The following is a 144,179-nucleotide window of genomic DNA, read 5'->3' on the forward strand; positions in this document are numbered from 1 at the left end:
TATAAGATATTTCTAATGCATAGCATGTATATAGCAAAAATTACACCCCAAAATACATTCTGCTACTCTTCCCGAGTATGGCGATACCACATGTGTGAGACTTTTACACAGCCTGGCCACATACAGAGGCCCAACATTAAAGTAGTACCTTCAGGCGTTCTAGGAGCATAAATTACACATCTCATTTCATTCCTACCTATCACACCTTTGAAGGTCCTTGAGCACCAGCACAATGGAATTACCCACAAAATTACCCCATTTTTGAAAGCAAGCTCCCCAACGTATATTCTATGAGGCGTAGGCGTCAGATAGGTACTTGGTTACTCTGATGGGCTAGTGACAAGTACTCGGTTACTCTGATGGGCTGGTGACAGGTACTCGGTTACTCTGATGGGCTGGTGACATGTACTCGGGTACTCTGATGGGCTGGTGACAGGTACTCGGGTACTCTGATGAGCTACAGATAGGTACTTGGGTACTCTGATGGGCTGGTGACTGGTATTCGGGTACTCTTTAGGGCGGTGACAGGTACTCAGTACTCATATGGACTGTGACAGGTACTCTGGTACTCATATGGACTGTGACAGGTACTCAGGTACTTATATGGGCTGTGACAGGTACTCGGGTACTCAGATAGACTGTGACAGGTACTCAGGTACTTTGGTACTCATATGGACTGTGACAGGTACTCGGGTACTCAGATGAACTGTGACAGGTACTTTGATGGGTGGTGACAGGTCCTCTTTATTGGGGGGGGGAGGGGGCAATCAGTGTGATTGGTGTACACTGTAAGCGGTAACGAGATGTTACAGCAATCTCCTTCTCACACACAATCTGTGTGTGAGGAGGAGAACCGGTAACATCTCGTTACCGCTCTGTATTTACATTTAATGATCGGCTGTGAAAGTATCACAGCCGATCAGGTGGTAAACAGGTGCTGGCCAATGGCTGTTTACCAGCATCGGTGACGAGCAGTGCTCTCGGGAACACGCGAGCATGCGCAGTGCAAAGTGGATCTGTGATCGGCTGTGACTTCATCACGGCCGAACACGTGGTAAACAGAGATGCCCAATAGCTGTTCACTCCTCTCGGTGGCGAGCAGTGTCTCCGTGACACGCCACCACCGAAGGTACAGGGATGCATGCATATGATCGCGCACATTTCCTGTTTAAAAGGGCAGACGAGAGCCGCACTGCCTGGCCGTCATGGCCGTCAAAATCCCCATAAAACAACAAAGGCTCACATGGCGTAAAACCCTTTACATTTATTAAAATAATAAGACAAATGTACACTTACAGAGTAGTGGAAATAACTAGGCATAAAAATTGAGCTGGCCGGCCGGCCTCGCAATCAGCCCATGGCTTCCAGGACTAGACGTATAGCGGTGACGTCAGTATGTCGTTCCTCCTCCCTGCACGTTTCGTCATCAATAGGACGTTGTCACGGGGCAGTAAAGCATGCTTGTTATGCTCACAGTGGAACCTAAGGGGTTAATCCTGTGCATTGTGTAATAACAGCTGTTTGCTCATGTCTTCTCTGATCCGCCCCTTCTTCCACAGTCCCCAATCCATCTCCTGATAGTACAGAGCCCAGGGGGCACTCTGCTCATGCTCTGTTTGTTTTTTTTTGTTCTTGGGAGGGTGCATGTGAAGCATTAACCAAACACTGATAGAATTCACAAGACTGATGTATACTTCTGATGAAAAAGCTATTTAACGGTTTACATTTACTATAATTGCATTTCCATGTTCTGTTGTAATGTGGGCGATCAGATATAATAAATGCAGGGTCCTGGGTTTAGTAACTATTTAAGAGTGGGGACTGAAGTATGTAAAGCGCTTCATTGAATACATTCATGTTAATTAATTTAAAATAGCATCCCATTGTACACGTACAGCGGCTTCTTTTGCACTTTTGCTACAGCACACTGCAATGGACATACTGTGAATTGTGGTGTGCTGGCTGCTAGAAATACATCAGATGCATTTTCTTACACTGAGGTTTGGAAATATTGGGCTGCCCTAATGCAAGGCACCTAAATTAATAAAAATATGAAGGGACCTTTTAATTAGAAGTCCATCCATGTTTTTTTTTTTTTTTTTTTACATTTTGTGTAGAGACAGAAAATGTTAGGTCCTCTGTTAAGTTTTTACCACTGTGTGTGTCCAGGCATGGAAATGACTAGTGCTGGTTGGGGCAAAAAGCAATTAAGGCTTAGCTATCTGTATCCCCATGGGGATATATCACTTCAATTGCTTTTCCATTACCTAAGAACACTTTAGAAAATGAAGGAGGGGAGCCACTCTCTAAGGCCCCTTTCACACATGCGGACATTATGTCCATATTTCATCCATCCGTTTGCGGATGAAATACGGACATACATGCATTCCTATGGGATATTGTCCGCCTCCGCTATTGTTCGATTCTGCAGACGAAGGAAAATCCTATTTTTCTATCCGTCCGCAGAGCGGATCGGATGAACACAGAGAGCGGAGAGCAGAGACAGTCCGTGCTCATCCGATCCCCCATAGAGGAGAGCGGAGAGCTGACAGGGCGGTCCCTGCACAGTGTGCAGGGACCGCCCTGTTATCCGCCGGCTCAGCAGGGACAACGGAGAGATCCCTGCTGAGCAAGCGGATCATCACAGGGCGGATCATTACTGATCCATCCCGTGTGAAAGGAGCCTAACAGGAACATATACAACAAATACAATCTTATGCATGTTCTAACTCTTTCCCATCCTATCCAAAATAAAGAAAAAACCCATCTTGGGTAGATTTCTGTTTAACCACTTGGGATCCGCGCTATTGCAAAATGACGGCAATAGCGCGGACCCACATTTTCGGGACTACGTCTATTGACGTAGTCCCGGTTACGAGCGGCCTGCGCGCCCCCTGAGGGGCGCGCGCGGCGCGCTCTGTGATCGGCGAGTCCGTGAGACTCGCCTGATCACCGATCCGTGTAAGGGGTCGATCCCGACCCCTTATCACGTGATCAGCTGTCAGCCAATGACAGCTGATCATGTGATAAAACGGAGCCGGTAATCGGCTAGTATTCCTCCTCGCGCTGACAGCGCGAGGAGAAAAAAAAAAAGCCGATCGCCGGCGGCCGTGTTCGGGACATCAGTCCCGATCACGGCCAGCAATTTAAAAGGACACCTGCCCCCTGCCAGTGCCCACCTGCCACCCGCAGTGCCATCCTGAAATAAAGTAAGTGCCCCCCTGTCAGTGCCACCCAGCAGTGCCCATAGTGCCCACAGTGCCACCCAGCAGTGCCCACAGTGCCACCCAGCAGTGCCCACAGTGCCACCCACAGTGCCACCCAGCAGTGCCACCCACAGTGCCACCCAAAATCTGCCTCAGGTGCTGCACCCCAGTGCCGCCCATCAGTGCCCAGCAGTGCCGCCCATCAGTGCCCAGCAGTGCCGCCCATCAGTGCCCAGCAGTGCCACCTATCAGAGCCACCTATCAGTGCCACCTATCAGTGCCCATCAGTCCCATCTATCTGTGGTACCTATCAGTGCCCATCCGTGCCACCCATCCGTGCCACTTATCCGTGCCACCCATCCGTGCCATCTTATCTGTGCCCATCTTTGCCCATCAGTGCCGCCTTATCTGTGCCCATCGGTGCCGCCTTATCTGTGCCTATTAGTGCCGCCTTAACTATGCCTATCAGTGCCCACCAGTGCAGCCTATCAGTGCCCACCAATGCAGCCCATCAGTGCCCACCAATGCAGCCCATCAGTGCCCACCAATGCAGCCTATCAGTGCCGCCTAATCAGCGCACTTCAATGAAGGAGAAAAATGACCCGTTTGCAAAATTTTATAACAAACTATTAAAACATGATTTTTTTTTTTTTTTTTTTTGCATCTTTTTTTGTTTGTTTAGCAAAAAATAAAACTCCGAGCTGTAACTAAATACCACCAAAAGAAAGCTCTATTTGTGGGAAAAAAATGATAAAAAATTCATTTGGGTACAGTGTTGTATGACCGCGTAATTGTCACTCAAAGTGCATCAGCGCTGAAAGCTGAAAATTGGTCTGGGACTGAGGGGGGTTTAAGTGCCCAGTAAGCAAGTGGTTAAAGATGTGAAAATAGTTTCTTCCTATTTTTGTATATTGATATCGGTACTTCCTATTTTTACTGCTGAATGTGCGTCTTTGTATTAGCATTCACAAAGTGAGTTTATTTCAGTTCCAAAGACAATGTACTGTGACATGGAGACATTGGGGGTTATTTACAAAAGGCAGATCCACTTTGGACTACAAGTGCAAACTGAAAGTTCAAAGTGCACTTGAAATTGCACTGAAAGTGCACTTGGAAGTGCAGTCGCTGTAAATCTGGGGGGTAGATCTGAAATGAGGGGAAGCTCTGCTGATTTTATTATCCAATCATGTGCAAGCTAAAATGCTGTTTTTTTTTTTCCTTGCATGTCCCCCTCGGATCTACAGCGACTGCACTTCCAAGTGCACTTTCAGAGCCATTTCAAGTACACTTTGCACTTGTAGTTTGCATTTATAGTGCAAAGTGGATTTGCCTTTCGTAAATAACCCCCAGTGTGTTATATAGCATGTACTAAGCAGGTTTTCATATGTACCTAGGTGTTATGCTTTGTTGCTAAGCAAGTGAGGATTTATCTGTTCCATCTAGATTAACATCTACAAACCATAATTAGTATCATGCTCTAATGATCTGGCAAAAACAATGTCTGCTTGATATAGTTCATTATTTTGACATTTATTAGGACTCAATTAAAACTTCTGTATGAGTCACAGTTGCATCTACTGGCATAGCGTAGTCAAGGAGGTAGCAGAGGTAATACTGGATTCACACTCGCTGCCCATCAGTACTCTTCTTAGTCATTCTGGGGCCTTCATCCCAACTTTTCTCCTATAGATATTAAAATATTAATAAAGCGCATACTGCTTTGTTTTAAAAGAAAAAAACATCTACTCCCTGATCAGAAACACACGCACGTGGCAACTGATATCATAAAAATAAGCCTCCAATTGAGCCAATGAGCTTCCAGGTTTTATTACCAAAGTGTAATTGAACAAGCTGGGGTTAGAAGCTCATTGGTTTCTATGCAGAAGTGAGCCTGATTTTGCACTTTTCAGCTTTAGTACATAAACCCCATTGTGGACTTAAAAGTGGTGTATGACTGTAGATTGTGGCCATGGGTTGTGTGCCTAGGCTCCACTCTTCTATAGAAATCCAGGAAGCACACACTGGAGAATAAACTGCTATTCCCCTTTTACTATAGAACTCTGCAAAAATGGTCAAACACCATCACTGACAAATTCTGACCTGTATGTCACTGTCTGTTGTTGAACAGAATGCTTTGCTAATTGTGAAATATAATTCTTTTCATATACAGATGCACTACATCCAGGGCCGGTGCTACCACTAGGCAAACAGGGTGTCCTGCTGCCTAGGGCGCCTGGCTACTGGTGTTCCTACTCTCTTCTCTCCACAGCAAGCAACCAAGTCTCAGCAGACTCCCCTGGAGTGGGTAAGCGAGTTCACCTATCTGGGAGTGCGGGTGGGGGCCGACTTGTCAGGATATCTAGCTAAAAATGTCTATCCGCTGCTCACTCAGCTCCAGCAGAAATGCGCCACCTGGAAAGATCTCCCCCTATCGCCGGTGGGTAGGGGTAACCTATTGAAAATGATCTACTTACCAAAGTTCCTGTATTACTTTAGACAGACCCCGACCCCCATCTTTAGATCCTTCTTTCGCAAACTCTACAGCGTGGTGATCTCCTTTATCTGGGCGGGGAAGCCCCCTCGGGTGGCGAAGGCTATACTTTATCTCCCATTGTCGAGGGGTGGTCTGGCATTCCCCAACTTTATGGTATACTACTGGGCGGCGGTCTTGGTCACGGTGAGGTGGTGGTTCTCGCAACCACGTCAAAACCCAGCGATTACCCTGGAGGCCGCTCTTCTCGGTTCCTATGCGGCACTGTCCAATCTCCCATATAGGGGGGAAAAGGCCATCCCTAAGGTGACGAAGCCTATGATAACCACGATCCGGGTATGGAGAGCCTCCAGGGCAGCTGTCCTGAAACAGGGGTGTATTTCACCCCATACTCCTCTCTGGGCTAACCCCTTGCTGCCCCATCTGCTCACGGTCCCGGACCCGGCGGCTCGGGCCAGGAAGACAGGTAATGCCACGAGGCGAGATAGCGACGTTTAGGGAACTGCAACAGGCACACCACCTACCCGGGAAATTCTTATTTAGATATTGGCAGCTCCAACATGCCCTCCGAGCCCAATTCCCCTCCCGACCCACGCTAGAATCTGATCCAATCGAAAACCTGTTAATATCGGAGGGACTGGAGAAACCTCTCTCCTCCCTGTATCTTCACCTGACTGTAACCCATGATGTCAAGACTTGTAGGTCCAGGCTTAAATGGCAGGGGGACATTCCCTCCTTGGGGGAGGAAGAATGGGAGGAGTGCCTGGCCACCTATATCCCCTCTATGATTGCGGCTAGGGAAAGATTTATACAGCTAAAATTTATACACAGGGCCTATTATACGCCACAAAGACTTGCGAATATTTACCCTGGCCTTAGCCCTAACTGTACTAGGTGTAACTCGGAGGTGGGACCGTTTTTCCATATGGTCTGGTTGTGCCCGCGGCTGCACCAGTTCTGGAGTGCGGTTGCGGATACCCTGGGAGAGGTGTGTGGGATGCCGATACCACTAGACCCCTTGACATTCTTACTCAGTCACTTGGATGATATAGAGGGAGACCGTTATTTCAAACTGTGCCTGGCCTACGCTTTATTCTATGCAAGAAGGGAGATATTGCTCAGGTGGAAACAAGCAGAATCGCCATCTAGAGAGTCATGGCGAAAGACGATAAACAGTGTACTGCCGCTATACCGCATTACATACGAAAGCAGAAATTGTCCGCAAAAATACGACAAGATCTGGTCAAACTGGATTGACGCATGCGGCTGACCCTCCTTAGAAGGGGTGGGCCTCATGCGGAACTAATTTTTTACATGGTGCCTGGTCTTATATCCTGGTCAGCCTGTGCTGGAGGTGGATTTCCTCCCCCCCCCCAGCAGTCATTTGGCTGCGGGTTTGAGACAAACCCCCAAGTGCTGTGCCTTTTGAGTCAGTAAGCTCTTCCCAGTTATGATTTTTGAGCGCCCCCCCAGGCTGAGATCGCTCATGCCTTATAAGACGAGGACAGGAGATCCCGCTGCTCCTCACTGTGGGTGAGGGGTTGTTATGGCTGGGTATTACTGTATGTTATTGTTTAGATGCGTAGTGTCCCTTCGTATATTCATGTTCTGATATACATGCATTAGGATCCTTTTGTACATGACTGTTATGCAAGTACTGTCTTGATTTGTTATCACCATGTAAACATAGTAAAAAAAAATAAAAAAATCTTTCTGGTAAAAAAAAACCAAGTCTCAGCAGGCAGCCGTCGCTCCATTCGCACATAGTATAAGAGGCACATCGCCGGTGGGGGACTGTGTCTGTGTCCCGGCTCCCAAATGAATGCAAGCAAGCAAACATTCATTGTTGGGCACTGGTGTGGCTACATTTGATGAGCGCTGATGAGGCTGCATTTAATGGGTGCTGGATAAGGCTGTATTTGATGGGTGTTGGGTAAGGCTGCATTTGATGGGCGCTGGGTAAGGCTGCATTTGATGGGCGCTGGGTAAGGCTGCATTTGATGGGTGCTGGGTAATGCTGAATTTGATGGGCACTGGGTAAGGCTGCATTTGATGGGCGCTGGGTAAGGCTGCATTTGATGGGCGCTGGGTAATTCTGCATTTGATGGGTGCTGGATAAGGCTGCATTGGATGACTGCTGGTGAGGCTGCATTTGATGGGCACTTCATTAAAAAGGTGGGGTATACATGGGCAGGGTAAGGGGGCGGCAAAATGAGGTTTCACCTAGGGTGCCAAAAATCCTTGCACCAGCCCTGACTATATCTGTGGCAGACAATGTACCAGAATGCAAAAGTCCATTTTTCTGAATTAGGTCCTTAGGGACAATGATGCTCCTTAAGAGGGTGAGTCACCCAAGCATTTATTTCTTGCCAATAGCAAACAAAAAATGCTGCATTCTAGTAAAGCTTATTTCACACTACTTAAAATACTGGTTAATATATATTTTATGGGCTAAGGAGGCACCTGTGTGTCCACGCTACCGAGCTGGGCTGTGTGCATCCAAAGACACACACAGCGTCGGTAAGTCATGCCCCCCACCCCCTCACAGGAGTTTGGCTGACAGCAGCAGGAGCCTATGTCTCCTGTGAGACCAGGAAGAGAGGAGAGTGGTGTTGCAGCCGAGACAGTGCTGAGGCCTTGAGAGTAGCCAGGTAAGTGTTTAGGGATGTAGGTGGGTAGGACAGGCAATGGGGCATTTTTTACCTTAATGTAGAGAATGAATTAAGTTAAAAAACCTTAAAACCACTTTAATTCCCCCCTGCACATAACCACCCCCTTAGCAACTTTTTACTTTTCAAGACCCAATTGCGCTACTCACTTTTACTCAATTATCATTGACCTGCTCAACTTCTCAGCATAGAGCTGCATTTTATGTCCTCTCCTGTCATGAAGTGTGTTGTCTGGGGCCACTCTCTTTTTGGTTGAATTTCATACAGGGGGCAGGACACATCCCAAATCCTAAGGAATGAGTATTGTTCTTATGGACCAGTGACTGGTGCTCAGTAGGTCTGAGCATGCTGTGCCCTGCCAGCAAAGTTAGGCCGCGTACACACGCGCGGACTGTTCGCCCAACTTTGTCCGTCAAAGGCCGCGTACACACGCGGGGACTGTTCGCCCAACTTTGTCCGTCAAACAGTTTCGGCAAACAGTCCGCTCAAAATTAGCATGGACGGACATGGCCACACACGACGGACGAACAGTTTGCTGAAACCGTGCGCGATGACGTGAACGGCACGTACGACGGGACGAAAAATACGACGTCCTATACACTGCATTATAACTTTCGGCATGTAAATCCTTTCTGAGCATGCGCGCAACTTAATTTGACGAACAAGCCTACACACGAGGGGACTGTTCGCTGAAACTTTGTTTCAGCGGACAGTTTTTCAGAATTTCCGAAAAACCTTGTTCAGCGGACTGTTCGCTGAAACTGTCCGCTGAAAGCCCACACACGAGCGGACTGTTTGCCGAAACACTGTTCAGCGGACAAAGTTGGGCGAACAGTCCCTGCGTGTGTACGCGGCCTCACAGTGCAACCTTTGGATATCTTGACTTGATAACACCTTTGACCCAAAAAAACTGCACTTGAAGAGGTAGACAGTGGGGGTTATTTACGAAAGGCAAATCAACTTTGCACTGAAAGTGTACTTGGAAGCGCATTCGCTCTAAATCTAAGGGGTAGATCTGAAATGAGGGGAAGCTCTGCTGATTTTATCATCCAATCATGTGCAAGTTAAAATGCTGTTTTTTTTTTCTTGCATGTCCCCATCAGATCTACAGCGACTTCACTTTCAAGTGCACTTGCAGTGCAAAGTGGATTTTCCTTTAGTAAATAACCCCCATAGTGTATTATAATTATTTTGATTTTCTCTTTTGATTTTTCTCTTTCTCTCCCTGCTGAGCTGAAAATGAAATTAATGGTGTTAGGCAGATACTGTTAGCTTGAACATGGAACTCTAAGAGCCCATTCACACTTTGCAGTACTTGTGTTTTGCATTAAAGGGATAAAAAAAAAAAAAAAAAAATAACAAACATGTTATAATTACCTGCTCTGTGCAGTGGTTTTGCACAGAGCAGCACAGATCCTCCTCTTCTCGGGTTCCCTGCTGGCGCTCCTGGCCCCTTGCTCTTGTCTAGTGATGGACGAACTTCCGACGGGACGTTTCGCGAACGCGAAACGCGAACGGGCACAAACGTTCGCGAAAACGACCGTTCGCCGCGGGCTCCATTGACTTCAATGGGAGGCGAATTTCGCAAACCTTTAGGTCGAATTTGCGGCCACGGGGTAATTATTAGGGGGTAGCACGTAGTCCCACCACCTGGACAATAGCATAATACATGTATGAGGTGAATTTGGGATCGATAACTACAAGCATTTTTTTTTTATTTGGGAAATTGTTCTGACAATTCAGGACTATGGAGCTAATGAAGGCAATGGAGGAGAGGGAAGGTCAGGGACCAGGGTAGGCAAACAAGAGGGTGCAGGAGATACAGAGCACTGACAGCAGCACCGTAATACAGAGCACTGACATCAGCACCGTGACATACAGCGCTGACAGCAGCTCCGTGACATACAGCGCTGACAGCAGCTCCGTGACATACAGCGCTGACAGCAGCTCCGTGACATACAGCGCTGACAGCAGCTCCGTGACATACAGCGCTGACAGCAGCTCCGTGACATACAGCGCTGACAGCAGCTCCGTGACATACAGCGCTGACAGCAGCACCGTGACATACAGCGCTGACAGCAGCTCCGTGACATACAGCGCTGACAGCAGCTCCGTGACATACAGCGCTGACAGCAGCTCCGTGACATACAGCACTGACAGCAGCTCCGTGACATACAGCGCTGACAGCAGCTCCGTGACATACAGCGCTGACAGCAGCACCGTGACATACAGCGCTGACAGCAGCTCCGTGACATACAGCGCTGACAGCAGCTCCGTGACATACAGCGCTGACAGCAGCTCCGTGACATACAGCGCTGACAGCAGCTCCGTGACATACAGCGCTGACAGCAGCTCCGTGACATACAGCGCTGACAGCAGCTCCGTGACATACAGCGCTGACAGCAGCTCCGTGACATACAGCGCTGACAGCAGCTCCGTGACATACAGCGCTGACAGCAGCACCGTAAGCAGCCCCAGGAGGAAGTCAGCACAGCACAGGGATGGTGTGATCCCCTCATAATAAGAACCCCCAGGAGGAAGTCAGCACAGCACAGGGATGGTGGGAGCCCCTCATAATAAGAACACCCAGGAGGAAGTCAGCACAGCACAGGGATGGTGGGAACCCCTCATAATAAGCAGCCCCAGTAGAAATATGACACCGCTCAACCTCTTCAAAGAGGAGGGTAGGGGCATATAGTACGGTGTGCTTTTTTGGGTCAGGGAAGTGAGCCAAATGAATTAAGAAGGTCTGTGTGCTTGATTCCAAAAATTGTTTATAGACATATACATGGTCTACTGATCACATGTGTTGAATTCCTCCGAGATCCATGCCTCATTCATTTTTAGAAATGTGAGGTAGTTAACACTGTCGTGAGCTAGGCGAGTACGCTTATCGGTCACAATCCCCCCTGCTGCGCTGAACGTCCTTTCGGACAGGACACTGGATGAGGGGCAAGCCAACAGTTCGATTGCAAATTGGGCAAGCTCTGGCCAGAGGTCAAGCCTGCCCACCCAGTAGTCTAGGGGTTCATCACTCCTCAGAGCGTCCACATCGGCCGTTAACCCAATGTAGTCGGACACCTGACGGTCTAGGCGTTCCCTGATGCTGGATCCGGATGACACCTGTCGATGGGTCGGCTGAAAGAATGACCTCATATCCGAAGTCACCAACACATCTTCAAACCGGCCTCTTCTTGCAGGCGCTGTTGGATTGGTACCCGCAAATCCTTCTCTGGGAGTGGGAATTGCTCCTCTGCCAGCGCACGCAAAAGCAGAATGCAGCATTTCTCGAAGCAAGGCCTGGAAGTGCTGCATTCTGACAGCCCTCTGCGACGGCGGTAACATTTCCGCCATTTTGTGTTTGTACCGGGGATCTAAGTACGTTGCCACCCAGTACTGGTCCTTGACCCTCATGCTTTTTATACGGGGGTCCCTATTAAAACACTGGAGCATGAAGGCCCCCATTTGCACTCAAGCGGAAGGTATGTGGTGGTGGTGGTGTTGTTGGTGGTAGTGTCTTTGGGGGTGCACATAGCAGAGAGTGAAGAAGAGGGTGCAGATCGAGAGGATGAGGAGGGTGCAGAAGAATAAGGCTGAGTGAGCCACTCAACCAAGTCTGGTGCGTCCTTTAAAGTAATTGAACGCACCTTCTGCAACTTCCCACTTTGGCTCAAGGCTGTTGCTCCTGCCCTACCCCTACCACCCCTGCGGAAGGGCCTGCCTCTTCCTCTGCCTGTCATTTTTTAAATCACCCTGTGACAAAACTCTTAGTCCCTATACCGCTGAAGGACTGCTGCAGTATAGGGCAGCGGTCAGCAGTAGTGCACGGCAACCCTATGTATTGTGGACCGATAGCGGTCCTTACAGAACAGCAGACTGTACTGCACTCAGGCCTATGTACCGTAGCACCCTATACCAAGTTACCAGTCCTTATAAAAACTTTTGTGGACCAAGCAGGTTGTGTGTTAGTGATTAGCAGACTGTACGTCAGTCCCTATACCAATGAAGGACTGCTGCAGTATAGGGCAGCGGTCAGCAGTAGTGCACGGCAACCCTATGTATTGTGGACCGATAGCGGTCCTTACAGAACAGCAGACTGTACTGCACTCAGGCCTATGTACCGTAGCACCCTATACCAAGTTACCAGTCCTTATAAGAACTTTTGTGGACCAAGCAGGTTGTGTGTTAGTGATTAGCAGACTGTACGTCAGTCCCTATACCAATGAAGGACTGCTGCAGTATAGGGCAGCGGTCAGCAGTAGTGCACGTCAACCCTATGTATTGTGGACCGATAGCGGTCCTTACAGAACAGCAGACTGTACTGCACTCAGGCCTATGTACCGTAGCACCCTATACCAAGTTACCAGTCCTTATAAAAACTTTTGTGGACCAAGCAGGTTGTGTGTTAGTGATTAGCAGACTGTACGTCAGTCCCTATACCAATGAAGGACTGCTGCAGTATAGGGCAGCGGTCAGCAGTAGTGCACGGCAACCCTATGTATTGTGGACCGATAGCGGTCCTTACAGAACAGCAGACTGTACTGCACTCAGGCCTATGTACCGTAGCACCCTATACCAAGTTACCAGTCCTTATAAGAACTTTTGTGGACCAAGCAGGTTGTGTGTTAGTGATTAGCAGACTGTACGTCAGTCCCTATACCAATGAAGGACTGCTGCAGTATAGGGCAGCGGTCAGCAGTAGTGCACGTCAACCCTATGTATTGTGGACCGATAGCGGTCCTTACAGAACAGCAGACTGTACTGCACTCAGGCCTATGTACCGTAGCACCCTATACCAAGTTACCAGTCCTTATAAGAACTTTTGTGGACCAAGCAGGTTGTGTGTTAGTGATTAGCAGACTGTACGTCAGTCCCTATACCAATGAAGGACTGCTGCAGTATAGGGCAGCGGTCAGCAGTAGTGCACGTCAACCCTATGTATTGTGGACCGATAGCGGTCCTTACAGAACAGCAGACTGTACTGCACTCAGGCCTATGTACCGTAGCACCCTATACCAAGTTACCAGTCCTTATAAAAACTTTTGTGGACCAAGCAGGTTGTGTGTTAGTGATTAGCAGACTGTACGTCAGTCCCTATACCAATGAAGGACTGCTGCAGTATAGGGCAGCGGTCAGCAGTAGTGCACGGCAACCCTATGTATTGTGGACCGATAGCGGTCCTTACAGAACAGCAGACTGTAACGCACTCAGGCCTATGTACCGTAGCACCCTATACCAAGTTACCAGTCCTTATAAGAACTTTTGTGGACCAAGCAGGTTGTGTGTTAGTGTTTAGCAGACTGTGCGTCAGTCCCTATACCGCTGAAGGACTGCTGCAGTATAGGGCAGCGGTCAGCAGTAGTGCACGGCAACCCTATGTATTGTGGACCGATAGCGGTCCTTACAGAACAGCAGACTGTACTGCACTCAGGCCTATGTACCGTAGCACCCTATACCAAGTTACCAGTCCTTATAAGAACTTTTGTGGACCAAGCAGGTTGTGTGTTAGTGTTTAGCAGACTGTGCGTCAGTCCCTATACCGCTGAAGGACTGCTGCAGTATAGGGCAGCGGTCAGCAGTAGTGCACGGCAACCCTATGTATTGTGGACCGATAGCGGTCCTTACAGAACAGCAGACTGTAACGCACTCAGGCCTATGTACCGTAGCACCCTATACCAAGTTACCAGTCCTTATAAGAACTTTTGTGGACCAAGCAGGTTGTGTGTTAGTGTTTAGCAGACTGTGCGTCAGTCCCTATACCGCTGAAGGACTGCTGCAGTATAGGGCAGCGGTCAGCAGTAGTGCACGGCAACCCTATGTATTGTGGACCGATAGCGGTCCTTACAGAACAGCAGACTGTAACGCACTCAGGCCTATGTACCGTAGCACCCTATACCAAGTTACCAGTCCTTATAAGAACTTTTGTGGACCAAGCAGGTTGTGTGTTAGTGATTAGCAGACTGTACGTCAGTCCCTATACCAATGAAGGACTGCTGCAGTATAGGGCAGCGGTCAGCAGTAGTGCACGGCAACCCTATGTATTGTGGACCGATAGCGGTCCTTACAGAACAGCAGACTGTAACGCACTCAGGCCTATGTACCGTAGCACCCTATACCAAGTTACCAGTCCTTATAAGAACTTTTGTGGACCAAGCAGGTTGTGTGTTAGTGATTAGCAGACTGTACGTCAGTCCCTATACCAATGAAGGACTGCTGCAGTATAGGGCAGCGGTCAGCAGTAGTGCACGGCAACCCTATGTATTGTGGACCGATAGCGGTCCTTACAGAACAGCAGACTGTACTGAACTCAGGCCTATGTACCGTAGCACCCTATACCAAGTTACCAGTCCTTATAAGAACTTTTGTGGACCAAGCAGGTTGTGTGTTAGTGTTTAGCAGACTGTGCGTCAGTCCCTATACCGCTGAAGGACTGCTGCAGTATAGGGCAGCGGTCAGCAGTAGTGCACGGCAACCCTATGTATTGTGGACCGATAGCGGTCCTTACAGAACAGCAGACTGTAACGCACTCAGGCCTATGTACCGTAGCACCCTATACCAAGTTACCAGTCCTTATAAGAACTTTTGTGGACCAAGCAGGTTGTGTATTAGTGTTTAGCAGACTGTGCGTCAGTCCCTATGCCGCTGAAGGACTGCTGCAGTATAGGGCAGCGGTCAGCAGTAGTGCACGGCAACCCTATCTATTGTGGACCGATAGCGGTCCTTACAGAACAGCAGACTGTACTGCACTCAGGCCTATGTACCGTAGCACCCTATACCAAGTTACCAGTCCTTATAAAAACTTTTGTGGACCAAGCAGGTTGTGTGTTAGTGATTAGCAGACTGTACGTCAGTCCCTATACCAATGAAGGACTGCTGCAGTATAGGGCAGCGGTCAGCAGTAGTGCACGGCAACCCTATGTATTGTGGACCGATAGCGGTCCTTACAGAACAGCAGACTGTAACGCACTCAGGCCTATGTACCGTAGCACCCTATACCAAGTTACCAGTCCTTATAAGAACTTTTGTGGACCAAGCAGGTTGTGTGTTAGTGTTTAGCAGACTGTGCGTCAGTCCCTATACCGCTGAAGGACTGCTGCAGTATAGGGCAGCGGTCAGCAGTAGTGCACGGCAACCCTATGTATTGTGGACCGATAGCGGTCCTTACAGAACAGCAGACTGTACTGCACTCAGGCCTATGTACCGTAGCACCCTATACCAAGTTACCAGTCCTTATAAGAACTTTTGTGGACCAAGCAGGTTGTGTGTTAGTGTTTAGCAGACTGTGCGTCAGTCCCTATACCGCTGAAGGACTGCTGCAGTATAGGGCAGCGGTCAGCAGTAGTGCACGGCAACCCTATGTATTGTGGACCGATAGCGGTCCTTACAGAACAGCAGACTGTAACGCACTCAGGCCTATGTACCGTAGCACCCTATACCAAGTTACCAGTCCTTATAAGAACTTTTGTGGACCAAGCAGGTTGTGTGTTAGTGTTTAGCAGACTGTGCGTCAGTCCCTATACCGCTGAAGGACTGCTGCAGTATAGGGCAGCGGTCAGCAGTAGTGCACGGCAACCCTATGTATTGTGGACCGATAGCGGTCCTTACAGAACAGCAGACTGTACTGCACTCAGGCCTATGTACCGTAGCACCCTATACCAAGTTACCAGTCCTTATAAGAACTTTTGTGGACCAAGCAGGTTGTGTGTTAGTGTTTAGCAGACTGTGCGTCAGTCCCTATACCGCTGAAGGACTGCTGCAGTATAGGGCAGCGGTCAGCAGTAGTGCACGGCAACCCTATGTATTGTGGACCGATAGCGGTCCTTACAGAACAGCAGACTGTAACGCACTCAGGCCTATGTACCGTAGCACCCTATACCAAGTTACCAGTCCTTATAAGAACTTTTGTGGACCAAGCAGGTTGTGTGTTAGTGATTAGCAGACTGTACGTCAGTCCCTATACCAATGAAGGACTGCTGCAGTATAGGGCAGCGGTCAGCAGTAGTGCACGGCAACCCTATGTATTGTGGACCGATAGCGGTCCTTACAGAACAGCAGACTGTAACGCACTCAGGCCTATGTACCGTAGCACCCTATACCAAGTTACCAGTCCTTATAAGAACTTTTGTGGACCAAGCAGGTTGTGTGTTAGTGTTTAGCAGACTGTGCGTCAGTCCCTATACCGCTGAAGGACTGCTGCAGTATAGGGCAGCGGTCAGCAGTAGTGCACGGCAACCCTATGTATTGTGGACCGATAGCGGTCCTTACAGAACAGCAGACTGTAACGCACTCAGGCCTATGTACCGTAGCACCCTATACCAAGTTACCAGTCCTTATAAGAACTTTTGTGGACCAAGCAGGTTGTGTGTTAGTGATTAGCAGACTGTACGTCAGTCCCTATACCAATGAAGGACTGCTGCAGTATAGGGCAGCGGTCAGCAGTAGTGCACGGCAACCCTATCTATTGTGGACCGATAGCGGTCCTTACAGAACAGCAGACTGTACCGCACCCAAGCCTATGTACCGTAGCACCCTAGACAGACCAAGTTACCAGTCCTTATAAGAACTTTTGTGGAACAAGTGAGTTGTGAATGATTAGCAGACTGCAGCAGAAGGGCAGCAGTCAAGTATAATATTCTTTCTATATTTGGAAGAAAGAATATTATACGTGTACAAGCCTATTACCGTACCACTGATACCAGTCCTGAAAAGAACCTTTGTGGAACTAATAGTAACAGCAAGTCTTTAAAATTATCCTCACTGCCTGACAACACTGCTTCCTGCCTGTCCCTATACAAATTGGCAAAAAAGAGTAGGCTGGAACGATTAGCTGGAACAGCTCTTTTGTGGACCTGATAGTAACAGCTAATGATGATGATGATGATGATGATGAAGAAAGACTAATCTGGCTGAGCTGTCCCTAAAATAGCAGCATACAGCGCTCTGTCCCTTTATCTAAACTGACAAAAGAAACTCAGGCTGCTGACCTAACACCTATACCAGTCCTGAAAAGAACTTTTGTGTACCAAATAGCTAGCGTTTTCTCTGTCCCTACTCCACACAGGATCCTTTCCCTACAGTGACAGAAGAAAGAATGTAAAATGGCCACCGGATCGGGTGTATTTATAGGTTAGGGGGAATGTCCAAGTGTCCATGAGCTGTCATGTCTCAATTGGTTGTCCTGTAACACATGATAAACGTGTCACGAAAGGTTAAAGTTCTTGTATACATTAAACACGTAAGTCCGCCGGGGCGAACGACGGAAAAAGGCGTTCGAACCCGCGGACGGCGAAAGTCGGAAATTCGCCGCGAAACGACCGCCGGGCGAACCGTTCGGCCATCACTACTCTTGTCGAGTACCCCTAGAGCGAGCAGCTTTCTATGGGGGTACCCGAGCCAAGACGCTGCTCTGTGTATCCATTCAGACATGGAGCCGCGGCTTGGCCCTGCCCCCCTCTCCTCATTGGCTTACTAACTTTGTTTGACAGCAGCGGGAGCCAATGGTGTGTCTCAGCCAATGAGTAGGACAGTCCCGGACAGCCGAGGCTCTTGTGCAACATTGCTGGAACAAGATGGGGTTTAGGTAGGTATTAGGGGGGCTGAGGGGGGAGCTGTATACAGACGTTTTTTTTATTTTTATCTTAAAGTGGTTGTATACCCTATTTTTACTCTTTTACCTACAGTTAAGTCTATAGTAATTTTACCTACAAGTAAGTCTTATTATCTGCTAAACCTGTACGGTTTAGGAGATATTCCCCTTGCATGCAGCCGCTGACTTCAGTGGCGCATGCGCTCTGAAGGTCTGGCTAAAGGTCCGGTGGATGCTGCCGAACCTTGCCGGAAAGAAGACTCCCACGCATATGTGGGAGTGACGTCATCGCGGCATCCGGTCACTCACAGTGCCAGAGCAGTGAAACCGGAAGACACGCCGAGGGTAAAATGTCAGCTTCCTTGGCTGTGACCGGGATCTGATGCCGACCCCTCAATCGAAGGTAATTATTTCATAATGAGCTAGTATACGTTGCATATGCCTTTGCCTTACAGGTTTTTTTATTTAATTTTTTTCCGCTGGTATACATAATGCATTAAATGCATTAAAACCACTTTAATGCATATTGTGTTACATGTGAACATGCATTGCATTAAGGCAGCCATAAAAAGTACATTCAGCATTTTCTCTGATGCATTGTATTCCAAGGCATAGTAGTGTGACCATATTAGGTATAAGCACCCCGGTCCCTTTGTGTACATGCAGCTGTGTGGTGAGGTATGCCTTGCTGCACCTCATCGGCCTGGTACTGACACCTTTCTTCTGGGTTCGGACTGAACTCAAGCTCATCCATAGCGAGGAGAAAAGTGGGTAGAGGGATCTGGTTCTGAAAAGACTATCCCTACAAGATCGGGACACTTTGGAGCTTGAGACCCCTTTCACAGTTGTGTGACACGAAAGTTGTGCGACTTTCCAGCGATTTTTGCCGTGGTTTGACAAATAGTCAATGCTGATTGAAAGAGTGAAGTTCCACTTTAATATTATTCCGAGCAGTCTCTAAAACATGAAGTTGAATCTCATTGTCATAGTTATGGGGAATAACACACAATGGGGTTTACATAGTCATCCTCTCATGCTGCTACCTTCATTGCACCAGCTCAAGTCTTTGTTATCCAATAAGTCTATATTAGTCTTTCTCAACCTTATTAACATGGCACAACCCTCTAAATATTCTTGTCACAGGGAACTCCTGCTACTATATTTATAGCTCATCGTTTATTAGGGCTGGTTCATGCCAGATGCCGTCCAGTATGTTTTTAATCTGCATAAAAAATGCATGCTGCTATCAGGAACAAGACTGAAGAACATAGTACATGCTGGCTATATTGGGATTTGTTTCACTTTTTGGATGAATATTTAACTTATTCTTAATTTGAGGCTGTCTACCTTCAGAGCTCATCTCCTGGCGCCATCACTTTTTAAACCATGTTGTAAAATAAAAAGTACAACCAATCTTTACTAGTTAATTATAATTATTATTATTATTATTTATAATATTATTGTAACTAAGAGACTTATTATTATAAGCAATAAAGATTGTTTGTCCTTTTATTTTACAGGTGATATTTTTTTCTCCCCATGGTTGCCATTTAAAGTAAACCCGATGGGTTTTACTTCCTCTTTTGCTCCGTGCAAATCCTGCAAATGAAAAGCATAATGCATACTAGCCCATTATGTGACACGTACCTGAAAACGAAGCCCGCTATGTCCCCTGCGCAGGCTGCGTCCTTCTTTGTCCCTCTTCCTTCCGAGGCTGCGGACTCCGACACGACTCCGGCTCTTTGACTGCACATGCATGCACCCGAGAGCCATCAGTCACGGCACACGCCGAGGGAAGAAACGGCACGGAGGTCCATTTCTTTACAGCGTATGCGCCAATGATAACTTTGGCGCACTACAAGGGAAATATCTCGAAAAACGGCGCACGTTTAGGAGGTATTTCCATTACCTGTAGGTACTGTAAGCCTTATTCTAGGCTTACCTATAGATAAAAGTTAGACAAAAAGGTTTACAACCACTTTACAGTCCCATCAACGAGGGTTCTCTTTCCATATATATGCAGTCCAGGAATGTTGGAAACGTTAAGCTACAACTACAAAATGTACTGCATTTTTGGGAGGTGTCTGTAAGATTGTGGGAAAAACCAGCAAAAAACGCAAGCACTGTGTTTTTTATGTGTTTTTGTTGCGTTTCCATTGAGGTTTATGGAACCAAAAACGCAACTTGCTGCAGCAAAAAAAAAGTCCCTGACCTTTTCCGAAAAATGCACTAGTGGAAACCACACAGATCTGAAGGTAACCCATAGGAAACCATGTTGCGTGTTTCTGCACAACTGAAAACGCACTGAAAAGCGCATAGGTGTGAATAGTGTGATAAAGATGGCCCTCCTCCTGTATTAAATTGTATTGTAACTACTGTCTGCCCTCATGTTGTAAAGTGATGTGCAAACTGTTGGCGCTATATAAATCCTGTATAATAACAATAATAAAGGGAAGAATGCTCCTTACATTGGTGGTCATTGGGAAGATAGTACAGATAGATAAATAGATCATTGGTGGTGTCAGTGGTTACTCATGTGAGAGGCAGAAGGTGCTTATTGCTAGGGGAACCCCATTAAACCTCTGAAGGGACCCTGCCTGGGAAAGGCTGGTCTATAGAACAGAGTTGTTAACAGTCTCCTGGAATGTAGACGGTTAATTCTCTTGGCTGCTTACAGCCCAAGCCCTGGAAATGCTGGGAAATATATCTGTACAAACATGCAGAGGGATGTCGAAATCTCCAGCCTCTCCTCCCTCACAGGAAGAGAAGTATTTCCAGCACTGAAGCCGGACATGAACACGGAGTACAGGAACAGTGTTGAGCACTGACACTCTACAGAGATGCCCGCTCTGCCCAGGGCCAGCCGATGACACCAAGGTCCCAGCAGATTCAACAGGTATTACTACATCTGTGTACCATGGCATAGGAGAGGAGGGGGTGATGTGCTGGCTTATATCTACACACTGCTCACCTATTCTATATCTACGGGGACGAGTACATCTCCTTTCTACTCTTCTTCTACATACGTCTCTAATAACAATCGTTCATTATTTTCTTCCTTTCCTCTCCTATTCTTTTCTTTTTGTTTTCTTCCCTTCTTCTCCTTTTACTTTTGTTTCCCCTCCTTTTCTTTTTTTTTTCACCTTTTTTCTCCTTTACTTTTCCCCCCTTTCTTCTATTTCTCAAATTTTCTTCCCTTTTCTTTGCTTTCTCTCCCTTTCTTTTCTTTAGTTTCTTTCCTTTTTTGTTTTCTTTTTTTTCTCTCCTTTTTCTTTTCTTCCTTTTTCTCTCCTTTACTCCCCCCCCCTTTCCTCTTTTTCTCTCTCTTTGTTTTCTTCTATTTCTCAAATTTTCTTCCTTTTCTTTTTTTTTATTTTCTTCCTCTCCTTTTCTTCAGTTTCTCTCCTTTTTTGTTTTCTTAATTTTATCTACTTTTTTTTTTCTTCCTTTACTTTCTTTTCTTTTCTTCCTTTTCTCTCCTCTACCGCTTTCCACTTTCCTCTTTTTTTCTTTTCTTATTTTTCTCTCCCTTTGTTTTCTTCTATTTCTCTCATTTTCTTTCTTTTCTTTTCTTTTGCTTTTTTCCCTTTCTCTTATTTTCTTCAATTTCTCTCCTTTTTTTCTCTTCTTTTCTTTTCTTCCTTTGCTTCCTTTTCTTTTCTTTCCCTTTCTTTTCTTTTCTTCGTTTGCTCTCCTTTTCTTTTCTTCCTCTACATCCTTTTCTTTTCTTCCTCTGCTTCCTTTTCTTTTCTTTGTTTGCTCTCCTTTTCTTTTCTTCCTCTACAACCTTTTCTTTTCTTCCTCTGCTTCCTTTTCTTTTCTTCATTTTCTCTCCCTTTCTTTCCTTTTTTCTTTTCTTCAGTTTCTCTCCTTTTTTTTCCTCTTCTTTTCTTTTCTTCTTTTTCTCTCCCTTTGTTTTCTTCTATTTCTCAAATTTTCTTTCTTTTCTTTTCTTTTTCTTTCTTCCCTTTCTCTAATTTTCTTCAGTTTCTCTCCTTTTTTTCCCTCTTCTTTTCTTTTCTTCCTTTACTTCCTTTTCTTTTCTCTCCCTTGATTTTCTTTTCTTCGTTTGCTCTCCTTTTCTTTTCTTCCTCTACATCCTTTTCTTTTCTTCCTCTACTTCCTTTTCTTTTCTTAATTTTCTCTCCCTTTCTTTCCTTTCTTCATATAGGGAAAGTGAAAATGTTGTGCTTGAGACCACGTTAGGCTACAAAGGCAGCTGGAAAGGAATGTACACATGCCGCAAGTTCTGTACTGTCACTGTAATGTTTGGGGGGCCATACACACCAAGGCACACTGTGAGGCCTTTCATGGGTTAAAATGGTTGGTGAAGAGGTGAAATGGCACCTCCTTACTGTCTGCCAAATGACCTCTGAGAAGGGATCCACTACAGATTGCGCCTCAGAGTGCTATGACACGTGTATGAGCCCTTATTCATATTTTTTCACACCCCTAAACACAGACTGAACTGTCAAACTTGATATAGGGGTTAGGACAAGCTATCAGAAGTGCTGTATTTGTTGCAGCAACAGTTTTTTAAAAACAAGACATAACCCATCTGAAGTTTCATTCATAGGGGGCATATCAGTTCATGTGGAAAAAATGATCCGCCCTCTGGTTGTTGCTCTTAAAATGTATTCATTTTATTAAATAGCCACAGTGAACAAATGAAGATTAAAGGGGTTGTAAAGGTTTGTTTTTTATTTTCTAAATAGGTTCCTTTAAGCTAGTGCATTGTTGATTCACTTACCTTTTCCTTCGATTTCCCTTCTAAATGTTTTTTTTCATACCCCATGTGAGGGTCATGTTTATATGCACAAGGATGCTCAGGTGTTCCATGCATCCCTGTGTAGGCAGTGCTATTGATGTCAGTTGGGATGCAGCAGCTACACAGACATAGCTGCTTGTTCAATGTGAGTGAAGGTGCAGCAGAATGCAGACAGTGTGAGTTTGGGGACATGTACCTACAGCCACAGGAATGCCATGTTGGGAGCAGGAGCTGTGTCCATGCAGCTGCTGTATCCTCACTGACATTAGTGAGACTGCCTAAACCGGGATGCATGGAACTCCTGTTTGTAAACATGACCCTCACATGGGGTGCACATTGATACACCCCATATGAATGAGGCCTTAATAAAAGTTTTGTAGGGCCTCAGAAAAAGTCCTGCCAGCAGCTTCTTTGGAGCGGTGAACTCACCGCTCCTCCATTGCTCCTCCCCATTGAAATCAATGAGGCAGCGTTGATTTACCACTGGAAAAACACCACCGCGGCAGTGTTTTGCAGGCAGATTTAACCCAATTTGGCCGCTAGCAGGGGGTTAAAACCACCCTGCTAGAGTCCGAATAGCGCTGCTAAAACTACAGTAAAGTGGTGCTAAAAATAGCACCACTTTACCACTGACAGTGGCGGCACAGTGTGAAAGGGGTCTTACTCTCTTATACTGGTCACTGGAAGTTCAACATGACACCTCATGGCAAAGAACTCTCTGAGGATCTGAAAAAAAGAATTAGAGGTGGATTCTGGTACATGTCATCAGACTCAGAGATCAAATTTTTAAAATTTATAAAGAAAAAACAGTCAAAAAACATTGTTTTGCAGACGTTCAGACAGGATTGCAATATAATATTATGCACGACAGACACTCATGTCATAGGCAGGTAGCTTGATACAAGGTACCTGCACCTGCTGTCACTAAGACATTCTGTAGCAGTAGCATGCTTTTTGTATCACCTGTCATGATGGGGTTAAAAACAAAAACTAGTCCTTAAGCGACTTGTCATGCGATTTGACAGTTCCAAATCGCATGACAAGTCGCACCCCAATGGAACCGTGACTCATGTCGCCGTGATTATGAAAAAGGTACCTGTACTACTTTTGACCAATTTCATTGCGACTTGCATAGACTTCTGTTAAATGAAGTCGCAAGCCTCAATGAAATCGTCATTGCAAATCGCACTGATGTGCGGCTTTGAAATTGCGCTGAAGTATCGTGATTTTCCGGTGTGAACCAGGGCTTGTAGTACAAAACAGCAGATAATCACTACTATAAGGAGTTAATTTATACTGTGAAAGTAGTAATAATAATAATATTATATATATATATATATATATATATATATATATATATATATATATGGTATTTGATCATCTCTGCATTTTTTATGCTATAAACAAAAAAAGCGACAATTTTGAAAAAAAAACAAAATTTTTTTGTTATAATAAATATCCCAAATAGAAAAAACAGAAAAAAATTATTTCTTCCTCAGTTCAGGCCGATATGTATTCTTCTACATATTTTTGGTAAAAAAAAAACGCAAGATATTGATTTGTTTGCGCAAAAGTTATAGCGCCTACAAAATAGGTTATTCATTTTATGGCATTTTTTTTTTTTTTTTTGTTTTTTAATAGTAATGGTGCCGATCTGTGATTTTTTTCAGGACTGTGACATTGCGGCAGAAAGATCGGACAATTTTGACGATGGACAATCATACAGCGATCAGTGCTATAAATATGCACTGATTACTGTATAAATGTCACTGGCAGGGAAGGGGTTAACACTAGGGGTTAATTGTGTTATCTAGGGAGTGATTCTAGCTGTGGGGGGATGGGACTGACTGGGAGAGGTGACTGATCGATGTTCCTATATACTAAGAACACACAATCTGTCTCCTCTCCCCTGACAGGATGTGGATCGGTGTGTTAATACACACACACACACACACACAGATCCTTGTTCCTGCTCTGTGACCAGCAATTGCGGGTGCCCAGTTGGCATTGTGACCGCCAGGCATGAGAATCAGCCCCTGAGTGACGCAGCAGGTGCACGCATGCCCCTTAGACTACTGGGAAGCAGAGGTTGTAATATGACACACGCCCGGGATGGCAGAGCCACCTTGTAGCCATCATATTACAATAGGTAAGGGAAGTTGTTAAAGTGATACTAGTCTTGTTTTTTCTCCTTTAACCACTTGCTTACTGGGCACTTAAACCCCCCTCAGTCCCAGACCAATTTTCAGCTTTCAGCGCTGATGCACTTTGAATGACAATTGCGCGGGCATACAACACTGTACCGAAATGAAATTTTTATCATTTTTTTCCCCACAAATAGAGCTTTCTTTTGGTGGTATTTAATTACAGCTCGGAGTTTTATTTTTTGCTAAACAAACAAAAAAAGATGCAAAAAAAAATAAAAAAATCATGTTTAATAGTTTGTTATAAAATTTTGCAAACGGGTCAATTTTCTCCTTCATTGAAGTGCGCTGATGAGGCAGCACTGATAGGCTGCACTGGTGGGCACTGATGGGCTGCATTGGTGGGCACTGATAGGCTGCATTGGTGGGCACTGATAGGCTGCACTGGTGGGCACTGATAAGGCGGCACCGATGGGCACAGATAAGGCGGCACTGATGGGCAAAGATGGGCACAGATAAGATGGCACGGATGGGGGGCACAGATGGGTGGCACGGATGGGTGGCACGGATGGGCACTGATAGGTACCACTGATAGATGGGACTGATGGGCACTGATAGGTGGCACTGATAGGTGGCTCTGATAGGTGGCACTGCTGGGCACTGATGGGCAGCACTGCTGGGCACTGGTAGATGACACTGATGGGCACGGATATGTGGCACTGGGGTGCAGCACCTTTGTTGAGGCAGATTGTGGGCACTGCTGGGTGGCACTGTGGGCACTGCTGGGTGGCACTGTGGGCACTGCTGGGTGGCACTGACGGGGGGCACTTACTTTTTATTAATGTGGCACTGGCAGGGGGCAGGTGGGCACTAGCAGGGCTGGCCGTGATCGGGACTGATGTCTCGATCACGGCCGCCGGTGATCGTTTTTTTTTTTTTCCTCGCGCTGACAGCGCGAGGAGGAATAATAGCTGATTACCGCTTCCGTTATATCACATGATCAGCTGTCATTGGCTGATCACGGGATAAGGGGTCGGGATCGACCCCTTGCACGGATCGGTGATCAGGCGAGTCTCATAGACTCGCCGATCACAGAGCGCGCCGCGCTCGCCCCTCGGGGGGCGCGCAGACCGCTCGTGCACGGGACTACGTCAATAGACGTAGTCCCGGAAAAGGAGATCCGTGCTGTAGCCGTCATTCGGCTATAGCGCGGGTCTCAAGTGGTTAAAAAAAATGTCTATACTTAACTGGTTTTGCACACAGCAGCCCAGATTCTCCTCTTCTCGAGTCTCTCTTTGGCATCCCTGGCCCCCCTCCTGTTGAGTGCCTCCACTGCAAGCAGCTTGCTATGTGGGGCACCCGAGCCTCAGCTCTGTGTGTCCATTCAGAGTTGACTTCTCATGGACTCACTGACTTTGACAGCAGTGGGAGCCAATGGCTCTTCTCTGCTGTCTCAGCCAATGAGGAGGGAGAGTCCGGACAACCGAGACTCTTGTGCAACATTGCTGGATCGAGATGGGGCCCAGGTAAGTATTAGGGGAGCTGAGGAGGGCTGCTGGACACAGAAGGTTTTTTATCTTGATGCATAGAATGCATAAAATCCTTCTGCCTTAAGGCCCCTTTCACACGGGACGGATCAGTAATGATCCGCCCCGTGATGATCCGCTCGCTCAGCGGGGATCGCTCCGTTGTCCCCGCTGAGCCGGCTGCGGACAGGGCGGTCTCCGCACACTGTGCGGGGACTGCCCTGTCAGCTCTCCGCTCTCCTCTATGGGGATCGGACGAGCACGGACCGTGTGTCCGTGTTCATCCGATCCGCTCTGCAGACGGACAGAAAAATAGGATTTTCCTCCGTCTGCAGAATCGGACATTTGCGGAGGCGGACAATAGCGGGTGTCTGCGGATGCTCATCCGCAGACACCCGCTATCCCATAGGGATGAATGGATGTCCGTATTTCATCCGCAAACGGATGGATGAAATACGGACATATCATCCGCATGTGTGAAAGGGGCCTTACAAACACTTTAAAGTGATTGTAAACATTGGAATTTTTGTTCCTAAATAACAAACATGTCATACTAACTTGCTCTGTGCAATGGTTCTGCACAAAACAGTCCCATCCTCCTCTTCTGGGGTCCTCCTGCCTTCAGAGTGTGCCTAATAACAAGCTGCAAAGTATAGTATGGAGTGCCCCTATAGCAAGGTAAAATTACTTCTGTCCTTAGATTCACTTTGAATCATGTCCTTCTTCTGCCCGGGACTACATGACTCATGAGGCAATACTCCTCACACATTCACAAGTTCTCAGGCACTAACCTACATGTATGGACAGTGTACTGAGCTGAATGTATGTATGTTGCACTGTATATACTGACATGTATGCACAGTATACTGAGCTGTATGTGTGTTGCACTGTGCATACTGACATGTATGGACGGTATACTGAGCTGTATGTGTGTTGCACTGTGTATACTGACATGCATGGCTGGTATACTGAGCTGTATGTGTGTGGCACTGTGTATACTGACATGTATGGAACGATATACTGAGCTGTATGTGTGTTGCACTGTGTATACTGACATGCATGGCTGGTATACTGAGCTGTATGTGTGTGGCACTGTGTATACTGACATGTATGGAACGGTATAAGGGGCTGTATGTGTGTTGCACTGTGTATACTGACATGTATGGATGGTGTACTGAGCTGTATGTGTGTTGCACTGTGTATACTGACATGTATGGGCGGTATAAGGGGCTTTATGTGTGTTGCACTGTGTATACTGACATGCATGGATGGTGTACTGAGCTAGCTGTATGTGTGTTGCGTGTGTATACTGACATGTACGGGTGGTGCCCTGAGCTATATGTGTGTTGCGCTGTGTTTACTGACATGTACGGATGGTATACTGAGCTGTATGCGTGTTGCACTGTGTATACTCACATGTATGGACGGTATACTGAGCTGTATGTGCGCTGGATTGTATTTTCTGAAATGTCAACAAATAATGCATGGGCTAGCAGTCGGCATAATTTTAGCACAATAAAACGCACCAACACCTTTGATTGGAAAATATTTGGCCATGGCCTTTATTATTGGCTTTAACCACTTCAATACCAGGCACTGAAACACCTTCCTGCCCAGACCAATTTTGAGCTTTCAGCGCTGTCGCACTTTGAATGACAATTGCGCGGTCCTGCTACACTGTACCCAAATGACATTTTTATCATTTTTTCCCACAAATAGAGCTTTCTTTTGGTGGTATTTGATCACCTCTGTGGTTTTTATTTTTTGCTAAACAAATAAAAAAATACCGAAAATTTTGAAAAAAAAAATGTTTTTTTTTTGTTTCAGTTTTAAAACTTTGCAAATAAGTAAGTTTTCTCCTTCACTGATGGGCACTGATGGGGTTACACTGATGGGCAATGATAAGGCGGCACTGATGGGCACCGATGAGGTGGCACCAATGAAGTGGCACTGATGAGGTGGCATTGATGGACACCGATATGTGGCACTGATAGGCGGCACTGATGGGCAGCACTGATGGGCGACACGGATTGGCACTGATAGCTGGCACGGATTGGCATGGATGGGCATGGATAGGTGGCACAGGTGGGCATGGGTTAGTCGGCACAGGTGGGCATGGGTAGGCGGCACAGGTGGGCATGAGTAGGCAGCACAGGTGGGCATGGGTAGGCGGCACAGGTTGGCATGGGTAGGCACTGATAGGTGGCATGGATGGGCACTGATAGGCGGCACACATGGGAACTGATAGGCGGCATTGTATTATAATATATTGTACTAATGGATGCCAATCAGTGTCAAACAATAATGCATGCCAATCAGTGATGCCCATTGTGGGAACTGATTGGCATCCATTATGGGCACTGATTGGCATCCATTGTGGCACTGACTGGAATCCCTGGTGGTCTAGGGTGGCATACCTTGTCCTGGGCATCCCTGGTGGTCTGGTGGCGTCCCTGGTGGTCCAGTGTGGGCATCCTCGGGGGGGCTGTGCTGATAATCGATCAGCACAGACCCCCCCTGTCAGAGGAGCAGCCGATCGGCTCTCCTCTACTCGCGTCTGACAGACGCGAGTGAGGAAAAGAAGATCACCGGCTTTTCCTATTTACACTGTGATCAGCCGTGATTGGACACGGCTGATCACGTGGTAAAGAGTCTCCGACGGAGACTCTTTACAGAGATCGTAGTTGTCGGGTGTCAGATTGACACCCCGCAACAACGATCGCCGCGATGCGCGCCCCCGGGGGCGCGCAGCGGCTCATAATCCTGATCACGTCATATGACGTCCGATCAGGATTATGCAACCACTTTGCCACCGTCAATTTGTTATAGGGCGGGTGGCAAGTGGTTAATAACTATTAAAAGTTCAACTTTAAAATGCATAAAACAGCTCAGGCACTACAGCTCAAGCTGTATAGTCAACTAAAGGGGAATCTCCCCACTTTCAACATATAGCTTTATCACATTTAAATAATTTGTTTAACTTTGTTTAAAATAAACTGTCCCCCTTGAAAGGTGACACTAGCCACATAATAAAGTTCTTAGCCACGAGGGTGGGAGGGAACACCACAGCTGTTGCTACTGAGGCGACTGAACTACTGGGGCCCGGAACCCCCTTTTTATTTCAAATTTCACACAGAAATCCCCTTAAACTGCCCAGATACAGTGGTCATCTGACCTTTCCTGAGGCCAAGGGCCAATGGCAAGTCTTCCTGCTAATTTTAAACGTGAGGGGAGTCTAGAAACTCATGCACACACAAGGGAAGGGGGGCTCAAAACTGTTTTCCCCCCTTTTCCTTTGATTCTGTATGCAGGCCAACTAATCAGCTGACCAACTAATCCATTATGAAAATAGTTGGAAACTATTTTTATATTTGATTGTATCGATTAGTTGTTTCAGCCGTACATTAATCCGAGCGGACATTACTTTATTTTCCAGTGGACACTTGTGAGGGACCTTGCAGAAGAATGAGCTATGAGGAAGTGTCTGGAAGAAAGGTCCGATGTCCTCGATCTTGTAGAACAAATGGCGCCTTTTTAAAAACACTTCCACGCCCCATTTACTTTAGTAAATCCACTTTAATGCTGTTTTATGCAGTATTTACCACACCTTTTTGAGTAAAATACCGTATTTGGTCTGCCTGTATAAAAGCATAAATTTTGTTTCCGTAAAATATACTAACGATCAATGTTCAAAGTTATAACACAAAGGAGTTGATTTACGAAAGGCAAAGATTTGTAAAGAAAATTTACCTTAGCTTAGTGAATGAAATAAAGCATTGCTGACTTTCATCATCCAATTATGTGCAAACAAGAATACTGTTTTTGTTATTTTCCTTGCACATGATTGGGTAGTACATTTAATATATTCGCTTAGCCCTGGGGAAAATGGCCTTGCAAAATGAACAGTCTATTTGCCTTTAGTAAATCAACTCTAATAACCTCTGTCTCTAGGACTATGAATAACAGGCATGTTTTCACAATATGTTCTACAGACAGCTGTGATAAGTGTACTGTCATTGTGGTCAAGGTGATTCATACTTTTACAAGAGCAGATAACCCCTTACAGGAAAAGTTTTGTTATCTTTCTAGGCATTATATAAAGAACATATTTCTACCAATACATTCTTTTCTTGCTTAGGAAATCCAAATTTGAATGATCAAACCCCAGTGCTAGTCTTAGGCCTCATGCACACGAGACGCAGGTGAAAACTCTGCTCAAAAAAAGCTGAAACGCGCGTTTTGCCACATTTGCATGCCGCGTTTAGATGCGTTTAGCCGCGTTTGCGTTTATAAACGTTTATAAAGATAACATCATGTAGACCCTCCCCAAGCTCTCAAAGCATCTTTTTTTAACTATTTCTGCTATTTTGATCAGAGTGAGCAGCAGCAGCATAGAGAGCAGTTGTACACTTGCATTTGCCTCTCTTTCTGTGGTATATATTTTGAAATGGATCCCATAACACTTACCCTACCACTAACAGCTAACCCTATCCCTTACACTAACCCTAAACAACCCTAACCCTAATCCAACCCTTAATCCTAAACAATAACCCTAACCCTAACGGCTAACCACTTACCATAACACCCAACCCTAATGACCAAATTACATTGCCGCAGATGGTCACAGTTGACTTTGAGGCCATGTATCTCTGATGCAGAAAAGTGCATGACATGACATTGGGGTTCCAGGCAATAATTGGCCCCAAGATATGGGCCCCCAAAGTCGGGTCACAAAATGTCATTCTCTGATGCAGAAAAGTGCATGACATTTTGTGACCCGACTTTGGGGCCCCCTATCTCGGGGTCACTTGGTGATAGGAACCCCAAATTTGGATATGTTGTAGTGCTAGATCCACAGTGTGGGCATACCAAATACCTATCTCGGGGTCACTTGGTGACTGGACAAATGTCCCTGTATTTACTGTAATAGATTAATTCTTATGATTCTCAACTCCATCTAGTGGCCAAAATGCAGTATATTTTTCTGAAATACCTCAATAACAAAACAAATTGTATTATGGCCACTAAATGGAGCTGATGAACATAGGAATTAGTCTATTATTGAAGATACCGGGGAAAATTCATCCAGCCTGCACAGGTGTGTGTTAAGGGCCTGTTAACCCTTTTTCGCTGCCAGAGCTGTTTTCGCATTTTTTTGCACACATTATTATTATTATATTATAAATTATTTTAGGCCTGCAGATTAATTAAAATCCCCAAACATTATACAGTATATTTTCTGAAAGCAGATAACCTGTAGAATAAAATGGTCTTTATCCCTATTATGTAAGCACACAATATTCACGCAATGGCTTACCAAGTGCAAACTTTCTGTAAAAAAAATACACTAAAGTTATTTTAGGGCAAAGAACATAATATATTACCCATGTTTGGATAAAATATAAAAGATGAGGTTGCACCGAGTAAATAGATACCTAACAAGTCAAGCTTTAAATGTGTGTGCGTTGTAGCTTATTTTTTCTATCGGCGATGCTTTAAAAGCCCCTGCAGGTCATCGATTTAGTGTTAGCCTTAGATAAAAGACTCAAATGTTCGTTGGTCTCCCTCCTCACCACCTAGTAAACTTGGCATGAGGATGAGGATGGGACTGCTGTACAGTCACGTGATTGCATTACCTAGAAAGTCGAAAGTTGGCTTGTGGATTGTACACATACTTCCAGTTGCTGCAGATGCCGGGAATGTGTGTAAAATCCCCTGCTGTCACCGGTGTAGGACTTGGCGGTGGGAGTAAAAAGGACCCAACATAAGATTTATATTTCCACGTTAAGTGCATGCATTCAAACTGCTGTGTATGTGTAACAATTACAGGAATTCATTACCTCTCAGAGATCATAATAATCCTACTAATGTGTTTAGCTGCTTTTTTCCTTCAATTGTATGAAGTCATCTTTGTTTAGGAAACATCCTGGACCAGACTTTCTCAGCCGTTTTATTTCCCTTTCAATACATATTTATTGAAAAAATGATGAAGTACAAAACATAGCATAAGAAAACCTTTCAAAATAGTCAAGAAGATGTTAGGCAGAAGTAACATGGCTTCAACCTTTTCATTTCAAAGGAACCCTTGAATTGATTTTCAGGTTTTAGAGGACCCTCACTAAACATTTTTATATCTACAGCTCACAGTACAATGAGCATGATAGTAAGTTGTAGATACAATCGTTAAAAGCTATAGGGCAAGGAACCCCTCACATTGGTGGACAGTTAAAGAATGGCATTTATACTATTAATTAGTAAAGAAAGCCCTCCCTTACATTGGCTGTCAGTAGAAAAGTGTCCCCTATATTGAAGGTCAGCAGAGAATGGCCTCCTTTACATTTATTGGCTAACAGAGAAGGGTCTCTTACATTTATGGCCTGTGGGACAAGGGACCCCACACATTGTTGGACTGTTGAAGATCATAAATTATTGATTAGTGAAAAAGACCATCCTTTACATTGGTTGTCAATAGAAAATGTTCCCATAGTTGAAGGTCATTGGAGAGAGGCCTCGCTTACATTGGTGGTTAGCAGGGAAGGACCTCTTACTTTTATGGCCAGTAGGACAAGAGACCTCTCACACTGGTGGACAACTGAAGATCATTCTTTATATTATTGATTAGTGATGAAAGGCCTGTACACACGATATGAAAATCGCATTGAAAAATTCATATGATGAGCCGTCTGCCGATTTTGGGATCCTTAGTACGGTGCTTTCGACAACTTTCGACAGCTGATTTTGCTTTTTTGGCAGACAAGAGCTGGATGTGCAGACTATAAAATTTTTGTTGGATGTGAACTCAACGTCTGATGTTCGTTTCATTACTATTTCATTACTATTATTATAGTCATTTTTTTATTATTCGTTTTTTAATATTATTAGTACGGTTTTCGGCTGAAAAAAAAAGTACAAGCAAGACTACACATGCTCAGAAACAAAAGAATACATACAAAACTATTCAACACATTACGTCACTTCTGACGTTATATTCTGTCGTATGAAAATCTTCTATTGTGTGTATCCTCTTCACTTTTGACATGAGACTAGCATGTCATAAAAAAACATATGTTTGGTCGTCTAAAAAGTACGAGTGTATGAGGTTTTAGACCTTCCTTTAAATTTATTGTCATTAGACAACTGTCCCCTATTTGAAGGTCAGTAGTGAAGAGCCTCCCTTATATTTGTAGCCAGCAGAGAAGAACTCCTTACATTTATGTTTGAAGGATAAAGACTCTCATATTAGTAGAACATTGGATGCAATATGTCCTTTATACTAGTGGTTTAGAGGTTACTCAAATAACCATTAGCAAACTCTAAAGGAATAAATACAATAAGTGCTGCGCTTGAAGGCACCTATTTAAATAGGTGAAAGAAGTAAATAATGTGCATAACTGACAATACAAGCAAGTAAATGCAAAAGTTCATGAAATATTTGAGAACAGTCCCAAAAAATGATTCACTCTGGTGCGTCTCAAGCTAAATTGCAAGTCCGCAGATGGCATTCAGGGTGAATTATCCTGCTACGTTCTCCGCCCTTGGCGACTCTTGGAACTGAATTGTAAGCAAGAGTCGCCAAGGGCGGAGAACGTAGCAGGATAATTCACCCTGAATGCCATCTGAGGACTTGCAATTTAGCTTGAGATGCACCAGAGTGAATAATTTTTTGGGACTGTTCTCAAATGTTTTATGAACTTTTGCATTTACTTGCTTGTATTGTCAGTTATGCACATTATTTACTTCTTTCACCTATTTAAATAGGTGCCTTCAAGCGCAGCACTTATTGTATTTATGTTATGTGAACTTGGTTTGTTTGTGTGCTAGCAGCTGGGCTGTGTTTTTCACAGAAATTTTTGTAGTTTTATCACTTTTCCTTTCACTTGTTTTTGTTTGAATCAGCGCGGTGCTTTCTTTTTGTTTTGCAAACTCTAAAGGAACCCTAGTTCAGATAGGCTGTCCTAGACAGAGATGCTAGCTCAGGGTTGACAGCTATCTAGCTGTGTTTACAAATCTCTGTCACAGATCAAACACCTCCTGCAGACTTTCACCTTGTGATTTGCTACTAAGTTTTAATGTACATTTTTAGTGATCACTGGGAGAGAGGAGACCAAATAAATGTTTTGCCCTGCTAGCAGCAGACTGGTGACATCATCGCATAGGCAGAATCACTGGACTAGAGCTCTAAGCCCTTGTACACACGGTCGGAGATTCCGACGGAATGTGTCCTATCGGACCATTTTGTCGGATAATCCAACAGTGTGTGGTCACCATTGGACTGTTTCCGTCGGAGTATCCGGCGGACCAACTTTGCCAACTGGTCGGTAACATTTTTCCGACAACTTGATCCAATCGGACATACTCCGATCATGATTAGCCTACTCCGACGGACAAAGTGCCATGCATGCTCAGATCAAATTCCTAGACCAAAGCTATTGGCTACTAGCCTGAACGTAGTCCAGTCGTAACTAAATAACGCCATCACGTTATGTACAATCGGATTTTCCGACAACTTTGTCCGACCGTGTGTATGCAACAGTTTCGGACAAAATCCGTCAGACAAAATCCAACGGATTTGGTTGTCAGAATGTCCGACCGTGTGTACAAGGGCTAAGACTAGTTTTAAATGATAAGAAAGGTAGAACTTTTTTGAAAATTTATACTGTTGCACTATATAGTGATGCGGCAGGAATTCATGCAGATTTGTAAAGGTAATAAATGGTATACTTGAAGCCATACCACTGTTGATGAAACTAGAAATTGCAGCTGCCATTTTTCTATGAAGTTTTTAACAGTAGAATGTTTTGGTCCTACAGAACAAATGTTTTGCTCACCCTACCTTTCTATTTTAGAGGGGACTAAAAAAGGAAGGGATATTTTATTGTTCCAGAGAAGAGCAAAACAGCAGATCTATAAAAATATTGAAAACCTTTCCTATAGCCACTATCAGTCACCTAACACAGATGGATCTAAACAAGTTTCATTACATAACATGAAGTGTGTGTTTTAGACTACGAATTCCAAGTGATCAGTAAGCTAGTGTAGATATTTGTATGCACAAATTACTGGCATTGCTCCATGTGCTTCAGATTTTCCATCTCTGAAGGCAACTGGGTGTGTAGAGCCACCAACACAGTATCCTGCTTGCAGAACAGGTCAGGTTTAAGTATAGAGTGTAGTAATTTAAGTGCATCACTATCATAAACCTGAACTGCAACTTATATACGTTATAGTGAGGTAAACAGGATGATGTCAACAGGGTGACAATGATGCAGTTGACAGATGACAGACGGCTGGTATCTTTATGTTGCAAGATCTAAAGAACAGCTGAATAACCTGCTTTTACAGTCAGTATGTATAAAGCAAAGCGGCAGATAATAAATAGCAAGATAAAAATGAATGGCCTATTTAACCACTTTCAGACCGGACCAATTTGCTGGTCAAAGACCAGACCACTTTTTGCGATTCGGCACTGCGTCACTTTAACTGACAATTGCGCGGTCGTGCGACGTGGCTCCCAAACAAAATTGACGTCCTTTTTTTCCCACAAATAGAGCTTTCTTTTGGTGGTATTTGATCACCCGTGCGGTTTTTATTTTTTGCGCTATAAACAAAAATAGAGCGACAATTTTGAAAAAAACGCATTATTTTTTACTTTTTGTTATAATAAATATCCCCGAAAAATATATAAAAAAACATTTTTTTCCCTCAATTTAGGCCGATACGTATTCTTCTACATATTTTTGGTAAAAAAAATCGCAATAAGCGATTATTGATTGGTTTCCGCAAAAGTTATAGCGTTTACAAAATAGGGATAGTTTTATAGCATTTTTATTAATAATTTTTTATTATTTTTTTTTTTTACTAGTAATGGCGGCGATCTGCGATTTTTATTGTGACTGTGACATTGTCGGGGACCCATCGGACATTTTTGACACATTTTTGGGACCATTGTCATTTATACAGTAATCACTGCTATATAAATGCAGTGATTCCTGTGTAAATGACACTGGCAGTGAAAGGGTTAACCAGTGGGTGGCAGTGTAGGGGTTAAGTGTTCCTAGGGGTGTGTTACTAACTGTGGGGGGGTTGGGCTTTCATTTAGTGTACACTGATCTCTGCTCCAATCACATGGAGCAGAGATCAGCGTCACTAGTTGCTAGGCAGAATGGAAAAATGTTGTTTACACAGCATTTCCTCCATTCGGCCGCTCCGTGAGACGATCGCGGGGATTACCGCGGCGATCGAGTCCGCGGGTCCCGCGACCGGACTCATGGGGGTCCCGACCAGCGTGGGAGCGCGCCGCCGGCGACACGCTCCCGATGGCAGGGCGGCATCGAATATTGGACGTACCTGTACGCCAATATGCCTGCCCGTGCCATTCTGTCGACGTATATCGTCGTGCGCTGGTCGGGAATTGGTTAAAGATAAAATGCAAAAAGAAAAGTTTTTGCTGCAATATTCATATTGAACCCCTCTTTTTTTGAGGACATCTTTTTCCTGTTGCATCACGGCAGCACATACACTGGGTTGTGATTCCTCCTCCACAACCTGATAGGACTGGTTAGCTATAAAGTTTTGAATAGGAGTCCATGACATTCTCCTTTTTTTTCTTCACCTGTTAGGACTGAATAGATAAAGCTTGGATCCCTTACCACATCGCCGTAGCTAGGTTCAGCTGGTTGGATGTCCCTGGCTGTACAGTCTCTAAATGAGCTTTATGCAGGGAATCCCACTCCGATGGTCTAGGGTGTCTATATATTCTGGTGCCATACAAGCCTTAAACAGGCTTATACTAATTGCAGCAACCTCCACTTCACCTACCTTCTCACAATCTTTGCCGTATGTCTTTCCATGATGTCTTCTAAATGTATGCCTTTCGGATACTTTCTTTCCTTTTTTAATTTTATCTCTCTCTCCCCCCCGCCTGCTTCCTGGGCTTTCTGGTTCCTTGATCCTCTTGCCACTCACAAGATGGCAGCCATGGCCGGCTCTGTGCATGTGTGACCGGAAGTGACACGGCCATTATCCCAGTCTCGCCAGTTCTAAAGATGGCGCAGGGCGCTGCAAGTCACTAGGGCGCACGCGCACCACTGGCGTCACTACGGCAGAGTTTTTTTTAAATCGGCATTTTCTCTGCAATTTCTGACAGAATGTTCCCCTCTCTGTTCCAGCTTGCATATCCTCTCTATTTTCTGCTGCCAATCGGTGCCCGCTAGATCACCTTGGTAAGGCATGTTTCTTCCTCCTTCCAGTATGATCTCTGTCCTAGCAAAACCTTTGCCTTCACCTTACTGGTGCTAGTCTTGCTTTCCCTAGGTGCATACTAGCCTCTGCTGATGGAGGCTGCTGCACCACCAGACCATCCACAGCCTGTAAGGTAACGGGTGTCATGTTTGGTAAGTAGAGAAGAGGAGAAAAAGAGAGCCATGCCACTAACATCATCTTATCCTGATAGCCCTGGCAGGTCATCAAGATATTCTCGCTCTAAATGCAGGGAGCATTCCCCTTAAAGGCACTCACGTTCAAGAAGTCAGTCAAGAGCATCCTCCCATCACCACCATTCCCACAGGAAATCATCATCAACTCACCGAGCTCATGATAGCCATCGTACCCGCCCTGCAGCTAACACTTGCTGGGTATGCGGAGCTCAGACCCTCCCTGACAAATTGGCATGCCAAACTTGCTTTGAGGAGGCAACCAGAGAAAATGAGACAGAGGCAAGGGAGGTATCCAACATAATCAGAGAAACCGTAAAGGACTCAGTACAAGTATCAGCCACAGAATCGAATAGACCAGCTCAAAGCACTTCAGCGGCTGTTTCTTTTATCCCTCAAAAATCTGACAATTTGTCAGACGAAGAAGAATTACAGGTATCCTCTGGGTTTGACTTTACCATAAGAGACCCTTCCGCAAAGTGGATAAAGAAGGCAATCGGTTGGGTAGAGTCAGAGGAAGCTCCTCGCAAGCTCAGAAAGTACTTTCTGAATTTAAAGAAGAATCCAGAGACCTTCCCATTTATTGATGAGCTAGAAGATTTAATAAAGGACGAATGGAAAAAACCTGACAAAAAATCTAGCCTTAACAATAGGCTAGCAAAATTATACCCATAAAGGGAACCAAATGTAAACCCTCTCATCTTGGCACCAGTGGTGAAGGCATCTCTAATGCACTTGGCCAGGCTAGTAACCTTGCCAATTGAGGATGCAGTAACCTTTAGAGACGTATTGGACCGGAAAATTTACCTTAACCTTAAAAAAGCCTATTCAGCAGCAGGAGGTGCCTGCAGACCAGCGATCACACTAGCGACAGTTGGTGAAGCGATTAGTAGCTGGACCTCCAATGCCAAGAAATTGCTTCTGGAAGCAGCCGACCAAGAGAAAATTGTGGAACTCAGCTTAGCGGGAGCTTTGTGGCAGAAGCATCAGTTGATATAATAAGATCATCAGCAAGAGCCATGTTGACATCTGTTATGTCCAGAAGAGCGCTGCCATTAAAACTCTGTGGTGTAAAATACCCTATGACAGGACCAACTATAAGGTGGATTTTATCGCTGCTTTGGCCTTCTGTCGGAAGGAATGAGGCCCGATTTACCACCTGTTCTTGCTGGCAGAGCTAGCAGAAGATCCTGCATAAAATAGGTTCTCGTGTTTAGATGTGTTTAGATGTGCACAGTGTTTAGACGCTGAAGATCTGTCGACAAATCTATCTAAAGCTAGTTTTCTATTTAAGATACATTAATAATTTGGTTTATTCTGCATGAAATGGAGCTTAGTTATATAGCATATAGCATATTCTGCAATATTTCCATTTTTGGTAAACTTGTTAAATGAATCCAAACTCAGCAAGCTGAGCTAACATGCACTGCATTGATGCATTCGCACAATTTCACAGTAACCATGAGATAAAACAAAGTTCAGGAATATTCCTTTATCCCATTGTCTTACGAATCTACTGTATGTACACTACAAACGTGCTTTACAAACCTGACAGCTTATTATTCTAAATAGGAAATCTTAATTTTGTTTGCAAATATTAAAGATTCTAACTACCAGCAACAATAAGTCCTTACATTTAAAGAGCATCTGTCATTTCAGATCCATAACGGCAGCGCCTGTTAGCAGACCTCCACTTACCTGCTGCCGCCACGTCTCTCACCTTGTTGTGTCACTGCCACATTATTAACTTATTAACTGTCCCATTAAAGTGAATGGGACTGTCGGTGAGTCAACAGCAGGTCAGAGGAGAAGCTGCTGCAAGACAGAGATGACAGTTGCTCTTTAAAAATTTGTATTTAAATCGACTTGATGTAAATCAAATCCACCCGGATTCTAATGTGAATTTTTAGACACCCAAGTGAATGAGCCCTGTTTCTCACTCCAGGTATCCAAAGAGCTCTGCTTTTGAGCACTTGAGTACATCTTCATGAAAAAGCTTGTATGGGGATGTATGGGAACGTAAAACATTCGACCAACACAGAAAAAAAAAAAAAATTGTCCCATTCACACAGAATGAATGTACATGCACTTTCACTGAACAAATGGCTATGTGAATTTTTTTTTAGAAATACACCTGCTGGTCATGGATATATCACTGCTTTGATAGCCACAGGTTTGCAATTTTTTTATTATTCCAAGACTACTTTCAAACTACCCAGTGACTAACATTTTAAATTTGATTAAATAATTCATATTTTACTATTCCCAGCAAGTTGACAGGCTCCTGTTTACAAGTTCACCCCTATAATCCTAATGACTTTTATGTTCATAGAGATTACGCACAAAGTTTAATGAGTCAAGAGTGGCTCATACTACATATCACTTTGCTTTCTATTGTGGCATACAGGCTTTTAAATTAGAGACAGAAAGTCTGAAAGGAATCAGCTTCTGCTGTGCTATGTTTCAAAAACTCATAGTACATACAATAATATGTAGCTGGTTTTGTGCCTTTAAACTTGCTTAGCATATTTTTTCTGTGCATTTTTTACATATATGAAGGTTAAAAAAAAAGAGGTTCACTGTACTAGTATTTATTTAGCCAAAAGCGCTTCCTTTGCTAAGGTGACATGCTAATTGTCTTGCTTGCAATATATTATGGCATCATAATGTGAGCGCTGCCACATACCTACAACAGGCTTACATTGTAAGACTATATGTCTGTATATGACCTATATGTAATCTTATGCAGCCAGTACATGCTTTTTTTCTGGTTGATAGTGACTCTAGCAGGGAGCAGTGTCAGCCAACAAGGACAAGCAATGTTCTGCTGCAGTCCCATTCCGCCTATAGCCTTTGCCTGCATAGTAGAGATAGCAGTCATGTGACCACTCTCAAAACTTATTTAATAAAAAGTATTTTGCATAAAGTTCAAAATGTAAGTGGTCATCTGTTTATACCCTACCAACGTGTTTTACATCTGTTTAAATATCACAAAATTCTACTTTTCATTTAAGGAAGCTGCACACCAACAACGTCACAAAACTTTATTGAACAGGGCCAAAAAAACTGTCTCTGTCCATAAAACACCCATTTTGAGACTTTTCACTAGCAAAGATTTAGTCATAGATCTCTTCCATGGGTGCTTCATGGACAGGGACTGACTTTCTGGCACTGTGGAATAAAGTTTTGCTGTTATCTGTGATGTCATCGGTGTGTGGCTGAGTATCTCTTCTCTGGTGTGCTTAGAGCACAGATGGCTCCCTTTCAGTCCGGCACCCATCTCAAGGGGGATTGTGGCTTTGGAATGGAGGATCTCTTTTTCTTATAATTTAAGATTTTGTGCTCCTAAATGTAATACAGGTTGGAATGTTTTTTATTGAATTATAATTCCTACAAAGCTGCACCACCCCATTCAAATGATCTTCTCACACTGGGTAATGCTATTTCTGGGCTTGTTAACTTAGGGGAATTCCTTTTTCATTACATTAATCATTCTAAGTATTTTTGTGCCAAGCTTTAATTATTGATCTCTGGAATGTTATATAGCGCAAACAAGGACAAATCATCACATAAAGATTGTGGCATAAATGGTCTAGAATTTACCTTGTCTTAGAAAGTCCAGGCACAGGTGACAAAGGGAAGAGAAACATTTTTTGAAACGCTTATCCTCACATCTAATATTATTATGGTTACTTTCAAGCCTTCATTAATCAGTAGGAAGTTATTTAATTCATATGACGATTCAGTGTATTTTTCATTACGCTATCTAGTTCAGGTAAACTGTACATTGGTTAAGAGGGGTGATTCATTGCAAGCTCTACAATACTACGCTTTCTGCACTGTCTTCTTCAATGGTGTAAATATTGATTTGTATATTGGAATAGGTTATGATGTAGGCAACTAAAAATACTTAATTCTGTTTTTTTTTTTTTTTTTTACAGGTCCATAAAATGTTGGGACAGCTATTTATTTTTGTATTTCTTATTAGTACAAGTCACTCTTGTTTGTTGTCAGGTAAGTGCACATGCATGTTTATGTTTGATATAAAATATTTAATTAGCAATTTATCTTTCTATAACCTCCAGGAATCATAGAAAATTATTTTTAGAATTATTTGTATTGTTTTAGTCATTTTAGTATAAACTACACCTGACAAACATAATGTTGTAAATATTGTGCTCTTCTGCATCTATGTGTATATTATTATTATTATTATTATTATTATTATACAGAATTTATATATCGACAACAGTTTATGCAGCGCTTTACAATATAAAAAGGAGACAATACAGTTATAATACAATAGAATACAGGAGGATTAAGAGGGCCCTGCTCAGAAGAGCTTACAATCTAATAGGGTGGGGCAGGTGGTACAAAAGGTTGTAACTGTGAGGAATGAGCTGATGGAAGTGGTAGAAGATTAGTTGGAGACGTGATAAGCTTTCGTGAAGAGATGATTTTCAGGGATCGCCTGAAGGTAGCAAGAGTAGGGGATAGCCAGACCGGTGGAGGTAGTGAGTTCCAGAGGATGGGAGAGGCTCTGGAGAAATCATGGAGACAAGTCTGGGAGGAGGATACGAGAGAACTTGAGAGTAGGAGGTCTTGAGAAGAGCGGAGAGGATGATTTGGGTGATATTTAGAGACAAAATTGGTGATGTAGCTCGGGGCAGAGTTGTGAATGGCTTTGTATGTTGTGATTAGTATTTTGAATTTAATTCACTGGGAGATTGGGAGACACTGTAGGGATTAGAGGAGCGGGTTAGCAGACACTGAGCAGTTGGTAAGATGGATAAATCTGGAAGCAGCATTCATGAAAGACTGAAGAAGGGATATCCTATGGAGAGGCAGGCCTATGAGAAGGGAGTTGCAATAGTCAAGGCGAGAGATAACAAGGGAGTGAATGAGGAGCTTGGTGGTTTCATTTGTTAAAAAGGGACAACTTTTAGAGATGTTTCAGAGGTGAATTCTACAAACTTTTGACAATTGGATTTAGGGCTGAAATGACAAGTCAGAGTCTGGGATTACCCCTAGTACCCTGGCGTGAGGGGAGGGACTGATAGATGCATTGTTGATTTTGATGGAAAAGTCATGGAGGGGGGCACGGGCGCGGGGGGATATTAATAGTTTTCAGAAGATTTAGTTTAAGGAAGTGGTGCGACATCCATGCTGATATGTCAGTTAGTAAGTTAGTAAAGCGAGAGGAGACTGAAGGAGTGAGGCGAGGAGTAGACAGATTTGGGTGTCATCAGGGTATAAGTGGTATTGGAAGCCGTGGGCGGTTATCAAGTGACCAAGGGAGGAGGTGTAGATAGAGAAGAGAAGGGGTTCAAGAACAGAGCCTTGGGGGAACCACCCACAGAAAGGGGCAATGGAGAGGAGGAGACAGTTGTAGGTGACACTTAAGGAACGCTGTGATAGATAGGCAGAGAACCAGGATAGAGCAGAATTTCGGAGGCCAAGGGAATGTATTTCTATTGAGAAGGAGCGGGTGGTCAACAGTATCAAAGGCTGCAGAGAGGTCAAGTAGTAGGAGTATGTTCTTTTTCAAGTATTTTAGGTCATTTGTGAGTATATGAGTTTGCCACATGGCCGGTAAAAATTGGACTGATTGCAAATGTTGTGAATAGGAAATCTGAAAACCTTATTGTATGTACTTTTTGTATAGTTTGCTTGAATGTTCCTCTTTCCCCTTTTCGTCCCTCTTAAAGCAGGCCTTACACTGTTCAAATTTTGGCCAGTTTCAGATGAACCTGGTGAAATTTGCTTAGTAGATGTCCCTGTCAGGCCCTCCCACCCAACATGTTTCAATTTCTATTCTGACAGCCACTGGTAGTTGTCAGAATACAATAGCCCAGCAGGGGATATGTTCTTTCATGCTGTATTACATGGGTGAAAGAATCTGTTATTAACCACTTTACGACCGGCGCACGCCGATGTACATCCATTTTTTGAAGAGGGATATCTCGGTAACGGCAACATCTGCTGCCACAACCGAGATATCCATCTCTTCGGGCACTGGTCGTGTGTGCGATAATGGTGGTTTCTGCGGCGGGTTCACCATGAGATCACCGCTACCCCCCAGCCACCCCCCTCCCCGCCGCACTCCCGCACCCTCCACCGCTTATCGGAGCCGTTTGCATTCCTTGTAATAAGAATAAAAGTGATCCATTTTTTATTTTTTAAAACAGTGTAAAAATATTTTTTTAAAACAGTGTAAAAATAAATAAAATCAATTCAAATAAATAATTTAAAAAAAGGTTTTTAAAAACACCCCATCCCTACGAGCTCGCACGCAGAAGCGAGTGCATACGTGAGTAGTGCCCGCATATGAAAATGGTAGTCAAACCACACATGTGAGATATTGCCGCGATCGCTAGAATGAGAGCAATAATTCTAGCCTTAGACCTCCTCTGTAACGCAAAAAATGCAACCTGTAGATGTCGCTTATGGAGATTTTTGAGACTAAAAGTTTGACGCCATTCCAGGAGCAGGCGCAATTTTGAAGCGTGACATGTTGGGTATCAATTTACTCAGGGTAACATTATCTTTCACAATATGAAAAAAATGGGCTAATTTTACTGTTGTCTTATTTTTTTATTCAAAAAAGTGATTTTTTTCCAAAAAAAGTGCACTTGGAAGACCGCTGCGCAAATACGGTGTGAAAAAAAAGTATTGCAATGACCACCATTTTATTCTCTAGGGTGTTAGAAAAAATACAATATAAAATGTTTGGGGGTTCTAAGTAATTTTCTAGCAAAAAAAAAACTGTTTTAAACATGTAAACACCAAGTCTGAAAAAGAGGCCTGGTCCTAAAGTGGTTAAAAGTGTATGGCCAGCTTAACGCGTTTGTTACTCCAACACTTCATATTCCTGGTATATGCCTGCTGTATCAGGTACTTGTAAGAGAAAGTCTCCTGTTCTCTTTGTATTGCTTCTTTTATGTGAAATCCTTGGTGTTCCTGCCAGTCCCTCTGTTTTCCTATTAAAAACTGACCACACTAAGCAGGAGAACACACCATGGTCAGTTATCTAGCTATGCTGAGAAATTAATGGAAATTAATGGAAATCAATGATCAGACCTGTCTTGATACGTCCCCGCTGCACAGCCATTCACTGGGAAGCTCAGTGTGCTGCTGTTTCTCCCCCCTCCCCAGCTCTTATGCAGCTGAGAACAGAAGGAATGTGATCACTTATAAAAAAGGGAAAAAAGGTATTTATAATGTATTTTTATATATATAAAAAAAACATGTTTTGCCTTTCATTTCTATTTTAAACTGAATGGGTTGTTTTATAAGGTGATCGTTTACAATCACTTAAAGTCTTATACTCATGGTCATGCTCCTGCCAGATCCAAGCTGCTCTCCAAACTCTCCTGGCCAGTCATTTATTTGTCCATCATTTTATGAGTCTATAGTGCGTGGGAGGTTGTGAATTGTTTTCTTTAAATTCTGTGATATGAAAGTGCCAGTAAATGTAACTATTTCTATAGAAAATGTAGCTGCTATAGGTGAAGGCTGGAAAGAAAATGCTTATTCAATCTGTATCTAAAAATGATAAAGTAAAAAAAAAAAAAAAAAAAAAAAACATTCTATGCATCTGGTAGCCCTTTTAAAATGATTAAACTGTTAGTAATTATTTATTTTGTTGAAAACTTGAAGTTTAATAGGCGATTCATGCAGACAACACATTTCCAACAATTTTCCTATCAGAGTGGTCACATTCATTTTTACCATAAAGGTCATTCTTTTGTACTTCTGGGCTGCTGACCAAACGTTTGCATTCTTGATGTGCTTGGCCATTTCCTGTTACAGCTACATTTTTCTCCTACTAAAAAGCTATTCTTCATATTTCCTTGTAAAATAATCCTGAATAGTTCAGTATATTAATCTGGGGTAATTGATAAACATATTTATAACATAGTATGCCCACTAAGGGGTATGAAATGAAATGATCAACTACAATTATTAAAAGCATTATGTATTATATTGTTCTGATGTTTTAGGTTTTATGCTGATCTACATTTCGTGGTTTGTTTTTGCAGTGTTGCGGTGTGCTGTACGAAATTGTTAAGATTGTTCTCTATATTTGCTGTATTGTTCCTGTAAAGTCATCATTAAAGTAATTGCTCTGGTTGAAGAGAATCTGCACACTTTAGAGCAGTGGTTCCCAACTTCGGTCCTCAAGTACCCCCAACGGGTCATGTTTTGGGAACTTCTCTTAGGTAGCATAGCTCTTATCAATACCATGTCATGCCTAGAGGCGATTCAGTTCGCATTGTGCGCTATACAAGTATTTCATTCATTCATTCATTCATGTCATTGAGATTGATTTAAAGCAGCTGTACAAAGTAAAGGAAAACCTGAAAACATGGCCCGTTGGAGGTACTTGGAGGAAGGATATTGAGAACCACTGCTTTAGAGATCCCAAAAATATCTGTAAGGAACCACAGTCTTTAAAAAGAAAATATTGATAACAACAGAAATCTTTCCATGGTGAAGAAACTCTCTTTCCAATTGTTACGGCGACAAATGTCCCCATTAAAAGACTTCCCATTTTTTCTTGTTCCAATGGCAGCTTCAAAATCAGGACTTTTCCTTACTTTCATTCCTGTGATAATGGTTACTAGGGCAAATAGAGGGGCTGAATCTCCTCAGACGTTAAATAAACAGCCATAAAATCTTCATGGGGTTGCTAATCCCCCCCTATTCTAAAACTAAAACAGAAAAAAAGTATTTTGGCTTTGCATTTACTTTAGGGCCAGGTTAACATTGTTGCGTTGCAGTAACGTGCATCAGTGTATGGGGTTGCACCCAATGCACTAAATCAATGCGCCTGCACTATAATACAATACCATATGGTGCTGCGCATTGCATTACCACAAATGAGTCAGATGGAGGTTTTGGCCGTGATCAGATGTGCTGGCAGACCTTCATTTGAAATGTGTTATACGATACAATGCCTGTTATCATGTTTTAACACACTACACAAGTCTGAACCCAACCTAAATCTATGCTTCTATTTTCTGCCCTTCCTCTCTTTATGACCTTAGGCATTATTGCTGAAAAACTGAAATTCCTTCTGTCTTCAAGTCAAATTAGTGCTAGCAGCATGGCTTCAGAAGCCAAAGAGTTATGTGTATGTTTAAACACTTGACCTGTGGAAGGTTTTACCCCTACATGACCTGGGCATTTTTGCTGTTCAACACTGTTCCACTTTAACTGACAATTTCGCCGTCATGCAACACTGAACCCAAATTAAATTTATATGATTTTTTTTCTAACAAATAGAGCTTTGTTTTGGTGGTATTTAATCACCTCTGTTTTATCCATCGTTTTTTTTCCTATATAAATTAAAAAATACTGAAAAACTTGAAAAATACCCCCATTTTTAGTTTCTGTTATAAAATTTTGCAAACAAATAAACTTTCTTTATAAATTTAGGCCAAAATGTAATCTGCTACAGTTCTTTGGTAAAAATAACACAAATCAGTGTAAATTATTTATTCTGTGTCTACAAACTATATATTTGAAAATTGATCAGTTCTGATGTACTGACTGCCTCATCTCACTTCTTTGAAATACCAGACAGTACAAATTACCCATTTTTGTAAAGTAGACAGTCCAGGGTATTTAGCAAGAGGCATATCAATTTTTTTGAAGTTGAAATTGTTTGTTTGAAAAATTAAGAGATTAAATAAAATGTTTTTTTTTTTTTTTACATACTGTTACCAGTGCAGTACAGCATCATTATATGGCTGGTGTGGCAGTGATCAGGGATACTGTCTGGTTACAGTATGTAAAACAAAACAAAAAAATGTTTTTTTATTCAATTTTTTTTAAAACAATGTTTTCTTTTTATTTTGTATTTTTTTTTTTTTTTACATTTTTAAAAATTTTTTTTTTACATACTCTCATCAGAGTAGTTCAGTGTCACCATAGTGGGAGGGGGGATCATGTTTTCTTTTTTTTTACACAATTATTGCTTATGATTAACAGTGATGATTGCTGTTATAATCAGTAGTTTTAGCTGTCATGAATGGCTTTCATTCATAATGACTTGCTTACTATTGTGATCTGTGATTGGCTACAGCTAATCACATGGTACAGGGTGCTTTGATTGGTCCAGGTACCATATGATAGCCGTGGGCAAATCACAGCATCACAATAGTAAGCACAACAGTCATGAATGGAAGCCATTCATGGCTATTTTGTTTACATTTTAATCATGTGATCACTATGATCAATCATAGCGCAATCACATGATACCCCAGCCACTCAAGGTGGTCAGGTACTGAACACTATGATCCGTTATGTCCATAGGACACAGCGGTCACAGGTTTACACCGCTGCGTGAACCAGGGGGCACACCAGTGCAAAAGTGCTCATCGATGTACCAGTACCTTGCTGAGCCTGCAGCTGCCGCCTTAATTTCATCAACATTTAACAAATTGGTTAAATAAAACAACGTACAAGCTGGAAGGCTGGCCGCAGGCTAGCCTGAATTTGTAGGAGGAGTCTAAAGGCTTTATATCCTTCCTCCTCCTCCTCCATCAGATCCCTTGGCTCATTTCTGGGTCACGCGGACACACATGTCACTTTCGGGTCCTTGCTGAGTGTCGGTTGGCTGCTACAGGGGTGGCTCTCTGGCTCACGTCGGGCAATACCTGGGAGTCTGCCCATCCACCTTCTCATCACCCTGATCCACGAGTGGGCCTCCCACCCGGTGTTCCCGCCGGGGGGGGGGGTTCGGACACCCGCCAGCTCTGCTCTTTTGAAAAGATCTGGCTCCACAAGGGGGCTGCCCGCCCACTTCTCCTGGTGTTCTGTTGGGGGAGGGGGGATTCTGTCACCTGCCTGCTCCTCTGTCCTGTGCAGATCTGGCTCCATGGGGGGGGGGTTGCCCGCCCGCTTTCCCACTGTTCCCGCTGGGGGGGTGATTCGGCCACCCGCCAGCTCCTCTCTTTGTACAGCCCGCTTCTCCAGGAGATCTGGCTCTGTGTGGGGGGGCAGGGCTTCTGTGCTTATTCTGCTCTGCGGCTGGTCTGGGTCCTCCTGGCGCTGTCCTTCTGTATCTGGTGGCTCTCTGTCTTGGCCAGCATATATATGAATATATATTTGTACAGTTAAAATAACCAATACCCGCCTAAGTTTTGTGTACATCATTCATTTATCATCAGAGGGAAGGCCACCCGCTCCATTTACTCCTCCCGGTGCTCACATCAGGCATCAGAGAGGAACAGGGGTCAGCTGTATGTCCTGGAATGGATGGGCCGGGAGGGGGGGGCTGCAGGGTATGGGCAGTGCTTATCTAAGATTCCACAATGTAATAAGTCTAAGTAAACAGGAATATCAGGTCTTTGTGTGGCATAACCCAACTCCTTGACTAAGTTCACATGACATGTTGTTTTCTTTCTGTTTTAGTTCTGTCATTAGCATGTTCTGCTACACAACTCGGTCAGCAGCGTGTTCTGTCATAGCGGTTTCTGTCACTAGCATAATCTATCATAGCATTCATTTGTAGCATTTCTGTCATCGTAGCTTTTAGTTCGTAACATTCTGTCCTTTTTCCCTGTCGCAACTTTTTCCTGTCGTAGCATTTTCCTGTCGTAGTATTTCATTCGTAGGATTTTCCGGTTGTAGCATTTTCTTGTTGCAGCATTTTCCTGTCACGCCATTTTCCTGTCGTGGCATATCTGTTATCATATCTTTTCGTTCGTAGCATTTCTGTCGTCGTAACTTTCTGTTCAGTCATCGGTCTGTGGGTACACTAGCCCTGAGGGTTTGTTTTGCTACCTGTCTGTTTTTCTGTCGTAGCATTTTGTTTGTCGAATTTCTGTTAGCTAGGGCTCACATCCAGGGTCTGTCACGTCTACGGACCCATACGGGCTGAGGTTTCGTTTTTAATTGATTGTCGTCCCACAATCTTCTCGCCCGTATACCATACGTCATACATGCACGTTCACCATTACACCTTTACTTCTACCCACCACGGTCTGTGGATACATCAGCCCTGAGTGTTCATTTTTAATTACCTGTCTTGGCGCTGCAGGTTGCTCGGGCTCGCTCACTACATACACAGGGGTGTAGTCATCATTAGGTTCACATTCACGCGCTGTTGGTCTTGTCATTTCTGCACCTACATCACCATACTTGTAAGGTACGTAGGGGTGTTGTTGTTTCATGGGTTGGTTGTCTGTTCTCATTTCTCTAGTTTGTGTTTCCTTAGATCAGGGCATATTGTGCGTTTTGGAAGTAGCCAATTCACATTCATCCCTCCACCGCTGCATAGGGGTTCAGTGCATGGTAGCACCCCATCATTAAGGGGTGAGACCATACCAAACTCATAGCTGAGTTTTATCACTGGTGTACACCTTTCTCGGCCTCAGCTGGGGGTGGGGGGCAGTACTTTTAGGTGCTTATTCCCAACTTCGTCCCTAACCTCTTCCATCCACCAGAGCAGCACATGTTTCTATGCATGATTCTTCAACCCAGATTCATGCAGTACTTAATGCGCACTTACGTCCATGCTACAATTGTTAGACAGGATGGAGGGGATCATAGCCCACTCGGCTTGCACAGAGGTGTCAGCTGTGGCTCCTGCTCTTCTCAGTACGCCTGCAGGTGATGTTGGAATTTCTTTACAGTGGTATGTAGAACTGGGAGCAAGCTCGGTGTTCGATCTGGCCAATGGTTCTTTATCCAGAGTATTCCAAGGGCTTCTACCAAGGGTGGGAAGGTTTCATAGGTTCATGTCTCCGGCTTTTGCTGCATATTGCCTCAGCAATTTGGCCACATCTGCCAGCACTATCAAGTATCTATCAGGTGACCAGCATTTCAGGACCTACAAACTCCTATCAGTCTGTCCATTTTTTGCAGCTCACCCTCTCTAAGCTGTCAAGGATATTCAGGGAAGTCAGGGATGTTCTCTTTGGCACGGCTACCAGTTACCGGCCAGGTTTTCAGACTTGCTCTCTCCTACCGTTGGCGCAGTTCCCAGTTAGTGCTCTAGGCAGTTTCTCTCTTACTATGCTTACAACTTCCCCTTCATTAGAATAGATGGATAAGTCAGGGGTTTGTGGTTATATTACTGTACCACAGTAACAGTGTCGGATTAAAGTCTTTGTCCTTCTCTGCAATGTTCCTTGGGTCTGCTCTTTCTCCCTCTTCCCCATGCATCCTCTCACTACAAACAGCTCATTCTCATGTCCAGGTTACTTGCCAAACCAGGCACGAATCCTAAACCCCTTTTCTGGATATTCATCTGAATCAGAGGCAACTTTTGTAGGTCCCGCACAGGGGGTCCCTTCTTTTTTCATCAGGTTCATGGGGCGCTGGAGATCCTCTGTTTTAGCAGCTAAATACGTAAACCCCTTTTCTGTAGTCATGCGGGCATTCACATTTTCTGGACTGATGGTTGTTGCTGGCCCTTCTTTGTAGCTTTCATATCACACCTACTTCCTGTCTCTTTTTGCCCTCTTATAGGCATACTGACCAGCCAGGCCAAGGCACACCTCAGGTCTTGGTAGTTAGGATTATCATGTTTCCAAGTGATGACTCTGACTACAAGCTGGAAGGCTGGCTGCAGGCTAGCCTGAATTTGTAGGAGGAGTCTGAAGGCTTTATATCCCTCCTCCTCCTCCATCAGATCCTTCGGCTCATTTCTAGGTTCCCACCCATCCGTTCTCCCATACTTTCATCATTTCATTTACATTTCATACATATTCATTTAGGGTATGCGCTCTTTTAAGCATATTGACCAGCCAGGCCAAGGCACACCTCAGGTCTTGGTAGTTAGGATTATCGTGTTTCCAAGTGAAGACCCTGACTACAATAAATATTAGCTAGAAGGTTGAGCAATATGTTACAATGCAATGCTGTGTCATGTGTAACGGTTTCAGAATACCTTACAGACCCAACAAATTACTTAACAGGCTGTTAAAATACAGGAAAAAAGTGCATGAACCTTAATGATATTTTTGATGTTTCTAGCTCGGACAGAAATACATTTTATAGCTATTTGTAGGACATGATTTATTGCATCAGTGGTTAACATATAATTTTTATTACTCATAATACATTTTGTATACATATTTTATGGAGCGTTTTATTCATATATCGCATGTTTTTACTTGCAGGAGAAAAGGTTAAAGAAACTTTAGTCCCTAATGGAGAGCCATTTTTTGTCAGATGCCCACTTGAACCCCCAGTGTTTGATAACAGTTACAACATAACCTGGTTTATAAATGGCTCAAATACAGAAATTTCCACAGATCTACAGGCAAGAATTCATCAAGCTAGCAACCACTTGAAGTTTTACCCTGCGAGGCTGGAAGATTCAGGCTTTTATTTATGTGTGTACAGGTAAGAGAAAATGATGAGACCCTGGTATATGGGTGCCTAAATAGAGGTACATCCTTTCTAAAGAGTAATGAAACAAATATTTGTCAGTTCATCAAATGATTGCCAAGTATTAACAGGGGCAGCAAGGAATTCTAGCCCACTGGGGCAATTCACTCGTGTGATGTGCTGTTTGATGGAAAAATCCAAATCCTTTTAGTTTTCTTCTATTTGCCTTTGTAGGAAAAGATTCAGTCTTGCCTACGTTTAGGTAAAACAAAATGGCACAAGAGACAATACACAACGGGTAAATTCACCTTTCAGAAAAAAATTATAAATACACATATTTTTGCTGAAAAAAAAAGTCCGGCCATGTGTATGCTCCATCGAACATTTGTTGTCAGACTTTCCACCAACAAATGTAGGCCAGCAGGTTCTCAAATTTTTCGCCAACAAAACTTTGTTGTCCGACTCTCCGATCGCGTGTATACAAGTCCGTCGCACAAAAGTTAACGCATGCTCGGAATCAAGTATGAACCAGAAGCGCTCGGACTTGTAAAACTAGCATTCGTAATGGAGATATCACATGACTATTGAACCTCCTTTATATCGGCTCGTCGTACGTCTTGTACGTCACCACGTTCCAACGTTCGTAATTGTTGGCCAACATTTTCTGTGACCGTGTGTATTTATGCAAGACAAGTTGGAGCCAACAACCTTCGAACAAAAATCCACGGTTTTGTTGTCTGAAAATCCGACTGTGTGTACGCGGCATAAGAGTTCATTGAGAACTAGCTGTCTGCCGTAGGGGAAGACTGAACTTGTAGTTTTCTCATTCACAGATGATTGTGACTGAATGATGCGGCTTTACATGTAACAGGTGAAGGTGAACCCATCCTTTAGGAGGAGGAGGAGCAGGCCAAAAAATAATGGGCATAGTAAGCACTTTTGAGTGCTTGTCATAGGTCCAGCACTAGTATTAATCCTCGAAGCCCTGGATGATTATAGATGTGGCGTAATGGGGGGGGGGGGGGGGGGGTAAAATGGAAGATTTCAACTCTGACAGCAGCACACAAGACACTTACTTTAAATGTATGTAATATCCCTTGTGCTGATTTTTTTTTAAATGTGTTTGCCTGAACTTATATAGCCTAACATTTTTCTAGTGTTTAATGATATACAGTATATCTGTCCCCAAGTACTACAATATATTTAATTTTTGTTTTTATGTTTAGATATGGGTTTACACTTTACGCAACATATACATTGGGATTGATTTACTAAAGGCAAATAGACTGTGCACTTTGCAAGGTGCAGTTTCTCCAGAGCTTAGTAAATGATGTAAAGCTTAACTTTGCAAAGAGCACTTTAAAGCCCTTGCAGTCGCTTTTCAGAGCACTTTGCAGTCACTTGCAAGGAAAATAAAAATACATAATTTTTGCTTGCTCATGATTGGATGTTGGACGTCAGCAGAACTTTTGCTCATTTACTAAGTCCTGGAGTAACTGCGCTTGCAGAGGGCAACTGCACCTTGCAAAGCACGGAGTCTATTTGCCTTACGCAAATTAACTCCATTGTTGGCATTGAGGTATTCAGGAACTAACATAATTACTTATTAAAAATGCTGCAGCAATGGCACATTTACATGGTTACCCATATATGGGGACTTAATATTCTTTTTGAAATTACTTTCGATCCTATATTCACATCCATTGGACTGTTTATGCTGCACAAACTGAAGATGTGTAAAACCAGATTATCCCTTGCAAATAATGAATTATACATGCACTATGCATAATCAAATATTGCATGGTGTGCTAAAGCTTTTTCCTTTTTATGTATTTTGTGTAATAAACTACCAAACAGAATATGAATAATTCACCAGATTCAAAAAATATACACCATACAAATATACAGTACACCTGTAATCTACCTAACCAAACAATCCTGTTTTTATCTAACTTGGTTTCTTTTGGGAACATGCGGTCTCAACCAGGTAATACGCTTATTTCTAACAGTAATGTTTTATTTTCTTACATACACAGAGGTGCAAATGGATGTTGGCAAGAAGTCCTAGAAGTGAATGTGTTTCAGAATGATAATGGTTTGTGTTATAAAGATGAAGCATTGTACTCTTATGTACTATTGAGTGAAAAATCATTGCTAATTGAATGTCCAGATGTAACTGACTATGTTGATCCTGCGACTGCACGGTTCCACTGGTTTAAGGTACCTCTATATTTGATTTAATAGTTGTCATTTTTACTGTAGGAACTAGGAAATTGAATTTTGGGAGCTATAAAGAAATGTTTTTGGACAAATGTTCATCTCTTATGCCCCGTACACATGGTCGGAATTTCCGACAGAAAAAGTCAGACGGGAGCTTTTCATCGTATATTCCGACTGTGTGTATGCCCCATCGGAATTTTTACATCAAAAATTCTGACAGACCTAGAAAGAGAACATGTTATTTTTCAGACGGAACAAAATTCTATCTGGAAAACCGCTCGTCTGTATGCTGTTCCGACGTATCATAATTGACGCATGCTCTGAAGCAAGTACGAGATGGAAGCTATTGGCTAATGGCTATTGAACTTCCGTTTTCTAGTCCCATTGAACGTGTTGTACGTCACTGCGTTCTTGACGGTCAGACTTTGGTGTGACCGTGTGTATGCAAGATAGCTTGAGCGGAATTCCGTCAGCAAACCTTCAGAGTTTATACGGGAAAACCGATCGTGTGTATGGGGCATTAGGGTTTGCTGGTCAGCAGTTTTCAGTGGACTGAGCACAGTGAAAAAAGAGGTCTTCCTTTGCAGTCAAACTAAAGCAGTTGCTGTTTTGTGCAGTGCAGTACCACCCAGTGCTATAATATGAACTGCATGACTGCCATGTGCAGAAATATGAAGAAGCCCTGAGATAAGGGTCATAATTGGGGTGGGGGGGGGGGGGGGGTTAACACTCGGGGTTGCCCTCTGAATGATCCCCGGTGGATCATTTTTTTAGAGGGTGTTTGTCAGGTTGTGAGGAGGCATTATGTTGTCTCCTAACCACCTAGTTTACCCCTTAAAGCCTGCACCACAGCAGAGCAGTTGAGGTGAGGTTTAATTCACTTGAATAGGTTGTGTTCTGCAGGCCATATGTATATACCAACTGTCTGTTTTTTTTTATTTTTATTTTTTTATAATTGACAATTTTTATAAAAACTTTATATTTTTCAATACAAAAATGAAAAAGAATAACAGACACTGGAATTTATGCAACATTCCAATAACGATCTGTCATAGAATACACACAGTGATACACTGAATGAAGCCAATAAAACGACAACATAGTTCAGCTACCAGAAATTGTGTATACTACAGGAGAATCAGGTAAACTAGTTGCTTAAAAACAGTACAGTAAGTTCCTGAAGATGCTTTTCCAGTGACTTAAAACCCAAATAAGTAAATCAGATGCCTACTGGATTCTTATGGAGAAAAAAAAGAAAAATGGAGAAGCAAAAGGAGGAAAGGTAGAGAGAGTAGAAAGACAAAGCTCGTCACTCCTGGACATAGAGTCAATATCCCAGACAGGGTCTCTAGAGCCTCAAGGAGGGTCTCCCCTGAGGTGCCAGAGTTCTCAAACCGCACGGTTGTGATCTACCTCGTCAGCCAGTTATACAGTTAGGAAATCCATAATCTTTACATCCTTAATATTAGCATAGAGCTCAGTTGTCAGCAGTGTTTGTCTCTTCCATTGGAGAGTTATCAAGCACCTGTTAAGATATGACTGTCAAATTTATTGGCTAACCCTGGTGGCTTGAGGGGGGGGGGAGTCAACTGTCTGTTTATACTGCCCCACCCAACCACACCTGTAAAATAAGCATTAAGGTGGATCTATGGGTAAAATAAAAAATTACATATATAGTGCATTCTGTTACTAGCATTAACACAACAGTGTTTCATCTTCCCCCCTGTAGAATTTTTGTTTACATGTTGATCCTGCCAGTAGCTCCATTATTTTCCTACTTCCTTTAAAGCTGAAGTTTAGTCATGATTTTTTTTTTCATAGCTCCATTGATCCAACTTGAACGTCAGTATGCATATCTCTTAACTGACTGACCGTCAGTGATAGCAGTTTTTTGGGTTCTGTGCAACTTCAATTCTACATAGTTACTACAGAGGGTCTTTCACTCGGCACTGCCGCCAGTCAGAGAAAAACTTTTTTTCAGTCAATACCTCCTGCTATCATTGTAGTAGTGACAACTACTACAGTTATTTGCAGGTTACACAAGGTTTGCCTATTCTCATCCAAGCAACCCCACTGTTGGGAAAACTGTAATCTGCCTGCCTTGGCCTATGAATGTGTGCAGGGCACTATACACATGGTGAAGGGGTTCCTCTCTTTTCCTCATATAAATGGGAACAATTACCAAACTTCCCAGCATGGCCATAACATAACCATTGCCATAACAGTGTGATAATGAGCACTTATTAACCCACTGTTAACTGCTGGGGCTGACAGGCAGGTAGCAGCAGGAGAGTTGTTGGCAAGTAGGTTGTATGGGGCCCCATCATTTGTAATGGCTGCCTCGCATGCATACTTACATTTGTCCAAGCTGCACCATAATACCAAATAATAACAAGGAAAAGCTCTTATTATGTATTTATATAAGAATTGCTGTTGTATTTTTGTACAGGAATGCGAGCCCTTGAATATGACAACGGACAAATATCTTATAATAAAACAGTTGTTGAGCATCACAAATGTAATTCCACAAGATAATGGAAAGTACACATGTGTAACTTCGTTTATACACAATGGGACAAACTATAACATCTCACGTTCCATCACTAATACCATACGGGGTAATTATAAAGATTTACTAACATAAAAATGTATTTCTAAACTTGTAATTTAAACATATAAGATATGCTTTTGTTAATGCAAATATAGCAATCTATAAGATTTATAAAAGAGAGACACAGGAAGAAAAAAAGAGTTCATGTTACTCATTGGGGGAGATTTACTAAAACTGTTGGACACACAATCTGGTGCAGCTGTTTATAGTAACCAAACAGCTTCTAATTTCAACTTGTTCAAGTAAGCTTTGACAATAAAACCTAGAAGCTCATTGGTTACTATACACAGTTGTACCAGATTCTGTGTGCCCCAGTTTTAGTAAACCTCTCCCTTTCTGTTAATTGTTGTCTTAGCCCTTGTACACACGGTCGGACATTCTGACAACCAAATCCGTTGGATTTTGTCCGAAACTGTTGCATACACACGGTCGAACAAAGTTGTCGGAAAATCCGATTGTACATAACGTGATGAAGTTATTTCATTACGACAGGCTAGTAGCCAATAGCTTTGGTCTAGGAATTTGATCTGAGCATGCGTGGCACTTTGTCCGTCGGAGTAGGCTACACATGATCGGAGTATGTCCGATCGGAGCATTTTGTCGGGAAATTTTACCGGCAAGTTGGAAAAGTTGGTCCGTCGGATATTCCGACAGAAACAGTCAGATGGAGACCACACACAGTCGGAATATCCGACAAAACGGTCCGATAGGACACATTCCGTCTGAATCTCCGACCGTGTGTACAAGGGCTTACAGATATAGTGGTCAAAATAGTGTTGGGATAAATAGTGTAGATATGATGATATATGTAAATGATAATTCTAAAGCATTGTAAAGCATTGTTTATATATATATATATATATATATATATATATATATATATATATATATATATGTGACTGTGGGCATGTATATGACCATGGATATGCGTGCACGTTGTGTATATCCTGCAAAGTGCTGCACTTTCTCCCTTACATCTCTTTTGATATATATATATATATTTACCAACCGTTCAGTGTCTGCCAGCCCTCTCTGCCATTCCCTCCATTGACTGCCACTCACCCAAATAATTAAATTCAAAATACTAACAATATCTTATAAAGCCATCCACAACTTGGCCCACAGCTCCATCACGAACCCCATCTCAAAATACCCACCAAATAGTTCTCTTCGTTCCTCCCAAGACCTCCTGTTCTCTAATTCCCTGGTCACCTCTTCCCATGCTCGCCTCCAGGACTTTTCCAGAGCCTCTCCCTGCCTCTGGAACTCCCTACCCCAGTCAACCCGGCTATCTCCTACTCTGTCCACTTTTAGTGCTTTTATTTTCTCCATCAGCAGCACCCTCTGATTCCTTCTGTATTGAATTGCTTTGTAACTGTATCATCTGGTCTCATGTTGTAAAGCGCTGTGGAAACTGTTGGTGCTATATATATATATAAATCCTGCATAATAACAATATTTATTATTCTGCGCCACCGCACATGCAGGATTTCATTAGAGGGTTGAAATCTCCACAAGATGAGAGCCACAATACACTGTGCATGCTCGAGTATGATATAGATGCGCATGTGTCCAGCACAGTGATATTTAATTGGTTGAGGGATGCTCCCGATAATGACATTCAATATGTTTCCACTGTGCTTACATGGACATCTTTATGTATTTGAGAAATGCACCACCCCTTCCTTAATTTCCCTCGCCACTCTGCCAAATCCCTCTGCTTTAAAACTCTGCTTACCACCACACTTTTTGCCTTATGCCTACCCACCTGCCCCTACTATCACCATTCTTCCCTGATCCCTCTCACCATTTTGAAGCCCCCCGCACTATTAACACTCTGTCACCTTTCTTGCTCTCACCACTTTGCCACCACATACAGCTCGGGTCAACTTTCCTACAACTCCACTCTAACCACTCTGCCACCTCCTCCTCAACACTTTTCTCAATGCCCACACACCCTTATCTGCCCTTATAATTCTTCCCTACCCTTACCACTTTTCTGTGCACTTACCATTCTTCCCTGCCCTTACCACTCTTGCCCGACTTTACAACTCTTTCTCTCCCTGCACCATTATTCCCTGTTATCACTCTTCTCTGCCAATACCAATCTTCCATTCCCTTACCAGTCTTCTCTGCCTTTAAAATTTCCCCCTACCCTCACCACTCTTCCCCTTCCTTCGCTACACTTCCCTGCCATACCCACTCATCAGTAGCATCAATGTCAGAGCCTTTCTAACTTGCTATAAAAAATGTTTGAAATTAACATTTGATCTTAATGTTTTCCCAATTTTCTCGGATTGTCATGGAATGATCCAAAAATGGATAGTAGACATACATTTCAAATAGTTTTATATAAAGAGAGTGATTAATAAAAGTCATGGTCAAATACTTTATACACTATATTAAGGATTGATATTCCAACAAATGTTTTTTCCATTTATTCCATATAGAAAAACTAGCACTTCTTTTTATCATTACATGGTGTTTAAAATAGCATATATTGGAAAACACTTGCGCCTTGGTAATAACAATAAATTAGAGTTGCTGCTGTCCAGTATTATCCCCACTATGGGGCAAGATAAACCAAAATAAAGTGTAGACGGAGCCTACTCCTACTAGACACTAATTGACGTTGTGACTATGTCCGTGTAAGGGTCCTATGAGTATCTACATACTAGGATGATAATGTGACAAGTGACTTGTACACAATATTAATTATAAACTGCATATATGTATCTATGTGAACCAAATGCAAAATTTTAATAAATAGGAAAATCATCTATCAATCATTTCTCCTCTAGTGTCTCCTCTATTTTGCTGCTTTTGACAACGTTACATATCTATGATGAAACACGTCAAGATGACTCTCCAGTACGTCACTACTGGTCAGGAGAGTGCAATGCATGCTATGTGCTGAACAACGACCACGTCTCCTATACAAGTTGGGCTGATCGTTTAATAGTGACACCAGTTATGTCATATTGACAGTTTTTAATATTTTTATTTGTAAGCTGCTATTTTTCCAATAAATCTGAGGATATTACTCTATGAAGAGTTTTCTTTCCACACACCGCGCGCTGCACATTGTCTACCCCTGGAGTCAACATTGGAGGAAATTCACTATAGAGGAGACACTGGAGGACACCAGAGGATACTGCCTTGGGATTGGACTGCACTAAATGACCTACAAGCACAGTAGGCTCTTTTTGCTATATAGCAAAAGAGTACAACTCATCTGGTAAGTGTGGATCTTTACACTGCTTCCAGGAGCTGGATCTAGTGGCACAGATGGGACACGAAGCACAACAGCACTTTTTTGCACAAGAAAAGACTCTGTTTTGCACTATGATCACTATAGGCCCTCACATATATACATAATATATATATATATATATATATATATATATATATATATATATATATATATATATATATTACACTTTTATAACTAATATTGTTTGTAAGTCACTTGTCACATTATCATCCTAGTATGTAGATTCTCATGGGACCCTAACACGGACACAACGTCAATTTGTATCTAGGAGGAGTAGGCGCTGTCAACACTTTATTTTGGTTTAAAATAGCATATAGCCTTTATTGCAAAAGTAATTATAAAATGTATAATTGTATATGCACAGCATACAGTATGATGATAGGTATAAATGGGTATTGACATCTAGAATGCATTATATGTAATAGGATTCTGTTTTTTTCTTTTCAGAATTACCACTTATAGTCAAACCCAATATATTGTATCCAACAGATAATTTCATAGAGGCCGAGTTAGGTGAGTTTTGCTGTGTTATTAATATTGCACTCAAAATCATTCTACCCCGAACTGAGACAGAACCTAATTACACAATACTTACCTCTTCTTCAACAGTCTGACATCCCTCACCCGAACCGGTATCTTCTACCGGGCTTCTTCCAGGTACTGGGCTGGGGTCATCTCCATTGGCTGTGTGGGATGATGTTGCTCCTGCACATGCTCAGGAGTGCAGTCATCCCAGCACATAGACACTGTACAGAAACGTAACAGCTCACTGTACATTCCAAAGGAGATTAGGTTCCTTTTATTGCAGAAGGTTACATATCTCATCTGCAATAAAGAGCTTGCTGCTCACAGTTTGTAAGGTGGTTAGTTACGCTTTAATTGCAAAAAAAAAAATAATAACTGAAACCAAAATTCAGTAGCAAATAATGTGGCGTTTGATAAAGGTTTATGTCTCAAAATTGAATGCTTAGGCCGCGTACACACGGGCGGATTGTCTGCCCAACTTAGTCCGCTGAACCGTGTTTCAGCGGACAATCCGCTCGTGTGTGGGCTTCAGCGGACTTTTTCAGCGGACAGTCTGACGGACTAAGTCTTTCGGAATTTCCGTAATTTTGTCCGTCCAAACTTGGTTTTGTCCGTCCAAACTTGGTTTCAGCGGACAGTCCGCTCGTGTGTAGGCAAGTTGGACGGACTAAGTATGGCGCATGCTCAGAAAGGATTTACACGGCCGAAGGTTGCATTGCTGTGTATTGGACGTCGTATTTCTAGTCCCGTCGTACGTGCTGTATACGTCATCGCGCAAGCTTTCAGCGGACTGTCTGTTCATCGTGTGTGGTCAAGTCCGTTCATTCAAAAGTTGAACGGACTGTCTGTCGGATTGTCTGACGAACTTAGTTGGGCAGACAATCCGCCCGTGTGTACGCGGCCTTACACTTAAAGAATACCTATAATCAGAAGCAAAACCCCAGGGAGTCCTGTGCACATAGTACTTGTCCCCATTAAAATTCTAGCAATGGATGATAAAAAAACAAACTTTTCTCTGCCATTGATGGTTGTAGCTCCACCCCTCCTGAAGCCTAAAAATGTGGTCGCTTCTAGATGAGAAGTTGCAACCAGCATTCAGCCCCACCCCTTCACATGTATGCGCTCACCAATGCTCGGGACCAGGCAGGGCCACATTCATGTGAAAGTCAACATTAAGGTGGAACCCCGGCTTAGAGATGAGCTGTACACTGTTGTGTAGCGATATACAGATGCCTACTGTGTAACACTTGTTCCTTATCGCTTCACACCTATCTTCCAGAATATACAGTAGCATTTAGGGGGGGACACTGCTGAGCCTCTACCAGTCCACCTTTTACTGTCACCTCACTCCCAGTGACACAATAGGGTTCCACTGTGCACTAAGCGAGGACATCATGCATGCACTTAATTAACTCCTTCAGCTCACCCATACCATGCAACTAGGTTCTTGGGGTCTCCGTACCATGGATTTGGTCCTGGTTGCTTTTGGGGAACAGATCTCTAGGAAGGGAGCCAGAGCACCAACCCCCTTGCTACCGGAGGACCCATCACCCATGCCTGGTGCCACTCTCTGCTGTCTGGCTGCTATTAATTCCCACCAGTTCATGGTTACCGTAGCAACTACAATTCCTTCCTCCAACTCATCTGTTCATTGAACCCTTTGATGTGACCTTCCATTCCTTCCTCTCCAACACTGTGTGGGCTCTTCATGCCCTGTTCTTTTAGATACGCCATGTACCACCATGCACCCCTTTTTAAATAACTTCAGATCAGGATTTTTTAATGGTGAACAGTTTTACTTAACATGCTACAATTATACGCTCCAAAGTAGACACAGTTCTTGTCGAAATAAAATATCCCGAGGCTGCTCAGAGATACTTTTCCAGGTAGTAGTCCATAACTGGTAGAGTCCTTGAGAGGTGGAGTCCCGTGCAGAGAGTTTGCGAGTTGCTATTGGTTACATTTTCATAGGTGGACTTCTCTCCACTTTCCTATGCAGTCCCTGCTTCTCCTCTTGAGCCCAGCCTTCCTTCTATTTATATGTATCACAGAGTGGAGGGCAGAACCCAGATAAGCCTTTGGGAAATACAGAACCTGCATTAGGCTTTTGCCATCCAGGTAGCCCAGCTCTATAATTGGCACCTGTTTACACTCTCCATTTCGCAGTGCTTTGTCTTCTCATCTTTCCTCTTTAGTTTATACAGAGTTCAGGCGTTCTGTGTGCACTGCCTGTCACTCCTCGTCTTCACCAGAGCTGTCACTCAACAATCTTTCCTGGTTGATAAGTGTGTTATTACATAGTTATGCTGGTGGATAGAGCTAGATATCAGACATTACAGCTCAGCAACCTCTGCATAGATTTAGACAGGGACAAGTGCTATGTGCAAAGGATGCTGAAGGGGTTTTAACATACTATCTATTTTTGTGGTGATAGATCTTCTTTAAACTGGCCTTACACTGCTTTTTTAGCCTGAATGAGAAAGATCTAACAGATTCCTCAATTCATGCTGTCAGCATACGTCAAAAGCAGTTGCATTTGATTGAATGCAGATGCTGTTCTGCTGGCAGTTTCCTGCACGTTTTTTTAATTTCTACAAGCAAAGGATGTTGGGTGAGAGGGGGCTGACAGGGATCCCTCTAAATCAATGATGGTGAACCTTGGCACCCCAAATGTAGGTTCACCATCACTGCTCTAAATTCATTTTTGACAATTTATCAGTAACTGGTTGAAATTCGAACAGTGTATGGCCAAGTTTACTGAAATAAACATACAGTAGAATGATCCTTGCCTACATTTTCAGTTAGAGGTAGGCACACTATTGACTCTGGAAACACTGGCCAGATAATATTGGGGGAGGGAATTGATGGTCTGAAACTTCTTTTTCCTGGAAGATCATCATATTTCTCTTTAGATAACACTGATACTGCTAAGTTGGAAAATGTGCACACTCAACTGAAACATGCAAACCTTTTATATCACACTTGCTTTGAAAAACCATCAGTCAGCATTCAGATTTTTTTTGGTTGTATTGATAGCCTAATGTAGGTGAATAAACAGGCTCTGTAACTGTACCCATGTAACTGTACCCATGTTGTAACTCCCTGTAGACATATATGGAACTGTACTCCTACAGTAAAAAGAGGGATATGCTAATATTTATGGAAGGGGATTGTAAGGGGTTGTTGTTAATCTTACATGAGAGGTTCTCGTAAGTATGGAATATTCAAGGAAGAAACGTTTCCTGCCATAGTTTTTCCTGAGTGCTCAGACCATACCGTAGTCTACCATCTGAACTGTTTGTAACACTTGAGATGTTTGTTTATTAAACAAGAATTTTGAGGGATCTTGGAGTGCAGCTATTTCTTCAGTGTTGTCTGAGCACTGACAGGCTGACCCCCCCAACCCCTTAAACCTCTGTAGCAATGCTGGTAGCACTCACATGTCTATTTCACAAAGACATCCTCTGGATATGACGATGAGCACGTGCACTCAACTTCTTTGGTCGACCATGGCGAGGTCTGTTCTAAGTGGAACCTGTCCTGTTAAACCACTGTATGGTCTTGGTCACCGTGCTGCAGCTCAGCTTCAAGGTCTTGGCAATCTTCTTATGGCCTAGGCCATCTTTATGTAGAGCAACAGTTCTTTGCCATGAGGTGCCATGTTGAACTTCCCATGACCAGTATGAGAGAGTGAGAGTGATAACACCAAATTTAACACACCTGCTCCCCATTCACACCTGAGACATTGTAAAACGAGTCACATGACACTGGGGAGGGAAAATGGCTAATTGGGACCAATTTGGAAATTTTCACATGGGGTGTACTCACTTTTGTTGCCAGTGGTTAAGACAATAATGACTGTGTGTTGAGTTATTTTGAGGAGACAGCAAATTTACACTGTTATACAAGCTGTATACTCACTACTTTACATTGTAGCAAAGTGTAATTTCCTCAGTGTTTTCACATGAAAAGATATAATAAAATATTTACAAAAATGTGAGGGGTGTACTCACTTTTGTGAGATACTGTATATTACATAAAGTGCAGTGCATACACTACTCCCTCGGTTTGACACGTATACAAGCTTTGATTTGATAATATATTCCAGTTGCATTTGCTAAAAAAATTATCTTTTTTTTGTTCATCCCTTTTGTTTTCGTACATGCATAGCAACGCCTGCATTTAGTCAGTGGCAGCAAGAATGGATAATATGTTTATATAGGAATTACTATATATTTTTGGGAATAGTGCATCACCTTTTTTAGGTGGTTTTGTGTTTTAAATGTGGTAACACAGTATTGGCATATGCTTCAGCTCTTAAAGTGATTGTAAACAATCACCTTGTAAAACCCATTCAGTTTAAAATAGAAATGAAAAGGCAAAACATTTGCGTATAGATATAAAAAATATAAATACCTTTTTTTTTTTTTTTTTTATAAGTAAACCACTTTTCTCTGTTCTTAACTGCATAAGAGCTAGGGGAGTAGAAACAGCAGTACACTGAGATTTCCAGTTAAAGGCTTTGCAGGAGGGGTGTGTCAGGACAAGTCCAATCATTGGAGGAGAGAAGGCTGAGTTCCCAGCATAGCTAGAGAACTGACCACGATGTGTTCTTCTGCTTGGTGTGGTCAGTTTTTAATAGGAAAACCGAGGAACTGGCAGGAACACGAGGGATTTCACACAAACGAAGCAATATAAAGAGAACAGGATACCTTTTCATACAAATACATAGTGCAACAGGCACATATAAGGAATATGAAATGTTGGGTTTACATACTCTTTAAATTTGTGTTGCATGTTTTTTCGTTTATTTTTGGTAGTGTGCAGAAATTGTTTTGTAAAAAAAAAAAAAACAAGAACAATTCTCTAGCTGATGTATTCCTCTGTTTTTTTATTTTTATTTTTATTTTTTTATTTACTCTATATTGTGGTGTATTTATATCTTATTTTTTAGGAACTTCTGTTACTGTAACCTGTGAAGCTCTGTTAAGTAGAAACCTTATTTTGACCTGGAGGTACAATGAATCTTTTATTAGTGATTATTTTGATGATGGCAGAGTTATAGATGAAATACAATAGTAAGTATATGTAAATAACATAAAACTTTATTTTTGCATTATAGGGAATAGGTTTCGTTTCTTCTTTCATTTATTTTTATTTTTTTGTAAAAGCAATTTTTCAATACCTGCATATTTGAAGAGTGGAAACCTGTCTAAGGAGTTCTGACCTCTCTTGTATTATATGAGCACTTACCAAGAATCAGGCTGCAGTTACTGTATAGAAAAATGTTCAGGTCAATGTGGTATACTGCATTTGTTAATAAACAAAAAACTATTTCATTTTCTTCTTTTAGTTGTCCTTTAGGTCCCATTCACACCTGAGCGTTTTGTAGCTTGAAGCCTGAAGCTACAAAATGCCGGAGGGGAAAAAATCTATTATTCTCAATGGAGATGGTTCACATCTCCACTCCAAGTCACCTGAAGCCATATGCTTGAAGCTCAAACAAGTTCTGGACCCTTTTTTGTCACTCGATTCGGGCAGATTTGGGCGTTTTTTTTCTTTTTACATTGATGACCTTTTGCCCTGTACAAAATCGTGGCAAATTGCCATAAACACCGCTGCAAAATCGCGGTAAAAAATGCCGCAAAATTGTGGTAAAATTGCGCGATTTTCTGCCTAAAAACGCTATACTCAGGTGTGAATGGGGCCTTAAGGTGCTGCTGATAGAATGGCAACAAAGGAATGCAAACAAAAGAATGCTGGCATTAAAAAAAAATGCATGGGGGTTGATGGATCTGCTTTCACCGAGACTGATGATGGATCTACTCCTGTCTTTATTTACACTATTCTTTTTTTTTGGTGAACGAGTAGGGGTACTACGTACCTCTACTCATTCACATGGAAGAGCTGGGATCTGGGGGCCCCTTTGTTAAACGGGACTTCTAGATTCCGATAAGGCACCACACATCCACTGGACCAGGGTGGTAGGTAAGAGGTCCTTGTCCTTATCAACATGGGGGCAGGGTGCTTTGAGGAGCCACCCTACCCCAAAGTGTTTAAGGCCCACCCCCTATCCCCTATGTTCAAGGCATGGGGCCTGGTATGGTTCGGGGGGAGAGGCGCTCGCTTAGCTCCCCTTTCCTGGCCTGCTGGGTTGCATGCTTAGATAAGGGTCTGGTATGGATTATGTAGGGGGGCCTCCACACCATTTAAAAAAAAATTGCTGTTGAGTTCCCCTTAAAACCCATACCAGACTCAAAGGAGCCTGATATAGTTTAGGGGAAAACCCCACCCAGTTTATTTTTTATTTAATGCGGCATTCTATTGTTTAGGTGTCAGTGGGGAGTCCCGCTGACAGCTGATGAGTAATCGGTTGTTAAGGACTTGGTGGCTGCCCGCTACTTAACAACCCACTATTCATTGGTTGTTAAGGATGCAGGCGGGCACCTGCTCTTTAACAACCATGTTGTGTACTGGTTGTTAAGGATGCTGGTGGTGCTAAAGCATTCAGGTGAGGTTTTCATGCGACTTTTGAGAGTTAACATTGAAGCCCCATGAAAGTCTGACCAAAGTAGTGCATGAACTACTTTAAAGTTGCACCAAATTTAAATTGCATGAATATAAACAGTACTCATTAGAAAACATGGGGTGTGACTTGTCATGTGACTTTGATGTCCAAAGTCACATGACAAGTTGCACAAGTGGGAATGGAACCTTAAGCTGCCTGTGGATGCTGTCAAGTCAGAAAGTGGTCATACTGGAGAGAAGTTTGTCAATGCATAAAGTGGCATTTGAAACAGAACAGAAACTGTTCCTTTAGTAAACGTTAAAGTGATACTAAAGGAAAAAGAAAAATGACAAACATGTCATAATTACCTGCACTGTGCAATGGTTTTGCAAAGAGCAGCCCGAAACACCCTCTTTTCAGGTCCCCTGATGGCACTCTGGGCTCCCCCCCCCCCCATTGAGTGCCCTCATAGCAAGCCACTGGCTCTAGGGGCACTTGTGTGTGCTTACTCCCGAACCCCTTTGTGTGTTCATTTACACATAGAATGGGGCGCAGCCCCACTCCCTGTTTCCTCCTCACTGCCTGTGATTGACAGCAGTGGGAGTCAATGGCTCCCGCTGCTGTGTCTGAGCCAATGAGGAGGGAGAGAGCTACTCTCATGCATAGTGCTGGATCTAGTTTGGGCTCATGTAAGTATATGGGACGGCAGCTGCATGCAAGTTTTTTTACCTTCAGAATGCATGAAGGTAAAATCCATTCAGCTTTTAGAACAGCTTTAACTGAGCTTAGTGACCAAAGTGAAGCAGTGTTTTACCTGTAAATGAATGGATGATTAAAGAAAACTTGGCCTCAATATATTCACTAAGCTAAGTAGATACTGACTTTGCTAAAGCTTACCATGAGCTTACCATGAGCTTACCAAGGCGATTCAGTTCGCATTGTGCGCTATATAAGTATTTCATTCATTCATTCATTCATGAATAGTATGAATTTACCCAGCTCCTGCTGAATTGGCAAAAATTCAAGCCATGTGTGGCTCTGTTAGCACTACCTGGATCGCCAAGTTTAATTAAAAGATCTAAAAATGGAAAAATAAAAGGAGATGGGTTGAGAAATGTCCACTGAACAGTGACTACAGTGACATGTGGGTTTCGCACTGCTTAAATACAATAGCTGACAGCAGAGATTTCTCCATGCATCGTTTAGCATGTACAGCTAGCCTAAGTAAACAACCTCTGTGTCAACTCTAATGTCCCATGTTTGTACTCGTTTAGATATTTGCCATTGCATTTATTTTTGATACACAGGTAAGTGCATGCTGTTCTTTGTATTCAGCAATTTTAGGCTAAAGAAGGTTACACTCACTGAGGTTCATTTACTAAAACTGGGAGTGCAAAATCTGGTGCAGCTCTGCATACAAACCAATCAGCTTTTAGTTTTTTTGTTTTTTTTTGTAAAAGCTTAATTGAACAAGCTAAAATTAGAAGCTTATTGGCTATCATGCATAGCTGCACCAGATTTTGCACACTCCAGTTTTAGTAAATCAACTCCAGTGTCTGTTATTGGGCTTAATAATTAAACACATATAATAAAACTATCAAGTCAAAGTTGCAGTTAATGTACAGAATACATAGAAATGCATCATGCACTTGGTCAGCAGTAGAGCATAAGGGACATGGTTTCCAACATGAGACATGAAAGGGAGGTTTATAGATATCAGGGATAAGTAATAGCTGCAAATGTTATGAAAATGCTGCACCTGAAATCTGTTTGCCTTAATGGACAAATTATAATTTTTTAGAAGCTTTAATCATTAGTATGACACATCTAATGAGAAGGATTTTTTGGTTTGAGCTAATATTATTATGATCTCTCTTCTTATAGTGAAGCAGTCAAAGATGGACAAAAAGTGGCATGCCAAAATATAACCTTTTCAATTGTTAAAGAAGAAGATTATGGTCTGCGATTTTATTGTTCTGCTGACAATAATTTAGCATACAGTCAGGCATTTTTTATACTGAAACGACCAGGTATGTATTCACATATAGTAATTGGCTTATAAGAAGCAAACGGTCAATTATTTTCAGACCAAAGTACATGAATTGAATGTTTATGAAGGTGATTGTATAAAAAGACACATGAATGGCAGCAGGTGGAGCTTAGCCACGGGGAAAGTCAGTCCTAGTAATAAAGGGAAATAAATCATATATGGGAACAGAAGAGGCTTTTCTGGTTTTAGAATCCTTCTTGTAGTTTTTGTTCTTAGAATTTTTTCTAAGAATGAAGTACAACCAAAAATGAATGCTGAACTCCAGGCAAATAAACACACATATGAGTTCCCCTCTAGAGTATTTTTTTTTTCATATTTTGTTAAAATCTGCATTTTTTGGTTAAAAAACTACTTGCACCTCTCAGAACATAATAAATGGAATTCAAAATGGCTCTAACGCCACTTTTCTGGTGGTAGTTCCTTTAACCACTTTCAGACCGGACCATTTTGCTGGTAAATGACCAGAGGTCTTTTTACACTTTGGCACTGCGCTACTTTAACTGGTAATTGTGCGGTCATGCAATGTTGTATCCAAACGAAATTTGCGTCCTTTTCTTCCCACAAATAGAGCTTTCTTTTAAAGGTATTTGACTGACTCTGCGATTTTTATTTTTTGCGATATAAACGTAAAAAGACCGCAAATTTTGAAAAAAAATGATATTTTCTACTTTTTGTTATTAGAAAAATCCAATAAACTCAATTTTAGTCATACATTTAGGCCAAAATGTATTCAGCCACATGTCTTTGGTAAAAAAAAAGTCAATAATTGTATATTTATTGGTTTGCGCAAAAGTTGTCACATCTACAAACCAAGGTACATTTTCTGGAATTTACGCAGCTTTTAGTTTACGACTGCCTATCTCATTTCTTGAGGTGCTAAAATGGCAGGGCAGTACAAAACCCCCCCAAATGACCCCATTTTGGAAAGTAGACACCCTAAGGAAATTGATAAGAGGCATGTTGAGCCCATTGAATATTTTATTTTTTTGCCGCAAGCGATTGAATAATGACAAAAAAAATATATATTTTTTTTTTTACATAAAGTTGTCACTAAATGATATATTGCTCACACATGCCATGGTTATATGTGGAATTGTACCCCAAAATACATTCTGCTGCTTCTCCTGAGTACGGGGATACCACATGTGGTCGACTTTTTGGAAGCCTAGCCGCGTACGGGGCCCCGAAAGCCAAGCACCGCCTTCAGGATTTCTAAGGGCATACATATGTCATTTTACTCCTCACTACCTATCACAGTTTTGAAGGCCATAAAATGCCAAGATGGCACAAAACCCCCACAAATGACCCCATTTTAGAAAGTAGACACCCCAAGCTATTTGCTGAGAGGCATGTTGAGTCCATGGAATATTTTATATTTTACCACAAGTTGCGGGAAAATTACAAACTTTATAAATTTTTCACAAAGTTGTCACTAAATGATATATTGCTCACGCATGCCATGGGCATATGTGAAATAACACCCCAAAATAAATTCTGCTGCTTCTCCTGAGTACGGGGATACCACATGTGTGGGATTTTTTGGGAGCCTAGCCACGTACGGGGCCCCGAAAGCCAAGAACCGCCTTCAGGCTTTCTAAGGGCGTAAATTTTTGATTTCACGCCTCACTACCTATTACAGTTTTGAAGGCCATAAAATGCCAAGATGGCACAAAACCCCCACAAATGACCCCATTTTAGAAAGTAGACACCCCAAGCTATTTGCTGAGAGGCATGTTGAGTCCATGGAATATTTTATATTTTGCCACAAGTTGCGGGAAAATTACAAACGTTTATTTATTTATTTATTTTTTTCACAAAGTTGTCACTAAATGATATATTGCTCACACATGCCATGGGCATATGTGAAATAACACCCCAAAATAAATTCTGCTGCTTCTCCTGAGTACGGGGATACCACATGTGTGGGATTTTTTGGGAGCCTAGCTGCGTACGGGGCCCCGAAAGCCAAGAACCGCCTTCAGGCTTTCTAAGGGCGTACATTTTTGATTTCACGCCTCACTACCTATTACAGTTTTGAAGGCCATAAAATGCCAAAATAGCACAAAACCCCCCAAAATGACCCCATTTTGGAAAGTAGACACCCCAAGCTATTTGCCGAGAGGCATGGTGAGTATTTTGCAGCTCTCATTTGTTTTTGAAAATGAAGAAAAAAAAAATAATGTATATTTTTTTTCTTTTTTTCAATTTTCAAAACTTTGTGACAAAAATGAAGGTCTGCAAAATACTAACCATACCTCTCGGCAAATAGCTTGGGGTGTCTCCTTTCCAAAATGGGGTCACTTGGGGGGATTTTGTGCTATCTGGGCATTCCATGGCCTCGAAAACTTTGATAGGCAGTGAGGAATGAAATCAAAAATTTACACCCTTAGAAATCCTGAAGGTGGTGCTTGGATTTTGGGGTACCGTACGCGGTTAGGCTCCCAAAAGGTCTCACACTTGTGTTATCCCCGTACTCAGGAGAAGCAACAGAATGTATTTTGGGGTGTAATTTCACATATAACCATGGCATGTTTGAGCAATATATCATTTAATGACAACTTTGTGCAAAAAAAAAAAAATAATAATGTATTTTTTCCACAACTTTTGTCAAAATATAAAATATTCCATGGACTCGACATGCCTCTCAGAAAATAGCTTGGGGTGTCTACTTTCTAAAATGGGGTCATTTGGGGAGGTTTTGAACTGTCCTGGCATTTTATGCACAACATTTAGAAGCTTATGTCACACATCACCCACTCTTCTAACCACTTGAAGAAAAAGCCCTTTCTGACACTTTTTGTTTACATGAAAAAACATATTTTTTTGCAAGAAAATTACTTTGAACCCCCAAACATGAAGTGTTTTTTTAAAGCAAAAGCCCTACCGATTAAAATGGTGGGTGTTTCATTTTTTTTTTTCACACGGTATTTGCGCAGCGATTTTTCAAACGCATTTTTTGGGGAAAAAACACACTTTTTTTATTTTAATGCACTAAAAATCACTATATTGCCCAAATGTTTGATGAAATAAAAAATATGATCTTAGGCCGAGTACATGGATACCAAACATGACATGCTTTAAAATTGCGCAGAAACGTGCAGCGGCGACAAACTACGTACATTTTTAAAAGCCTTTAAATGCCTTTACAGGTGACCACTTTAGATTTACGGAGGAGGTCTACTGCTAAAATTAGTACCCTCGATCTGACCTTCGTGGTGATACCTCACATGCATGGTGCAATTGCTGTTTACATATGACACCAGACCAACGCTTGCGTTCGATGTTGCGCCTTAGCAGGGGGGGACAGGGGTGTTTTTTTTTTTTTTTATTATTATTTATTTTGCTTTTTTATTTTATTTTTAAACTGTTCCTTTCATTTATATATATTTTTTTATGATTTTTATTGTTATCTCAGGGAATGTAAATATCCCCTATGATTGCAATAGGTAGTGACAGGTACTCTTTTTAAAAAAAATTAGGGTCTATCAGACCCTAGATCTCTCCTCTGTCCTCAAAGCATCTGACCACACCAAGATCGGTGTGATAAAATGCTTTCCCAATTTCCCAATGGCGCTGTTTACATCCCGCAAAATCTAAGTCATGAAATGCTCGTAGCTTCCGGTGTCTTAGGCCATAGAGATGATTGGAGCCATTCTGGTCTCTGATCAGCTCTATGGTCAGCTGGCGGAACCACCGGCTGCATTCTCAGGTTCCCTGTTGGGACAGGAGAGCCTGAGAAAACCATGGAAGATGGTGCGGGGGGGGGGGGGACATTCCCTCCCACTGCTTGTAAAAGTAGTCTAGAGGCTAATTAGCCGCTAGGATTGCTTTTACATAAAAGCCGACCGCTGGCTGAAAAGAATGATACCAAGATGATACCTAAACCTGCAGGCATCATTCTGGTATAAGCACTCAAAGTCCCGCAACATACCAGTATGTTGCTGGAACTGGTTGGGCATATATTGTAATTTTTTTTTCATGCAGCCTGTGGGCTGAACGAAAAAAAAATATTGATCAGTGGGTATGCCCACCATTAGATACCACCCTTCATCCACCCACTTTTAATGGTGGGCATACATGCACCATTTATATATGCCGAAGCATGGGGGCATCCTCCCGCAAAAGGTAGGAGCAGATCGCTCCTCCACCCCGTATGCCCCCATGCTTCGGCATATATGCTCTTTTTTAACTGTGGTGGTGAAATCACCCCCGACAGTGCTGGAGTCGCAGCTTTATGTATCGTGGGAGCAAACGCTGTTGCTGTCAAGATAAATAAATCCGCGCTGCAACTGAATGGCGTACCTGCTAAGCAAATGATGCTTAACAATAAAACAAAGTAACATTACAGTATAACAGTAAGACGTACCATACCTGCAAAGCAAATACAAAAAAAAAATAGCAAAAAATAACACATTTAACACAATCTGTGCCTAAAATATATATATGCCGAAGCATGGGGGCATCCTCCCGCAAAAGGTAGGAGCAGATCGCTCCTCCACCCCGTATGCCCCCATGCTTTGGCATATATGCTCTTTTTTAACTGTGGTGGTGAAATCACCTCCAACAGCGCTGGAGTCGCGGCTTTACGTATCGTGGGAGCAAACGCTGTTGCTGTCAAGATAAATAAATCCGCTCTGCAGCAGAATGGCGTACCTGCTAAGCAAATGATGGTTAACAATAAAACAAAGTAACATTACAGTATAACAGTAGGACTTACCATACCTGCAAAGCAAATACAAAAAAAATAGCAAAAAATAACACATTTAACACAATCTGTGCCTAAAATATATATATGCCGAAGCATGGGGGCATACTCCCGCAAAAAAGTTATGCCGCGTACATACATTCAAACTTTTCCACGGGCAAGCCCTCCGTCGGAATTTTGACTGTATGTACGCGGCATTAGGAGCAAAATCGCTCCTCCACCCCTTATGCCCCCATGCTTCGGCATATATGCTCTTTTTTAACTGTGGTGGTGAAATCACCTCCGACAGCGCTGGAGTCGTGGCTTTACATATCGTGGGAGCAAACGCTGTTGCTGTCAAGATAAATAAATCCACGCTACAGCTGAACGGCGTACCTGAAAACAAAAAATGGTTAACAATAAAACATTGCAGAATAGAATACAGTACAAAGGAGCAGAACAATAGAGAGAGAATAGAGAGAGAGAGAACAATAAAACAACAACTATTTTTGGTTTGTTTATTTTATATTTTTTTTTTTTTTTTTTTTTTTTTTACTTTTTTTTTTTTTTAAACACTTTTTTATGTAACTTTAACACTTCTGTTGTAACGGTTCCAGCGGTTTGGGTCTCTCAAAATGCGATGGCATCTTGGGAGACCCTGTGAACGTGTGCCTAGCCTGTGCAATGCTGTACCCTACGCTAATACTCAACTAGTTCATGGTAGCGTTCAAAACATTCACCAATGCAAAGACCAGGATTGTCAGGACAGCGGGGACAACAATAACGGGTGTCACGCCTAAATCCGCGCTTTCTGCAGACACGACATTTTCTTTGGGGGGCTTGTTGGGTAGGGGTACTCGGGAGGGCATAAAGATAATGCCTCTCATGCAGCCGGCTTACTGCATCTGGTAGGGGAAGGTGAGGTGGAGCACCGTCTGGATACAGAAGGGCTCTGACGATATCCTCCTGGAATTTAAGGAAGGATCCAGTCCGTCCTGAAGCTTTGTGTAGTACATAAGCATTCAGTATAGCCAATTGGAATAAATAAACAGACACTTTTTTGTACCAGCGTCTGGCCTTACGGGCAACTAGATACGGCGCCAACAACTGGTCATTGAGGTCCACCCCTCCCATGTTAAGGTTATATTTGTGGACACAGAGGGGTTTCTCCACAATACCAGTCGCCGTAGGAATTTGGACCGTCGTGTCTGCATGAAGGGAGGTAAGAACGAAAACATTCTTATTATCCCTCCACTTCATAGCGAGCAAATTATTACTGCGCAAGCAGGCTCTCTCCCCCAGCCTAAGACGGGACTCTACAAGCCGCTGGGGAAAGCCCCGGCGATTAGGTCGCACGGTGCCACATGCTCCAATCTGCTGATCAAACAAGTGACTAAACAGTGGCACGCTTGTGTAATAATTGTCCACGTACAAGTGGTACCCCTTTCCGAATAAGGGTGACACCATGTCCCACACTATCTTGCCAGCGCTTCCTATGTAATCAGGGCAGTTCTCCGGCTCTACGTGACTATCTCTACCCTCATAAACCATGAAACTACGTGTATAGCCTGTGGCCCTGTCACAGAGCTTATGCATCTTGACCCCGTATCTGGAACGCTTGTTGGGGACGTATTGTTTGAATGACAAGCGACCAGAAAACTTAATCAGGGACTCATCAACGCAGACAACTTGATGGGGAGTAAACAAGTCTGCAAAACGTTGGTTGAAGTGGTTTATGAGGGGCCGAATTTTGTAGAGCCGATCGTATTCAGGGTCTCCACGAGGACGACAGAGTTCATTGTCGCTGAAGTGCATGAACCGCAAAATCATCTCGTATCGTGCCCTGGACATGGAAGCAGAGAACACGCGCATATGGTGAATTGGGTCAGTGGACCAATATGACCGCAACTCACTCTTTTTGGTTATGCCCATGTTGAGGGAGAGGCCCAGAAAGATTTTAAATTCGGAAACCGTAACTGGTTTCCATTGTTTGGCAAGGGCGGACTGGGGAATAGTGGCGATGTGTTGACCAGCGTACAAATTGGTTTGGTCCACAATAGATCTATAGAGATCTTCGGTGAAAAACAGTGAGTAAAAGTCAAGTGTCTTAAAATCAACTGTTTCCACGTTAATGCCAGGTTGGCCAGTGAATGGGGGAAGTACGGGTTCTGCAGAAGATGTGGGCACCCAAATAGGATTGGCGAATTCTGCAGGAAGGGCACTATGGGTACGACGGGCCTGTCTTTGTCTTCTTCTTGGTGGCAGCGGGACACTACTTGTGCTTGCCACCTCGCCAGCTTGAACTGCACTTATGGGACTCGCCACGTCACCACGTGTTACTGCAGTGCTGGATGTACGTCCAGGGTGTACTAGGCCGCTGGTGCTTGCCAGTTCACCAGAAGGTTGAGCGGCTCTAGTACGTCTCTGCTCCATACGAGTGACCTGCGGTTCCTGCACCTCAACAACGGAATACATTCGGGATTGGGCACACCTGTTCTTAGCAGCGGCCTCATCTCCGTCGTCAGAGCTATCTGTCATGGAGCCGCTGTCCTCTACAGGATCGTATTCTGAGCCTGAATCTGACAGATGAGTGATGTCCTCTTCACTATCTGTCATGCTCAGAAACGTGTAGGCCTCTTCACTAGTGTACCTTCGCTTTGCCATTTTGGGCTCTAAATTTAGGAGTACACTAGTGAGACTCACAGGTAAAAAAGCACCTAGCCTGTCAGCGACTGTTTCAAAACGCTACAAAAAAAACTGTTAGCGATCGCAGGGATCAAGCCTGACTCTGCGAACGCTGCAGTTATGTGTGTTGTGTTTTGTAAGTGACAGTGATCGATCGATACTGCACTTGGGTGGGCTGGGCTGGGCTTGGCGGAGGGGCTAAACGCAGGTGCTAGCGGGTATCTGGGCTGATCCCGCTAACAATGCGTTTTGGGAAACCTAAAATGCAGGCAACGCTAATATAGATCTGATCAGATACTATATTACTAAGGGAGGTGTATGCTTTGCGCGTGGGTGTTAGCGGTACTGGCACTAACCTGACGCTGGGGCGACGCAGGCCTTATCTGACCCTCAAACTTATATCACCCGCCGGGTGATCAGGGGGTTAAACCTTTATTAGGTAATAAATGGCGGGTGCCCTGAAACAAAAAAAAAATAACTAACCAACCAGCGTCACCTGTAACAGTTATATGGTGATCACTGGTGAAAGGGTTAACTGGGGGGCAATCAGGGGGCTATGCGGTAGTATATGGGGGTCCCTGACGCTATAAAAAGCTGCGGCGAACCTAAATACTTACCTGCCTAACTAGCGTCACCTGTGACACTAATACAGCGATCAGAAAAAAATCGCTTATTAGTTACACTGGCGACGGGGGGTGATCACGGGGTTGAACCTTTATTGGGGGGGTTAGGGGGGCACCCTAGAGCTAAAGGGGGCTAACCCTAACTGCCCTAACAGTTATTACAGTCACAAATGACACCAATGCAAAAAAAAAAAAATGCACTTGGTGTCACTGTGACTGGGGGGGCAGGGGTGATTTGGGGGGTGATTGGGGGGTGATCGGGGGGGTGAAAAGTGTGCCTGGCGTGTTCTACTGTATGTGTAGTGTTGGGTGAAACTCACCGATCCTCTCTCCTCGGTGCCGGAACGAAAAGACCGACACGAGGAGAGATTACATCACTTCCTCTGCCTGTGTTTACAATACAGGAGAGGAAGTGATGTCACGAAGGATTTCCATTCGTCGGGAGCGATCGCGAGGGGGTGGCCATGAATGAATGGCTGTCCCCTCATCCCGGATCTCTCCCGAACGAATGCCGACCGCCACTGGCACCGGGGGGGGGGCCCGATCGGGCCCCCCACCTGCGGGCAGGCAGGGACTTATATATACGCCCATATGCCTGCCCGTGCCATTCTGCCGACGTATATCGTCGTGCGGCGGTCGGCAAGTGGTTAAAGCATTATTAAACCCCAAGCCAAAAATGGAATTTACAGTGCCTTGCAAAGGTATTCATCCCCTTGGCTTTTTACCTATTTTGTTACATTACAGCCTTTAGTTCAATGTTCTTTTAATCTGAATTATATGTGATGGAAAAGAACACAATAGTCTAAGTTGGTGAAGTATAATTAGAAAAAAATATACATAAAACTATTTTTCAGAAATAAAAAACTGATAATTGCCATGTGCGTATGTATTCACCCCCTTTGTTATGAAGCCCATAAAAAGCTCTGGTCCAACCAATTACCTTCAGAAGTCACATAATTAGTTAAATGATTTCCACCTGTGTGCAATCTACGTGTCACATGATCTGTCATTACATATACACATCTTTTTGAGACTGCAACTCTAAGCAAGGGGCAGCACTAACCAAAAACTGCCATGAAGACAAAGAAACTCTCCAAACAAGTAAGGGACAATGTTGTTGAGAAGTACAAGTCAGGGTTGGGTTATAAAAAAAAATCCAAATCTTTGATGATCCCTAGGAGCACCATCAAATCTATCATAACCAAATGGAAAGAACATGGCCCAACAGCAAACCTGCCAAGAGACGGCCGCACACCAAAACTCATGGACCGGGCAAGGAGGGCATTAATCAAAGAGGCAGTACAGAGTCCTAAGGTAACCCTGGAGGAGTTTCAGAGTTCCACAGCAGAGACTGGAGTATCTGTACATAGGATGATAATAAACCGTACGCTCCATAGAGTTGGGCTTTATGGCAGAGTGGTCAGAAGAAGGCTGTTACCTTCAGAAAAAAACAAAATGGCACGTTTTGAGTTTGCGAAAAGGCATATGGGAGAAATGTATGGAGGAAGGTGCTCTGGTCTGATGAGACTAAAATTGAACTTTTTGGCCATCAAAGAAAATGCTATGTCTGGCTCAAACCCAACACATCACATGACCCAAGGAACACCAGCTGTGGGGATGTTTTTCAGCAGTCAGGATAGGTAAAATGGTCAGAGCTGAGGGAAAGATGGATGGTGCTAAATACAGGGATGAGACAAATTTCATTTAAATTGGCCCGCGATTGCAATTGCTGGGAAACGGCTATTTGAGAGCAAAACAAAAGAAAACCGGCGTTCCCCCCCCCCCCCCCCCCCCCGATAATCCATACCTAACGATGGATTTACACTTTTATTTTTATTTCTCATATTTTCTCTGTTCTTATTACTTTTTTACACTTTTTTGGTTAATGGGTAGGGGCACTATGTACCCCATATTCATTCACAAGGGGCGGGGGGGTGGAAACTGGAGGCCCATTGTTAAAGGGTGTTTCTAGATACAGATAAGCCCCTTGCCCGAATAGACTAACAACCACTGGCCAGGGTTGTGGGGATGAGACCCTTGTCCTCATCAACATGGGGTTTACAAGTAAAAGGCGCAAGTTTCCTAATGCAGTAATAACCTGTGAAATTTTAGTGCTAGGTGGCATACATATAGTCCACAGTCTCTATAATAGTTTCTAAAAATGGTTGAAGGAGGAAGTCCACAAAGATTGTTTCAAGGGAAACTGATTAGTAGTGGGGGGGGGAAAGGGAAAGGATTGGGATAATCCGCTTCCAGGGCTGCCTTCACAGGGGAACAGAGACCATTTTCCCCAAAAAACTGGAAAGAAAAAAGAGGGAGAAGAGGCGCCTCTGATGTGCTACCCAATCACAGCACATCGGACTTAACCACTTCCCCACTCGTGAAACACGTATAGCGGTCGGCTGAGCACCATCCAGCAGTGCCTGAAGCAAGAAAGGCTAATCCAGCAGAGAGACCACATCACAGCTGGCTAAACAAACACCTAGCTGAAATTGGGCTCCACACAGATGGGTAAGGGATCGACCACACCAAGGACAGCCCCAAATATTTGGGATATTATTCCATGCCTTCTTTTAACTACAGAAATGTGAGTGCATTATTAGATACATTTTATTGCATATTAAACTTGTTAAAAATCTGCACCCAGAGGCGCCTCTACTCACTCTTTTTTTTCTCATCAACATGGGGAAAGGTGCTTTGGGGTGGGGAAGGGAAGAGCCCCCCTGCCACAAAGCATCCACCCCCCCACATTGAGGGCATATTGCCTGGTATGGTTCAGGAGGGGGGTGGGTCGCTCACCCCCTTTCCTGACCTGCTAATCTGCATGCAAGAATAAGGGTCTGATATGGATTTGGGGGGGGGGGGGCCACACCGGTTTTGTAAATTCAGCTGTCAGCAGGGAAGCCCATTGGCAGTTGATGACTTGTCGGTTTTTAAAGTGCAAGTTCACATTTACAGGAAATGTGTAAGGTGAACTTACACTGGACCCCCTTCCCATTGCACCCGGTCCCGCTAACCTGCAGTCCGGCAACTCGCTGCTGTACCAATCCAGGGGTTTGAAATCCCAGCGGCTTTCTCGCCTCTTTCTCTGCAGTGATAGGATGGGCTATGCGGGTTTGTACTGCCCATGTGATGGCGCCGACCAATTAGAATGCTCCTAAACATACCTTCTGATGAGGTACGCTTTGGAGATTAAGCGGCAGAGGATTTCTAAGCCCCAGAAGGTTAGGCGTCGACCCGCTGTGTCGGTGAAGGTGATCGCCGCGCTCCAGGTCAGCGGGACTGGGGGGGGGGGTGAGGAGAGTGTCCTGTGTAAGTTCGCCTTACAGATTTTTCTGTAAATGTGAACTTATCCTTTAAGGATGTCGCTGCCAGCTTCCCAGCCCCTCTCCTTAACAACCAGCTTTTACTGCGCCCTGATTGGATTGTGGGACGTTCGACAGGGCAAACATCCGCTAAGCACCCTGGGCTGGGAAACAGATTCTATCGTCGGCTTGTCGGGTGCCTGTGTTAGTTTCATTTCAGGACACTGTATTGTCCAGGAATGAAGGTGCCCGAGACCCGGGGCAGACCTGCAAAATGCGGGACTGTCCCCGGGCAACGTTGTCACCCTAGCTTAATACCTCTTAAGAACCCCTGTCTAATTCAGGCAAGCATTTGTGCCAGTGACAGTATGAGGTACGCCGCAGTACTCAGAGAAGGCCATGCCTCTGCTGGGAAACTATCATGTCTGTGTCTTCCTTTGCTCATTTAGCTGTCAGTTGGGAGATTCTCCCGTTGAAAGCTAAATGTAAACAATAGGTAAAAGGTAAAACTGAAAGTATTACCCAAATATGTGAAACCTCTATATTTGAAAAATCACTTGTCACTGGGTGGGACGGGCCTGATGAGGAGCTTAGAGACTAGTTCTCCATCGGGTCCACTACAATTTTGAGTGACAGTGCACAGCAGTGGGTAAATTGGAAAGCCACTGTTGGTCTGAATTGTGGCTATGGATCCATCCACTGCTATGTGCTGTCAATGCAAAATAGAGTGGACCTGATGGGGAGCTAGTCTCCCAGTTCACCCACCACTAGTATAAAAATACTCACTCATGTTCCTGTCAGTGTAACTGGCACAGTGGCTGTGGATGGAGGGTTGGAGTGCACTCGGGAAAGAGTGTGCAGTGTTGAACTCTTTTCTCAGTGCAAACACAGACAACATTTAGGAATTCCCCTGAATATATTTTCTGAAAGCAGAGGCCTTGTAGAATAAAAAAAAAGTTTTTTTGCAATTTTTATGTTGCACAATATTTGTGCAGCTGTGTATCAAATGCATAATTTCAGTAAAAAAGTGCACTAAAATGAATTTTAGTGCAAACGAACAGACAATATAATTCCTATTTTTTGGTAAGATATAAAAGAGGGGTTGCATCGAGTAAATAGATACCAAACATGTAAAATTGTGTGCGCCCATAATATTGCAAAAAACGACTATACCTAAAATTCTCCAAAGGCAATGTTTTAAAAGCATTTACAACTCATCAGTTTAGCATTAATCATGAATTATGGCCCTCAAACTATTGTTCTTACTTAAACGTTTATGCTGATACCACATGGTGCAAACTCGTTCTACATATATTTGTGTACCCTATGCGCATGTTTGCATTTGTGGGTATGTGCAGGGCGATTGGGTTACATTTATTTAGTTTTTTATTAAATGATATTATATTTTATAATATATATTTTTCCTACTATGTGATTGCATTGGGCAGGTGACAGGTTCACTTTATGAAGACATTGGGGTCTATTAGACCCCCAATGTCTCCCCTTTCCTCCAATACAGCTGTATGGATCACTTTTACATGACAGATGGGAGCTGGTTAAACAAAACAGTAATAAGCTCATGGCTGCTAAGGCAGCTACAAGCTTATTTAATTGTTTTCTAAAGTATTGAAAAAGAATCGGTCTCCTGCCCTGCCAGACAGAGCTGTGCTGTGTGACAGAGTTATCTAAATGTTAGAACCAGATACAGGCACATTTTTTGGCAGGTAAAACAACTTATTTATATGTATTTCATCTGTGTATTTAGCTTTTGCCTGGAGGTCAGCTTTAAATGCATATATTTAAAGTGGAGGTAAACTCCACTTTTGAACTTGTACCTACTAAGGCTTATCTGTAGGCACAGTAAATATTTCCTAAACGTGCACTGTTTAAGAGATATTCACAAGGGATGCTGCTGGTGACATCACCATCGCATGCTCTCTGAAGAAACGGTATCCCATGCACAGTCCACGAACCTGGAAAGGAAGAAAAGATGAAGATGACAGTGTTGGGGATCCGTGAAGGCGCTGCGTGGGAGGGATTCGCTTTACAGATAAGTCTGTCATAATGTGCTAGTATGCAGTACATACTAGTACATTATGACTTAACCCTGCAGGGGGGGGCTACTTTATTTTTACTTTAGTGGCGGTTTACTACCACTTTAAGCAGTTTTGCTGTTACACATGAAAATTACATTCAGTCCAATGAAACTGAATTGAGTTTAAAATATGTCTAAGTATTAAATATTACAAATGCTATTGATCAGTAAGAATATAAGTTACCTGTTCCTACATACATTTTATAGCTGGAGGTTACTTCGTAGCCCAAACTTTTAAGAGTGAGTTAATAAGGAGAAGAGAGAATCTGCAAATTAAAAAGCGAAAACTGGGTATTCCTAGCCACCCTCCCCCACTAAGCATTAAGCTTTTTTGTCGCTTGCCCTTCAGCTGTGACCTTGTTAATTGGTTTATATATATTGGATCATCCATGGGCTTGAAAACCTCTTGTGTCTTTTGGTATATTGTCCAGTTTCTCATTTGCAATTAGCCACAATAGTTTGGCATTATAGTAATGGCAATAAGCTCTGTGTTTACTATAGTCGTTTCCAGGCTCTTGCTAAATTTTAGCTGCTAAAATAATAGAAAGAAGGAAGCTTGTTAGGGTTCTGGAATTCCATGCATGAGCTCATTTATTAAGGTTGTGTGTAGATCGTTAGGTATGCTGATGTTGGTTATAGTTTAAATTATTAGATAATATTCTTGTCCAAAACCATTTGATCTTGGGACAAGCCCAGCAGGTAAGGTACATGAAGCCTATCTGCCTAGGGAGGCATCAGGGAAAAATGTGAGAGTTTGGCTGGGACTAGATACCATTTGTATAAGACTTTATATATTGCCTCATTAGGAGATTTGTTAAATATGTTCACATTGGTTCCATTTGCCCCAGTTTTCCAAATCTATGTCAGTATCTGAATCTAGTGCCCATGCCATCTTGTAAGGTAGGCTGTCCAATACCTAGTCTAATTGTTACTATAATGAAGAGATGCCTCCTCTTTGAATGGATACCCCAATTTGTGAAGGATGCCATTGTGGTGATGTCTTCTTTTTTTATATTGAGGAAATGGAAAGTTTGGTGCATCTAAAACATTTTAGCCCTTGTACACACGGTCGGACATTCCAGGGGAAAATGTCCGAAAGGGACCGTGTTGTCGGATAATCCGACCGTGTGTGGGCTACATCGGACTTTTTTTTGTCAGAATGTCCGACCAACAAAGTTTGAGAGCTGGATATAAAATTTTCCAACAACATGATCCGATCGGACTTTGTGCGATAGTTTGTAGAGAATTCTGATTGGACAAAGTGCCACGCATGCTCAGATCAAATTCCTAGACCAAAGCTATTGGCTACTAGCCTGAACGTAGTCCCGTTGTAACGAAATAACGTCATCACGTTACGAACGATCGTATTTTCCGACAACTTTGTCCAACTGTGTGTATGCAACACCAGTTTCGGAAAAAATCTGTTGGAAAAAATCTGACGGATTTTGTTGTCGGAATGTCCGACCGTGTGTACAAGGGCTTAGAGGGAGGCATATCAAGTTTGTTAATACATTTATCTTGTGCATAAATTGACATATTCTCCCCTGTTTATCCATAACTTAAATTGGTTAGGCTTTGGGTTATGGAAATGCCCATTTTGTATCTTTCATTTTTTATTTTTTTTTATAAAGTGAATTTGTTTAAGTAACAAACTGTGTGTTTCTTTTCAAACAATTACATATATTTGATTAATTAATTGTATTTTATTTTAATCTCAACAGGTCCTAATTTACAGGGATTATTGATTGCAGTATTTGTGACAGCAGCGTTTTTAATTATGACCACTATAATCATCATTAAATTTTTTAAAGTTGACATCGTTCTTTGGTACAGGAGTTCCTGTTTTTCCCATCCTCGCCAAAATGGTATGTTTTAATACTAGTAACTGCAATAGCAAGGGGTAATATAAAAGAAATGATACAGATAAGGATGATTATAAGCAATAATAATGATAAGCAAATTCCTGTTTTCTTAAAAACAGCCAGACCCCTGGCTGGGGCTAGGGGTCTGGCTGCTGGCGCTGGGCTGCTGGTCCTGGGATCCGGCTGCAATGGTGCTGGTGAGCCATCCCAGTCAGAGAATTCCCCAGAAGGAAGGGGGTCGGCTGAGGCAGAGAGAAGACTGTGATCTGCAGGCTGTAGCAATTAGAAGAAAAAAAAACCTTTCCCCTGTCAAGCGGACTCTTTCTCCACTTTTGGGTGCCGCTGCGCAGTGATCTCCTGTGCGACAAGTACATGACAGGAGATCACTGTGCAGCAGCACTGAAAGTGAAGAAAGAGTTCGCTTGACTTTTTGTTTAATTGCTACAGTCTGCAGATCAGTCTTCTCTCTGCGTCCGCCTACCCCCTTCCTTCCCTGCCGGACCAACCCCAAGAAAAGTACCCATGCAGCAGGCTGGGGACAGCAGTATGGGCTTCCCCCTGCCTCAACCCACCCCCTTCCTTCTGGGGAATTCTCTAACTAGGATGGCTGATTTAATGCATATAAAGCACATAGTGAGTTTAATTACCACCTTAATCAGCCACAGAACCCATGTAATTAATGTGTGTCCTGGATTAAATTGATGATGTGGCAACCCTAGCCCTGATTAGCCCTGTTAATATGGCTATTGTATTCATTTATTTCTATGTATATCTCTATAGGTTGTGTGTGTGATTGAGAGCCCACATCCTCCTCCCCCTCTGCAACTTAGCACTTTGCCACCTGACAAGCAGAGGATACACATTCTCTATCACATAATATGCGTTTTATACACCGACTGTACCATGTACATCTACACTCTGTATGGTCACCTCAGCTTTACACACACACACACATGCACAGCATGTCATGCCTGTATTCAAACACATACAGGGAACTGGGTTGCTGCTGCTGAGGTAAACTGAGGCTGTGTATTGTGAAGAAGGGAATCCATGGAAGCTGGGTACAGTGTATAACAGGGGTCACACTTGGTGTCATACATAGAATATCTATGAAAATGGGGGCTACACTGGGTTCCATATATACAGAGACCACACTGGCGCCATACATAAGCTGTCTGGAAACAGGGGCCACAACTGGGTGCCACACATAGGATGTCTATGAAGACAAAGGGTATACACGCTGGATGTCATGCATACACAGGCTGCAGAGGGTGTTATACACAGGCTGTCTGTGAAAACAGGGTCCATGCACAATGGCAGTGCCCTATCCCTGAGGTAACATGCATACACAGATAATCCAACACACTCAGACACATCAAACATAGGGAAATGTCATTACACTGTACACAGCAGCCACGTGCTCTTTTACCAAAGATGTACACAGTCATCTAGGGGCCCTGATGCTGGTCATCTTTGGGACCATTGTTTAAATCCTGACCCTCATCACCAAAAACGGACAAAAGTAGTTGTTTTTATTTCCATATTGTAAGGATAGGCAGTGAACACCAGCAGATCCTGGTATAAATGGGTCTCATGTACAAATGGCAGGTTAGTAATGGTGGAATAAGTGCCTTCCCTGTCCTGTAAAGCTTGCAATCTAATATGGTGGCAGGAAATGACACTAGTGAAGGAGTCATGGGTGATCTATAGTCAGGGCTATACATATGAAGCCATGGTGTTAGCACTACTAACAAACAATCGGCCAAATCACCCAACTGCCAGACTTCATGCATCCTTTACAGAGAAAATGAACAGTCTTTTGTGAGCTTTGTTCTTGTTGTTTTATTGGGGGGGGGGGGGGGGTATAACTTGGATAGGTATTGGGATATGGGATGCCCATAGAATCAATCATTGCCATCATATTTACACATTTCAATATACTTTGATCATAGTTAGAGCCTGAAGGATGAATGTGCACACTTGACTAAGTAGAAATCTCCTGCAAATCTCCCTGCAGACTGTTACTCCCTCTGCATCTCCATGCAGACAACTGTTCCTAAGAGTTCTCGATCCGTCACCATGTGAGGGATAGAAACATCACTTTTGACCATGTAAAATTAATGGTCTTAGTTCTCTTCACCACCTGCCCAAACTTGCTTCTTCTTGCACCCTTGGTTTCTTCCTGTACAGCTTGTAATTACGTTTAAGGTATAACACATCCTCTTCTAATTAGTATGAAGAACTCACTCTGAATAAGCCCCTCTACTGGCTCTGGTGACTCACTGCTACTAGGCCTGAGGCCTACAGAACCTCTCCCCGGATGTCTAGTAGGTTAAAGTCTATGTTTTAGGAAATGGACTACTGCTCCCAGCTGGCCACACGGATTTGACACAACTCCCCACAGTCTCCTGTCTGATCCAGGACTCCTCACCATCCGCCGTGTGCATGATAAAGACTCTGCTAGTGACCGTGTAGAAGCAGAGTTCCCTTCCAGATTCCCTGGCACCTCTAGCCGTCCACTGTGGTAATACTCACCGACCTTCCAGCCCTGAGTCCTTAATGAGATACTTGTTTGGACCATGCATTCCAATAGCTTCTCTTGCCCCTCTGCTCCAGGAGTTCCTTGCCACTGACCATGTGGTGACAGACATTGCCAATGACCGTGTAGAGGCAATGTTCCCTCACAGTTCTTCCTGGGCTTCCACCTGTGATTGCTACACCCCCCCCCCCCCCGTGGGGGGGGGGCTCCTGCGGCTGTCTAGTACTCCATTCCTCACATCACACGGTCCACTACTCCTGCCCAGCAGCATGTTTCCTCAACATATATAGGAGGCCCGCCCCCTGCCAATGCCAGTTATGGATTGGTCAGGGCTTCCACATGTGCTGCCTGCCACTCCAGCTCTCGGCCCAGCCTCCTCTACCAGAACATTCTCCCTGGATGCAGGGGAGGCGCCTCAGACTGGAGCACAGGTGGACACACCCATTGCTACTCTAACCACTCCCAGCCCCAAGATCAAAACAGACAGGCCTAGCTTGCAGCATAGGCCTGCCTAAATTTGCCTGTGCTGAACAAACCTAGTAAAACAACCGTTACTAGCACCTACCTTTTGGTAAAGGGTACTACATCTATACAAACATATACGTCAGTGTTCTCCTGATTCCTGAACACTTTACACTCCTCCACACTTATCCTCACACTTCAGCCTGTACAAAGCACCACCACAGCACACATTCCTTTATTTTTATTACTGCCCCATGTAACACCCGACAGTCCCCCAACCATGGGAGAGTTCACATTAAACTATGAGGGGAAACTCGCAGGTGGGGAGCAGTGCTTCCTATCTATCCTCCCTCTCCCACCAATAAATCTGCCATGTGAAAGGCAGACCTCTGATCACGGCAACGGTCAGCAAAGACTAAATAAATAAGGCAAGCCCATGTGGTCACAGTGCCTGGCCAAGTAAAAAAAAAAAACAAACAAAAAAAAACAAGAGATCCATGTATGTGCAGGACAGTGATAACGTGAGCTGTTCAGCAGCTCTTACAGCGTTCTGTTCTTCAGCCCCAGGTGAATCCCTTTTTCATATCCTTCATGTTGCCCAGTCTACAGTGTGCACTGTCTGAGTGGAGACTGGAGAATGAGTGAGAGGCGAGCAGGGAAGTGGGTGTGGAGGGGTGGATTGCGGCTGTCAGATTGTGTCAGTCAGGAGAGGAGAGAGAGACTGAGTCCCACAGCACACTAAGGCTGGGTTCACACTGCTGCGGGGGGAGATCCGGATGTGATTCGCACCGCAAATCACATCCGATCTCCGTAGCGATGCGAGTTCAGCCATACAGATAGTATGGCTGAATTCGCATCGCTCCCGCAGCAAACTCGCACGGGACCCTTTTTTTGGTCCGCAACAGAATCGGATCGCATGGGGGTTCACACCATGCGATCCGATTCCTGTGCGAGTCGGCAGATCGCACTGCGATATGCGGACGGATCTGGGGGTGTCATTAACATATCATTGACACTCCCAGCCGTCCGCATAGGGCAGTGTGAACTGCCGGCGGGAGTAATGCGATGCGGGAAAACGCTGCGGATTCGCGGCGTTAAAGTGGGAGTAAACCCGCTGACATGTTTTTTTTTCACACCTGCAAGGCAAAAGGCATAATGAGCTAGTATGCAACGCATACTAGCTCATTATGAAATACTTACCTTAGAACGAGCCCCCGACAGCTCACCCGATACACGCCGAGGGAGCTGACATGTTCTTCCGGGTATTGCGGCTCCGGCGATGTGAGTGGCCGGATCAGCGATATCGTCACTCCTGCACATGCGTGCGGGAGATTTCTTTCCAGCAGGGTCCGGCGGCTGCCGGGCTTCCAGCCGAGAATCCCCTGTGCGCATGCGCCGCTGCAATCAGCGGCTCACTACGAGGGAAATAAAGGAGATTTTTTTTTACCTACAAGTAAGCCTTATCATAGGCTTACCTGTAGGTAAAAGTTCAAATTAAGACTATACAACCACTTTAAATTAGCCTTACCTTGCCCAGAATCACGCCGCTCAGCTTCATAATCCACCACGGGTACAGTCAGTCTTAGGCCACGTACACACGGGCGGACTGTCTGTCCAACTTAGTCCGCCGAAACACATTTCAGCGGACAGTCCGCTCGTGTGTGGGCTTCAGCTGACTTTTTCAGCGTGCAGTCTGGCGGACTAAGTATTTCGGAATTTCCGTAATATTGTCTTTGGTTTCAGCGGACAGTCCGCTCGTGAGTAGGCTAGTTGGACGGACTAAGTATGGCGCATGCTCAGAAAGGATTTACACGGCAGAAGGTTGCATTGCTGTGTATTGGACGTCCTATTTCTAGTCCCGTCGTACGTGCTGTACACGTCATCGCGCAAGCTTTCAACGGACTGTTTGTTCATCGTGTGTGGTCAAGTCCGTTCATTCGAAAGTAGGACGGACTGTCCGTCGGATTGTCTGACGGACTTAGTTGGCCAGACAGTCCGCCCGTGTGTACGCGGCTTTACAGTCCACAGCACAGTGAGCTGGGAAACCGGAAATGCCACAAAAAGCATTACCCACCATCCTCTGGTCCCCGCCAATAAAAATAAAGCACAGGGGGCCAATGATCAGAGAGTGGGAGTGTTTGTGGGCGCACGGCTTGCGCCCTGAACTCTCCCTAAACATGGGCAAATCAGCTTCCCAGCTTGCAATCAGCTGACTGCAAGCTGGGAAGCTTACCATAGACCGGTGTGTGTCCATCTCCTGTTCACTCTTAAAATTACCACTTTTTTGTTAATAGCTGGGGGGCAAAGCCCATGCACCCCCTATGGACAGGCCACCACTGTTCTGACCCCCCCAACCATGGTGGAGCAGTGGGCCATGTAGAGCATCCTAGCATAGTTCCTCTGCTGCAGGGGGGAGCATAAAGCATCTTGTGGATTCCCCACCATAACAAAATGCGGTGATGGCGGCATGCATCGGTCATCTTTGGAGCAATATGTGTTCTAGTGGCCAGAAAATTGAGAACCCAAGCATGCAGGGGGGGGGGGGGGAGGGAGATCTCAGGATGCCACACACACAAAATTTGCATGCAGACCACCCAAGGACAGCCCCCCAAGGCCAAAGGGAACTTCCAAGCCCACAATTTCTGAGATCAGAAACATGGTCTGTGCGTGCCGAACAGAACCAGCCCCCCCAAATGAAACTCCTAACAAAGAAACAATGGACCTATGCCCCCCTGTCATGAAAAGTGAGTCTGAGAGACCCATGAACTAAAAACCATCTAAAAAAGACAAACAACGTTCCTAACAATAATTCCTAACATTTGGTGTGACCACCACTTTGCCTTCAAAAAAGCATCAATTCTTCTAGGTACAATTGCACACAGTTTTTGAAGGAAAATCTTGGAGAGCTAACCACAGATCATCTGTGCATGTAAGCTGCCTCTTTCTGTCTCTTCATGTAATCCTAGACAGACTCGATAATGTTGAGATCAAGGCTCTGTGGGGGCCAAACCATCACTTCCATAACTACTTGTTCTTCGTTATGCTGAAGATAGTTCTTAATGGCAACTGTAGGTTTCGAGTCGTTCTCCTGTTGCAGAATAAATTTGGATAAGTATCTGCCTGTATTTCTCAGCATTGAGTACACCATTGATCCTAACCAAATCTCCAACTCCATTTGCAGATATACAGCCCCAAACTTGCAAGGAACCTCCCCCATGCTTCACTGTTGCCTGCAGACATTCATTATTGTACTGCTCTCCGGCCTTTTGTCTAGTGCTACAGCCGAATATTTCCAATTTTGAGTCATCAGTCCAGATCACCTACTGCCATTTTTCGGCACCCCATTTCCTATGTTTTTGTGTATAGTTGAGTCACTTAGCCTTGTTTTCATGTCAGAGGTATGGCTTTTTGGCTGTAATTCTTCCATGAAGACCACTTCTGGACAGAATTCTACAGAGAGTAGGTGGGTGTAGCTGGATCCCACTGGTTTCTGCCAGTTCTGTGCTGATGGCACTGCTGGACATGTCAAAGGGAAGTAAGCATGTTGTATCTTTCATCTGCTCATCAAGTTTCCTTGGCCGACCACTGTGTTTACGGTCCTTAATGTTGACTTTTTCTTTATGTGTCTTCAAAAGAGCTTGAACACATCTTGAAATCCCAGTTTGCTTTGAAATCTTTGCCAGGGAGACACCTTGCTAATGCAGTATAACTACCTTGTGTCTTGTTGCTGTGCTCAGTCTTGCCATGATGTATGACCTGTGACATTAAACTATCTCCATAACAAAAAAAACTGAAAAACCATTAGCTACACATACTGCAGCTGCTGGCTTTTCATAATAGGACTCTTACCTGTCCTGGAGTCCAGCGATGTCCGCACGGCAGCTGATGTTTCCATCAGCTGTCGAGTGCTGCTGCCGCCATTGCGAGTAAGGGTACCCGGCAGTGTAGCCTTTTCGGCTTCACACTGGGAACCCTACTGTGCATGCACAAGGCCCGCTCCTCTCTCCTACTGGCCAGGTGGCAGGGGAAGGAGGAGGGAGCCCCAGCTGTGAGGGCAATAGCCACGGCTGAGGCTCCTGGAAGTGGGAAAGAATACCATTCAAAGAAAAGTATCCTGTCCCCCCTTCCCCCCAAAAGGTGCCAAGTGTGGCACCAGAGGGGGGAGGAATCAGATGAGTGGAAGTTCCACTTTTGGGTGGAACTCCGCTTTAATTGCACAATTTTAGGCATCCTACGCATCTTTTTATGTTCCCGTTAATAACTGTGTTTAAACCGACGTATGAAATTGATGATCATTAGAACCTGCTTGGTATAATTGGTTAATCCTACACCTGAATTTAATCCAACAAAATCCCCGACTTTGTGCAAGTATAAGAATTGATGCTGGTTTGAAGCCAAAGAGTAGTCACACCAAATATTGATCTGATTTTCTTCTGTTTGCTCACTTTGCATTTTGTAAATTGATAAAAATATATTGCATCTGTGTTTTAGGATTTTTGACTGTTGTACTGTTGATTTATTGAATTCTAACAGGGAGCAAGTAACTAATGAGAAAAGCCACTTCATGTGATTCTGATTTGGAAACCTATCTAGCCATTACAACTTAATTAATTTACATTTTACATTATATTTACAGATGGCAAGTTGTATGATGCCTACATTATGTATCCAAAAAATGCCATAGGAAACTGTGCATATGACATGGACTTATTTGTGCTCAAGTTGCTTCCTGAAGTTCTTGAAAAGCAGTGTACTTATCAACTGTTTATTCTTGGAAGAGATGATTTACCTGGGCAAGGCAAGTGTCCTTAAAAAATATTCTCTGTGTTATATTGATTTCCACACACTGATAGTCACCCATTTGTTTCTTCTTTACTTTTGGCATTAGCTAAATGGACATTTTCTAAAAGTTTATATAGATAAGGTTTTGGATGGAAGAAACAAGCTATGGGGTTGATTCCAAAAAAATGTAGAGTACAAAATCTAGTGCAACTGTGCATGATAACAAATCAGCTTCTGACTTCAGCTTGTTCAACTATGTGACTTCACAGCTTATGTAATAGCCAGAAGCTGCTTTTCTTTAATGTTTATTGAGTAACAGGAATTCAGAAACTGCTGCCTACAGGAGTTTGAGACACTGGCAAGCAGAAAAAAAGTAAGCATGCTCAATATAACCCCTTCTCTACCCAGCATGCCTCGGTGTTTGCTAGTGTCCTAAGAGGTTGGACATCTTTTCTTTAGCCTTTTTTTTTTTTTCCTTGGTTACAAGATCCTTGTTTTACCACTGCAAGATTTCTTCCTCTGATTCATTCAAAATCCCTTGCTACAACACTGCTTGAGCTAGTCTCTACACAACAGCGTTCTGGATCAGCAGCTCCTTGGCACTATCTGTAGAGATCATACCCAAAACCAGCTGGACTGGATTGGTGAGGCTAGCCCAGAATATGACCTTTTGGTGCTGGGCTTAGCATTGTTGCCCTTCCCAGACCTTACGGTACTGTGTTAGCTGAAGAGAGCTTTCTGAGTTCAGAGCTGTGGCATAGCTCCAGATGTGACCCTGTCTTCGAAGACACACTTAGCCTTAAGTTTTAAGCTTGCCATACATGGATTGAAATTTGGCTTGTTCAGGAGGGACCAGCCAAATTTCGTTCCATGTATGGGCAGGCTGATTGTACCCAGGTCTATCCAGTGATCGACTTGGGTACAACCAGCCTGTTGGATTTTTCTACATACAATTACTGTCAATGGCTATAGCCACTAGCATTAATCATTGTATTCTGCCAGCCAGGAAGGCTCCCTGTGCTCTCTAATGACAAAATACAATAGGCATTTCCCTCATCAACACTAACTGTTAATGGGGAAATCAAGGGAGTGGTACAATGAAAGAAAATCGTATCATCTCGGCAGCTTAAGCCTTAGACAGGTTGGGGTGAAGCATCGGGAGCTAACTCACTATTGCACCATTTGGCATTGTTTGAAAATTCCACCACTGATCATTTATAGTTAAGGCTGAAATATTGCTTATGTAATTCATTGGGTAGAGTACTATGCGCATGCTCTTCACATTCTTTTTCCTGCCATTCAGCCTGGAGGTAGCATCATCTTGCTGCTGCCGCTGCTGCTGCTCCTGCTCTTGAAGCACTACATGCATCTCCACTCTATTTGACTGCCCACCTACGGTGACTGTGTCCCCTCCAGCCACAAGAAGCCCTCATCAGCACCAGCTGCCTGGGATTGGGAGTACTGGAAGCCTTGTCTCACTTGGGCCTAATTGCATTACTGCTATTCAGACACAACATGTCTTTGCTAAGACAGAGGACAGTCCTGTTGCCACAAGTGATTTGAACCCATACTCCCTCTAGTGGTTCAGGGGGCACTCATCCGGTATCCAGGGCCATCTTTAAGGCAGGGCAAAAGGGGCAGCTGCCAGGCGCCCTGTTATTGTTGTGGGGCCCAAAGCAGCTGCCTCATACTTGCCAACTATCCCAATTTACATTCCCTTGTCCCTTGAGGTTTTAGTCCTGTGCTGTGTCGCTCTGACCTAGTGTTGTGTACAGATGACTCACCTGCATACCCTGTGTTTACATGTAAATAACCCGGCATTCATATGTAAATAGCAGTGACACGCATATGTAATTAGCTGAGGCCAACTGCATTGATATGTAAATAAGGCAGCATTCATATGTATATCATGCCCCCCTGCAGTGAGGAGATGATGTGTGCTGTAACCTATAGCAACCAGTGAACAGTATTACTGTACAGTAATCTCTAGCAGCCAATCAACAAGCAGAAATCATGTGCTGTAACCTCTAGCAACTAATCAGTGAGCCTTAAGGAGTGCTGTAACCTCTAGCAACCAGTCAGTAAGCAGTAATGATATGCTGTAATCTCTGGCAACTAATCGCAATTGCTGCCTGATCTGATACAGTAAACTGATTTTAAGTCTAGTTGCTATTTATTGTATGTCTCAGAGAAGGTGGAGACTGAAATTGCCTGGGGGGAGGGGGGCCGTAAGAAAATTTTCGCCCAGGGCCCAATCAATATTAAAGACGGCCCTGCCGGTATCCTCAGAAGGATCCAACATGCATAATCCAGAACCTGGGATCTTTATTGTCATACTGTAGGTTCATCCTCCTCAGGGTCTAACTCTTCAGACGTGGCCGAGGCCTCCCCCTTGTCTACAGGATCCTTGCTTAAGAAGTTCACTTTTGTGAGGTGTTAATTCCTTCCTCATCTGTAAGGATTATTTTCCCTCCTTCATCCTTCTGCACTTGTAGGGTGTTGAGTGAACCCTCCCCCAGTGGTGCCCCCCTCCCAGTCCTTTTCAGACTTCCCTCCAAAGTTTGGAGCCTGGATGGAGAAGGATAATGTGATGATCTCTGTAGACCAAGAAGTTTTTGGTATTATCTGTTAGTCTGTTGAACTGAATGGGTGGTATCCCCCTCCCCCCCCCCCCCCCCGAAAGAACTCCACTTACTAGTGGGTCCCCATACCTAGTGCTTCACTTTGGCTCCTTTGAACAGACAGTTCCTGTTTTATCAGTTGACCCTTTTGTAACTTGATGCTCTAACCTGGTCCTTGCAGGACATCACTTATGTGTTGATGTGCTTTCTCACCTGGATTGGGCCTGGAGGCTTTCCCTGTGACAAGTCAAGTGCCTAGTCCCTTCTCACCAGATGACACAGAGTGTGCGATGCTTGGTTGCCTTATCTTTTTTTAGAGACAAAGTATTACCTTTTGGCTGGGCGGTCTTCATCTTCTGCTGGGAAGACAATTTTCCTGTGTTGGATTGTAGGCAGGCAGAGGACTCTGGAATCTTGCTGCTGGCATACCCTGAGGGGGGTAGGATACATCAATGGAGGATAAGTCCTTTTACTATGGCTGGCATGCAGCTTTTTGAGGAAGTTACTTTAGATTTCTTCCATGTCTCTGTCTCCAATGAAGTGGACATCCTCAGCAATGTGGCTAAGGTTTCTTGCCCTCATTCCTTGACTAAAGATGCTGCTTTGGGCCAAGACAAGGCAGATCATTTTGTTCTATAGGATCATGAACCCTGGATAAGTAGGCAAGTTGCAGAGTTCTTCTGTCATAATCAGGGATATCTGCAAGTGTTTTTGTGGATGGGTCCCTGCTCAACACTATGTGATCCAGAGTCCTGTGCATCAGTCTGAGTTGGGGTTTGTTTCCCCCCGACTACTCTTTTGTGGGTGTCTGCTCACTTTTCTCCCTCTTTAGAAAGTCTAACCTGAGCAAGAAGAGAGCTCTGCATGGGCTTTTGCTTCTTTTATAGCTACTTCCAGCAATCTTCCTGATGGTGGTAAAGATCCCTGAGATATGCAGTCCAGGCACATAATCATGCTAAGCAAATATCAGTTGGGGCAACTACTCATCCCACAATCCCTTTTGTTTGCCACACAAATATGATGTCACCTGTTACACTGATCACTAGAGGGACATGCGATGCATGGAAATGCAAGAGGGCACTGTACTTTACGATTGTAGTCCATATTGCTACATGTATTATATATTTCAATTTGCAATTTTAGTTACAGAATTTCTCTTCTATTCTTGAATTAGGCGTGATATACTCTGAGTATGTTTGAACAGAAATAGGTTGTCATAAGAGTATATATCATGCATAATGCTGTATACACACGAGCGGAATTTCTGGCGGAAAGTCAGACGGGAGCTTTTCATTGTATATTCCAATTGTATGTATGCTCCATCAGACTTTTTACGTCAAGAATTCTGACAGACCTAGAAAAAGAACATGTTCTAAATTTTTCCAACGGAACCAATTCCTATTGGGAAAACCACTCTTCTGTATGCTATTCCGACGCACCAAAAACGATGCATGCTCTGAAGCAAGTACGAGATGTAAGCTATTGGCTACTGGCTATTGAACTTCCTTTTTCTAGTCCTGTCGTACGAGTTGTACGTCACCGCATTCTTGACGGTCGGACTTTGGTGTGATCGTGTGTACGCAAGACAGTTTCAGCGGAATTCCGTTGGAAAAACCTTCAGAGTTTATTCCGACGGGAAAACCGATCGTGTGTACATGGCAATACTGTCAGCCATTTAGGTCTAAAATGACCTAATCTTCCAAATATTCAGAACTAAATACTACATAAAAACATTGATTCGTTAGCAGTGCCTGTTTATATTGTTATATTTAGCTTTTTATTTTTTTCTATATGAATAAAACCCCTTGTTATGTGATTACAGCAATTACAGACCTAGTTGATGAAGCCATTTCACAAAGCAGAAGACTGATCATTGTCCTGGGACAGGTTTTCAATGAAAGTAACCTTGGAGTAGACTTTGAACAAAAAATCGCCATGTATGATGCTTTGATTCGGAATGAAATAAAAGTAATACTGATTGAGATGGAAAAAATAACTGATTGCACTTTCATGCCAGAGTCCATTAAATATATCAGACAGAAACAAGGTGTTGTCCGATGGAAGGGAACTTTCACAGAAGCTTCACTATCTCCAAACACAAGGTTCTGGAAAAATATACGATACCGGATGCCTCCAGCTCCACGTCATTCTGACAAAGATTTGGATTACATACGCACAGAGAATTTATGACAATGATATGAACTAAGACAACGCTGACTTCAAGTTACACTATAAACGTACATTCATGAAGAATTCTTCAAAATATGGACACATTACTGAATACAGTATTAAACCTTTAACTGGCATTTATTAAAGCTTAAGTTTAGTAAAATACATTTTCTTTAAATCAGCATCAGGGATGGTACATTACGAATCAAGTGTCCCTTGTGCTCGTGATTGCTATGTTCATTGAAATGTTCAATCCTCTGCCCCCCTGGACACCCGCATAGCTGTGATCTTCCGGTGCTGCGGGGGTTAAGGCAAGCCACTGTACCTGTCACAAGCTCTCATCAAAAGTGCTGACTATGCCTGCCCTTTCTGCCTCTATGCTCCATTTAGAAAAGCTATACATTATCTTCCCGCAATGGACAGGTGGGTGAATGAAGGATACGTCTTCTAGAGTGCTTTTCATTGTGGGGAGTGATAGTATGTATTACATAGTTGGCACTTTTGAGTCTGTGACAGGTCCAGCAGCTCGAACTAACCCCTGCAGCATCAGAAGATCATAGCTGCGGGAGTATCCAGGGGGGGCAGAGGAATGAAGATTTCAGCAAACATAGCACCCATCAGCACAAAAATATTTAACTGAGCTTTAAGGATTAAAGACATTTTCATGTGACAATACTACAATACAACATTTTTAGATGCTATATTACTGTATATTATCAGTTCAGTAGAAAATGATACAAATGCAGCCATTGTATATCTACCTCCTTTAATTTACAGCTATACCTAAGCAAGTTTCTCATCTATCTCCAGTCAGTCATGGACCAGGTCACCACTGCTAAGTCCCATGCTGCTCAGAGCTGCTCACTGCAGCTAGCCAAGCTCCAGGCTTCATCAACTCTCCTTACTGTGAATATAGAAATGCAAGCTGCTCACAGTGGCAGCAACACTCCACCAGTTCCTCTCTTTTGATATGTTTGGCTCCCATCGGGGCCTAGTTGTACAGCTATTAATTGTAGTTAACATTATGATTAAATCTTAGTAGGCAGTGAAATCTCAGTGAAGAATGAATGGGTGGAGTGTCTCTGCCACTTGTTCAATAAAGTTTGAATGCGCATAAAATGGAATACATGAGCTTAGAAAGGCTGACATATTTTTTACATTACAGCTCAAAGTAGCTAAATAAGACAATTTATATATTGTTGCTGTTTTTGGCATCATCTACTACACTTATGCCTGTTGTTAAATGTTTAAAAATGTTACAATTTAACTGAAAGATGTCCAGCAAGCACCAATAAAACTCCCACATTTAGTATCCCTCATAGGCTCAGACAACTAGGCCGGGCACATAGGACAGCTCCAAGGTAGACAGGACTTGTATGGCTGATCTTAACAGAAACACTATGAAAATGTTGTGACATTGCTGCTTTCTCTGTTTTATTAATAGGAACTGGCAAGTGAATAACTGTTTTTTTTTTTCTGATAGTAAACGTTATATTCACTTAAATGGGCAGCAAAGTTTGATCTACTGCTACATAACTTTGGTAAAAATAAGTACAAATTGGTGACACCTGAAGTACTGACATCCTATCTAATTTCTTGAGACCCTAACATGCCAGAAAAGTACAAATACCCCCCAAATGACCCATTTGTAGAAAGAAGACATTCCAAGGTATTTAGAAAGATGCATGATGAGTTTTTTGAAATTTTCATTTTTGTCCTACAAAAAAAAGAAAAAAGATCCTGGCTCCCATCATAATGGTGAGTTGGTAGAAGCACCGAAGGGTGGCGGAAGGAGGTCATCCCCTCTTGCCTCCCGTAAGAACGATCAAGCAGTGGAATAGCCACTATGATCATTCTTATGGCGTAGGGAATCGCCAACTGAAAAAGCTGATATCTGAATGATGCCTGTAGCTGCAGGCATCATTCAGATATCCCTGCACAAAGTCCAGGACGTCATATGACGGCAGGCGGGAAGTGGTTAAAACACTTTTTTTAACACAAAGTTGTCCATTTATACAATATTTCTAACACATAGCATGTACGTACCAAAAATGACACCCCAAAATAGATTCTCCTACTCCTCTCGAGTACGGCGATACCACATGTGTGAGACTTCCCCAGCCTGGCCACATACAGAGGCCGAGTACAGCCGAGTATGGCTGAGCACAGCTGAGCATGGCCAGGTATGGCTGGGTACGGCTGGGTATTGCAGGGTATCACCGAGTATGACTAGGTATGGCAGAGTATGGCTGGGTATCACAGAGTATGGCTGGGTATTGCATAGCATGGCTGAGTATTGCATAGTATGGCTGGGTATTGCATAGTATGGCTGGGTATTGCAGAGTATGGCTGGGTATTGCAGAGTATGGCTGGGTATTGCAGGGTAGGGTAGGGCATTGCAGAGTATGGCAGGGTATGGCAGAGTATTGCAGGGTATGGAAGAGTATTGCAGGGTATGGCAGAGTATAGAAGAGTATTGCAGTGTATGGCAGGGTATTGCGGGGTATTGCAGGGTATTGCAGAGTATTGTAGGGCATGGCAGGGTATTGCAGAGTATTGCAGGGTATTGCAGAGTATTTCAGGGTATGGCAGGGTATTGCAGGGTATAGCAGAGTATTGCAGGGTATTGCAGGGTATGGCTGAGCATGGAGGGATGGCTGAGCATGGAAGGATGAATGGCTGGATGTGACTGCAATTGTCACTGAGCAGCGCTGTGGGCACTACATCTGACAGGCGGTCAGTTTTCATCTGATCCCCCATGGAGGAGAAGGAGGCTCGGACAGGTCCATCCCTGCACAGTGAACAGAGATGGACTTGTCACCCGCCGGCTCAGCGGGGATCAACAGAGCGATCCCTGCTGAGCAAGCGGAGTCTGCCAAAACAGACAGCCCCATCTGAAAGGGTCCTATTACTGTTAAGTTTGTCATCACAACATAATACATTTTTACTAATAATCATTAAAGTGGTATTAAACCCAACACCAAAAAGGTAATATATTGCAGCTTACCAATCATTAGATGTGATGACTGCAGGCTTTTTTCTCCTCTGTTTTCACCTGACGACCTGACCAGTAACACACCTCCTGTATTAGGGGGCCTACACTCTGGATGAATAGGGACACGTTTGGACAGCAGCATTGTCAGTCTGGGGGGAGGGGAGTATCAGATAAATTAGCAGATTCAAATACACTATCAAATGGAAGCCAAACTCCAGCTCACATTGCAGTTACACAGTTATACAGTTATAGCAACAGTTTTATTTCTTATGGGGTAAAGGTTTTACATGAATAAATAAAATCTGATCATTGTAAGCACTCCTGTCAGGGGTAAATGGCTTGTCGCAACACTCTAACTTTTATATTTGAAGAACAATTTGCTCTGTTGAAAAATTGCTGGCTGGATTACCAGATGAAAATAAAGGAAAGAAAGCTTAAAAAAACAAAGAAAAAACAAACAAACAAATGCTGCCATCACATCTAAGAATATGTAAGCTGCAATATAACAAAATGTTTGCTTTTGGGTTTAATACCGCTTTTTGTCTGATAACCCATGACTTAAAGGGTGCTGTAACTGTACATGGACTATTTGAAGTATTTTGTAATATGTAAAACATAGGTAGACCATTATGCAGGGCTTAACTGTTTTGCAGGATGTAAATAATTCTTAACGTTCAGTAGCTTTATGATTCTGTGAGCATTTTACTTGCATGTTGCATATGTTGTCTGATTTAAGTTCCTCCTGTCCAAACAGTGCTGGCAACTGGTAGTTTCATTGTATCATGAATCTCAAAAAAATACATGATTTTCAGTAAACACTTTGTTGTGCTGTGCTTACTAATGTCTTTAACTATATTGTTTTGTACTGCCATGTGTATACACTAAATACCTACTTCACCCAAACCGAAATATGAATCACTGGGTAACCATAGTGAGGTTGATTCATACACTGTATTTCAATGTAAAAGGTGAATGCATGGAGAAAAAGCCAGTATATTGATCTGCAAGTTCATTAACCGGTTCCCGACTGGCACACGCCGATGTACGTTGGCAGAATGGCATGGCTGGGCAAATGGGCGTACCTGTACATCCCTTTGAATTTGCCGCCATGCCATCGCGCGTGCGCCGGCTGAGAGCTCCGTGAGTCGGGTCTCGGGTATCCCCGCGGACATCAAGTCTGCGGAAATACGTGCGATAGTCTCACGGAGAGGAAGAGCGTGTGATGCTAATGTAAACAAGCATCTCCCCGTCCTGCCTAGTGACAGTGTCACTGATCATAGCTCCTTTTAATCGGGAGCTATGATCAGTGATGTGTCACAGCTAGCCCATCCCCCCTACAGTTAGAACACATCCCTAGGACACACTTAACCCCTATAGTGCCACCTAGTGTTAACCCCTTCACTGCCAGTCACATTTACACACTAATCAATGCAATTTTAATCGCACTGATCGCTGTATAAATGTGAATGGTCCCAAAATCGCGCCAAAATTGTCCAACGTGTCCGCCATAATGTCACAGTCATAATAAAAATCGCTGATCGCCGCCATTACTAGTTAAAAAAAATATTAATAAAAATGCCATAAAACAATACCCTATTTTGTAGATGCTATTACTTTTGCGCAAACCAATCAATAAATGCTTCTTGTGATTTTTTTTAACCAAAAATATGTAGAAGAATACGTATTGGCCTAAACTGAGGCAAAACATTTTTTTTTTATGTATTTTTGGGGGATATATATTATAGCAAAAAGCAAAATAAAAGCGTTTTTTTTTCAAAATTTACACTTTTTTTTGTTTATAGCACAAAAAATAAAAACCGCAGAGGTGATCAAATACCACCAAATGAAAGCTCTACTTGTGGGGAAAAAAAAGACATAAATTTTGCTTGGGAGCTACGACTGCGCAATTGTCAGTTAAAACGAAGCAGTGCCGAATCACAAAAAGTGCTCCGGTCTTTGCCTACAAAAATGGTCCGGGGCTTTAGTAGTTAAAGACACAACAAAGCATAGTAACTATGCCACAATTAACAATCAATTGTAGTGCAAAGTGGATTTGCTTTTAGTAACTCAACCCCAGAGTTACAAAGAGATCTTTGAAGTGTAGCATAAACTTTATAAAATAAGTGCTAAAAATGATTAAAATTAAAGGGATATCAAGGGTTAATTCCTTCTTCAAAAACGACCATTGTGTAAGGAATATTTTTCTTTTTTGTTTGCAGTTAGGTCAAAGCCCGGCTTAACTTTCAAAATCAGCTAAATGCATTTCATGTTCATTAAAGCAAAAGGTGTGCAATGTTTTACAGTTTGTTTTCTTTAGAATGGAGTAATTGTAAAAAAAAAAAAAAAAAAAAAAAAAACCTGTACCCTGTCAGAATGCTGTAGAGAAAGACCCTTGATATGTGTGAAAGTGGTGGTCTTGTCATGAACTAAAAACGTGCTGGTTGCTCGATGGTCCCTGGACTTAAATGGTGTTGTTTTAGTGTCCACCAGGGGATGTCACCCAGCAGTCGCCAAGCCCAGTAATTAGGCACTAGTGCTTGAACCTGCTACCCACCGTGCCCACCATTTCTGACCTGTCTTGTTCTCTTTTACTTTGTACTCCTACCGGATTCCCCTTCTCATCTCAGGGGCGGATCCAGAGCTTAGTCTCGGAAGGTGCACTGTCAGAAAATTTTGCGGCAATTTCTTGGGGCAATGGCTGGTGTTAGCGCTTCAATCATCACAGCGCCATGATTAATATAGTGTCAGGAGGATTGAAACGCATTATTTCTATTATTACATTGTAATATAAAATTGAATCGTTCAGCTCACCATAATGTAGAGTCAGTGAGAGCCCTGAGCGTGTCACTTTTCACGTCGCCTGCCACCAGATGCAGAGTGTCACTTGCTATGTCGCCTGCCATCAGATGCAACGTGTCACTTGCTACGTTGCCTGCCACCAGATGCAGCATGTCACTTGCCACATCGCCTGCCACCAGATGCAGCATGTCTCTTGCCACGTCGCCTGCCACCAGATGCAGTGTGTCACTTGCTACTTTGCCTGCCACCAGATGCAGCATGTCACTTGCCACCATTGGCTGCCACCAAATGCAGATTGTCACTTGCCATGTCACTTGCCACATCCCCTGCCACCAGATGTGAATTGTCACTTGCGGCTGAGCAAGAAGACAGGTGTTGTCAGGAAGCCGCTGCTCATCTGAATATGTGACTGAATGGACGTTTCGTCGCGGCCATCTTGGTACACCCCCACTTGTCTGCAGTAAGCCTAGAGTTAGAAGTCAGCAAGTGGACATCTTTATACACCCACCGGAATCTTGCTTTTAACAGTTATTTTTAACAGTAAACTCAGTTTATTTAGTGAAATATAAGTTGAGTTTACTTTTAAAAATACCTGGGAAAAGCAATACTCCGGTGGGTGTATAAAGATGTCCGTTTGCCAACTTACAACACTAGACTTACTGTTGACAAGTGCAGGAGTACCAAGATGGCCGCGACGCAAAGTCCCTTCAGTCACATATTCAGACGAGCAGCGGCTTCCTGACAACACCTGCCTGCTTGCTCAGTGACACGCCAGCCCGCCAGCATGATTGCCCATCCGCTCGCTCACCCGCTGGCCTGTTCAGTCACCTGCCGGCTCACCCGCTCATTATTTTCTCTGGGGGTGCAATTGCCCCGTTGCCCCCCCCCCCCCCCCCCCCCTGGATCCACCCCTGTCTCATCTGTGTCTATTTAGGTAGGTGGTTTCCAATTTTTTTGATGCATTCACTGTGTTGTGTATGGGTTGCTATATTTACGTTTTAGGTCACTTGTGTTCCTGTGCTTATAATACATTGTATTCATTTATGTTTGAGAAAGGCTTCTTCTATGTAATTCCCATGTATTTAGCACTGCAGCAAAGCAGTACGCGTTATTCTAACATAATACTAAGGCCAAATTATGGTAACGATTAAGGATGAGCCGAACGCCCCCCAGTTCGGTTCGCACCAGAACCTGCAAACAGACCTAAACTTCATGTGAACTTTAGAAGCCTATTAAAGTCTATGGGACTCGAACATTCAAAATCTAAAGTGCTAATTTTAAAGGCTAATATGCAAGTTACTGTCCTAAAAAGTGTTTGGGGACCTGGGTCCTGCCCCAGTGGACATGGATCAATTAAAAAAAAAGTTTTAAAAAATGATTTTTTTTCAGGAACAGTGATTTTAATAATGATTAAAGCGAAACAATAAAAGTGTAATATTCCTTTAAATTTAGTACCTGGGTGGTGTCTATAGTATGCCTGTGCAGGAGCACATGTTTCCCATGCTTAGAACTGCCCCTGCACAAAGTGTCATTTCGCAAGGAAAAAGTCTTTTAAAATCACTGTGAATTGTCAGCTCCTGTAATACAGAGAACACTCAATGAGTGTTCTCTATATTACGAAGCCGACAATTCATTCATTGATAAAAAAAAAAAAAAAAAAAGCGTGGGATTCCCCTAAATTCAATTACCAGGCCCTTCAGGTCTGGTATGGATATTAAGGGGAACCCCGCGTCAAATAAAAAAAAAATTGACGTGGGGTACCCCTAAATATCCATACCAGACCCTTTATCCAAGCACGCAACCTGGCAGGCCACAGGAAAAGAGGAAGAGGACGCAGGACGATAGAGCGGTCCACCCCTTCCTGAACCATACCAGGCCACATGCCCTCAACATTGGAAGGATGCTTTGGGGGTCTGTGACCCCTCAAAGCACCATGTCCCCATGTTGATGGGGACAAGGGCCTCATCCCCACAACCCTGGCCGGTGGTTGTGGGGGTCTGCGGGCGGGGGGCTTATAAGAATCTGGAAGCCCCCTTTACCAAGGGGACCCCCAGATCCCGGCCCCCCCTGTTTGAAATGGTAAGGGGGTACAAAAGTACCCCTACCATTTCACAAAGAAAGTGTAAAAAATGGTTAAATAAGGCAAACACACTTTTGAAAAATTCCTTTATTAAAAATAAAAATAAATAAAAAAAAGATTCCAGCGGTGCTAATCCACTCTTGCTATCCAGCGATGGATGATCATCTCTCCAGGGTCCAGCAATGGCTGATCTGATCCAGCGACGGGTGATTTTCAGTCCAGTGCAGTCTATCTATGCATCCGTCTTCTGTCTCCGCTGAGCAGACATTGCGGGGATCCCAGCGCTGACGTTTCTTACATTAGGGGGGCGGGGCCACCCGTCACCTGACTGCGCCCACTCTGACGCTGGTGAGGGAAGCCAGGGGTTCCCCCATGACGTATGGGTGACCCCACCCCCCTCTGATGTGGGGGAGTCTCAGTTAATATTATAGCCATCTGAGGAGGAGATCGTGTGTCTGCGGCCTGTGAGAAACTATGGCGGGAGGGCCACGCCCCCTCAGTCAGGCCACGCCCCCCCTCCACGCCAAATTTTGAATAAAAAACCATCATGGGTTCCCCTCCAGGAGCATACCAGGCCCTTAGGTCTGGTATGACTTTTAAGGGGAACCCCCTACGCCGCAAAAACGGTGTGGGGGTTCTCCCAAAATCCATACCAGACCCTTATCCGAGCACGCAGCCCAGCCGCTCGGGAAAGGGGGTGGGGACAAGCGAGCGGCCATCTCCCTTCCCTCCTGAACTGTACCAGGCCACATGCCCTCAACATGGGGGATGGGTGCTTTGGCGCCCTGCGACCCCCCACTCCAAAGCAGGCTTTTCTAAAAAGAAATATCCTTACATTTTATAACATGCAACACAACTATTTTACCTAATTCAAGGTAATGTTTAATAATCTGATCCATAGGTAAGGCACTTCTAGATTTAGTCGCAAATGTTTTCTCTGCTAGAATGCCAAATCTTAAATATAATTTAGGCCCCTTTCAGACGGGTGGACTCTGCCAGTGGATCTGCCTGCTCAGTGGGGAATCTGTCGGCTGACCCCTGCTGAACAGGTGGATGACTGGTCCGCTCCGCTTATGCAGATTGGACACCGACACAGCCCGCTCTCCTCTATGGGCGCCTTTCCATTTCCATCTGACTGTCATCAGATCCCCCATCCGTCTGTTTTTAGTTGATAGAATTGGATTTAATGTTGGCATGTGTCAACAGACACATGTCCGTTGACATCTGCGGCTCCATAGAGGGCAATGGATGGTCTGATCAGTACACCGGTGTGAAAGGACATAGATTTGGTTTCTCTAGCAAATACTAATGATCAGTGTTTAAAGTTTATAACACAAAGGGGTTGATTAAGGACAAATAGTCTGTTCGCTTTGCAAAAAAAAAATATACCTTAGCTTAGTGAATGAAGTAAAGCATTGCTGACTTTCATCATCCAATCATGTGCAAACAAGAATACTGTTTTTGTTATTTTCCTTGCATGTGATTGGGTAGTACATTTGCACCATATTCACTAAGCCCTACAGGCATACCCCACTTTAAAGTACATGTAGCACTAACCCCCGAAAGAGCTGCTGGTTAGATTACCGTCACCGTGGTTACCGTTACCTTATTTTTCTTCTCACTTCACATCTAGGGGTGTCCCGTGGTAGATGGCCCAGTAACTTGAGAGACTGACAACAGATCCACTTGAATGGATTTTATTTGCAAAAACCTAGACAATGAACAGTCTCTTAAAGTGGGATCAGAGAGTTGGAAAGGAAGTTCAGGTACTCTATAGTGTCTATGTCAATATTGAAGAAGTTGCTTACTTTTACTGCATCCAGAGAATAGCCATTCGCAACTGGATGTTCACTCAAGTTGGACAGTCCCTCTCTCAGAAGGCCTAGCAGCCAACAAGGTGCTTACTCAGGAACAAGTTTCTGCCACAGATGTTGTTGTAGAACATACAAGATAAGTCTCTGACACAGACGTTGTTGTAGAACACGTAGGAAACTAAACTTGTAGAACACTCGTGGGATACCTGGATCTTTCAGCCAGCTTGACGATATCCACAAGACCGGATTCTCTTGGGTACTCCAGCTCCTCCAGGCTCTTGCTAAGAAACCAATCCATACGTGGCCTTCTTCTGAAGAGTCCTCCCCTGGATAGCATGAAGTCAGTGGGTCTCTCCCAAACCAGGGACGGCACCCAAACACCTCAGAATCCTCCTTTAGTTTCCTTGCCTCGGGCTAGCCAGTCCCGAGACAACAAGATTGGGTGGATCTGCACCCCAGGCCATAGCCTTTCTGGGGGCTGGTCAGGAGGACCAGGACCATGAAGTCAGTACATCCTTCTGGACCAGAACCCCGAACCATGTGACGGCCTCATCTTAAAGAGGGAGTCCACTGGGAAAAAAAAATTATTAAAAGCCAGCAGCTATAAATACTACAGCTGCTGACTTTTAATAAATGGACACTCACCTGTTCCAGGGTCCAGCATTGTCGGCCGCTGAGGCCGATCGATTGCTTCCCAGGTCCCTACTGCGCATGTGTGAGTCGCGCAGCGCAATGGGAATGGTCCGCGCTGTCTGCTGGGACAGGAAGAAGCATAGACTCCGGTGGGAGTTTATGCCCGGAAGTGGGTGCAAATACCTGTCTTAGACAGGTATCTGCACCCCTCCCCCTTGAAAGGTGACAACTATGACACCGGAGGGGGGGTTCCGATGAGCAGAAGTTCCACTTTAGGGTGGAACCCCGCTTTAAATACCCTCTCTCAGAAAGCACAGCAAGAGCGCCACTCCCACTGGGTGGGCTTCGAGAGAGAGCAACTTAAGCACCCAACCAGATCATAGTTCCATGCCTGCCAGAAGAGACTGTGTCCCCTGTGCTCAGGCTGAACATCTCATAGTCCAGTCAGACTGATGCTGAAGTCCAAATTTAGACAATTGTACACAAATCAAACTGCAGTTCAGGTGTAACCTTAACTTTGAAAAACGCATAGCGCGTGCTCTTCAGGAGCCGGCGCTAAATACCAATGAGCTTCTAACCCCAGCTTGTTCAATGAAGCTTTCGTAATAAAACCTGGAAGCTCGTTTGTTTCTGTGCAGAAATGAGCCTGATTTTGCACTTTCAAGCTTTAGTAAATAAACCCCATTGTGTACTTAAAAGTGGGGTATGCCTGTATTTGCCTTTAGTAAATCAACCCTAATAACCTCTGTCTCTAGGACTATGAATAACAGGCATGTTTTCACAATATGTTCTACAGACAGCTGTGATAAGTGTACTGTCATTGTGGTCAAGGTGATTCACACTTTTACAAGAGCAGATAACCCCTTACAGGAAAAGTTTTGTTATCTTTCTAGGCATTATATAAAGTGCATAGTTCTATCAATACATTATTTTCTTGCTTAGGAAATCCAAATTTGAAGACTTTTTAAGGTGTTATTTTTTCCTTTATCCCCAGACCCCCTAGTTTTATAGCAGACTGTTTACCAAAGTTCTATTTGTATGTTCAGCAAGACATCGGAGTGTCATCATCTCTGAATGATCAAACCCCAGGGCTAGTCTTAGGGGTCTCTTTATAAAATATTTGTTGGATTAATGTCACACACATTGTTGCTGACTGGACAAATTGCTCTGTATTTACTGTAATAGATGAATTCTTATGATTCTCAACTCCATCTAGTGGCCAAAATGCAGTATAGTTTTCTGAAATACCTCAATAACAAAACATGTATTATGGCCACTAAATGCAGCTGATGACCATAGTAATTTGCCTATTACAGAAGATACCAGGGAAAATTCATCCAGCCTGCACATGTGTGTGTTACTCAAATGTTCATTGGTCTCCCTCCTCACCACCTAGTAAACTTGCTATGAGGATGGGGATGGGGTTATTTGAGAGAGGCACACTCTGGGGGTCACAGAAAATGATTGGGCTGCTCTACAGCCACAGGATTGCATTAAATAGAAAGTCAAAAGTTGACTTGTGGAGTGTACACATACTTCAAGTGGCTGAAGCTGCTGGGAATGTGTGTAAAATCTCATGCTGTCATCAGTGTAGGACTTGTGGCGGTGGGAGTAAAAAGGATTATAGTGGACCCAGCATGAGATTTATATTTTCATGTTAAGTGCATGCATGCAAACTGCTGTGTATGTGTCACAATTACAGGAATTCATTACCTCTCAGAGATCACAATAATCCTAATAATGTGTTTAGCTGCTTTTTCCTTCAATTGTATGGAGTCATCATTGTTAAGGTAACATCATGGACCAGACTTTCTCAACCGTTTAAAATAAATATATTTTCTACAATTTGCTATAAATAAAAATACAATAAACTCAATTCTAGTCATACATTTAGGCCAAAAAGCATTCAGCCACATGTCTCGGGTAAAAAAAAATTCAATAAGCATATATTTATTGGTATGCGCAAAAGTTATAGCGCCTACAAACTAGGGTACGTTTTCTGGAATTTTCGTAGCTTTTAGTTTGTCTATCTCAATTCTTGAGGTGCTAAAATGGCAGGGCAGTATAAACCCCCCAGCCCCCAAATGACCCCCATTTTGGAAAGTAGAGACCCCAAGAAATTTGCTGAGAGGCTTGTTGAGCACATTGAATATTTTATTTTTTTGTCACAAGTGATTGAAAAATGACAAAAAAATAAATAAGAATTTATATTTTATCACAAGTTTCAGAAAAAATTACAATAATGCTTTTTTTTCACAAAGTTGTCACTAAATAATATATTGCTCAAATATGCCATGGGCATATGTGGAATTACACCCCAATTGTGTGGGACTTTTTGACAGTCTAGCTGCATACAGGACCCCAAAACCAATCACTGCCTTGGCTTTCTAGGGTGTAAATTCTTGATTTCACTCCTCACTACCTACCTATCACAGTTTCAGAGGCCATGAATTACCGCCCTTGATCTGACTTTCGCAGTGATACCTCCCATGCATGATGCAATTCCTGTTTACATATGACACGAGACCGACGCTTGCGTTCACCTTTTTGCCTTTGCGTGTGAGCTCAGGGGGACAGATATGCTTATTTTTCTTTTTTTATTATTTATTTTGCCATTTTTTTAATTTTATTTTTACACTGTTCCATTTGTTTGTTTGTTTCTTTTTATCATTTTTATTGTTATCACAGGGAATGTATGAAAGTAATAGGTACTCTTTAAAAAAAAAAAAATTGTTGTCTATTAGACTCTAGATCTCTCCTTTGCCCTCAAAGCATCTGACCACACCAAAATTGGTGTACATTGCTGGTCCTCCTTGGGCATATATTGCAATGTTCTTTTTTTTCATGCAGACTGTGGGCTGAACGAAAAAAGAGATTGATCGGTGGGTATACCCACCTTTAGAATACCGCCCTGCATACCCTCACTTTTAAGGATGGGTATACATGCACAGTTTTTCCTAACAGTGGTGGTGAAATCACCTCCTACAGTGCTGGAGATGCTGATTTACGTATCGTGAGAGCAAACGCTGTTGCTGTCAAGATAAATAAATCGGTCCATCAGCTAAAAGTTTATACCTGAAAAGCAAACAATGGTAACAATAAAACATATTGACATATACATTAGTAGAAAAAAATCAGCTTTTGGCAAAACTCAATAAAGAAATCAGCAGCTGAACACCATAACCAAGATACTGATATCTGAGATCTAATTCACGCAGTTTAACCTCCCCTAGCAGGGGGGGGGGTCACTGGGGATCTGGTAAGCCTCCATGTTTAAGTGGTGCTTAGAGGTGACGGGTCCACGTGTTCAAATACAATTTGATTAAGCAATCAAGTTTCAGCTATCTCTACACACACTTTGGAAAATATTCTTTTGTTTTTGCAATATATATGGACACTTGAATATATAATTTTTCATATATAATTTTTTATATTTTTCTAAACACTTGATTTATTCCTAATAGTATTTGTACATTTATTTTCAATTTTTTTTTGGCACTTTTGCACTTTAATTGTTCAATAGTTTCAGTAATATTTATTGGTTAAGTGCTGCACTTTTTTTCTTTTAATAAAACACAGTAAAAGTATAAAAGAATGACATACCGTACCTGAAAAGCAAACATGATTAAACATAGTAACAATAAAACATTGCAGTTATAAAATACAGTAAAACAGAGCAGAGCAATGGAGAGTGCATAGAGAAAGAAGAACAATAAAATAACAATATTGGCTTTTTTATATATCATATTTTTTGTATTTTTTTTACTTTTTCTTTTACACGTTTATTTGTAACTATAACGGTTCGTTTACAGGTTTGGGTCTCTCAAAATGCGATGGCATCTTTGGAGACCATGTGAAAGTGTGTCCTAGTCTGTGCAGTGCTGTTCGAAACATTCACTGATGCAAAGACCAGGTTGGTTAGGACAGGATGGATAATAGCGGGTGTTATGCCTATATCCGCAGTTTCTACAGAAACGACATCTTCTTTAGGGTGATCGTTGGGTGGGGGTACCAGGGAGGACATATGTAAAATGCCTCTCATGCAGCCGTCTCACTGCATTTGCATTGGGAAGTTGGACCACAGCACCGTCTAAGTAAATAAGCGTTCAGCAGAGCCAATTGGAATAAGTAACAGGCACTTTTTTGTACCAGTATCTGGCCTTACGGGCAATTAAAGGGGAGTTCCCACAATTTTTTTTTTAAAGTCAGTAGCTACAAATACTGCAGCTGCTGACTTTTAATAATTGGACACTTACATAGAGGGAGAGGGGAGAGCAAATCTCCCTTCCTGCGCCGAGGGAGGTGACGTCAGGAGCCCAGGTGCGGATGTAGCCAGATTAAGAGGGACCCCCTAGCAACAAGCATTAAAAAAAAATTTCTCCAAATGTTTTTTTATTTTTTTTATGCACATTAATGATTTTTATTTTTTTGGTTGGAACTCCACTTTAATTACCGTGCCATCAACTGGTCGTTGAGGTCCACCTCTCCCATATTAAGGTTGTATTCGTGGACACAGAGGGGTTTCTCCACAACACCAGTCACTGTTGGAATTTGGACTGTTGTATCTGCGTAAAGGGAGGACAGAACGAAAACATTTAGATTATCCCTCTACTTCACTGTGAGCAAATTTTTCTTAAGCAGGCTCTCTCCCCCAGCTTAAAATGGTAATCTACAAGCCGCTGGGGTAAGCCCCGGTGATTAGATTGCATGGTGCCACATGCAGTAATTCCATGATCAAACAAGTGACTAAAAAGTGGCACGCTTGTGTAATAATTTTCCTCATACAAGGGGTTCCCCTTTCCAAATAAGGGTGACACCAAGTCCCACACAATCCTACCAGCGCTCCCTATGTAGTTTTGGCAGATCTACGGCTCCACGTGACTATCTTTTCCCTCATAAACCATAAAACTATAAGTATAGCCTGTGGCCCTGTCACAGAGCTTATATATCTTGACCCCATATCTGGCACGTTTGTTGGGAAGATTCTGTTTAAAAGACAAGCTACCAGAAAACGTAATCAGGGACTCATCAATGCAGACAACTTGATTGGGAGTAAACAAGGCTGCAAACTGTTGGTTGAAGTGGTTTATGAGGGGCCGAATTTTGTGGAGCCGATCGTATTCAGGGTTACCCCCGAGGATGAAGAGTTCATTGTCATTAAAATGCATGAACCTCAGGACACGATACTGCTGGTATCGTGTCCGGGTTGTGCACGCAGAGAACACAGACATATGGTGAATTGGGTCAGTGAACCAATATGATTGCAACTCACTTTTTTTAACTATGCCCATGAGGAGGAATAGGCCCAGAAAGGTCTTAAAATCAGAAACTGTATGACCAGGATTTACTAGGCCGTTGGTGCTTGCCATTTCACCAGAAGGATGAGCACCACTAGCACTGGCTCTCTGCTCCATACGAAAGCCCTGCAGTTCTTGCACCTCAACAGAAGAAGAACAGGGTCGGCTGTGCCTAACCTTGGCACGGACCACTACTCCGTCATCAGAGCTATCTGTCAGGATGCCACTGCGGTCTATTGCATCATATTCTGAGCCTGAATCTGACAGATGGGTGACTTCCTCTTCACTCTCATCTGTCATTCTCAGAAACGTGTAGACTCTTCACTAGTGTACCTTCGATTGGACATTGAGGCCTCTAAATTTACTGGTACAACTAGTGAAACTCACAGGAAAAAAGAGCACCCGATTGTCAGTGATGGCTTCAAACGCTACCAAAAAAGCTGTTATCGCTCGCAGGGATCAGGCCTGACTCTGTGTTTTTATAAGTGACAGTGATTGATTGATACTGCATTTGGGTGGGCTAGTCTGGACAGAGGGGCTAAACACAGGTGATGCAGACCCTAACTGATGCTAAAACCTAACTGATGTCACCCACCGGGTGATAAGGGGGTTAAACCTTTATTAACCGCTTGCGGACCAGCCGCCTCAGTTTTACTGCAGCAGGTTGGATCCGCTGCGCAAAATCACGTTATTGTATGTGATCTCAGGAGGTCCAGATAGCAAGTGCGTGTGAGCTCCGCGAGTCCGACTACGGGTTTCGCGGACCGATGTCCGCGGGGTTACCTGCGATCGTCTCACTGAGAGGAAGAACAGGAAATGCTGATGTAAACAAGCATTTCCCCGTTCTGCCTAGTGACAGGACACTGATCATAGCTCCCTGTAATCGGGAGTGGTGATCAGTGTCCTGTCACACATAGCCCACCCCCTCTACAATTAGAATCACTCCCTAGGACAAACTTAACCCCTGCAGTGCCCCCTCCTGGTTAACCTCTTCACTGCCAGTCACATTTAAACAGTAATCAGTGCATTTTTAATTGCACTGATCACTCTATAAATTTGAATGGTCCCAAAATAGCACCAAAAGTGTCCGATGTGTCCGCCATAATGTCATAGTCACAATAAAAATCTCAGATCACCACCATTACTAGTAAAAAAAAAATCATTAATAAAAATGCAATAAAACTATCCCCTATTTTATAGATACTATAACTTTTGAGCAAACCTATCAATAAACGTTTATTGCGATTTTTTTTTACCAAAAATATGTAGAAGAATACGTATCGATCTAAACTGAGGGAAAAATATGTTTTTTTATCGATTTTTGGGGGATATTTATTATAGCAAAAAGTAAAAAATAATGCTTTTTTAAAAATTATCGCTCTTTTTTTGTTTAGAGCGCAAAAAATAAAAACCGCAGAGGTGATCAAATACTACCAAAAGAAAAAGTTAGAGTATCCCCGCGCTATCATATAGAACCTAAATTAATACTGGGGGCAGGTTGCAGCAATCCACCGACAGAGGTATAAGCCCTACCACCGAAAAACATTTATCAAAATCAAATAAATGGTGATGCGCTACTTTAAAGATAATAAATTAATCTAAAGTGCCTAGTGCTTACAATTAATTAGGTTATGACCCCTTAATAGGTTATTTCTAGGGTGAGCAAATTACATAAAAATAGACAGTAGTGTAATCCGACTATTGCAGCCACAAATAATACAATGAGTGAATAAAGTGTCAGGTTCTAGAATTAAACCATAAAAAACAAACATACAGAAGGTATTAAAGTGTCCAGTGCTTAGAAATTCATAAGTCCAAAGTCGCATATGCGAAGCTCAAACCAGTGCAGTAATAAAGTGCAAACAGACTCCTCCCACGGCAAAAACAAACACAGTAAATAAACGCATATATCAATAATGACACAAATGTGAATCACACAGTGCAACTGCAGCAACTAGAAAAAAATATAAATATGAAAAAGAGTCTCTATATAGAAAGGTAAAGTGACACGTGATTCATAAGGTGCTTCTCCAGGTAGAAAGTGCCAAAGACCAGTGTATATAGACTCTTGTGCCTCTTCAGTGTTCAACACACATCAGGTGGAGTGGCCCCTTACCTTTAGACAAAGAATTGCCAAACAATCCAGGCGGTGTATCCCTACTCCCGGAACATTAGTATTGTCCCCACGCCAGTTGTTGATGAATCAATATCAAGGTCTGTTCCCAAGCTGGCACTCACGGCCCACTTTCACAGTAGAGAGCCGTACTAGTCCAGATAGAGAGAACTGACACCAGCGCCGAGATAGAGAGAAAGAACTGACACCAGCACCATGATAGAGAGCACTGACACCACACCAGCACCGTGATAGAGAGCACTGACACTAGCACCGAGATAGAGAGAGAGCACTGACACCAGCACCATCATAGAGAGCACTGACACCACACCAGCACTGTGATAGAGAGCACTGACACCACACCAGCACCATGATAGAGAGCACTGACACCAGCGCTGAGATAGAGAGAGAGCACTGACACCAGCACCGTGATAGAGAGCACTGAGACTGCACCAGCACCGAGATAGAGAGCACTGACACCACACCAGCACCTAGATAGAGAGAGAGCATTGACACCAGCACTGAGATAGAGAGAGAGCACTGACACCAGCACCATGATAGAGAGCACTGACACCACACCAGCACCGTTATAGAGAGCGCTGACACCACACCAGCACCGAGATAGAGAGCACTGACACCAGCACTGATATAGTGAGAGAGCACTGACACCAGCACCATGATAGAGAGCACTGACACCACACCAGCACCGTGACAGAGAGCACTGACACCACACCAGCACCGAGATAGAGAGCACTGACAGCAGCACCATGATAGAGATCACTGAGACCACACCAGCACAGAGACAGAGAGCACTGACACCACACCAGCACCGAAATAGAGAGAGAGCACTGACACCAGCACAGAGATAAAGAGAGAGCACTGACACCAGCACCATGATAGAGAGCACTGACACCACAACAGCATCGTGATAGAGAGCACTGACACCACACCATCACCGAGATAGAGAGCACTGACACCAGCACTGATACCAGAAACTCGCTGCCGGACCCAAAAATATGACACCGCTCAACCTCTTCAAACAGGAGGGTACGGGCATATAGTACGGTGTGCTTTTTTTGTACAAGGAAGTGAGCCAAAGGTAGAAAAAAGGTCAGTGTGCTAGATTATATAAATCGTTTATAGAGTTATGCATATACATGGTCTACTGGTCACATGTGTCGAATTCCTTCGAGATCCATGCCTCATTCATTTTTATAAATGTGAGATAGTCAACACTGTCGTGAGCTAGGCGAGTGCACTTATCGGTCACGATCCCCCCTGCTGCGCTGAAGTCCTTTCAGACAGGACACTGGACGAGGGGCAAGCCAAAAGTTCTATTGCAAATTGGGCAAGCTCTGGCCAGAGGTCAAGCCTGCCCACCCAGTAGTCCAGGGGTTCATCACTCCTCAGAGCGTCCACATCGGCCGTTAACCCGATGTAGTCGGACACCTGGTGGCCTAGGCGTTCCCTGATGCTGGATTCAGATGAGACCCGTCGATGGGTCGGCTGAATGAATGATCTCATATCAAAAGTGACCAACACATCTTCAAACCGCCCTCTTCTTGTAGGTGCTGTTGGATTGGTACCCGCAACTCTTTCTCTGGGAGTGGGAATTCCTCTGCCAGAGCACGCAAAAGCAGAATGCAGCATTTATCTAAGCAAGGCCTGGAAGTGCTCCATTCTGACAGCCCCCTGTGATGGTGGTAACAATTCCGCCATTTTGTGTTTGTACCGGGGGTCTAAGTACGTTGCCACCCAGTACTGGTCCTTGACCTTTATGCTTTTTATACGGGGGTCCTTGTTAAAACACTGGAGCATGAAGGCCCCCATTTGCACTAAACTGGAAGCAGTTTGGTGGCCTGGCTCCTGCTCATCATCCAGGAATATGTTGTCCTCCTTGTTCTCCTTTCCCCATCCACGGACAATAACAGGGATCCCAGAAAGGTTTAAAGCACGCTCTTCTTGCTCCTCCTCATCTGCCCCGGCATCATCCTCCTTTGACTCCTCTTCAGACTCCTGTTGTTGACTTGTCTCAGATAGAGTAGCCCCCCCCCCTGGGAATTCATCCAGCATTGCGACTTCCTCATCTTCCTGCTCCTGCTCCTCCATGGCTTGATCAATGACACAACACAATGCACGCTCCATAAAAAAAGCATAAGGTACAATATCTCTGATGGCGCCATGGCTGCGACTGACCAGTTTAGTGATCTCATCAAATGGCCGCAGAAGTCTGCATGCGTCGCGCATGAGCAGCCACTGCCATGGTGAAAAAAAACAAGCTCCCAGAACCTGTTCTACCACAGAGTTCATACAGGTAGTCGTTAACTGCACGTTTATGCTGGAGCAGCCTATCAAGCATATAGAAGGTTGAGTTCCATTGCGTTGGGCAATCGCAAATAAGACGTCTGACCTGCTGCAAGATGTCCTGGACCCCAGGGTATTTGACAACGAATCGCTGCACAACCAAGATTAAGACGTGTGCCATGCATAGCACGTGTGTAATTTTGTCCTGTTTCAATGCGCTAAGCAGATTGGCACCGTTGTCGCACACCACTTTACCAACTGTCAAATTGAGTGGTGTTAGCCATTAATCTGCCTGTGAACGCAAAGCTGAAAGGAGTGCAGGGCCAGTGTGGCTCTTGGCTTCCAGGCACAACAGATGCAGCACAGCATGGCAACGCGGCATGTCGAATAGGTTCTGGGGATCTTGGGAGGTGCAGCGGAAGAGACGCTAGCAGCGGAAAAGGAGGAGTCAGCCGAGGAGGAGAGGGAGGATGGAGTAGGAGGAGGAGAAGAAGAGACAGGCCTGCATGCAATCCGTGGCGGTAAAACCAAATCTACACGGGTGCCACGGGTTACATGCTTGACGGCCGTCAGAAGGTTCACCCAGTGGGCAGTAAAAGTGATATACCTTCCCTGCCTGTGTTTGCTAGACCACGTGTCTGTGGTCAGATGTATCTTGGCACCGACACTGTGTGCCAGAGATACATTCACTTGCCGCTGAACATGGTCATATAGCTCTGGGATGCCCTTCTGTGAGAAATACTTCCTTCCTGGGACCTTCCATTGTGGTATTCCAATGGCCAAAAATTTTCAAAAGGCCTCCGAGTCCACCAGTTTATATGGCAGTAGTTGGCGGGCTATAAGTTCTGACAAGCCAGCGGTCAACCGTTGGGCAAGAGGGTTATCCGGCGTCATAATTTTTTTACGCTCCAACATTTGGCCCACGGAAGCCTGCCTTTTTCCAGAAAAACATGAGGACGGCATGATGGAAGATGGAGTGGAGGACAATTCTGAGGAGAGAGGAGAAAGAGAAGCAGAAGAGGCTGGATGGTGAGAGCCTGGAGTGTGGCTTTGTGTGTTCCATTGCTCCCACTGGGCTCAGTGATGGCAGCTCATGTGCCTTCTTAAGGCGGTCATCCCTAGGTGAGTCTTGGGCTTACCGTGACTTAAGCGTTGACTGCAAAGGCTGCAGATGGCAACACTATTGTCAGCAGCGGACACGTTTAAAAAAAGCCCACACTGTGGAGCCCTGTGCCAGCGTCCTGGGAGCGCCAGATGTGACCGTACATGGTTGATGCCTTGCTCCTGATAAATTAGCAATCTGCTTTGTCCCTCCTGTGCAATGTAAGTTCCGCCTGCTTCTCCTCCCTATCTGCTGGTCCATATCTCCCTCTGAACTCCCCTCCTCTTCCTCTCTTGTGGGCACCCACGTGACATCACTAGACACGTCATCATCGACGTCACCTTCCCCACCGCTATAATTAGAGATCTCGGAGTAGGCAGAAACACCGGGGACCAACCTCTTTGGGCTGATCTGGGTACTGTCGTCAGACTGCTGAGTGGCGGTTGTTGCTACCTCCTCTTCCTGATCCAATGCCAAGAGTGGCTGCGCATCGGCAATGTCTTGTGATTGATCGGAAAATAATTCCTGTGACTCAAGCGGAGGGTATATGGTGTTGGTGGTGTTGGTGGTACTCTCTTTGGGGGTGCACACAGCAGAGAGTGAAGAAGAGGGTGCAGATCGAGAGGATGAGGAGGGTGCAGAAGAGTAAGGCTGAGTGAGCCACTCAACCAAGTCTGGTACATCCTTTGACATTATTGAATGCACCTTCTGCAATTTGCCTCAAGCCTGTTGCTCCTGCCCTACCCCTACCACCCCTGTGGAAGGGCCTGCCTCTTCCTCTGCCTGTAATTTTTTAAATGACCCTGTGACAAAAGTCTCAGAGAAGTGCAGTATATGTGGAAGAAGGTATATAACACTCCGCTTCAATCTGTCGTTTTGGGGGGCCACTGGTCTATCACACCAGTTATAATACTTTTTTCTAATTGCGTTTATCACTCTTTGTATTATCGCTGCAGAACCGCTCAGCAGTCACAATGCTGCACAGTGGAAATGCACTATACTATGCTTTCTATATTTGAAAGTATTTTATACGTGTATTACACCCCTATATACTGCACACCAAATAGTACACCTATGCCAGTCCTTAAAAGGACCTTTGTGGACCTAATAGTAGCTAGCTAGTAGCTAGTGAATTGCAGATTGACCCTGCTCCAAACACCAAACTGTCCCTCCCTACACTGAGAAACGACAGCTGCAGAATCGGTCAGCAGCACTGCATGCAGTGCACTATAATATGCTTTCTATATTTGAAAGAAAGTATATTATACGTGTATTACAACCCTATATACTGTACACCTATACCAGTCCTTAAAGGGACCTTTGTTGACCTAGCAGTATCTAGCTAGTAACTAGTGAATTGTAGACAGTCCCTGCTCCAAACACCAAACTGTCCCTCCCTACACTGAGAAACGACAGTTGCAGAATCGGTCAGCAGCACTGCATGCAGTGCACTATAATATGCTTTCTATATTTGAAAGAAAGTATATTATACAGGTATTACAACCCTATATACTGTACACCTATACCAGTCCTTAAAAGGACCTTTGTGGACCTAGTAGCTAGTGAATTGCAGACTGTCCCTGCTCCAAACACCAAACTGTCCCTCCCTACACTGAGAAAAGACAGCTGCAGAATCGGTCAGCACTCAGCAGCACAGCAGTGCAGTATTTCTATATTTGAAAGAAATATATTATAAGTGTATTACAACCATATATACTGTACACCTATACCAGTCCTTAAAAGGACTTTTGTGGACCTAATAGTAATAGCTAGTGATTAGACTGACTGTCCCTGCTCCACACAGCGTCCTTTCCCTACACTGACAAAAGACAGAATGTAAAATGGCTGCCAGATCAGGTCTATTTATAAGTTAGGGGGGTATGTCCATGTGCTGAAATGTCTCAATTGGCTGTCCTGTACCCTATGATGGATGTGTCATGGGTCAAAGTTCTTCACAATGTAAACGCATATGTCCGCCGCGAACAGCGCCAGAAGTCCGCCGATTTGGCGAATCGTGAATGAGCAAAGTTTGCCACGAACCGACCGCCGGGTGAACCGCAAGGCCATCTCTAGTGGGCCAATCCTCCCATGCTTCCCATCAATAGCACCACCACAATTGTCTGCCATTCCTGTGGGCTTGAAGGGAACTGTGGGGTCAAACAAGAAAAAAATAATTAGTACTTTTACACATAATATTGCAAGAAGATTAGACACAAACATTCTTGGCCAACATAAGTATAACATTTATTGAAATGAGTATTTAAAGACAAAAGTATAAGGTCAACTTATCAGATTCCTCACCCCCTCTGGTGGCCCATTGGAAAAATTTAATGGTGGGGGATGGGTAGATGTTTTGGACAGCTAACCCTTTCCACTTCATTGAGAGATTAATGAATAAATAATGTGTGTTATTTTGGCCAGCCCCTCCTTACTTACACTATTGGCAGCCCACTGGACAAGTAAGAAGTCTCATAATACAAAAATATGGATACACACTGTCCAAATTGAAGCACATTTTTACAATAACCTATCAAGATAATAGGAGACCAAAACTTTCAACAGTACAATTTGAATGTATTCACGCAGGCTCTTGTACTACATGCTTTGGTGAATTCATCCATAAATATGACCACAAAAAAGGTATAGTGTGTATGAGTTTGGCAAAGTCAGCAGATAGAGTATTGGTATCGGTTGACTTACTGGTTGGGGGGAGGGTTCCAAATGAGTTTGGGCCCCCAAAAAATAGCCTCTTGCACTCTGCCTGAATTTAAGGACAACAATGACATTTGTCTACATTTTAGGGGGTGTTTAGGGTAAGCACTAAAATGTAGCTGACAAAATACATTGTTAAGTTACTAGGCTAGGTGTGTATGGGCCCAGGACAGCATGCTGGGGAGGTTAGTGAAGGAAAATATGCATGAAGGACAAAAAAGGAGCATTAAAAGCTTACAGCATGCATGAGGACAAAGAGGGCATTCACAGCATATTAAAATAATGGTAATTATGGAATGGAGCAATTAATACAATACATTAGAAATCATTAACCCCCTCAATACCAGGCACTTAAACACCTTCCTGCCCAAACCAATTTTGAGCTTTCAGCGCTGTCGCAATTTGAATGACAATTGCACGGTCATGCTACACTGTACCCAAATTAAATTTTTATCATTTTTTCCCACAAATAGAGCTTTATTTTGGTGGTATTTGATCACCTCTACGGTTTTTATTTTTTGCTAAACAAATAAAAAAAAGAAAATATGTTTTTTTTGTTTCAGTTTCAAAACTTTGTAAATAAGTACATTTTCTCTTTCACTGATGGGCACTGATGGGGCTGCACTGACGGGCACTGATAAGGTGGCACTGATGGGCACTGATGAGGTGGCACCAATGAAGTGGCACTGATAAGGTCGCATTGATGGGCACTGATATGTGGCACTGATAGGGGCACTGATGGGTACTGATAGGTGGCACTGATGGGCGACAAATGGCAAAAATTGGCACTGATAGCTGGCATGGGTTGGCATGGATAGGCGGCACAGATGGGCATGGATGGGCACTGATAGGCGGCATGGATGGGCACTGATAGTTGACATGGATGGGCACTGATAGGTGGCACAGATGGGCATTGTATTGTATTGTTTTGTACTGATGGATGCCAAACAATAATGCTGATTGGCATCCATTGGCAGCTGATCGTCTCTCCTCTACTTGCGTCTGACAGACACGAGTGAGGAAAAGCCGATCAACGGCTCTTCCTATTTACACTGTGATCAGCCGTGATTGGTTTTGTTGGCGAACAATCCGATCGTGTGTTCGAGGCATAAGACTAGTTTTAAATGATAAGAAAGGTAGAACATTTTTGAAAATGTATACTGTTGCTCTATATAGTGGCGTGGCAGGATTTTTTTTCATGCAGATTTGTAAAAGTAAAAAAAATGGTCCACTTGAAGCCATACCGCTGTTGATGAAACTAGAAATTGCAGCTGTCACTTTTGTATGAAGGAGCCTTTGACAGTAGAATGTTTTGGTCATACAGTAAAAATCTTTTGCTCACCCTACCTTTCTGTTTTAGGGGGGACTAAAAAAAGAAGGAACATTTTATTCTACCAGAGAAGAGCAAAACGACAGATCTATAAAAAAAATCTAAAATCTTTCCTATAGCCACTATTAGTCACCTAACCCAGATGGATCTAAACAAGTTTAGTTACATACCCTGAAAAGTGTGTGTTTTAGACTAGGAATTTAAGTAAGCTAGTGTAGTTATTTTTATCCACAAATTACTGGCATTGCTCCATGTGCTTCAGATTTTCCCTCTCTGTAGGTAACTGGGTGTGTAGAACACAGTATCCTGCTTGCAAAACAAGCCAGGTTTAAGTATAGTGTGTAGTAATTTAAGTGCATCCTAAACCTGAACTGCAACTTATATAAATTATAGTAAGGTCAACATTGTGATGTCAACAGGGTGACAATGACACATCTGACAGATGGCTGGTATCTTTATGTTGCAAGATCTAAAGAACAGCTGAATAACCTGCTTTTACAGTCAGTATGTATAACGGAAAGCTCCAGACAAAAAAAAATTGTGACATAAAAATGAGTAGCCTATTTAAAGATAAAATACAAAAAGAAAATTTTTTGCTGCAACATTCACATTGAACACAGAGATTTCCCTTGCAAATACTCTTTTTTTATGCTGCTAGATGTCCTCAGTCTGATGTCCAGCGTCTTTCAACACACTTCGTCTGGGCCCATATTTTTCTGGACCTACCTCAGCCTCTGACTGGACAGTGAATAAAGAAGTAGCACAGAGCTGTGTGAAGTTGGCACCCCATGTTTGTAAAACCTGAATAAAAATATACCATTAGGATGTCACCACGGCGGGTGATGCAGTAGCCACTACCCAGTTCAATAAATTTTTACTGATCTGGTAAAACATTTAACCTAACGTGTCTCAGGATGTAACCTCCTTCTCCTAAGTTGAGCATGATTTACCCTGAAATGTTAGGTCCGTGTGTGGGCCACTCTTGTTTGTTATCAAAAGAAAAACCTGAATAAAAATGATTTTTCAAAAACAAAAAATAAAATAAAAAATATACCATTCATTTGTGCTGATTTGTGCCGCAGAAATGAGCGTTTGTGGCGGTTCGATTTCTGAGATATTAAACATTCAATTGAATGCAATCCCACCTACTTTGCACCTCATGTTACTGAATTTTAAAAACAAACGCACCATTCGTTTGTGCTGTGTTTGTGCTGGTTTGTGCCGCAAAAATAAATGTTTGTGCTGCTTTAGTTGCTGAGATATTGTGCGTTATAGTTGCTGTAACCCCTCCCACTTTGCACCCTATTTTATTGAATTTTAAAAACAAACGCGCATTCGTTTGTGCCGTGTTTTTGCTGGTTTGTGCCGCAAAAATAAATGTTTGTGCCGCTTTGGTTGCGGAGATATTGTGTGTTATAGTTGCTGCAACCCCGAACTCTTTGCACCCCATGTTACTGAATTTTAAAAACAAATGCGACATTAGTTTGTACCGCAAAAATAAACGTTTGCACCACTTTGGTTGCGGAAATATTGTGCGTTTTATTTGCTGCAACCCCACCTACTTTGCACCCCATGTTACTGAATTTTAAAAACAAATGCGCCATTCATTTGTGCGGGTTTGTGCCCCAAAAATACACATTTGTGCCGCTTTTGTTGCGGAGATATTGTTGTTATAATTGCTGAAACCCCACCCACTTTGCACCCTATGTTGCTCAATTTTAAAAACAAACGCGCCATTAATTTGTGCCACATTTGTGCTGGTTTGTGGTGTGAAAATAAATGCGTGTGCTGCTTTGGTTGCGGAGATATTGTGTGTTATAGTTGCTGCAACCCCACCCACTTTGCACCCCATGTTGCTCAATTTTAAAAACAAAGGTGCCATTCGTTTGTGCTGCATTTGTGCTGGTTTGTGCCACAAAAATAAACGTTTGTGCCGCTTTGGTTTCGGAGATATTGTGTGGTATACAGTACAGACCAAAAGTTTTCATGACTATGAAAATTGTAGATTCACACTGAAGGCATCAAAACTATGAATTAACACATGTGGAATTATATACTTAACAAAAAAGTGTGAAACAACTGAAAATATGTCTTATATTCTAGGGTCTTCAAAGTAGCCACCTTTTGCTTTGATTACTGCTTCACACACTCTTGGCATTCTGTTGATGAGCTTCAAGAGGTAGTCACCCGAAATGGTTTTCACTTCACAGGTGTGCCCTATCAGGTTTAATAAGTGGGATTTCAAGCCTTATAAATGGGGTTGAGACCATCAGTTGTGTTGTGCAGGAGGTGGATACAGTACACTGCTGATAGTCCTACTGAATAGACTGTTCGAATTTGTATTATTGCAAAAAAGCAGCTAAGTAAAGAAAAACAAGTGGTCATCATTACTTTAAGAAATGAAGGTCAGTCAGTCCGAACAATTGGGAAAAAACTTTGAAAGTGTCCCCAAGTGCAGTGGCAAAAACCATCAAGCACTACAAAGAAACTGGCTCACATGAGGACCGCCCCAGGAAAGGAAGACCAAGAGTCACCTTTGCTGTGGATGATAAGTTCATCCGAGTCACCAGCCTCAGAAATCACAGGTTAACAGCAGCTCAGATTAGAGAACAGGTCAATACCACACAGAGTTCTAGCAGCAGACACATCTCTAGAACAACTGTAAAGAGGAGACTGTGAATCAGGCCTTCATGGTAAAATAGCTGCTAGGAAACCACTGCTGAGGACAGGCAACAAGCAGAAGAGACTTTTTTGGGCTAAAGCTAAAGGAAAACACAAGGAATGGACATTAGACCAGTGGAAATCTGTGCTTTTAGTCTGATGAGTCCAAGTTTGAGATCTTTGGTTCCAACTACCGTGTCTTTGTGCGACGCAGAAGAGGTGAACGGATGGACTCTACATGCCTGGTTCCCACCGTGAAGCATGGAGGAGGAGGTGTGATGGTGTGGGGGTGCTTTGCTGGTAACACTGTTCGGGATTTATTCAAAATTGAAGGCATACTAAACCAGCATGGCTACCACAGCATCTTGCAGCGGCATGCTATTCCATCCGTTTTGCATTTAGTTGGACCATCATTTATTTTTCAACAGGACAATGACCCCAAACACACCTCCAGGCTGTGTAAGGGCTATTTGACCAAGAAGGAGAGTGATGGGGTGCTGCACCAGATGACCTGGCCTCCACAGTCACCGGACCTGAACCCAATCGAGATGGTTTGGGGTGAGCTGGACCGCAGAGTGAAGGCAAAAGGGCCAACAAGTGCTAAGCATCTCTGGGAACTCCTTCAAGACTGTTGGAAAGCCATTTCAGGTGACTACAGTGGGGATCGAAAGTTTGGGCACCCCAGGTAAAAATGTGTATTAATGTGCATAACGAAGCCAAGGAAAGATGGAAAAATCTCCAAATGGCATCAAATTACAGATTAGACATTCATATAATATGTCAAAAAAAATTTGATTTTTTTTCCATCATTTACAGAAAACAAAAAAATGGCGTCTGCAAAAGTTTGGGCACCCTGCAGAGTTAATATCTTGTACTGCCCCTTTTGGCAAGTATCACAGCTTGTAAATGATTTTTGTAGCCAGCCAAGAGTCTTTCCATTCTTGTTTAACAGTTGGACAGAGGTTCTTTTCATTAAATTCTGTGCCCTTTCTTCTCCAAACGTACCTTTGCTCATTACGGCCAAAAAGTACTATTTTAACCTCATCGGTCCACAGAACTTGTTTCCAAAATGCCTCAGGCTTGTCTATATAAGAAAAAACTGGGCATATAGCTCAGGACAACCAAGAGGAAACAACCTCAAAGAGATGAATTTCCAATTGGTTCAGTGGGAACAGGGACTATTACGGTATCAGAAAATATTGTGAAACAATCGTTAAAACACAATTACATTTTATTATAATTTAATCCATATAACAGATAATACAAAAACATTGCTGTAGCAGAACCACATTATTAAATCCAATCACAGGACCCAATTGGTTCACGTTCTAAACAATTAAATGTTTTACGGAGATACAGAGATGACGCATAAATCCGACCGGTTTCGCGGTACTAAGAACACCGCTTCCTCAGGGAACGTCACTTTTATAAATCTAGTATGAAAAATATATATATAAGTATACAATAATATCATACAAAATATCAGGAAGTTTTTTTACAGAAAAAAGAGATAACAGTAACAGCAGTAGTGAATAGACAATACATCAGCATTACATTAGAAAAAACAGTGTTGGATCATAACTCACCCCTGGAGCTCCCAACCCACAGCACACGAGCGACCTACTTCGAGACACCCTCAAAACAGGGTGCCCCCCCTAAGGGCGGACACGGGGGGCAAGGTGGAGAGACTCTGAACAGCGCATACGGGGACTGAAAAAATAATAATGATGCAATGGTCCATTTAGATGGTGTTCAATAGAGAGGGATAAATATATCAGAGACCATGGGCTGGTAAGATAGAGCAGTATAAGAGAATGAGTAAAGAGATGGATAGATAAAATCTCTCATGTTGACAAAAGGCACCCAGTGAGCCATGGTCAATAAAAGCAGTGTGCACCTCAGAGGATTATTATTGTTTAAGCGGAAGACATACCCCAAATACATTGGATAGTTAGATCAAATACTTCTAAGGTGTCACCAAATTTTTCTATAAGGGATGTCCAGAATTTCAATTACAGATTGGGCACTGATTTGGGCACTGGGTTACAATATTACCGAATGGAGAGATGTTTCGGCCTTCACACCATGCCGATTGCGGCACCCGAGGGCTGGTTTACCTGATGGTCTGCGCCTGCCAAGCATTTTATGTAGGGAAGACCATCAGGGAATTACGCCAGCGCTTGGGTGACCATCTCTACTATTCGACCAATGGAAAAATGACCACGGTAGGTCGCCATGTGGGTATACACCACAAATTTCAATTTGATTTAGTAAAATTCTTTGTCCTTGAAGTTATCCCACAGGACCCCAGAGGGGGTAATTGGGATCAGGCCATTTTGAGACGCGAAGCATTATGGATAGAGCGGCTGAATGCTCTCACCCCCCCTGGCCTAAATGAAGCCCATTCCTACAAATGTTTTCTTTGAAGATGCTATATGTTGTACATGTACATTGTACACTTTCTCCCCTTTTTTAAAAAATGCAGGTAATGCCCTAGAACCTTGCATTTGGTTTGAGGGCACTGGACTGAAGAGGGTTTCTGTGAGGGAAGTGACATTAGCCCTCCCCCTACCTCTTCCTTTTTTTCCTCCTTTTTTTCGTTTCATTTTCACGTTTTTCTTACGCTCACCTCTTTTTCCCCCCCTCCTGTCGTTCCTAGTATTAGAATTCTTTGCCATTAGACGCTAATACTCGCTTGGTTATACTGATTTTGTGATATCATATCACTATTTAGTAACTTTCATATGTATTTAAAGTAAAATTTGGTTCCCCTTTAAATGTGGAATCTATACGATTCAGGTGCTATTCTGAGGACGGTCCTTTTAGGACTTTTATATATATATCTTTTTGTATGTTAGCTGGTTTGGTCTGGCGATTGTCACCTGCGGCCGGCCTGAGCCACCAGGTGAGGGTGGCCTTTGTTGCCGCCCCGCTTGGTGACGGGGGTCCGCGGCATTGTGACACTCCCCAGTCCATTCACAGCAATAAACTTTGTACTACAGTCTTGGATCATGACTCTGCTATGCTTTCCCCTATTGGTTCTTCCCTGTCCCGCAGCTGGATAGACCTGAGGAGTTTGTTCTCCCCCCCTTGGGCGGACGTGTGGCACCCTGGTGTGATTTTCACACCTCCCATTTCACTGCAGACATTCTCTGCAGCTTTACATGGGAGCGCAATACAATGCGCAGGCTGCCTGACCCGGACTGATCCCTGCTTGGTTGAGGCGATGGTGAACGGGGATTATGTGTCACACAAATCCCCGCCTAGCCACGCCCCTAGACATTCCCCCTGGTCTTCCGTTCATGGGGAATATGTTGGCCGTGCGCACGAGTACATCCGCGCATGCGCCGTGATGCGGGGACAGGATTAAGGAGCACACCACTGTGCCCTGAACACTTCCGGGTTGGGGGTTTAAATGGCGCGCTCGAGATTCGAATCTTCAGAGCGCTGCCTGTGTGGAGACGAGCAATGCGTAGGACCTCTGAGCTTCAGGTATTGTCCCTTCATTCTGACTCTTTATATGTTTCAGCTACATGCATTTCCTTTCCTGGTCCGTTTAAATGTTTGGTCATTGACTAACTATGCTTACCCTTTATTCTGAACCAGGAAAAATCTGTAATTGAAATTCTGGACATCCCTTATAGAAAAATTTGGTGACACCTTAGAAGTATTTGATCTAACTATCCAATGTATTTGGGGTATGTCTTCCGCTTAAACAATAATAATCCTCTGAGGTGCACACTGCTTTTATTGACCATGGCTCACTGGGTGCCTTTTGTCAACATGAGAGATTTTATCTATCCATCTCTTTACTCATTCTCTTATACTGCTCTATCTTACCAGCCCATGGTCTCTGATATATTTATCCCTCTCTATTGAACACCATCTAAATGGACCATTGCATCATTATTATTTTTTCAGTCCCCGTATGCGCTGTTCAGAGTCTCTCCACCTTGCCCCCCGTGTCCGCCCTTAGGGGGGGCACCCTGTTTTGAGGGTGTCTCGAAGTAGGTCGCTCGTGTGCTGTGGGTTGGGAGCTCCAGGGGTGAGTTATGATCCAACACTGTTTTTTCTAATGTAATGCTGATGTATTGTCTATTCACTACTGCTGTTACTGTTATCTCTTTTTTCTGTAAAAAAACTTCCTGATATTTTGTATGATATTATTGTATACTTATATATATATTTTTCATACTAGATTTATAAAAGTGACGTTCCCTGAGGAAGCGGTGTTCTTAGTACCGCGAAACCGGTCGGATTTATGCGTCATCTCTGTATCTCCGTAAAACATTTAATTGTTTAGAACGTGAACCAATTGGGTCCTGTGATTGGATTTAATAATGTGGTTCTGCTACAGCAATGTTTTTGTATTATCTGTTATATGGATTAAATTATAATAAAATGTAATTGTGTTTTAACGATTGTTTCACAATATTTTCTGATACCGTAATAGTCCCTGTTCCCACTGAACCAATTGGAAATTCATCTCTTTGAGGTTGTTTCCTCTTGGTTGTTCTGAGCTATATGCCCAGTTTTTTCTTATATACGTATTGGGACGATGGTATCCTATTGATTTTGGAGGCTTTTTGACTAACTATCAATATCAGGGTGGATAATACACCTGGATTGTGGGATCCAAACTTTCTTGTATGCCTCACTTACAATAATTGTTTAAGGTATAAACTGTCCAATGATATAGAATTTTCGTCCTTCAGAATATAACCTGAATCTTTATTAATGACCTATAGTTATTTTGTCTTTCTCCTTGTTTGTTCTTGCTTTTTTGTATATCCTTTGGGTACAGCGCTCTGGTGAGTACAAGTCGATCATTTCATTATCCTTTTGGTACTATGGATGTTTTAGGATCAAGCTGGGGTGATTTCATGTCCACTTTACAGGCTGAGTGTCTAACTAGTCATAAATTAGATGATGATATCAAAATCTTTTTGGAAAAAATATTTAAGTTGTTAAAAAGAAAATCCCATCTTCATTGGCACATGCAATATTTCAAACTCTATGTGCAGGAAAAGATATGCCCTTTGGGCCTTCGGATACAAGTATTCCCTACTTTAAAAGATCCCAGCACTGATTTTTAAAAAATCTGGGAAGAGACCCTGACCTCATGCAGCATAGAACTAATGAAGCAATTGATGGCCCAGCACTCGAATGATATGTCCATATTAGATGAAGAAATAGATAGATTACTACAGCAATATCCGGATATCACTACTTCCACTACCTTTTCGGAAAAATGGAAGGAACTGAGAGACCGTTTAGAGATATTAAATAAGGAAATTATTTTTAAAAAACAAGGTAAATTCTCATTGGATAAACAAGCTTTCCTTGACGGCTATGCATATAAATGGGCTGGTCGAGCCTATAACAGGAGAAATCCTGCATATGCTCGCCAACCCCTAATTAGACCACCAATGGAATTATCCGAATCAGATTCTTCCTTATCCTCTCTATCATCACAGTCCCTATCTCAATATACTCAGTCTTACGGCCCCACCCTCCCACGTAAGAGATCACTCACTGGAAATGGGCACCCCCATAAAGACCCTAAAAAAGACAGAAAATTGGGGAAATCGGCTAAAGCCTCACAGGCCATACGTACAACAGTTCCTTCTTCTTCCTCTAACAAATCAGACACAGCGGCCTCCACACTACACAGTGTGATTCCAAAACTCTTGCAACCCCAAATCCAGTCCCTTTTTCCCTCCAACCTTTTAACCTCAACCCATCCAGAAGGCACCAGAAAAGGCAGCCTAGACGCTTTTGTACACAAAACCTAAACCCCAAGTACCCTTCCAATAGCAATGAAACACACCCTGATCAGGCATCTTCATTAAACATTATTAATTTGACGTCAATCACATTAACATTAGAGGAGGAATATGTTTTACAACTCGGTCTTGGCTTTTGCCCATCTGAACCCATAGACATTTTTGAAACAATTAAAGATTTATACTTATTCGCTCGCAATCTCACTTACAAATTCATTTATGATCCTGAACGTAAAAAATTAAATTTAGAAAAAGAACTAGCCGAGCGTACCAAAAGTTTCACCATGGAAGAGTTCAGGGCCTTACGTGACCTGATGCTCCTCTATGATGAGGGTGCCTGTGCCACAGATGAGGACACTGTGAATACCTTGGGACTAAATCCCCTGCCTTCCGGTCAGGGACCCGAGCTATCAGACCCATCTGGGCCTAAACAGAAGAAACAAACACTTAAAGCCAAGTCTCGCGCATTCCCTGATTTGATGACTTGCCCTGCCATCTGGGCTTTCCTACATGAGTCTATCAAATCTCTTAAGAAATATAAATGGGCGGATCAGCCGTCCAATTTAACTCCTCGACAAAAATCGGCAATCAGGACACTTCAAAAACACCCAGATTTAATCATCAAACAATCCGATAAGGGTGGCAACCTAGTTCTCATGACACATCTACAGTACCAAACAATGTGTTACTTGGTGCTACATAACACATCTTGGTACTCCCCTATCGATTTTACTTTGATTGAATCCTTCACTTTAGAGTTTCGCCAATTGATAATGGGCGCATATCATGAGGGCCTCATTGACGAGGTAACTTTAAAATATATCAATATTGTGACCCCACGTACCCCCACTTTTTATACCCTACCAAAAACCCATAAGAATCTACAAACTCCCCCAGGCCGACCCATTGTATCAGGCCTGGGTTCTTTGACGGAAAATGCTAGCCGTTTCGTGGACACCTTCCTTATGCCTCACGTTGTAGGATTACCGTCCTACATCAAAGATACAACGGATCTGCTGAGGCATATCGAGGGTATCCAGATCCCTCCTGATGCCCTGCTCGTGGCAGTTGATGTCGAGGCTCTATACTCGAGCATCCCCCACGAGCAGGGTGTCGGGATGGTTGAAACTTTCTTAAAGGAGCAGGTCTCTGCCTCCTGGCCACTCAACTGTTTCATTTTGAAATTGCTTAAATTTATCCTTACGAGGAATTATTTTTTATTCAATGATCAGTTATTTCTACAAAAACAGGGGGTGGCCATGGGCACCTCCTGTGCTCCCTCGTATGCTAATCTCTACCTAGGTGCGTGGGAAAGGTTTATCTTTGGGGAGGATACCTTGCAACCCTTTCTGGATTCTGTCCTGTGCTGGTACCGTTATATCGATGACCTATTCATTGTGTGGTCTGGCACCAGACCGGACCTTGATAGTTTCATCAAGGTTCTTAATATAAACCAATTTAATTTACAATTCACCTATACGGCGGACAACAACAATATTTCATTTTTAGATCTAAATATCTTGAAACATCCCTCGGGCTCTCTTACCACAGACCTTTACCGTAAACCCACCGCTGGAAATACGATTCTATATGCCTCTAGTGCACATCCCCGCCCTCTAGTTCGCAGCATCCCCTTTGCCCAATATCTAAGGTTGAGGCGGAACTGCTCTGAGGACGGGGATTTTCACAGACAGGCCAATCTATTGCGGGACCGTTTGTTAGTTAGAGGCTACAGCCCCACTAATCTTAGAAAGGCCTTCAATAAAGCCTCTTCCCGTAGTCGCCAGTCACTGCTCTATGGCCCTGCCCGTATACAACAGCCCCCTACCACTAAAATAATAACAAAATACTCTGCTCACCACCAACAACTTCGGCATATTTTGTCCCAACATTGGCACTTACTGACTGAACATCACATATTAGGAAACTATGTCAAATCTACCCCAGAATTAGTTTTTAAAAAAGCCACCTCTCTCCGTGATAAATTAACAAAAAGTCACTATCAAATGCCCTCTGGATCCTTGGAGGGACCCAGAGGCACTTATAAATGTGGCCAATGCTCTAAATGCCCATGGATTCAAGAAGGAGGGGTTACAATATTACCGAATGGAGAGATGTTTCGGCCTTCACACCATGCCGATTGCGGCACCCGAGGGCTGGTTTACCTGATGGTCTGCGCCTGCCAAGCATTTTATGTAGGGAAGACCATCAGGGAATTACGCCAGCGCTTGGGTGACCATCTCTACTATTCGACCAATGGAAAAATGACCACGGTAGGTCGCCATGTGGGTATACACCACAAATTTCAATTTGATTTAGTAAAATTCTTTGTCCTTGAAGTTATCCCACAGGACCCCAGAGGGGGTAATTGGGATCAGGCCATTTTGAGACGCGAAGCATTATGGATAGAGCGGCTGAATGCTCTCACCCCCCCTGGCCTAAATGAAGCCCATTCCTACAAATGTTTTCTTTGAAGATGCTATATGTTGTACATGTACATTGTACACTTTCTCCCCTTTTTTAAAAAATGCAGGTAATGCCCTAGAACCTTGCATTTGGTTTGAGGGCACTGGACTGAAGAGGGTTTCTGTGAGGGAAGTGACATTAGCCCTCCCCCTACCTCTTCCTTTTTTTCCTCCTTTTTTTCGTTTCATTTTCACGTTTTTCTTACGCTCACCTCTTTTTCCCCCCCTCCTGTCGTTCCTAGTATTAGAATTCTTTGCCATTAGACGCTAATACTCGCTTGGTTATACTGATTTTGTGATATCATATCACTATTTAGTAACTTTCATATGTATTTAAAGTAAAATTTGGTTCCCCTTTAAATGTGGAATCTATACGATTCAGGTGCTATTCTGAGGACGGTCCTTTTAGGACTTTTATATATATATCTTTTTGTATGTTAGCTGGTTTGGTCTGGCGATTGTCACCTGCGGCCGGCCTGAGCCACCAGGTGAGGGTGGCCTTTGTTGCCGCCCCGCTTGGTGACGGGGGTCCGCGGCATTGTGACACTCCCCAGTCCATTCACAGCAATAAACTTTGTACTACAGTCTTGGATCATGACTCTGCTATGCTTTCCCCTATTGGTTCTTCCCTGTCCCGCAGCTGGATAGACCTGAGGAGTTTGTTCTCCCCCCCTTGGGCGGACGTGTGGCACCCTGGTGTGATTTTCACACCTCCCATTTCACTGCAGACATTCTCTGCAGCTTTACATGGGAGCGCAATACAATGCGCAGGCTGCCTGACCCGGACTGATCCCTGCTTGGTTGAGGCGATGGTGAACGGGGATTATGTGTCACACAAATCCCCGCCTAGCCACGCCCCTAGACATTCCCCCTGGTCTTCCGTTCATGGGGAATATGTTGGCCGTGCGCACGAGTACATCCGCGCATGCGCCGTGATGCGGGGACAGGATTAAGGAGCACACCACTGTGCCCTGAACACTTCCGGGTTGGGGGTTTAAATGGCGCGCTCGAGATTCGAATCTTCAGAGCGCTGCCTGTGTGGAGACGAGCAATGCGTAGGACCTCTGAGCTTCAGGTATTGTCCCTTCATTCTGACTCTTTATATGTTTCAGCTACATGCATTTCCTTTCCTGGTCCGTTTAAATGTTTGGTCATTGACTAACTATGCTTACCCTTTATTCTGAACCAGGAAAAATCTGTAATTGAAATTCTGGACATCCCTTATAGAAAAATTTGGTGACACCTTAGAAGTATTTGATCTAACTATCCAATGTATTTGGGGTATGTCTTCCGCTTAAACAATAATAATCCTCTGAGGTGCACACTGCTTTTATTGACCATGGCTCACTGGGTGCCTTTTGTCAACATGAGAGATTTTATCTATCCATCTCTTTACTCATTCTCTTATACTGCTCTATCTTACCAGCCCATGGTCTCTGATATATTTATCCCTCTCTATTGAACACCATCTAAATGGACCATTGCATCATTATTATTTTTTCAGTCCCCGTATGCGCTGTTCAGAGTCTCTCCACCTTGCCCCCCGTGTCCGCCCTTAGGGGGGGCACCCTGTTTTGAGGGTGTCTCGAAGTAGGTCGCTCGTGTGCTGTGGGTTGGGAGCTCCAGGGGTGAGTTATGATCCAACACTGTTTTTTCTAATGTAATGCTGATGTATTGTCTATTCACTACTGCTGTTACTGTTATCTCTTTTTTCTGTAAAAAAACTTCCTGATATTTTGTATGATATTATTGTATACTTATATATATATATTTCATACTAGATTTATAAAAGTGACGTTCCCTGAGGAAGCGGTGTTCTTAGTACCGCGAAACCGGTCGGATTTATGCGTCATCTCTGTATCTCCGTAAAACATTTAATTGTTTAGAACGTGAACCAATTGGGTCCTGTGATTGGATTTAATAATGTGGTTCTGCTACAGCAATGTTTTTGTATTATCTGTTATATGGATTAAATTATAATAAAATGTAATTGTGTTTTAACGATTGTTTCACAATATTTTCTGATACCGTAATAGTCCCTGTTCCCACTGAACCAATTGGAAATTCATCTCTTTGAGGTTGTTTCCTCTTGGTTGTTCTGAGCTATATGCCCAGTTTTTTCTTATATACGTATTGGGACGATGGTATCCTATTGATTTTGGAGGCTTTTTGACTAACTTGTCTATATGTTCATTTGCAAAGTTCAAACGCTGATTTTTGTGGTGAGGACATAGAAGAGGTTTTCTTCTGATGACTCTTCCATGAAGACCATATTTGTACAAGTATCTCTTTATAGTGGAATAGTGTACCACAACTCCAGTGTCTGCCAGATCTTTCTGGAGGGATTGTGCAGTCAAACATGGGTTTTGAATTGCTTTTCTCACAATCCTGCGAGCTGTTCTGTCTGATATTTTTCTTGGTCTTCCAGATCTTGCTTTAACTTCCACTGTTCCTGATGACGGCCATTTCTTAATTACATTCCGAACAGAGGATATTGAATTGATATCTGAAAACACTTTGATATCTTCTTATAGCCTTCTCCAGCTTTGTGAGCGTCAACTATTTTCAGTTTCAGTTTCTAGACAACTACTTAGAAGAATCCATGGTGCTGATTGTTGGGGCAAGGTCAGGTGAGTCTGGCCTGGGTATGCTGATTAAAATAAGTTTAATTCTCCCCATCAACCAACTAGATTCTGAAACCACAGAATGAAGAGGATAGAGAAACATGTTCTATGCAATAGTGTGACAGTTATTAATGGAGGCCCATGAGGCCACCTTGTAGATGACATCAGGAGCCACATGCCAGGCTGCTTCTCACGAAGCCACCATACCCCTGGTCGGGTGTGCTGTCACTGCCTCTGGAGGAACCAGACCCTTAGCCCTATAAATGTGCAATGTGGATAATCTGTGTTACCCCAGCAACTATTGAATTTAATTAAATGTATGAAAATATATAAATATATATGCTCAAACTCAGTGTATATAATATATGACAGGTGCTGCAACTACAAAAAACTGGAATATTCAGCTCAAAAACGTGTACAACAAAAATTTAGATGCACAATCAAAAATGTGCAGATAAAAAACTTCTGCAAACAATTATGTGTCAAAGTAGGAAAAATCTATGCAAATAAATGTGTTTAAACATAAATAAATAAATACAAAATCATCAAGAAAAAATGGAAACATCCAGGTGGCACTGGTTGGAACTGGTAGATGGTACTTGATGGCACTTATTGGCAATGGCAGATGGCACTGATTGGTACTGGCACTGGCAGGTGGCACTGGCAGATGGCACTTGTTGGCACTGGCAGGTGGCACTAATTGGCAGGTGGCACTGGCAGATGGCACTGATTGGTATTGGCAGGTGGCACTTGGTTGGCACTGGCAGGTATTGGCAGATGGCACTGGCAGGTGGCACTGGATGGCAATGGCAGGTTTCACAGCCGATAGTGTAACTGTATGAAACTGAATGCTCTTTGCATTCAGAGGTGGACAGGACCCAGCAGCTATCCAGCCAATAGTGATGGACGAACTTCCGACGGGACGTTTCGCGAACGCGAAACGCGAACGGACACAAACGTTCGCGAAAACGACCGTTCGCCGCGGGCTCCATTGACTTCAATGGGAGGCGAATTTCGCAAACCTTTAGGTCGAATTTGCGGCCACGGGGTAATTATTAGGGGGTAGCACGTAGTCCCACCACCTGGACAATAGCATAATACATGTATGAGGTGAATTTGGGATCGATAACTACAAGCATTTTTTTTTTATTTGGGAAATTGTTCTGACAATTCAGGACTATGGAGCTAATGAAGGCAATGGAGGAGAGGGAAGGTCAGGGACCAGGGTAGGCAAACAAGAGGGTGCAGGAGATACAGAGCACTGACAGCAGCACCGTAATACAGAGCACTGACATCAGCACCGTGACATACAGCGCTGACAGCAGCTCCGTGACATACAGCGCTGACAGCAGCTCCGTGACATACAGCGCTGACAGCAGCTCCGTGACATACAGCGCTGACAGCAGCTCCGTGACATACAGCGCTGACAGCAGCTCCGTGACATACAGCGCTGACAGCAGCACCGTGACATACAGCGCTGACAGCAGCTCCGTGACATACAGCGCTGACAGCAGCTCCGTGACATACAGCGCTGACAGCAGCTCCGTGACATACAGCACTGACAGCAGCTCCGTGACATACAGCGCTGACAGCAGCTCCGTGACATACAGCGCTGACAGCAGCACCGTGACATACAGCGCTGACAGCAGCTCCGTGACATACAGCGCTGACAGCAGCTCCGTGACATACAGCGCTGACAGCAGCTCCGTGACATACAGCGCTGACAGCAGCTCCGTGACATACAGCGCTGACAGCAGCTCCGTGACATACAGCGCTGACAGCAGCTCCGTGACATACAGCGCTGACAGCAGCACCGTGACATACAGCGCTGACAGCAGCTCCGTGACATACAGCGCTGACAGCAGCTCCGTGACATACAGCGCTGACAGCAGCTCCGTGACATACAGCGCTGACAGCAGCTCCGTGACATACAGCGCTGACAGCAGCTCCGTGACATACAGCGCTGACAGCAGCACCGTGACATACAGCGCTGACAGCAGCTCCGTGACATACAGCGCTGACAGCAGCTCCGTGACATACAGCGCTGACAGCAGCTCCGTGACATACAGCGCTGACAGCAGCTCCGTGACATACAGCGCTGACAGCAGCTCCGTGACATACAGCGCTGACAGCAGCTCCGTGACATACAGCGCTGACAGCAGCTCCGTGACATACAGCGCTGACAGCAGCACCGTGACATACAGCGCTGACAGCAGCTCCGTGACATACAGCGCTGACAGCAGCTCCGTGACATACAGCGCTGACAGCAGCACCGTGACATACAGCGCTGACAGCAGCTCCGTGACATACAGCGCTGACAGCAGCTCCGTGACATACAGCGCTGACAGCAGCTCCGTGACATACAGCGCTGACAGCAGCTCCGTGACATACAGCGCTGACAGCAGCTCCGTGACATACAGCGCTGACAGCAGCTCCGTGACATACAGCGCTGACAGCAGCTCCGTGACATACAGCGCTGACAGCAGCTCCGTGACATACAGCGCTGACAGCAGCTCCGTGACATACAGCGCTGACAGCAGCTCCGTGACATACAGCGCTGACAGCAGCTCCGTGACATACAGCGCTGACAGCAGCTCCGTGACATACAGCGCTGACAGCAGCTCCGTGACATACAGCGCTGACAGCAGCTCCGTGACATACAGCGCTGACAGCAGCTCCGTGACATACAGCGCTGACAGCAGCTCCGTGACATACAGCGCTGACAGCAGCTCCGTGACATACAGCGCTGACAGCAGCTCCGTGACATACAGCGCTGACAGCAGCACCGTAAGCAGCCCCAGGAGGAAGTCAGCACAGCACAGGGATGGTGTGATCCCCTCATAATAAGAACCCCCAGGAGGAAGTCAGCACAGCACAGGGATGGTGGGAGCCCCTCATAATAAGAACACCCAGGAGGAAGTCAGCACAGCACAGGGATGGTGGGAACCCCTCATAATAAGCAGCCCCAGTAGAAATATGACACCGCTCAACCTCTTCAAAGAGGAGGGTAGGGGCATATAGTACGGTGTGCTTTTTTGGGTCAGGGAAGTGAGCCAAATGAATTAAGAAGGTCTGTGTGCTTGATTCCAAAAATTGTTTATAGACATATACATGGTCTACTGATCACATGTGTTGAATTCCTCCGAGATCCATGCCTCATTCATTTTTAGAAATGTGAGGTAGTTAACACTGTGGTGAGCTAGGCGAGTACGCTTATCGGTCACAATCCCCCCTGCTGCGCTGAACGTCCTTTCGGACAGGACACTGGATGAGGGGCAAGCCAACAGTTCGATTGCAAATTGGGCAAGCTCTGGCCAGAGGTCAAGCCTGCCCACCCAGTAGTCTAGGGGTTCATCACTCCTCAGAGCGTCCACATCGGCCGTTAACCCAATGTAGTCGGACACCTGACGGTCTAGGCGTTCCCTGATGCTGGATCCGGATGACACCTGTCGATGGGTCGGCTGAAAGAATGACCTCATATCCGAAGTCACCAACACATCTTCAAACCGGCCTCTTCTTGCAGGCGCTGTTGGATTGGTACCCGCAAATCCTTCTCTGGGAGTGGGAATTGCTCCTCTGCCAGCGCACGCAAAAGCAGAATGCAGCATTTCTCGAAGCAAGGCCTGGAAGTGCTGCATTCTGACAGCCCTCTGCGACGGCGGTAACATTTCCGCCATTTTGTGTTTGTACCGGGGGTCTAAGTACGTTGCCACCCAGTACTGGTCCTTGACCCTCATGCTTTTTATACGGGGGTCCCTATTAAAACACTGGAGCATGAAGGCCCCCATTTGCACTAAAGTGGAAGCGGTGTGGTGGCCTGGCTCCTGCTCATCATCCAGGATAATGTCGTCCTCTTCATTCTCCTCTCCCCATCCTCGCACAACAGGGATCCCAGAAAGGTTTAAAGCATGCTCTTCTTGCTCCTGCTCATCCGCCCCGGCACCATCCTCCTCTGACTCCTCATCAGACTCCTGTTGTTGACTTGTCTCAGATAGAGTAGCCCCCCCTGGGAATTCATCCAGCATTGCGACTTCCTCATCTTCCCGCTCCTGCTCCTCCACAGCCTGATCAATGACACGACGCAATGCACGCTCCAGAAAGAAGGCATAAGGTACCATGTCACTGATGGCGCCATGGCTGCGACTGACCAGTTTGGTGATCTCCTCAAATGGCCGCAGAAGTCTGCATGTGTCGCGCATGAGCAGCCACTGGCGCGGTGAAAAAAAACCCAGCTCCCCAGAACCGTTTCTTTCGCAGAGTTCATACAGGTAGACGTTAACTGCACGTTTCTGCTGGAGCAGCCTATCAAGCATATAGAAGGTTGAGTTCCATCGCGTCGGGCAATCGCAAATAAGACGTCTGACCGGCAGATGGTGTCGCCGCTGAATGTCAGCAAGGCGAGCCATGGCCGTGTAAGATCTTCTGAAATGGGCCGAGATTTTCCTTGCCTGCCGCAAGATGTCCTGGACCCCAGGGTATTTGACAAGGAATCGCTGCACGACCAAGTTTAAGACGTGTGCCATGCACGGCACGTGCGTGATTTTGCCCTGTTTCAATGCGCTAAGCAGATTGGCACCGTTGTCACACACCACTTTACCAACTGTCAAATTGAGCGGTGTTAGCCACTCATCTGCCTGTGAACGCAAAGCTGAAAGGAGTGCCGGGCCAGTGTGGCTCTTTGCTTCCAGGCACAACAGACGCAGCACGGCATGGCAACGTCTCACCTGGCATGTGGAATAGGTTCTGGGGAGCTTGGGCGGTGCAGTGGAAGAGACGCTAGCAGCGGAAAAGGAGGAGGCAGCTGAGGAGGAGAGGGAGGAGGATGGAGTAGGAGGAGGAGAAGAAGAGTCAGGCCTGCATGCAATCCGTGGCGGTAAAACCAAATCTACACGGGTGCCACGGGTTACATGCTTGACGGCCGTCAGAAGGTTCACCCAGTGGGCAGTAAAACTGATATACCTTCCCTGCCCGTGTTTGCTAGACCACGTGTCTGTGGTCAGATGTATCTTGGCACCGACACTGTGTGCCAGAGATACATTCACTTGCCGCTGAACATGGCCATATAGCTCTGGGATGCCCTTCTCTGAGAAATACTTCCTTCCTGGGACCTTCCATTGTGGTGTTCCAATGGCCACAAATTTGCGAAAGGCCTCCGAGTCCACCAGTTTATATGGCAGTAGTTGGCGGGCTATGAGTTCTGACAAGCCAGCCGCCAACCGTTGGGCAAGAGGGTTATCCGGCGTCATCATTTTTTTACGCTCAAACATTAGGCCCACGGAAGCCTGCCTTTTTGCAGAAAAATGTGAGCTTGGCGTGATGGAAGGTGGAGTGGAGGACAATTGTGAGGAGAGAGGAGAAGGAGAAGTAGAAGACGAGGCTGGACGGTGAGAGCCTGCAGTGTGGCTTTGTGTGTTCCGTTGCTCCCACTGGGCTCGGTGATGGCTGCTCATGTGCCTTCTTAAGGCGGTCGTCCCTAGGTGAGTATTGGGCTTACCGCGACTAACGCGTTGACTGCAAAGATTGCAGATGGCAACGCTATTGTCAGCAGCGGACACGTTAAAAAAAGCCCACACTGCGGAGCCATGTGCCGGTGTCCTGGGAGCGCCAGATGTGACCGTACATGGTCGATGACTCGCTCCTGATACATTTGCAGTCTGCTTTGTCCCTGCTGTGCAATGTAAGTCATTGCTGCTTCTCCTCCCTATCTGCTGGTCCATATCTCCCTCTGAACTCCCCTCCTCTTCCTCTCTTGTGGGCACCCACGTGACATCACTAGACACGTCATCATCAACGTCACCTTCCCCACCGCTATAAGTAGAGTAGGCAGCAACACCGGGGACCAACCTCCTCCTTGGGCTGATCTGGGTACTGGCGTCAGACTGCTGAGTAGCGCTTGTTGCTACCTCCTCTTCCTGATCCAATACCAAGAGTGGCTGCGCATCAGAAATGTCCTCTTGATATGGATCGGAAAATAATTCCAGTGACTCAAGCGGAAGGTATGTGGTGGTGGTGGTGGTGGTCGTGTTGTTGGTGGTAGTGTCTTTGGGGGTGCACATAGCAGAGAGTGAAGAAGAGGGTGCAGATCGAGAGGATGAGGAGGGTGCAGAAGAGTAAGGCTGAGCGAGCCACTCAACCAAGTCTGGTGCATCCTTTAAAGTAATTGAACGCACCTTCTGCAACTTCCCACTTTGGCTCAAGCCTGTTGCTCCTGCCCTACCCCTACCACCCCTGCGGAAGGGCCTGCCTCTTCCTCTGCATGTCATTTTTTAAATGACCCTGTGACAAAACTCTTAGTCCCTATACCGCTGAAGGACTGCTGCAGTATAGGTGAGCGGTCAGCAGTGGTGCACGTCAACCCTATCTATTGTGGACCTATAGCGGTCCTTACAGAACAGCAGACTGTACCGCACTCAAGCCTATGTACCGTAGCACCCTATACCAAGTTACCAGTCCTTATAAGAACTTTTGTGGACCAAGCAGGTTGTGTATTAGTGTTTAGCAGACTGTACGTCAGTCCCTATACCGCTGAAGGACTGCTGCAGTATAGGGCAGCGGTCAGCAGTGGTGCACGTCAACCCTATCTATTGTGGACCGATAGCGGTCCTTACAGAACAGCAGACTGTACCGCACTCAAGCCTATGTACCGTAGCACCCTATACCAAGTTACCAGTCCTTATAAGAACTTTTGTGGACCAAGCAGGTTGTGTATTAGTGTTTAGCAGACTGTACGTCAGTCCCTATACCGCTGAAGGACTGCTGCAGTATAGGGCAGCGGTCAGCAGTGGTGCACGTCAACCCTATCTATTGTGGACCGATAGCGGTCCTTACAGAACAGCAGACTGTACCGCACTCAAGCCTATGTACCGTAGCACCCTATACCAAGTTACCAGTCCTTATAAGAACTTTTGTGGAACAAGCAGGTTGTGTGTTAGTGATTAGCAGACTGTACGTCAGTCCCTATACCAATGAAGGACTGCTGCAGTATAGGGCAGCGGTCAGCAGTAGTGCACGGCAACCCTATGTATTGTGGACCGATAGCGGTCCTTACAGAACAGCAGACTGTACCGCACTCAAGCCTATGTACCGTAGCACCCTATACCAAGTTACCAGTCCTTATAAAAACTTTTGTGGACCAAGCAGGTTGTGTGTTAGTGTTTAGCAGACTGTGCGTCAGTCCCTATACCGCTGAAGGACTGCTGCAGTATAGGGCAGCGGTCAGCAGTGGTGCACGTCAACCCTATCTATTGTGGACCGATAGCGGTCCTTACAGAACAGCAGACTGTACCGCACTCAAGCCTATGTACCGTAGCACCCTATACCAAGTTACCAGTCCTTATAAGAACTTTTGTGGACCAAGCAGGTTGTGTATTAGTGTTTAGCAGACTGTACGTCAGTCCCTATACCGCTGAAGGACTGCTGCAGTATAGGGCAGCGGTCAGCAGTGGTGCACGTCAACCCTATGTATTGTGGACCGATAGCGGTCCTTACAGAACAGCAGACTGTAACGCACTCAGGCCTATGTACCGTAGCACCCTATACCAAGTTACCAGTCCTTATAAGAACTTTTGTGGACCAAGCAGGTTGTGTGTTAGTGATTAGCAGACTGTACGTCAGTCCCTATACCAATGAAGGACTGCTGCAGTATAGGGCAGCGGTCAGCAGTAGTGCACGGCAACCCTATGTATTGTGGACCGATAGCGGTCCTTACAGAACAGCAGACTGTAACGCACTCAGGCCTATGTACCGTAGCACCCTATACCAAGTTACCAGTCCTTATAAAAACTTTTGTGGACCAAGCAGGTTGTGTGTTAGTGTTTAGCAGACTGTGCGTCAGTCCCTATACCGCTGAAGGACTGCTGCAGTATAGGGCAGCGGTCAGCAGTAGTGCACGGCAACCCTATGTATTGTGGACCGATAGCGGTCCTTACAGAACAGCAGACTGTAACGCACTCAGGCCTATGTACCGTAGCACCCTATACCAAGTTACCAGTCCTTATAAGAACTTTTGTGGACCAAGCAGGTTGTGTGTTAGTGATTAGCAGACTGTACGTCAGTCCCTATACCAATGAAGGACTGCTGCAGTATAGGGCAGCGGTCAGCAGTAGTGCACGGCAACCCTATGTATTGTGGACCGATAGCGGTCCTTACAGAACAGCAGACTGTACCGCACCCAAGCCTATGTACCGTAGCACCCTAGACAGACCAAGTTACCAGTCCTGATAAAGAGCTTTGTGGAACAAGTGAGTTGTGAATGATTAGCAGACTGCAGCAGAAGGGCAGC

General features: G+C 43.9%; 1 protein-coding gene across 1 annotated transcript; it reads left to right on the forward strand.

Annotated features, from left to right (window-relative positions):
- The first annotated feature begins 20,682 nt into the window (after positions 1-20,682).
- Positions 20,683-100,994, forward strand: LOC143983217 (interleukin-1 receptor type 1-like). The gene is made up of 11 exons (XM_077482658.1): positions 20,683-20,848; positions 41,764-41,836; positions 51,958-52,183; positions 54,205-54,388; positions 56,838-57,006; positions 60,721-60,786; positions 65,753-65,876; positions 69,191-69,336; positions 84,470-84,613; positions 92,248-92,409; positions 96,837-100,994. The coding sequence occupies exons 1-11, from the start codon at positions 20,819-20,821 to the stop codon at positions 97,202-97,204; spliced, it is 1,692 nt and encodes a 563-aa protein (XP_077338784.1). The 5' UTR covers positions 20,683-20,818; the 3' UTR covers positions 97,205-100,994.
- The last annotated feature ends 43,185 nt before the right edge of the window (positions 100,995-144,179 follow it).

This window comes from Lithobates pipiens, unplaced genomic scaffold (genome assembly GCF_037356315.1).
Source record: "Lithobates pipiens isolate NorthernLeopardFrog02 unplaced genomic scaffold, aLitPip1_a1.2 Scaffold_16, whole genome shotgun sequence".
Taxonomy (NCBI): domain Eukaryota; kingdom Metazoa; phylum Chordata; class Amphibia; order Anura; family Ranidae; genus Lithobates; species Lithobates pipiens.

What these genes read in the sequence shown, in the direction of transcription:
- LOC143983217 (XM_077482658.1), top strand. Translation starts at nt 20,819, where the DNA reads ATGACACCAAGGTCCCAGCAGATTCAACAG. An exon ending in TTTTATTTATGTGTGTACAG is followed by an intron (nt 52,184 to 54,204) that starts GTAAGAGAAAAT and finishes TTACATACACAG; the next exon opens with AGGTGCAAATGGATGTTGGC. An exon ending in TTTCATAGAGGCCGAGTTAG is followed by an intron (nt 60,787 to 65,752) that starts GTGAGTTTTGCT and finishes CTTATTTTTTAG; the next exon opens with GAACTTCTGTTACTGTAACC.